At 38.9% G+C, this 144,179-nt stretch overlaps 1 protein-coding gene across 1 annotated transcript; it reads left to right on the top strand.

Annotated features, from left to right (window-relative positions):
• The first annotated feature begins 72,116 nt into the window (after positions 1 to 72,116).
• CAND1 (cullin associated and neddylation dissociated 1) lies at positions 72,117 to 123,913 on the top strand. The gene is made up of 15 exons (XM_055394197.2): positions 72,117 to 72,512; positions 83,611 to 83,754; positions 91,304 to 91,458; positions 93,762 to 93,885; positions 94,868 to 95,124; positions 95,204 to 95,309; positions 96,474 to 96,619; positions 99,046 to 99,338; positions 100,880 to 101,021; positions 101,358 to 102,851; positions 103,740 to 103,835; positions 106,258 to 106,427; positions 106,504 to 106,668; positions 107,737 to 107,844; positions 108,579 to 123,913. The coding sequence occupies exons 1-15, from the start codon at positions 72,445 to 72,447 to the stop codon at positions 108,801 to 108,803; spliced, it is 3,693 nt and encodes a 1,230-aa protein (XP_055250172.1). The 5' UTR covers positions 72,117 to 72,444; the 3' UTR covers positions 108,804 to 123,913.
• Positions 123,914 to 144,179: the final 20,266 nt, after the last annotated feature.

Raw genomic sequence — 144,179 nt, 5'->3', positions numbered from 1 at the left:
CCCCCAATCCCTCCCAGCATCAGAGTCTTTTCCAATGAGTCAACTCTTTGCATGAGGTGGCCAAAGTATTGGAGTTTCAACTTGAGCATCAGTCCTTCCAATGAACACCCAGGACTAATCTCCTTTAGAGTATACTGGTTGGATCTCCTTGCAGTCCAAGGGACTCTCAAGAGTCTTCTCTAACACCACAGTTCAAAAGCATCAATTCTTCGGTGCTCAACTTTCTTCACACTCCAATTCTCACATCCATACATGACCACTGGAAAAACCACAGCCTTGACTAGACAGACCTTTGTTGGCAAAGTAATGTCTCTGCTTTTTAATATGCTATCTAGGTTGGTGATAACTTTCCTTCCAAGGAGTAAGCTTAAGAGCTACTAATTCTCAGTAGATGGGTTCAGAACACAGGCACACATTATGAAAATTAAATGTCACATGGAAGCGTCCAAAAACACCAGCCAGAAACATTCCTTGAAAATCTGGCTACCAGAACTCTGGATGATGATCCAAGCAGCGTAGAACTACTGCAAGGTGAAATTAAATCTTTCCCAGGCTAGTCTCAGATACCATGCTTCTCAGAAGGCAACAAACGTTTGCCACACCACTTCTCTGGCTCCTACTAAACTTTCAGTCAATAAAATCTCACAGCTTTTCTTCCATGGATGGTTGTTAAATCAGTTCCACATCCTGCACTTTTACCATTGATTTTTTTTAAACTTACAGTTTATAGTTTTTCCCAAATATATTCGCTCTTACTAGTTTTAAGCACTTGCTCTGGCCCACTTGTCTCTGATGGCTTCACTAAGAAGAATCACCAGTCATCGATTCAGCCTTCCTCCTGAATATTTTACCTCAGGATGTTTACATCGAGCTAAATCAGGACATTCTGAACTGATGTTATACTAAATGCCTTTAACTGCTCTGCAATCAATTCCCAGGAATGGAGTGGGCACGGGGGAAAGGGAAGGGATGGAGGGTGTGAGATAAGAATAAAACTTTGGAAGATGAGTGGATTTTTTTAACGTTGGAATCAAGAAATTCATTATAAATATGAAAAACACAGCTGTAACTGGCATAGGGAGTGATTCAGTCTTCAATCCTGGCAGTCTTTTAACTTTGGCAGCATGAATTGGACCTGAAAGCCTTCTACTGCTCTGGGTTCTGATTTTCATTTAGTCTTACCAGCAAGAAAAATCACCCTGGAGCCATGTGCATGCTGATTTTGTTAATTTCCTCAAATATGTCCCTTGTTTAAATCACTGCTGATTAAACATTCTTGACATCTTTCCTTTCTCAACGTGCCATGACTCATCAGGTGATCCCAGTGGAAGGTAAAAGTTAAGTCTGTTTCTTTAAAAGGTTTATTGAAAATGAGCAATGGGAAAAACAATTGTGGCTGAGACGGTAATTCCTCTGATGGGCTATGTGTCTTTTAACCATTGATAGTCTTCAAAAGATAGAATATTTGCTATCAGGAAACATCACTAGGAACTGAACCAGACCAAAGGCTTGGACTATGGCAAGACTGAGTTGCTGCAGCCAAACAAGCACTTTCCAAGTGGGGCTGATTGCTCTGCTACTGTGAAAGGTCACATAGAGGTGGTAATTTTAGCAATGATCATGAATTTTCTCTTTGTACTATCAGAAACAGTGTTCAAATTCACTGTAATATCTGATTCTCTATTTCCCTAACAGTCTGAATTTTAAGATATACGATTACTTGCCACAGAGAAATTAGGCTTGTGTAGAATGTTAATTGAAAGTTCATTTATAGGGCATGGCAACCCACTCCAATATTCTTGCCTGGAGAACCCCATGGACATAGGAGTCTGGCAGGCTACAGTCCATAGGATAGCCAAGAGTTGGACACGACTGAAGTGACTTAGCATGCACACACACATGCTACTTGTAGCACAACAAAAGTTAGATTTTCTGTCCCACCTATGAAAATAAAAGGAAAAGGATGACTACCACAGCAAATTACTGACTCCCACCTGCCTAGTAATGTGTCAGACTCTGTCAGTTGTGTTAAGGGAGGAAATAATCATATTCAGTGTGATACAATAGAAAAAGCCCTGCTCTTGAAGTTAAGAAAACAAGTTTTCTCTTCTTCTCTCTTCCCACAAATTGTGTGACCTTAAATAAGTTGTTTAAACTCTCTGATCTTTAATGTCTCATCTGTGTAGACATTAGACTAAAATAGCTTCTTGTATTTTATATTTCATTCCATGGCTTCCCCAAACCTAACAAGAATTATCTTTCTGAAATTTTCCTAGAATTGTATATGTGTACCTCATTCAGTACAATCTGGGACATTAATTTAATTATCACATGGAAGATAATCTGAAGAAAAAATCAGATAACAAATGATGCATTTTCTTCTGCCAAGAAAGATGGTATTTAGAGATTTGGTTTTACTTGCTTCAGGAATCATGTGTGTGTGTGTGTGTGTGTGTGTGTGTGTATCAGAACTGCTATCTTGGGGTCTGGAGATGGGGAGGTTTAAGTGCTATGAGTCATACAGTCAATACATTCATACATATGAGGTCTATCACTCACCCTTCTCTGGAATTCAGGCTGGTCATCTCTGATCTTTGTATCTGAACATCTTTGTTTCTATGGGGGAGTTATTCATTTATTTAAGCTTACTTTAGAAAACTGTGGAGCACAGTCATTTGGGAGCATGTGCTCATGGCACAATGTCAGAATAATGCTAAATATTTAAAAGTAAGCAAAAAACTGAAAGCTGATTCCTTTAGGCTTTGTTATTGACAATATAAGTGCCTCATGATTTGGAGAATTTTAACATCATCTGTAGGTTGTCATGGGAACAGCTACAGCTATTACCAGCCTACCTGGAAGGATCCAAATGTAATAATTCAAAAGTCTTTCTCCTGACTATGACTTATAAAATGGCAAATATTTTCTTCCTCTGTTCTACATACTTCTCCCATTTCTCACTTTCTGCTGCATCAGAGGCCATTTCTTGCTCTGCGTTTGTTTTCTACAGAACTGCATGGCTTCATTGGCCAATTACCTGGGAGAATGGTCTTCCTCTTTCTTGAAGAGCTAGAAGGAATATGAACTGCAGAGGAAATAGGGTTTGAGTCATGGCAACTATTTGCTTAGAGAATTAGAAGGAAGAAGTTGTCTTTTTCGTCAGTTAAGAGTAGATAATGGAGGCTATGAAATTATGCTCTTATAACTCAATCATAACTGCTAGAGTGACTCAGCTAAAATTTAGTCTTCTTATTTTATGGTAGAGAAAGCAATATTGATTAGGGTTAAGTAAGTGGATGCATAAGTTTAGCATACTGTATTTTCCTGTACCCATGGTATGTTATTTATTTTGTCTCTTTTTAATAAGTTCTGGTTACTTCCAGGTCAGGATGGTGAATGAAACCAATGTTAAAACTCCCATCTTCAGATAAAAATAGGACACGTTGGTAAACTAGATTTTACAAAGTGAAAAGCACATGGACACACCTAAAAACAAGGAGGGGAAATATGTGGTCCAGAAACCAAGATATTACCATAAAAATGGCAAAACAAAATCAAACAGAAACATGCTTGGTTCAGGCAACTGAAGCTGAGGGACTGGCATAATCTAACAGGAGCTACAAAAGGAGGGAGAGAGAAAATGGGCCCAAAGCAACATGATAAGAGAGAATGCCGAGAATTTCTCAGAATGAAGGACAAGGGGTTATATCTATATGAGATGATTGATGTTTATTAAATCATTTCATGATGTATGTTTATCAAGTTATTATAAAGTACACCTTAAACTTACACAGTACTGTATGTAAATTATATCTCAATAAAAATATAAGAAGAAAGCAAAGATTAGGGCCCTTGGACTGATGGATTCCACCATGTGTCAAACTGGTAAATATACTTTAAAAATAAACTTCTAGACATATGATAGCAAGATTGCAGAATATTAAGATAAAGAGAAAGTCCTGCAAAAGAAAAATAAAAATCAGATTAATCTATAGCTCTTTGTTAGTAAAAATAGATGCCTAAAAAGACTGCCCTGGTGATCCAGAGGTTAAGGCTGTGCTTCCACTGAAAAGGGCATGAGTTCCATCCCTGGTCAGGGAACTAAGATCCTGCATGCCTTGAGGCGTGGCCAAAATTAAAAAAAAAAAAAAGATGCCTAAGAAAATAGATTATCTGCAAGCTTTCTGAAAAAAAAAAAACTAAAGTAACCATACCATAGTTCTACAACCAACCTATAATATATGAATATATTTTAAATCAAACTTATACCTCTCAGACAATGACCATCATTAGGAAAACTCTGAAGGTCTATTTTTCAATTAACTAAATATATAGGGTTGTACAAGAATTAAAAATGGGCAAAGAACCAGAAAACCATAATGAAAAATTAAAATGAATGCTGTTTATAAATAAAAAAAATCATATTTTTATTTTTAGTAAAAATTTTAAGTAAAAAGTAGATAGCAGTTGGAGAAAAGCTTGAATAAAAGTGAAATATGCTAAGATTATTGTCTTCTTCAGAAGGGGAGAGAGATGCCAATTAACTTTGAACTTTAAGAAACTATAAATATATGTATGAATGTTAAAAATTTTAATGGTCAACAGTAAAAGAAAAAGAAAGGAATAAAAATTGAAGGGAGGGAAGGAATACATAAGATGCAAATATGTAAAAGGGAAAGGGAGAACTAATCAGTTGAAGAGACAGGAAAAAGAAATAAGAAAAAACAAGCAAAGGAAAGGGATGATAGATTAAAAACACAAAATAGTATGGCAGACACAAGAACAAACATATTAACAATCATACAATGAGCATCAAACTTATCTTCTAAAAGACAGAGACTCACAGAATTAGTAAATCCATCAGTGTGCCGTCCCCAGAATTACTCAGAAATAGATAAATCGGATAAGAAAAAAAAATATTTTGACAAATATCAACATCAAGAAACTGACATTGCAATGTCCAAATCATAAAAATAGAATAGCTTAGTGAACAACATTGAAAGGGTTAAAGAAAAGATACTACTACTAGTAAAAAGAATAATTCCCCCCAAACAACAACAAAAATATGATCCAGATGTATTCTCCAAACTATCCACCCTAAAATCCCAAACTTAATTGTGTGATTTAATTTGTTAGATCTTTGGTATTCAGTTGTTGCTGCTGCTAAGTCACTTCAGTCGTGTCCGACTCTGTGCGACCCCATAGACGGCAGCCCACCAGGCTCCACCGTCCCTGGGATTCTCCAGGCTAGAACACTGGAGTGGGTTGCCATTTCCTTTTCCAAAGCATGAAAGTGAAAAGTGAAAGTGAAGTCGCTCAGTCGTGTCCGACTCTTAGCCACCCCATGGACTGCAGCCTACCAGGCTCCACCGTCCATGGGATTTTCCAGGCAAGAGTACTGGAGTGGGGTGCCATTGCTTTCTCCGATTCAGTTGTTAAAAGCATTTTAAAAATAATAACTGGTGAAGGAAATGACAACCACTCCAGTATTCTTGCCTAACAAAAATCCCATGAATAGAGCAGCCTGTGGACTGCAGTCTACAGGCTTGCAAAAGAGTTGGACATGACTGAGTGACTAAACAACAAAAACAGGCATAATAACACAATTTTTAATGATGATAGTGAAAATATATAACACAATGCCTATATTTTTCAATTAAATCAAATAAAAAAGATATTACCTGAGAAATCCTTCACACTTTGATCATGTTCTCTTCAGAATTTGGATTCCTGGTTCTCTACTATTTCATTGAATTATACGTTATAAATTTTAGGAATATTTGTCTCTGCATAATTCTGAAATACAAGTATCTAGATAGTATTTCAGTGCATCTATTCAAAAGTAGCTCTATTTTTATATGAAGTATCTCTTGCCCTTTAGTCTGTTTTTGTTTCCTCCCCTCAGTAGGAGGACATTCAGTTCAGTTCAGTCGCTCAGTCATGTCCGACTCTTTGTGATCCCATGATTCACAGCACGCCAGGCCTCCCTGTCCATCACCAACTCCCGGAGTTCACTCAAACTCATGTCCACAGAGTCAGTGATGCCATCCAGCCATCTCATTCTCTGTCGTCCCCTTCTCCTCCCGCCCCCAATCCTTCCCAGCATCAGAGTCTTTTCCAGTGAGTCAACTCGTCGCATGAGGTGGCCAAAGTATTGCAGTTTCAGCTTTAGCATCAGTCTTTCCAATGAACACCCAGGATTGATTTCCTTTAGAATGGACTGGTTGGATCTCCTTGCAGTCCAAGGGACTCTCAAGAGTCTTCTCCAACACCACAGTTCAAAAGCATCAATCCTTCGGCGATCAGCATTCTTCACAGTCCAACTCTCACATCCATACATGACCACTGGAAAAACCATAGCCTTGACTAGACGGACCTTGGTTGGCAAAGTAATGTCTCTGCTTTTTAATATACTATCAAGGTTGGTCATAACTTTCCTTCCAAGGAGCAAGCGTCTTTTAATTTCATGGCTGCAATCAGCATCCACAGTGATTTTAGAGCCCCAAAAAATAAAGTCTGACACTGTTTCCACTATTTTTTAGAGTTACCTTTAATCATGATTTTGCTGAAATGTTAAAATTTGTTTATTTATATACTCGATTGCTCAGTTGTATCCAACTCTTTGTGACCCCATGAACTGTAGCCCACCAAGCTCCTCTGTCCATGGAATTTTCCAGGCAAGAATACTGGAGTGAGTTGCCATTTCCTTCTCCAGGGATCTACCCAACCCAGGGATAGAACTCGTGTCTCTTGCATCTCCTGCATTGGCAGGCAGATTCTTTACCACTAGCACCACTGTAATGCTTATATGTAATTTACAAATTATATCTCAATTCTTATGCTTGAAAACTAAATAAAATATTCAAGATAGTTCTCCTACTATTTATCTTTCCCCCTGTAGTTAAAATGAAGAAAAAAATCAAGGTGACATATAATTACAAATAGAAGGAAACCCAAAGTCAAGATAAATCAAACTGTTTATATCATTTGAATAATTTAAAAACCATACCTGATGTACAAAAAATTATTGATTGAAATGCTAATTTTTGTGTTTTTTGTCTTTTTTGATTTAGATGACATAGGAATTCTAGCTGGGATTGGAAAGAAAGAGAAAAATATATATATATATTCCTTGAGGAATGTATCTATAATAAGAGGTCTATAATTGTTTGCAGTCAGTATATGATTTTGGATTAAATATTGTTTTATGACTATTATAGTTCTAGGTAGGTCACTGGACTTTCTCTTGATCTTATGCCCTCTGATATTTTTTTAAAAATTATTTTATTGAAGTGTAGTTGATTTACAAAGTGTTGATTTTTACTTACAACAAAGTGATCCAGTTATACATACATATTTTTCATATTCTTTTCCATTATAGTTTCTCAGATGATATTGACTATAGTTTCCTGTATATATAGTAGGACCGTGTGGCTTATCCATTCTATATATAATAGTATCTGCTAATTCCAAACTTCCAAACCATCCTTCCCCCACCCTCCCTTCCTTTTGGCAACCACAAGTCTGTTCTCTATGTCCGTGAGTCTGTTTCTGTTTTGTAGATAGGTTCATTTGTGGCATATTTTAGATTCCATGTACAAGTGATATCATAAGGCATTTGTCTTTCTCTGTCTGAATTCCTTCACGTAACATGATAATCTCTAGGTCCATTCATGTTGCTGTCAATGGTTATGCCCTCCTGTATTAATCAAGACACCCTATCTCCTGAGATTAATGCTGTACAGCAAAAAATCTACTCTAAAGCTTAATACAAAGCAGGAGAATGCTAATTTATTGTCATTCCCTTAACATTTCGTGTAAAGAAAACATGCCTTTTTAACAACAAATATGTTTCCCCAATGCCTATTTCTTGTCAACAGCCATGGCTTAATCTTTGAGAGGCAGATGGACACATCTTTTGGCTGAAAATACAGAGATCAATGTTATACCAAACACATCAAGAGAGAAATTGGGAATGGTTGCAAAGACTCTTAGCGTTGTTTCAGAAAGGCTTTTTATAGTCCTGGACAAAAACTGACTTCATGCCGGCTCCCAAAAAGCCTCCTTTGGAGTGTAATCTCTTGAGAGATTTTTCATTATTGTCTTTACTGCTTAGATCAACACCAGGCAGATTGAGTGAAAACAGCCCTTCAAATCCATTTTTAATCTTTCAAACAAGCAAATTAGCTGTGAATTATTTATCAAGAACATCCAGGTGGGCACTGATACAGTGAAAACAGCTTTCTGCATTCCTCTAATCTAGAGTTTTTTGAGTCTTGGAAATACTGCTGTCACCCCTCTTTCTTTTACAGATTTTTTAATTGTTTCCTAAAACTAGTTTGATATGCCATTGCAGTACTGAAAGGTATTTGCTTCTTTGTCCCAAATTAATAGATTAAATCAAATTGCTAAGAAACAGTACTTGGACCAATAAACGTTTAGGATTTACAGAGACATGCATAGAAGGAATTAGGGAAGGAAAAATTGAAGGAAGAAATAATTTTTTTCAAGGATAGTAACACTTTTGGGGCTTAGAAAGAGGAATGTAGAATGTTTACTCTGCTACTTCTATCATACCAGTCAGTGAACTTGTTTTAATGGAAGAATAAGTCAACAAAAATTCCTTGATTTGTAACTTTATGAAGTCAACATGAATTCTCTCTTTCCATTGCTGACCTAAATCTTTAGTAACCCAAATACTGTCATCTTTTTTCTTTTTTTTTTTTTACAGTGTGTAGACTTATAGACAAGATCAGCTTTGTATTAGCCTTGTATTACTCTTACTTCTAAACTACAGGCAAATTTACAGCTGCTTCATAACCTGAAGGTTAAAAAGTCCTGGACAAAATTACAGAATTAATTCAAGCAAAACTAAAAAATACTTGGGGAAAAAAAAACAAGCAGAGAACTCTCTATTAGCATTGGGAGTAATATTACTGTGTTAAGTAGAAATATTGTGATGCTTCCCTGGTGGTTCAGTGGCAAAGAATCCACCTGCCAATGCTGGGTTCAATCCCTAGGTCAGAAAGATCCCCTGGAGAAGAAAATGGTAACCTACTCCAGTATTCTTGCCTGGGAAATCCCATGGACAGAGAGGAACCTGGTGGTCTATAGTCCATTGGGTTGCAGAGAGACGTGATTTAGTGGCTAAACAACAACATTAAATAACAAGACAACCTTTAAAATATCAACATACATTTCAAATTTTCAAAATGAGTTCTATGAGTTTTAAAAAGTGGCAAATGTTAACTTTTATCTTTTTAAAAAAATTATTTTATTGAAGTATTATTGATTTATTAATAAAATGTATTAGTTTTTGGTACGACAGCATGACTTGATTATAATATACATACTCTTTTTCATATTTTTTCCATTATGGTTTATCACAGGATACTGAATATAGAGCTCTGTGCTATACAATAGGACCATGTTTATCCAACCTATATATACTAGTTTGCATCTGCTAATCCACAACTCCCGATCCTTCCCTCCCGCTATCCACTGGCATATACAAATTTGTTCTTTATGTCTGTGAGTCTGATTCTGTTTCATAGATATGTTCATTTGTATTATATTTTAGATCCCACATATAAGTAATATCATATGGTATTTGTCTTTCTCTAACTTCCTTCACTTAATATTATAATCTCTAGGTCCATCTGTGTTGCTGCAAATGGCAGTATTTCATTCTTTTTAAGGCTGAGTAATATTCCATTGTATACGTGTACCACACCCTCTTTTTCTATTTATTGGTCAGTGGATGTTTAGGTAATTGGTACATATGGGCAATTGTGAACAGTGCTGCTAGGAACACAGGAGTGCACATATCTTTTTGAAATATAGTTTTGTCTGGTAATGCAGCAGTGGGATTGCTAGATTATATGACAACTCTATTTTTAGTTTTTTGAGGGATCCCCGCTTTGTTTTCCACACTGGCTGTACCAACTTAACATTCCCATCAACAGTGTATGAGGGTTCCCTTTTCTCCATGCCTTTTCCAGCATTTGTTCTTTGTAGACTTTTTAATGATGGCCAATCTGACTGGTGTGAGGTGATACCTCATTGTAGTTTTGATTTACATTTCTCTAATAATTAGCAATGCTGAGCATCTTTTCATGTGCCTATTGGCCATCTCTACATCTTCTTTAGAGAAATGTCTATTTAGGTCTCAAAATCAACTCTTAATGAGCACTTATTATATACTACAATTAATTCTCATAAAAATCCAAAGGGTTAAGAGCTACTAACATCCCCACTAGTTGAGGAGGAAACAAACCATAGACAGATTGAGTAGCTTGTTCAAAGTTCCAGAGCTAACAAACGAGGCCAGGGAAGGGCTTGAACACAGACCTGCTTTCAGAGCCCACCCTTTTTACTTTTGGATATTTGGCCTCTCTTCCCTCCACTATACCTAACATTCCTAAAACTATTATTATAAAGTACTGGGAAGACCCTTTATCAAGATAACTAAAATGTACTTATAAGTGTCTTGTGCAGAATCACCACAAAACACCTGAACTATTAGCAGCTCTGATGGACATAGCAAAACTGATGACTGTGTTCTTCTCATAGTAGTCCTTTCTGTCATGTGTACTGCCTACTCAAGTTTGTATGAAGTAATATTATTTTGGGATGGAGAAGATGCCAAAAGATAGAAGAGAGTAAGTCAAGGATACACATCAAAAATATTGTGCATTTTTTACTGTACCAGAGAAAAATACCACTAAACCTAAAATAGATTAAAAAAAGTTTAAAAAAACAAAGAAATTTAGCACCAATGATGTGTTACATACTTTCTTATGTAAAACTCAATTCTAAAAACTCTGTGTGATGTAAGTATTATTGCCCTTTTTAAATGTGAGGGACCTGAAGTAAACCAATACCGAGACAGAATTCAAACCCAAGTTTTCTCTTGAGAAGGTCTTTGCACTATGCTCTGCTGTTCAGCTACTCTATGGCTATGAAATGCAGAGGTAAAAACCAGTTCTGGAGTCAACCCAAATCCTTGGTATCCAAATTATAACACACACCCCACCCCAACTTATTCACTGTGTAATCTTGAGCAAATGAGTGCATCTCTCTGCAGCCTGATTTCTTTATTTGTAAGATGGAAATGATCATGACACATAAGGAGTTATTGTGGGGACTGATTACAAAAGTACACAGAAGAATGCCTGCTGGGCACATTGTAAAAAGGCTCAATAAAATGTTGAAATAAAATCATTGTTCATGTTTTTATTATTATGAACTATTGTGACAGTAGTTGAAACAAGGTAAATATGTTCATTTCCACATTTGTAATCAACATTGCACTGGAGTTCTTATCCAGAGCCAGAAAGCAAGAGGAAGAAAAAATCAAGTTGTGCAGTTTGGAAAGGAAGAAGTGTAAAGAGGTTTACTCACAGATGATGTGGTAGCAAACTTATAAGTAGGTTTGGGTACATGCAGGATGTTTTGAGAATGTATACATCTATTATTATATGGCTGATATTTACTATTTACAAGTCCTTCTTTACTTGTAAGACTTTGAGTATATCAAGGGCACTTGGCTCCATAAAGCCTGGCACAGAGTAGGAGCTAACTCTATGTTTCACTTCTACAACTTATCCAACTGTATGTATTTAACAGACCATTCCAGGTACTTGACTCTATGCTAGACTGTAAATTAAGAGAGGAACAAGATTAAAAACATTCTCTATCTTCACAAAACTCAATTTTTCTCAGGAAGACAGGTGTTAAATAAGTAAAAATGTAAATAAGTAAGACCATTATAGACTGTGATACATTTTATGATGGAAATAAAACAAATGAGATAAAGAGTAATCAGGGGAGACAACTTAGACAGGGTGGTCAGGGAAAGCCTTTCTAAGTAGGTGGACTTTAAGCCAACAACTGAAGGAGGAGAATGAAATAGCCGTACAGAAGCTTGGAGAGGAGTATTCTGAGCAGAGACAAGAGCAAATGTCCTTGACAAATGCATGTGTTACAGATGAATTAATAGTATCCATTGGTTAATAGTGTTTCAATGATAATTTACTTTGCAATGTACATTACTATTTTTTGGATATTTCCCTTTCAGATGCTTCCCCCCACTTGCCAGCATGTGAAAATATAAAATCAAAGTGCATTTTCCTTCTTTAAAAAAACATGTTATGCACCTGTCATTTGTATATATAAATTCATAACCAGGCAAGCAGTCCTTGGCAGTCCTATTAAATTGTATACATATGAGTTATGAATGAGTTTGTTTACTAGGTCCAAGAATTAAATATATCCCAAGGGCTAAGAAATTCTCAGCGAGTCCCTGCCAACTCCACAAAGTTATAGTCTTGTATAAATCCCACAAGGAGTGGAAAGGGATTATCTTATCATCCCTCTACATAGAGCAGATGTAGAGTAAGCAAATGCTGCTAGAGCAGAGAAGAAAATTGATCAAAATAACATTCACACTTCCCTGGCAACTCAGTGGTAAAGAATCTACCTGTCAGTGCAGGAGACATGGGTTCAATCCCTGATCCGGGAAGATCCCACATGCCACAAAGCAGCTAAACCTCTGTGCCACAACTATTGAGCCTGTGCTCTAGAGCCCGGGAGCCACAACTCCTGAACCTACGTGCTGCAGCCACAGAAGTCCCTGAGCCTACAGCCTGTGCCCTGCAACAAGAAAAGCCTGTGCAAGGAGAAGCCCAGACACTGCAACTAGAGAGCAGCCTCAACTTGCTGCAACTACAGAAAAACCTGAGCAGCAAGAAAGACCCAGCAGAGCAAAAAAATTAAAAAAAAAAAAAATCCAAATAAAAAAATAACATTTGTGTCTTACAGATCTTTTTTTTCTCCATCAAAAGCTATTGAATATAGAGAATATATTCAAAATGAAAATATATAGGTCACCATGAGAATTTGAATAAATTTAAAAACTGAGTTTGTAAAGGTGAGACGTACTGGATAACACCTGTCTGTCTATCTCTACCTGTTGTGATTGGTCACATGTCAGTGTTTCAACTGGACATGGATGTCAACTGAGCCTCGAGTCTATTCTGTATAAAACATCAGTTTTCCAGAGTAAACTAGACAGAAAGAAACTCTATGATCATGAGATATGCCAAAATTATACAATATAGTTTCAGAGAAAAGCTTGGAGGAAAATTGGAGCAATAGGATCTCCCCTAGATATTACCCTCTGGTTTTGAATTCAGGCTGCAGGCCCATTTATGAGTTGTGTATTTGCATATTGACTATCTAAAGCATATCATTAAAAATCCACTTGTTAGGTGAAGCCATCTTTCCCATTTGGGTCAGTTCAGTTCAGTTCAGTCGCTCAGTCATGTCCGACTCTCCGCGACCCCATGAATCACAGCACGCCAGGCCTCCCTGTCCATCACCAACTCCCGGAGTACACTCAAACCCATGTCCACAGAGTCGGTGATGCCATCCAGCCATCTCATTCTCGGTCGTCCCCTTCTCCTCCCGCCCCCAACCTTTCCCAGCATCAGAGTCTTTTCCAGTGAGTCAACCCGTCGCATGAGGTGGCCAAAGTACTGCAGTTTCAGCTTTAGCATCATTCCCTCCAATGAACATCCAGGACTGATCTCCTTTAGAATGGACTGGTTGGATCTCCTTGCAGTATAAGGGACTCTCAAGAGTCTTCTCCAACACCACAGTTCAAAAGCATCGATTCTTCGGCGATCATCCTTCTTCACAGTCCAACTCTCACATCCATACATGACCACGGGAAAAACCATTGCCTTGACTAGACGGACCTTGGTTGGCAAAGTAACGTCTCTGCTTTTTAATATACTATCTAGGTTGGTCATAACTTTCCTTCCAAGGAGCAAGCGTCTTTTAATTTCATGGCTGCAATCAGCATCTGCAGTGATTTTGGAGCCCCCCAAAATAAAGTCTGACACTGTTTCCACTGTTTTTCCATCTATTTCCCATGAAGTGATGGGACCAGATGCCATGATCTTTGTTTTCTGAATGTTGAGCTTCAAGCCAACCTTTTCACTCTCCTCTTTCACTTTCATCAAGAGGCTTTTGAGTTCTTCTTCACTTTCTGCCATAAGGGTAGTGTCATCTGCATATCTGAGGTTATTGATATTTCTCCCAGCAATCTTGATTCCAGCCTTTGCTTATTCCAGCCCAGCGTTCCTCATGATGTACTCTGCATATAAGTTAAATAAGCAAGGTGACAATATACAACCTTGACGTACACCTTTTCCTATTTGGAACCAGTCTGTTGTTCCATGTCCAGTTCTAACTGTTGCTTCCTGACCTGCATACAGGTTTCTCAAGAGCCAGGTCAGGTGGTCTGGGATTCCCATCTCTTTCAGAATGTTCCACAGTTTATTGTGGTCCACACAGTCAAAGGCTTTGGCATATCAATGAAGCAGAAATAGATGTTTTTCTGAAACTCTCTTGCTTTCTCCATGATCCAGCGGATGTTGGCAATTTGATCTCTGGTGCCTCTGCCTTTTCTAAAACCTGCTTGAACATCTGGGAGTTCACGGTTTACATACTGCTGAAGCCTGGCTTGGAGAATTTTGAGCATGACTTTACTAGCGTATGAGATGAGTGCAATTGTGCGGTAGTTTGAGCATTCTTTGGCATTGCCTTTCTTTGGGATTGGAATGAAGACTGACCTCTTCTAGTCCTGTGGCCACTGCTGAGTTTTCCAAATCTGCTGGCATATTGAGTGCAGCACTTTCACAGCATCATCTTTCAAGACTTGAAATAGCTCAACTGGAATTCCATCACCTCCACTAGCTTTGTTAGTAGTGATGCTTTCTAAGGCCCTCTTGACTTCACATTCCAAGATGTCTGGCTCTAGGTCAGTGATCATGTTATCGTGACTATCTTGGTCGTGAAGATCTTTTTTGTACAGTTCTTCTGTGTATTCCTGCCACCTCTTCTTAATATCTTCTGCTTCTGTTAGGTCCATACCATTTCTGTCCTTTATCGAGCCCATCTTTGCATGAAATGTTCCCTTGGAATCTCTAATTTTCTTGAAGAGGTCTCTTGTTTTACCTATTCTGTTGTTTTCCTCTATTTCTTTGCATTGATCACTGAGGAAGGCTTTCTTATCTCTCCTTGCTATTCTTTGGAACTCTGCATTCAGATGCTTATATCTTTTCTTTTCTCCTTTGCTTTTTGCCTCTCTTCTTTTCACAGCTATTTGTAAGCCCTCCTCAGATAGCCATTTCGCTCTTTTGCATTTCTTTTCCATGGGGATGGTCTTGGTCCCTGTCTCCTGTACAATGTCATGAACCTCCGTCCAGAGTTCATCAGGCACTCTATCAATCAGATCTAGTCCCTTAAATCTATTTCTCACTTCCACTGTATAATCATAAGGGATTTGATTGAGGTCATATCTGAATGGTCTAGTGGTTTTCCCTACTTTCTTCAATTTAAGCCTGAATTTCGCAATAAGGAGTTCATGATCTGAGCCACAGTCAGCTCCTGGTCTTGTTTTCGCTAACTGTATACAGCTTCTCCATCTTTAGTTGCAAAGAATATAATCAATCTGATTTCGGTGTTGACCATCTGGTGATGTCCATGTGTAGAGTCTTCTCTTGTGTTGTTGGAAGAGGGTGTTTGCTATGACCAGTGCATTCTCTTGACAAAACTCTATTAGCCTTTGCCCTGCTTCATTCCGTGCTCCAAGGCCAAATTTGCCAGTTACTCCAGGTGTTTCTTGACTTCCTACTTTCGCATTCCAGTCCCCTATAATGAAAAGGATATCTTTTTTGGGTGTTAGTTCTAAAAGGTCTTGTAGGTCTTCATAGAACCGTTCAACTTCGACTTCTTCAGCATTACTGGTTGGGGCATAGGCCTGGATTACTGTAATATTGAATGGTTTGCCTTGGAAACGAACAGAAATCATTCTGTCATTTTTAAGATTGCATCCAAGTACAGCATTTCGGACTCTTTTGTTGACCATGATGGCTACTCCATTTCTTCTAAGGGATTCCTGCCCACAGTAGTAGATATAATGGTTATCCGAGTTAAATTCACCCATTCCAGTCCATTTTAATTCACTGATTCCTAGAATGTCGATGTTCACTCTTGCCATCTCCTGTTTGACCACTTCCAATTTGCCTTGATTCATGGACCTAACATTCCAGGTTCCTATGCAATATTGCTCTTTATAGCACCGGACCTTGCTTCTATCACTGGTCACATCCACAACTGGGTATTGGTTTTGCTTTTTCCATCCCTTTATTCCTTCTATAGTTATTTCTCCACTAAGCTCCAGTAGCATACTGGGCACCTACGGACCTGGGGAATTCCTCATGCAGTATCCTATCATTTTGCCCTTTGTTACTGTTCATGGGGTTCTCAAGGCAAGTATACTGAAGTGGTTTGCCATTCCCTTCTCCAGTGGACCACATTTGGCTGTGGTCCATGTGATCAGATTGGCTAGGTTCCTGTGATTATGATTTCAGTTTGTCTGCCCTCTGATGCCCCCTCGCAATACCTACCGTCTTATTTTGGTTTCTCTTACCTTGGTCGTGGAAAATCTCTTCACAGCCGCTCGAGCAAAGTGCAGCTGCTGTACCTTACCTTGGAGGAGGGGTATCTCCTCAAGGCCGCCCCTCCTGACCTTGAACGCGGAGTAGCTCCTCTCGGCCCTCCTGTGCCCCCGCAGCCACCGCCTGTTGGATGTGGGGTAGCTCCTCTCGGCCGCCGGCCCTGGCTTCAGGCGTGGGGTAGCTCCTCACGGCCGCGCCTCTTTGCGTGGTTTGTTGCGCGGGGGGCCGGCGTCTCTCGCGTCGTGTTGGGTATGGGCTCCTATATAGATAGAATTTTTTTTTCTTTTTCTAAAAAATTTATTTATTTTAATTGGAGGCTAATTACTTTACATTATTGTATTGGTTTTGCCATACATTGACATGAATCTGCCCTGGGTGTACATATGTTCCCCATCTTGAACCCCCCTCCCACCTCCCTCCCCATCCCATCCCTCTGGTTCATCCCAGTACACCAGCCCGGAGCATCTTGTATCATGCATCAAACTTGGACTGGCGATTCATTTCACATATGATAAGATACATGTTTCAATGCCATTCTCCCAAATCATCCCACCCTCGCCCTCTCCCACAGAGTCCAAAAGACTGTTCTATACATCTGTGTCTCTTTTGCTGTCTCGTATACAGGGTTATCATTATCATCTTTCTAAATTCCATATATATGCTTTAGTATACTGTATTGGTGTTTTTCTTTCTGGCTTACTTCACTCGGTATAATAGGCTCCAGTTTCATCCACCCCATTAGAACTGATTCAAATGTATTCTTTTTAATTGTGGAGTAATACTCCATTGTGTATATGTACCACAGCTTTCTTATCCATTCTCTGCAGATGGATATCTAGGTTGCTGCCATGTCCTGGCTATTATAAACAGTGCTGCGATGAATATTGGAGTACATGTGACTCTTTCAATTCTGGTTTCCTCGGTGTGTATACCCAGGAGTGTGATTGCTGGATGATATGGCAGTTCTATTTCCAGTTTTTAAAGGAATCTCCACACTGTTCTCCATAGTGGTTATATTAGTTTGCATTCCCACCAAGAGTGTAAGAGGGTTCCCTTCTATTCACACCCTCTCCAGCATTTACTGCATGTAGATGTTTGCATAGCAGCCATTCTGACTGGTGTGCAATGGTATCTCATTGTGGTTTTGATTTGCATTTCTCTGATTATGAGTGATGTGGCGCATCTTTTCATGTGTTTGTTAGACATCTGTATGTCTTCTTTGGAGAAATGTCTGTTTAGTTCTTTGGCCCATTTTTTGTTTGGGTCATTTATTTTTCTGGAATTGAGCTGCAGGAGTTGCTTGTATATTTTTGAGATTAATCCTTTGTCAGTTGCTTCATTTGCTATTATTTTCTCCCATTCTGAAGGCTGTCTTTTCACCTTGCTTATAGTTTCCTTTGCTGTGCAGAAGATTTAATTTTAATTAGGTCCCATTTGTTTATTTTTGCTTTTATTTCCAACATTCTGGGAGGTGGGTCATGAAGGATCCTGCTGTGATTTATGTCGGAGAGTGTTTTGCCTATGCTCTCCTCTAGGAGTTTTATAGTTTCTGGTCTTACATTTAGATCTTTAATCCATTTTGAGTTTGTTTTTGTGTATGGTGTTAGGGAGTGTTCTAGTTTCCTTCTTTTACAAGTGGCTGACCAGTTTTCCCAGCACCACTTGTTAAAGAGATTGTCTTTTCTCCATTGAATATTTTTGCCTTCCTTGTCAAAGATAAGTTGTCCATAGGTGCATGGATTTATCTCTGGGCTTTCTATTTTGTTCCATTGATCTATATTTCTGTCTTTATGCCAGTACCATACAGTCTTGATGACTGTGGCTTTGTAATAGAGCCTGAAGCCCGGCAGGTTGATTTCCCCAGTTCCATTCTTCTTTCTCAAGATTGCTTTGGCTATTCGAGGTTTTTTGTATTTCCATACAAATTGTGAAATTATTTGTTCTAGCTCTGTGAAAAACACCGTTGGTAGCTTGATAGGGATTGCATTGAACTTATAAATTACTTTGGGTAATATATTTATTTTCACAATATTTATTCTTCCAATCCATGAACACAGTATATTTCTCCATCTATTAGTGTCCTCTCTAATTTCTTTCACCAGTGTTTTATAGTTTTCTATATACAGGTCTTTTGTTTCTTTAGGTAGACATATTCCTAAGTATTTTATTATTTTTGTTGCAATGGTGATTGGAATTGTTTCCTTAATTTCTCTATTTTCTCATTATTAGTGTATAGGAATGCAAGGGATTTGTGTGTGTTGATTTTATATCCTGCAACTTTACTATATTCATTGATTACCTCTAGCAATTTTCTGGTAGAGTCTTTAGGATTTGCTGTGTAGAGGATCATGTCATCTGCAAACAGTGAGAGTTTTACTTCTTCTTTTCCGATTTGGATTCCTTTTATGTCTTTTTCTGCTCTGACTGCTGTGGCCAAAACTTCCAAAACTATGTTGAATAGTAGTGGTGAGAGAGGGCACCCTTGCCTTTTCCTGACTTTAGGGAAAACGCTTTCAATTTTTCACCATTGAGGATAATGTTTGCTGTGGGTTTGTCATATATAGCTTTTATTATGTTGAGGAATGTTCCTTCTATTACTGCCTTCTGGAGGGTTTTGATCATAAATGGATGTTGAATTTTGTCAAAGGCTTTCTCTGCATCTATTGAGATAATCATATGGTTTTTATTTTTCAATTGGTTAATGTGGTGTATTACACTGATTGATTTGCGGATACTGAAGAATACTTGCATCCCTGGGATAAAGCCCACTTGGTCATGATGTATGATCTTTTTAAGGTGTTGTTGGATTCTGATTGCTAGAGTTTTGTTAAGGATTTTTACATCTATGTTCATCAGTGATATTGGCCTATAGTTCTCTTTTTTTGTGGCATCTTTGTCAGGTTTTGGTATTAGGGTGATGGTGGCCTCATCAGATAGAATTTTAATAGTGTTCCCCACCCACACAACACAAAAAATCTGGTAATTTTTTTCAGTTACCCTGCTTGTTGCAAAATCCACTATTAGAATGTAATTTCTTTAGATGAATGTACTGATCCTTATTAATATGAAAATAACCCTAGTAAATAAGTTTTGGATCTTTTCTTTGAAAGCAATTTTGATGACAAAGAAATAGTATGAAAGCATTCAGTATATATGATGATGGAAAAGTGGCAAAAAGACATCAAATGATGAGCTTTAATCACCACAAATAAATTTCTCCAACCTCAAAATATTTTGTGGCAAGTTTGGTCTCTAGGTGTGTGTTTAGGTTTGGGCAATTTGGCAAACTTAATGTACAGGATAGAATGATTTAAAGCAAATACAGAAAACTTCCAAGTGACAATGGCTTAAAAAAGAAAGAAGTTTGTCTTTTATACAAAAAGAGTTTTATACTCATGTTATTGTGGTAGCTGCTCAGAATCATCAAGAACCTATCCTTGTATCTAAGTTCACTGGATCCCAAAACAACTCTCAGAAATATTTACAGGAATAAAAAACATGTTCTTAATGACGTAAAGTTTCAAAATCTGGCTTTCAATCAACTAATGCATGAGTTTAGCAAGATTGTAGAGCATAATATATGAAAATAAACTGTATTTTTATATACATTACTTTACAACCAGAAATTGAGAAAAAAACATTTCAAATAGCATCAGAAATATGAAATACTTAGGGATAAATCTGTAAAAAGATGTGAAAGACACATACTGTAAATGACTGGATCACATGGCCTGAGTAGCAGAGAAACTTCTGGCATCTTATCACAGACCTATTGCCAAACCCTCTCTTGCTCTGGATGTCTTGGAAAATGGAAGCTTCCGAAGTGATCCAATAAATGGATCAAAGCCATATTCTGTACTACAGTACATACTTCCTCCAAACTGCAGAGGCTGACAAAACACAGTGCTTATTTTCCTGTGGCACGAGGTGTGAGGTGCAATAGTATATTCATCTTGGAAGGAGATATCCCAGTACTTCCCAGTCCAGTGACTCCAGAGAATTCTACCAATATAGCAAGCTTTTGACTCTGCATGGGGCTTTTCTTCCACTTTCCAGTGCTATGCCATCATTCAGGATTCTTGCCACTTGTTGCTCACCAGATTCAATTGGCATAATGTCATCAAAATAGTGGACCTATGATGTTCTATGAAATATCAAGATGACTTGATACAGCATGCAGACACATGACAGAGAACAAGAAACAACATAGATCTGGGTCAAGGCAATAAGTTTACTATGTAAAAGCAAACTGCTTTTGATCCTTTCTACTGATGGAAATTAAGCAAATCAATAGTTGGATACTGAATACCATTGGCTACATTGATATGCTCCTATAAACCTACCATATTTGGCTTGGAATTTGCAACTGGGGCTACCACGTGTTTATATTTATAATATTCCAATAACATCCCCCATTAGCCATATGTTTTTTAACAGGAGAAAGAATTAAACCTTGAGATGGTAGGGAGCACCATTCCTACATCCTTTCAGTCTTAGAGTGCTACTCATCTCTTCAGTGTCTCTTGGATGGTAATGCTTCTGACTTACTATCTTTGCCAAATGGGGGAGTGACAGTTTCAGGGACTTTCACTTGGCTTTTACTAGTATCATCGTCCTTACTTTGCAAATCCTATGGTCAAATGTAAAATTTCTGTTTGTGCCAAGAATATTTATTCCAATTTTACATTCAGGACAGAGAAAATTACCACAAGATAGATCTGCGGATTCACGAGATAAACTGTGAGATGGACATGGGCCAGGACTCCATTTACCAACTAACCTGCATAAATTTTACTTTATTCTTGGCCCTTGAAAAGTCTGAACATTCTACATGCTCTAGTGGGGAGTTATCCTGGAAAAAAATATCACATATCTTTTTTGGATAATGGCTAGAAAAAGACATGCTTGTGTTAACATTACAGGGTACTTCCTCAAGGGCATACACCCTCTGCTTCAATCTGTTGGCTCTGGGTCTGTGAATTGTCTTAGCTCTAGAAAATGAATGAAAAATTGCAATTTTCTGTTATAATGGCTGACATCAGCTCACTACTCACCAACTCTCACTTTTAAAAATTGTTTTGTTGTTGTTGTACAAATCAACTAGATTTTCATTCCATGATCCTTGTATTTTGACCCTAGAAACGTCACCTAGCTGTCACCTTAGATTCCTATGGATGAAGGCATCCTGATGGCCATTCCACTCTTTCCGTCCATTACTATGATGACCAAAGACTTATTGTCTAAACCAGGATGTTGAGAGTGAAAGTTGGCACTATCATTAATAATAATACTGGGTCAAAAGCGAAAATTATCCTGACCAAACTATGATGTATGTTGCTTTACTCATTTTGGTCATTGGTTCCATCTTGCCTGCAAAGATTCAGGGCTGCCACCTGGCTTCTACCATTTTTTAATCCTTTCATTCTCCTGAATTCCAAAGATTACAGTTGCCATGCAGCATCTCATACTGTCAACCCCAGCCCATGTGAGACAGAAATCATCATACTTCTCAAAGATACTAATGACTCCTTTAAGTATATCTTGTTGTTTTACAAAAGAAGCATCCTTTAGGACCTCTCATGAGGTCCTCAGGTGGTGGGTACTTCAAAACTTCTCATATCCTTGAGCCCTCTGAATGCTTTCCCAGTCTCATGCCAAGGAAATTCTGGCAACACCTCTTCATTTACTATAAGCTATTGCTCTAGCCAAACTTCAAAGAGCCATCTCAGCAAGCAGACTAGGAGGACAAGGTCCTGTTGTCTTTGCCAAAGCACTGAATCCCAAGTCATACATGAGTGTCCTTATGTCAGTAAATTACCCCATCCAGCCTTGTATTTCAAACTCCTCCCGAATGCTCTAAAAACCTAGTCCCTCACATGTTCCCCTAGTTAAAGCCTGTATATGTGATCCACATTATTCAATTCCCTTGACACATAAACTATTTCTTCCTGGAGCAGAGTGCTTCTTCATTCAACTTGTGCTGAAATATGACCTTAGTTTTCTGCCTGGGTCATGGGGTGTGTGTGTTAATAATCAGCAAGATTTTAAGACACTTGCTATAGCTGAGATCATTGCTTGGTCTCCAGGTACAAGAAGGCCTTTCTCCTAACAAGTGATGCGTGTGTGCATGCTAAGTCGCTTCAGTCGTGTCCGACTCTTTGCGACCCCAGAGACTGTAGCCCACCAGGCTCCTCTGTACATGGGATTCTCCAGGCAACAACACTGGAGAGGGTTGCCATGTCCCCCTCCAGGGGATCTTCCCTGATCCAGGGATTCAACTCTCATCTCTTATGTCTCCTGCTTTGGCAGGGAGGTTCTTTACCACTAGTGTCACCTGGGAAGCCCTAGCAAGTGTCTGATTTTGCCAGCTTAGAGAGTTTAGAGGAATTTAGGCATCACAGATTCTCAAGCTCACCTATCTAAATTCCAGATCTCAGGACCTTATCCTTTTTGTATCAAAGCTCTTTCATTTACAGAGGAAATCTGTCAAGTGTGCATAACATCCTTTGCATCATCTCCACTGTTAAAATCAGATCCAGAACCTGATTTTCAGCACAGTCTACCTTGTGGCTGCAGGAGCTGAGCATTTTCTTCCAATCTATTCTAGAAGCTGATTAAGCCACATTCTGAGTATTTTCTCTTCCTCAACACACAGTCCTGATAGTAATTGACTGCTCTATCTCTGAGAAAAGCTTGAAGGAAGATTTACAGTATGTACTTGTGGACAGTATATACTTGCAGGGACAGTATATACTTGCAGGGTATTTCTCAAGGGACTCATCCTCCTTTTCAATCAAAGGTCTTTGAGTGTTTGAACTGGTTTAGGTTTGCAAGTTAGATGGAAGGTCTTGACTCTCCACTGTGGCGACTCACGTCAACACTCTGACCACAAGACCTGGATTACTTTTTTCTGTTATGATGATCAAGTAACACTTCAGTAGAATTTCTACCAATTTCATTTCTGTGGCTGGTGGCCAAACATTTTGGTTAGCCCTTGACGCATCCCCTTAGATATCTAAGGTGACATAATGAGGATGGGTCCAGGGAGTTAGTGTACAAGTCACTGATGATAAATCCACTGCACCCTCACCCTCTGAAACCTTTAAATTCCATCCTCTGCATTACTGGGGAAAGTTCTACATCCTCATCTCAATGATTGCAGGCTTCCATTGAAGTCAAGTTCTGTCAACCAAGCAAGTAAACTGTTGGAACCATTTCTGTATATACAAAGTAATGCATTTTACTTCCACAATCTCTGGAAAGGGTACCTCATTCAATTTATTTGACTTAATTCAGTTATATAAGAAACAATGTATCATAAGGAATTGGATAAACAGATACTTAAGAGACTGAAAAGGCAAAAGGAAAACAATAACACAGAAATAATGACAAGGAAAGAAGCCAGCATTCCAGGGACAGGGTGAGACAAAGGAAAGAGATTTGATTTATTAAAATTTAGAGGCTTGGGCAGCCCCCATAGAGCAAGAACTCAGGCCTTTGAGGAGGGGTGCTAGAAGCCAGTATGTTTGAGAGGGTGATGCTGACAGGCACAAACACAAACCGAGGCGTTGACGATTTCTCCTCTAGGCTCTCAGTCTCCCTCTAGTGTTCCCTTTTCGAAAACTTAACAGGGAGCCAGCTGCTAAAACAGAAATATGGCTCACAGAGCATCACAAAGCATTATATAGAAAAGTGGATTGGAGCTGGGGAACAACAACTAAATAATCAGCATGGTACCTCTCAGACTATCATCCTGGCAATTGGCTCAACGTGGTCGTATACGAGTTGCCCAGTGCTGTGAACAGGACCCCGTCTCCTCCATAAGACTCACGCTTATGACCGTTCCTGTACCAATGAGAGATGCAATGTGCCACAAACTCAGCACATGCCAGAGTCTCAGCTGGCACCATACCTCATCCTAACCTGACCCGAGATGAAAGTCTCAGTGATTCTGATGCTACTGCAAGCAGCAGTTAATGCCACCCCCACTTAATATCAGCAATACAGTCCCTCTTGGGATCAAATTGCTGTTGTTTAGTCGCTAAACAACCGTCTGACTCTTTTGCGACCCCATGGACTATAGCCCACCAGGCTCCTCTGTCCACGGGATTTCCAGGCGGGTTGTCATTTCCTCCTTCAGGGGATCTTCTTGACTCAGCAATTGAACCCGTGTCTCCAGCTTGGCAGGTGGATTCTTTACCACTGAGCCACCTGGGAAACCCATTGGCATAAGGCTGGAGAGAAAACTCCAAAATCATGTTCCAAAGGGTCTGCTTTCAAGGATTGTCCCTGGATCCAGCAGTCTTAGCCAAGTTCTATAGGGCAAACAGCTATATGTTTCTACCTTTACTCAAAAATACAAGATCAAGAGCAAAGGAAAGGGAGAAAGAGGTAGGGGGAGGCAGCACAAGGTATATTACTGAGCAGCCTTCCATTTGGTTTCAAACAAACTCATTGCTTGATCTTGTGGGATCCTGAGTCTATGAACTACTGCATTTTAGGGTAGTCTGTGAGATGGAAGGAGTGAGGATTGATTATTTTTCTGCTGGTTTCCACGTCTCTTTGTTCTAAGATTTGCTCTCTGTGATTCTCTTTAAGATTCCCTTTCTTGCAATTCTGATTTGAATGCATGTGTGCTGAGCCTGTCCTGAGACATCTCATGCCTCAGGAGCAGCAGGGGGACCCTATGTCAGGAGGGAAATTCACATGTCTTGGACGAGTGACAAGGCACTGTCTAGTTGAAGTAAACCATAGCTCATTCTGGATAGGTCATCATAGGAGCGCAAGGGGGAAAAATAGTGAAAAAGGACCCTGATGAGGCTGAAAAGATCCTAGTGATGCCTGTTACAAACATCATTTATAACAGCAAAAAAATGAGGAGCAACCCAAAGGCTATCAATAGGAGAATGACTGCACAAAATTCATATAATATTATGAAGCTATAAAAAATTAGCAAGTATTGTATGCAGCGTTATGGAAAATCTATAACACATATGATTCAGTAAACCAGAAGGGTCAGGGTGAGTATTTATAATATGCAACCTTTTGTTAAAAAATAGGAAAATGAAACCATATCTATTAGTACACATAAAGACAATCCATAATGACACATGGGAAACTAAGAACATAATTCACCTGCAGATACCATGGTAAGAGCTGAGCATATGGGTACAAGTATGGGAGGTTGCAGTCACAAAATGAAAAGATGCTTGCTCCTTGGAAGAAAAGTTATGACAAGCCTAGGCAACATATTAAGAAATAGAGACATCGCTTTGCTGACAAAAGTTCATATAGTCAAAGCTATGGTTTTTCCAGTAATAGATGAGAAAGTTAGACCATAAAGAAGGCTGAGTGCCAAAGAATTGATACTTTTGAATTGTGGTGCTGGAGAAGACTCTTGAGAGTCCCTTGGACAGCAAGGAGATCAAACCAGTCAATCCTAAAAGGAAATCAACCCTGAATATTCATTGGAAGGACTGGTGCAGAAGCTCCAATACTTTGGCAACCTGATACGAAGAGCTGACTCATTGGAAAAGACTCTTATGCAAGGAAAGATTGAGGGCAAAAGGAGAAGGGGGTGACAGAGGATGAGATGGCTGGATGGCATCACTGACTCAATGGACATGAGTTTGAGAAAACTGTAGGAGATAGTGAAGGACAGGAAAGCCTGCAGTGCTGCAGTTCACAGGGTCCCAAAGTGTTGGCCATGACTTAGCAACTGAACAACAACAATAGGAGATTGGGTTTCCACTATAAAATGTTTTGTACTTTGGGGCTTTTGAATCATGAGAATAAGCTAAGCATTCAGTGAAGAAGCTGGGGTAGAGAGAATCATAAAGCAACATCTAGAAAAACAAAATGTTAGGGAATATGACTTATCTTCTCACTTTGAAATAGACAAAAAATGACAATGGTAAAAATTGTGAAGCTTTAAAAAACTGCAGACCTTGTTCTTCAAAAAGTGTAATTAGATAGTCATGCAAGACTAAGACATGAAAAGACAGAATATGAAAATAAAATACAGAATGAAAAAAGAGGTAAAAATGCAAACACAATAATACAAACAAGTGTACACTAGCCAATTTGTTAGGGTGGGAAGGATGTGGGAGGGGGTTTCAGGATCGGGGGGACACATGTATACTTATGGCTGATTCATGTTGGTATATGGCAAAAACCATCACCATATTGTAAAGTAATTATCTTCCAATTAAAGTAATTTAAAAAGAAAAGTTTAATGAAATGGAAAAATTCAAAGAAAAGTAAGATGTTGACATTAAAAAGTGAGAATCAGAAGAAAGCAGTAAGAATATTAAAAATCAAAATGGTAGTCAAGACATCCACTCCACCCCATCCCATCTTATAAATGCTACTTTCCAAACACAAGCAAAATCTGACTACTAGACAATCCAAGCCACCATTATTTCTCAACTGGACTTTTTGAAACTGGTCTCCCTGTTTCCACTCCTGGCCCACTGCCATCTATTCTCCATACTGGCAAGAGTGTTTTTTTGTTTTGTTTTATAATGCGAGACATCACTTGCTCATTTCTTTCAGATATCTGCTCAAATATCCCTTGATAAAAGAGGACTTCATCTTTTTCTTCAGCCCTATCTCTCTTTATCCCTTATTATGTATTACTTTGTTTTACTTGCTACCACCAGACACAGTGTGTATTGCTTTTTTTATGCTTTATTGTCTGTCTTCCCAGTCCAGAATTAAATTTCACGAGAGCAGGGATTTTGTTCTGTCACTACTGTTTTCTCAGTACTTAGCAGTGGCTGGCACAGAATACATCTTCAAATATTTACTGAGGAATGTCATTTATATAACTACATGAAAATAATACTATATACTGCACAGTATATATATATATATATATAAACCTAAAGACATGCATATGAATGATACCCACCAAATTCTAGAGAATGTAATCAATACATGGGGTAATGTTTTATTTCTCATGTTGAATGATAGGTCCATAGGTATTTATTATATTATTTTCCTTACCTTTTTGGTACCTGGTCAGTCAGTATATTAATAGTCACGTTAATAGTTCAAGAACCTGACCAACTGAATTTGAATTCTGTCTTTGCCATTTAGAATTTGAATTCTGTCTTTGCCATTTAGAAGCTGCGTGGTTTGACAAGTTCTGCTTAACTTCTCTGGATTTCAGCGTCTTTCTCTGTATCATGATAATAATACCCATCTTATCAGTGCATATATGAAAAGTGGTTGCATATAATCAAAGTGACATAAGACACTTCCCTATTCCTTACTACTGAGTTCAAATTCAACAGAGGATTCCACTCTAAAGCAACAAATAAAAGCAGTCCCTCTTGGCATTATCATTCTTGTATCTTAACGAGCACAGAAGAGAGGAAAGATATCTGTTTAAATTTTGACCATGCCATTGCCTAGTTATGAGACCTTCAGCAAGTTATTTTCCCTTTATGATCCTTACTTACTTCTCCTAGAAAAATGGAAATAAGTTACACTTTTATCAACAAACATTGCACAAATGTCCACTGTATTCAAACATATGAGACAATGGCTAACATAGACATTAGGTTACAGTCTAGGTTAACATAAACAATAGGTTAGCTATTATTGCTGTTGCCTAAAACAGTGACGAGTGCTGTAGAACAGAGGTAGCAAACACATAGATCCTATTCTTAAAGAGCTTATATCCTAGTCATGGACAGTCTGACACCTAGACAAATTATAATGCAATGTGAAAAGTTCAACACTAGAAATAGGATAGAGAAGGGACTGGTTAAAGTATGACAGAGCCCAGTGAGGTTCCCCAATGACAAAACTCACTGGAAGCCTCCCTCTAAGTGCCAGAGGAAGCTGTCCATGGGGGATACTACATACTTTTGACGTCTGCACTCTTCTTTGTGTCTCCAGTGGCCTCCACTGATGAAGCTAAGCACTGTGCCAGCTGGCAAGGGAGAAATGTCTCAGTATCATAAGCTTGGCAGTGAAAAGTGAATGTGGAACAGAGAGGCAATAGATTGATAATAGTATAAACCAATGAATCCATAATTGTGTTAAGTGTAAATAAATCACATGATTTAATTAAAAAACTTCGAGATAATTAAAACTAGGTGCTATATAAGTAACAGATTTAGAAAACAAAAACATGGATGGTATGAAAAAAGTTTCTATTTCAATTACTAGAAATAAAGAAGAATGATAAGTTCAATTTTTAAGAAATTTATAGCAAATAAAAAATTGTATGCATCTAATAACTTAGACTTAAAATGCTCGAAGTAGAAATTGATAGTTACAAAGTGAAATATACAAATCCACAATCATATTGAGAAATCATACCATATAGTTTTCAGTAGCTGACTAAATAAGTAGATAAAAATCACTGAGGATATAGAAGATTTGTGGGATTATTACAATGATAGACACATAGATCAATGGAAACAAAAAGAAACTGCAAACAGAACTACACATATATGGGTGATTAATTTATAGCAGAAGTAGCACTGGAGTATAATAAGGGTAAAGATCTTTTCAAAACGCATAATTAGGAAAAAGAAAAACTCTTAAAGGAAAAATTTGATACAGTGGGCTAATATTAAAATTATGAACTTCTGTTCACCAAAAGACTCTAGGAAGATATTGAAAGACAAGGTACAGGGTGGGAGAAGTCATTTACATAACATTTATATTATAGATACTAACAAAATGATTATATACAAAGCATGATGAAAGAGAAACAACTCAAAAAAAGTAGGGGCAAAATCTTAACCAGGCATTTCGCATAAGAGGAAATGCCCAAATGGCTGATAGGTGTTCAATCTCACTAGTGATCAGGGATGCAAGATTTAAACTAAAATGAGATCTACACCCACTGGAATACTGGTCTGATAATAACCAAGAGCTGGTGAGAAAGTGCTACAAAAGCAACTCTTATCCACCGTTGGTTAGAGTGTGCTGTGTGCTGTACTTAGTCACTCAGTCGTGTCCAGCACTTTGGACCCTATGAACTGTAGTCCACCAGACTCCTCTGTCCATGGGGATTCTCCAGGCAAGAATACTGCAGTGGGTTGCCATGACCTCCTCCAGGGGATCTTCCCAACCCAGGGATCGAACCCAGGCCTCCCGCATTCCAGGTGGATTCTTCACCATCTGAGCCATCAGGGAAGTCCAAGAGTGTAAACTGATGTAAATACTTTGGAAAACAGACATTATGTAGCAGGAACAAAGATATATATGTTGTATGACCCAGCAATTCTTCTAAGTATGTACTGTACAGAAATGCAGGCTTAGACTTGGACAAGAATTTTAATCACTGCACTTCATGTTACATCCAAAGAGTGAAAACAAACCAAATGTTCAGATGATAAAGTAGGTAAAATAGAAGATGTGGTATGTTTATTCAAATAAATATTATACAGCAACAGAAACGAACTAACTACAACTCACATTTACAATGAGATAATCTTTAAAATAATTTTTAAAATGTGATAAATATGAGGAATTTCCTTATGGTCCCAATGGTTAGGACTCAGTGCTTTTACTGCTGAGGCTTAGCTTCAATACCTGGTCAGGGAATGAAATTCCCGCAACCCACATGACGTGGCCAAATCAGTTCTAATGAGGTGGGTGAAACTAGAGCCTATTACACACAATGAAGTAAGTCAGAAAAGACTGAGGCAGGAGGAGAAGGGGCTGACAGAGGACGAGATGGCTGGATGGCATCACCAACTCAATGGACATGAATTTGAGCAAGCTCCGGGAGATGGGGAAGGACAGGGAAGCCTGGTGTGCTGAAGTCCATGGGGTTGCAAAGAGTTGGATGCGACTGAGAGACTGAACAGCAATAACAATGTATACACACACACACACACACACACATGAAGTAAACAAGACAGTGACAACTATAAAAGTCAAGCAAATGGCTACCTTCTGGGAGAAAGGGGTTGTGATTTGATAAAGCAAAGAGGGATTTCTGGGGTAAACAGCAATATTCTACTTCTATATCTTGGTTTCAGTTAAATGAGTATTTGCTTTTTTAATAATTCATTTAGTGGATCAGACACGTTTTTGAATTTTTCAAAGTTTCTGTGCTATTTCATAAACAAATGGATTCAAATGCAAAAAGAGAGAAACAAAAATAATCCTAACATGTGTGCTAGATATTCCCTGTTTGCTCCCTTTTAATTCTCATGATAATACTATGAGAACATTATTCTAGTTTTATCATTTTTATGTTAGGGGTATGCACTATTATTCAGTCATCTTTGTCTTTTAAAATCTAGTACAATATCTGGCACATGACAATACCCTATGCATTTGTTATTAGTCTGAAGCTCAGAGAAGTGAAATGTTTTATTTTCAAAGCAGTGTAATACACAGGAGTAGAAGGTACAAAGCCAGTTTTCTGAGTCCAAGCTCTGTCACATCCACCTCTCCACATTTCTGCTATGACAGACAGAAGTGCTCCCTGATTATGATCACCTTACTGCCCACACAGCTATAGAAAAACCTGTTTCTAACCATGGACTGCAAATAGATTGCAAGATTAGAGGAATCCAGAAAGTTGGGGAAAATAAACCTTAACCACAAAGACTCTACCCCTGGTAGGACAAAATGGGAATTGTGAAACTTTTCAGTTCAGTTAAGTCACTCAGTCGTGTCTGACTCTGCAACTCCACAGACTGCAGCATGCCAGGTCTCCCTGTCCATCACCAACTCCCAGAGTTTGCTCAAACTCATGTCCATTGAGTCAGGGATGCCATCCAACAATCTCATCCTCTGTTGTCCCCTTCTCCTCCCGCATTCAATTTTTCCCAGCATCAGGGTCTTCTCAAATGAGTCAGTTTTTTGCATCAGCTGGCCAAAGTATTGGAGTTTCAGCTTCAGCATCAGTCCTTCCAATGAATATTCAGGACTGACTTCATTTAGGATGGACTGGTTGGATCCTTTTGCAGTCCAAGGGACTCTCAAGAGTCTTCACTAACACCACAGTTGAAAAGTATCAATTCTTCGGTGCTCAGCTTTCTTTATAGTCCAACTCTCACATCCATACGTGACTACTGGAAAACCATAGCTTTGACTAGATGGACCTTTGTTGGCAAAGTAACGTCTCTGCTTTTTAATATGCTGTCTAGATTGGTCATAACTTTTCTTCCAAGGAGTAAATGTCTTTTAATTTCATAGCTGCAGTACCATCTGCAGTGATTTAGGAGCCCAAAAATTAAAGTCTGCCACTGTTTCCATTGCTTCCCCGTCTATTTGCCATGAAGTGATGGGACCAGATGCCATGATCTTAGTTTTCTGAATGTTGAGTTTTAAGCCAACTTTTTCACTCTCCTCTTTCACTTTCATCAATAAAGTGAAACCTTCACTTTCTGCCGTAAGGGTAGTGTCATCTGCATATCTGAGGTTAGTGAGGTTATTGATATTTTTCCCAGCAATCTTGATTCCAGCTTGTGCTCCATCCAGCCCAGCATTTCTCATCATGTACTCTGCATATAAGTTAAATAAACAGGGTGACAATATATAGCCTTGACATACTCCTTTCCCGATTTGGAACCAGTCTGTTCCATGTCCAGTTCTAACTGTTGCTTCTTGATCTGCATACAGATTTCTCAGGAGGCAGGTCAGGTGGTCTGGTATTCCCATCTCTTTAAGAATTTTTCACAGTTTGTTGTGATCTACACAGTCAAAGGCTTTACTGACTAGATAACCAGATTTTTATAAAAGTAGATGTCTCAGAGACGGACAGGTGGAAGAGATGGAAAGGGCAAGATGTGGGGAAAGGGTGTAGTGTTCCATGCCCTCCCCAAATAGGCCACCCTCCCCAAATCTCCATATATTCACCAGCTCAGAAGCTCTCCAAACTGCATTCTTCTGGGTTTTTATGGAAGCTTTATTACCTCGGGATGAATGATTAATTAATTCACTGGCATGAGTAACTGATGCAACCTCTAGCCCCTCTTCTTTCCTGGAGGTTAAGGAGGGGTGGGATTGAAAGTTCCAATCCTCTAATCACACAATATCAATAACCTCAGATATGCAGATGACACCACCCTTATGGCAGAAAGTGAAGAGGAACTAAAAAGCCTCTTGATGAAAGTGAAAGAGGAGGGTGAAACGGTTGGCTTGAAGCTCAACATTCAGAAAACAAAGATCATGGCATCTGGTCCCATCACTTCATGGGAAATAGATGGGGAAACAGTGGAAACAGTGTCAGACTTTAATTTTTTGGGCTCCAAAATCACTGCAGATGCTGATTGCAGCCAGGAAATTAAAAGACGCTTACTCCTTGGAAGGAAAGTTATGACCAACCTAGATAGCATATTAAAAAGCAGAGACATTACTTTGCCAACCAAGGTCCATCTAGTCAAGGCTATGGTTTTTCCCGTGGTCATGTATGGATGTGAGAGTTGGACTGTGAAGAAAGCTGATCGCCGAAGAATTGATGCTTTTGAACTGTGGTGCTGGAGAAGACTTTTGAGAGTCCCTTGGACTGCAAGGAGATCTAACCAGTCCATTCTAGAGGAGATCAATCCTGGGTGTTCATTGGAAGGACTGATGCTAAAACTGAAACTCCAATACTTTGGCCACCTCATGCGATGAGTTGACTGCTGGAAAAGACTCTGATGCTGGGAGGGATTGGGGGCGGGAGGAGAAGGGGACGACAGAGAATGAGATGGCTGGATGGCTTCACCGACTCGATGGACATGAGTTTGAGTGAACTCCGGGAGTTGGTGATGCACAGGGAGGCATGCTGTGATTCACGGGGATGCAAAGAGTTGGACATGACTGAGTGACTGAACTGAACTGAACTGAATCACACAATAGACTGTGCAGGCAACCAATGCCCATTCTTAGGTGCTTTCCAGGAGTCAGCTCATTAACATGACAAGAGACACCTTGATTGCACTCAGCACTTAGGAAATTCCAACAGTTTTAGGAGTTCTCTGCCAGAAAGGGAAGACCACATATATATTTCTTACTTACAAATCATAGCATCACACATATGAGAAATGGAATTGGCGTTGTTCAGTCACTAAGTTGTATCTGACTCTTTGTGACACCATGAACTGTGGCACATAGGCTTCCCTGCCCTTCACTATCTCCCACAGTGTGCTCAAACTCATGTCCATTGAGTCAGTGATGCCATCCAACCATCTAATCCTCTGTTGTCCCCTTCTTCTCCTGCCTTCAATCTTCCCTAGCATCAATCTTTTCTAATGAGTCGGCTCTTCGCATCAGGTAGCCAAAGTATTGGAGATTCAGCATCAGTCCTTCCAATGAATATTCAGGACTGATTTCCTTAGGATTGACTGGTTGGATCGCCTTGCAGTCCAAGGGACTCTCAAGAGTCTTCTCCAGCACCACAATCCAAAAGCATCAATTCTCTGGGGTTCAGTCTTCTTTATGGTCCAACTTTCACATCTGTACATGACTACTGGGAAAACCATAGCTTTGACTATAGGGATCTTTGTCAGCAAAGTGATGTCTTTGCTTTTTATTACAATGTCTAGGTTTGTTAAGGCTTTCCTTCCAAGGAGCAAGCATCTTTTAATTTCATGGCTATGGTCACTGTCCGCAGTGATTTATTTCTTGCCTTTTTAGTAAACAAGGAAATTACAGTCAACAGCAATTGCAGCCTTCGTGGATGCTGAGCTGAGAAGCCCCGAGGGAATTCAGAAAGGAAAGAATACCTGCCATCTAGTAGCCATCATGCTGCAGTCACTCCCTGCAGCCACTCCATATGATGAGCCCCGAGGAAGGTGTTAGCTGCTCAGTCATGTCAGATTCTTTGTGACCTCATGGATTGTAGCCCACCAGCCTCCTCTGTCTATGTGTTCTCCAGGCAAGAATATTGGAGTGAGTAGCCATTCCGTTCTCCAGGGGATCTTCCTGACTCAAGGGTCAAGAGCAGGTCTCCTGCATTGCAGGTGAGGCGAATTCTTTACTGACTGAGCCACCAGGGAAGTCCCCAGATAGCTGCGGTGCAAATCAAAGTAAACATTTCAGTGAGCCCAGACTCCTACATTTTTCATACACAGAAAAGCACTACATTTCTTAACTTGAGATATCTGGTTTCTTTAACACTAATCTTTTGTTGTTCCTTACTACCTGTCCTTTGTTGCGGAACTCCTATATATTCTAGCTCCTCAGAGCAATTTCTCTCAGCTATCTGAAATGCTGTCTCCCAGGCTGCAGCCCTCATTTTGGCCCAAATAAAACTTAACTGGTAACTTTCATGTTGTGTAAAATTTTTTTAACACATGTCTAGTCAAGGCTGTGGTTTTTCCCATGGTCATGTATGGATGTGAGAGTTGGACTGTGAAGAAAGCTGATTGCCGAAGAATTGATGCTTTTGAACTGTGGTGTTGGAGAAGACTCTTGAGAGTCCCTTGTACTGCAAGGAGATCCAACCAGTCCATTCTGAAGGAGATCAATCCTGGGTGTTCATAGGAAGGACTGATGCTAAAGTTGAAACTGCAATACTTTGGCCACCTCATGTGACGAGTTGACTCACTGGAAAAGACTCTGATGCTAGGAAAGGTTGGGGGTGGGAGGAGAAGGGGACGACCGAGAATGAGATGGCTGGATGGCATCACTGACTCTGTGGACATGAGTTTGAGTAAACTCTGGGAGTTGGTGATGGACAGGGAGGCCTGGCGTGCTATGATTCATGGGGTCGCGGAGAGTTGGACACGACTGAGCGACTGAACTGAACTGAACTGATGTGTGTATATATACAGTCACATTTATAATATCAAACTTTTGATCCATAATTGATTGGTCTGAGGATGCAAATTCGTGGATATGGGCCAACTGTATCTACAAGTTGGCTTGCACTGAGTTGTGATATACAGTATTTTTTTTAACATGTGACATGGTAAAAACATATGTTTGAAAATCCCTGCTTTGGGTGATATTTTTCTTCTGTACTCCATAAGATTCATGTCAAAAGCCCATAGTTCTAAGTGTTCACTTTTGTGGAGTTCAGTTTGTAAAGAAGAAATATTGGGGTTGCTTGGTCTGTCACAGCACATGTCCTAATTCATTTGAATCAGTAAGTTGATAGTGGCCCAGAAGCAAAACTAGAAAATTCTGTGATGTCATTAAGCTCAAGCAAAGAACAACCATTCTTAACTGTTATTTTAACGCGGTCCAAAAGCAACAAAGTGACGCGCAGCTGCGAGCAAGATCTGTGCCAAGGCACACTGAAGCCCAATCCTCTAACTGACTCTGACACCACCAGGCTCCAGAACCACTCTGGTCATTGACTTTCAGTTAGATGCTGATCGAGAAGACTGATGAGGAAGCAAAAACTTCTTTGCCATGTCTTCTAAATATTTCTCCTTATTTATAAGAACCCCTTTTAGTGTTTTTGGTTCACCCTTGGCCCTGTGAATGAAAAATGTTGCCAGCCATATAAGCAAACTAAGGAAGCTGTGGCCATCAAGCCATCAGCCACTACAGCCTGAGGGGCCAAAGAGAGCTAAGGCGCATATCAAAGGAATGATTTCAGTGAGCCCTGACTCTTGCATCTTCACAGAAAAAATGCTAAATTCATCAACGTGAGATGTCTGGTTTTCTTTAACAGTAATCTTTTGAAGTTCCAGACTACCTGGCCTTTGATGCAAAATTTCTATATATCCTGACTCCTCCCTTACCTCTTGGGAGCAGTGCCTCTGAGCAGAGATTTTCTCTTGGGCTTGAAGTCCTCAGAAAGTTTGCTGAATAAGACATAATTCTCAATTTTTAGGTGCATTTTTAAAGTGGACATCCCCCAGGGGTTGGTTTCATTTCATATATGAAAGAGATTTTAAAGTTAACTTGAGTCTGAATATTTATCTTTTTAGCAGAATCATTTATATACTAAGTTACTGAGTCTATAAAAATCTCTTTAATATTATTAAAGCACATTGAAAGAGATTCAGGAGTATACAGAGGTAAATTTGCCCTGACAAACTCTCTGTAAATAAAAGTTTTGTAAATTGATTATTTTTCCATTGTTTCATTGCTTACGAGCCCCTGACATTTTAACTTCGTGCTTCTCAACCAGCCCTTTGTTTTCTTCAAGAAGCTAATGATAAAGGAATTCTGATGTGACTAACCCCTCTCTAAGCTATTTGACACAATTGAATTTTCTTTTATCGTGACTGCTAAAAATGAAGACAAAACTATATTCAGTTACTGCACTGTAGTTAGAACTGCTTGTCTCTTGGCCCAAAGCTTTACACAAGTGAAGAAGTATAGGAGTATGTTATGAAGATTTGTGAAGTGATTTGGTAGAGATAAACAGTAATAAAGACTAAGTTCTCCTTGTGAACATAATAAACTAAGTATCTTTTAAATTTCTTATAAGCACAAGCAAAGGCTGGACTGAATCCTTGATGGATGTAAAAGAAGCAGACATTGAAAAGCAGGGAGAGCTGAATTTTGTATCTGATTCTATACATCATCAATTACCCTTGATCAGCATGACTTCCTCAGAAGTTTCCATGGGAATGACATTCATTAAGCATTTTAACTTCTGAGAATAGTTTGCTCTGTTTCTGAACTGTGGAGCTGAATACTGCAGATGAAAAGAGGAAACATTTAGAGGGTGAGAGCAACATTTCTTTCCCCGCAAATACAAACACTACTGCTTATTTCTCACAATCTTTCTTTCAGTCTCCAGAAAAGGGTATGGTCCTTTGACAATTTTAATACCTTCAACAGGTTAGCACAACATCACTGTCAGATGTCTCCTCCAGCAGAACACTTACCCACCTGCCAGGTGGTGAGTGGTTTTGTATCTGCATGTTTCCATTTTGTTTTCACAATAAACCTACGAACTAGAAGTTGTTATTCTTATATTAAATAGGCTAATTAAGCTAGATCGTCTTCTCTAACTCACACATTTCTGTCCAACTCCTAAGTCTTATTACTGCCTTACGCTGCCACTTGAGAGCATTTTACTTCTATCCGTCATGATGCTCTGGGCTACCAAATAACAATTCAGAAATTTCAAAGAGCAAATGCAAAATGATATTTATATCTTAAAGTCATAAACTGTCCCTATATAATTATGTATTTGTGGAAGGCCATTTTTTCCACATAGCTATTATTTATAAGCTGTACAAACAGATGCAACATTTTATATTATTACTCAAAAATTTTATTAAGCACCTCATATTCTAACAATTTATCATACTGGTGCCCACTCTTGAAAAAAATTATTAGATGATATTTTTTAAGGCTGAATTTTGCTTATTCTTCAGGAAATAATTTTAGGAGAGACTGTTGTTCAAAAACACTCAAACAATGTCATAACTAGTAAAGAAATTATATCCTCTGGTTTCGCCTCTTAAGGTGAAATATTTCTTTCTGAAAAAACTGGAAGCAAGTGTAGGCTCACCACTACTGAGTACCCAAGATAAATAAGTACTGTATGTCTTATTTCTTGTACCGTAGATGATAAACTCTTTCATCTCTGAGATTATGTGTACTCAGCAGTGGGCTCAATATATAAAACAGACTTGATAGCATGTGTAGGCAGAAATTGGAAACTAAGAAGAAAATTAAGTTACCTGTATGCCAAAAAATTCCAAATGCTTGTAGCTATAAAATCTTTCTCTATGTTTTGTATTAGAGAATTTCTGCCCTTCCTGGTGAAAAAAAATTATGAAAAATACTCTCAAAGTCCTTAGTGCTAAATTTTCACACGAAAAGTCAGAAAATGGAATCAGAAAGAGGTTAAATGTTTCATAATATTAAATGATTACTCTCCTTAGACTTGCTTTTTAAGATACTGGTCACTAAAAAGAACGGTTAAAGTAAAACTTGACATAATGGACCCCCACCCCAATGTAACCATGACAGTCTGACAGTGACATATTTTCAGAGAATGGGGTAGATGATGAGAACAAGATGTCAATTTAAGTATCTTGTGAAAGTAATTCCTAATTGTCAAATGTTTCCTTGAGGTCAATACATGCTTCTTCTCCTACCGCTATACTTCTAGAGATTGAAACTTGGTATAAAGAATGGCAATCCTGAATCCCTATAGAATACTTCATCAGGAAAAAAAAAAGAGAGAGAGAGAGACTTGGTCATCTTTACTGTAATGAAATATGCTATAACATCTTGAAGTCATTTTTTAAATTGGGTATAGCTGATACCCAATACTTAAAGTATATATACTTATATACATACTTAAATTGAAGTATAGTTGATTTACAATGTTAATTCTGGTATACAGCAAAGTAATTCAGTTATATATATATTCTTTTACATTATGGTTTATCACAGGATATTGAATATAGTTTCCTGTGCTATACACTAGGACCTTGTTGTTTATCTATTCTATGTATAACAGTTTGTGCCTGCTAACCCCAAACTCCCATTCCATCCCTCCTCCACCCCCACCCCACCCCCTGCTGTTGGCAACCACAAGCCTGTTCTCTATGTCTCTGTGTGTGTTTCATACATAGGTTCATTTGTGTCATGTTTTAGATTCCACATATAAGGGATATCATATAGTATTAAAAAGCAGAGACATTACTTTGCCAACAAAGGTCCGTCTAGTCAAGGCTATGGTTTTTACAGTGGTCATGTATGGATGTGAGAGTTGGACTGTGAAGAAGGCTGAGCGCTGAAGAATTGATGCTTTTGAACTGTGGTGTTGGAGAAGACTGTTGAGAGTCCCTTGGACTGCAAGGAGATCCAACCAGTCCATTCTAGAGGAGGTCAATCCTGGGTGTTCATTGGAAGCACTGATGCTAAAGCTGAAACTGCAATACTTTGGCCACCTCATGCGACGAGTTGACTCACTAGAAAAGACTCTGATGCTGGGAGGGATTGGGGGCAGGAGGAGAAGGGGACGACAGAGAATGAGATGGTTGGATGGCATCACCAACTCGATGGACATGAGTTTGAGTGAATTCTGGGAGTTGGTGATGGACAGGGAGGATTGGCATGCTGTTATTCATGGGGTCGCAAAGAGTCGGACATGACTGAGTGATATAGTATTTTTCTTTTTCTGACCTACTTGGCTTAGTATGATACTCTCTAGGTCCATCCATGTTGCTGCAAATGTCACTGTTTAATTTTTTTTGGGGGGGTGCTGAGTAGCATTCCATTGTATGTATGTATCACGTCTTCTTTATCCATTCATCTATCAATGGACATTTATGTTGTTGCCATGTCTTGGCTATTCTGAATAGTGATGCTATGAACATAGGGGTGCATGTATCTTTTTGAATTGTAGTTTTGTCCAGATACATACCCAGAGCTGGGATTGCTGGTTCATATGGCGACTCTCTAAGTTTTTTGAGGAACCTTGATGCTGTTTTCCATAGTGGCTTCACCAACTTCAATTCCCACTGTGTAGGAGGGCTCCCTTTTCTCCACACCCTCTCTAGAATTTGTTATTTGTAGACTTCAAAATGATGGCCATTCTGACCACTGTGAGGTGGTACCTCATTGTAGTTCTGATTTGCCTTCCTCTAAGACTCTTGAGAGTCCTTTGTACTGCAAGGAGATCCAACCAGTCCATTCTAAAGGAGATCAATCCTGGGTGTTCATTGGAAGGACTGATGCTGAAGCTGAAACTGCAATACTTTGGCCACCTCATGCGACGAGTTGACTCACTGGAAAAGACTCTGATGCTGGGAAAGGTTGGGGGCGGGAGGAGAAGGGGACGACAGAGAATGAGATGGCTGGATGGCATCACCGACTCTGTGGACATGAGTTTGAGTGAACTCTGGGAGTTGGTGATGGACAGGGAGGCCTGGCGTGCTGTGATTCATGGGGTTGTGGAGAGTCGGACATGACTGAGCGACTGAACTGAACTGAACTGAATGATTAGTGATGTTGAGCATCCTTTCACGTGCCTTGTGGTATGTTGTCTTTAGGGAAATGTCTATTTGGGTCTTCTATCTATTGATTGGGTTATTTTTGAATGTTATTGAGTTAAATGAGCTGTATATTTTGGAGATTAAGGCCTTGTTGGTAGCATCATTTCTAAGTATTTTCTCCCAAGCTATAGGTTATCTTTTCATTTTGTTTGTGGTTTCCTTTGATGCACAAAAGCTGGTAAGTTTGATTAGGTCCCATCTGTTTATTTTTGCTTTTATTTCTATTGCTTTGGGAGTCTGACCTAATAAAACATTGGTATGATTTATGTCAGAGTGTGTTTTGCATATGTTCTATTCTAGGAGTTTTATGGTCTCAAGTCTTATATTTAAGTCATTAAGGCATTTTGAGTTTATTTTTATATAGTTGTGAGAGTGTGTTCCAACCTTATGATTTACATGTGGCTGTCCAACTTTTACAAAACCACTTGCTGAAGAGACTGTCTTTTCCCCATTGTATATTCTTACCTTATTTATTAAAGATTAATTGACTATAAGTGTGTGGGTTTACTTTTGGTCTCTCTACTCTGTTTCATTGATCCATACATCTGTTTTTATGCCAATACCACACTGTTTTGATTACTGTAGCTTTGTAGTATTGTCTGAAGTCTGGGAGGGCTATGCCTCCTGCTTTGTTCTTTTTCCTCAGGATTGCTTTTGCAATTCTGGGTCTTTTATGATTCCATATAAATTGAAATATTTGCTCTAGTTCTCTGAAAAAGGTAATGGGTAATTTGATAGGGATTGCATTAAATCTGTAGGTTGCCTTGTATAGGTATGGTCATTTTGACATTTTAATTCCTCTAATTAAACAGCATGAGATATTTTCCCATTTTTAAAATCATCTTCAGTATCCTTTATTAATGTTTTATAGTTCTCAGCATATAAATCTTTTACCTCCTTGGTCAGGTTTATTGAAGTCATTTTTATTTTTTTTTAATTTTTGTTTTTATTGGAGGCTAATTATTTTACAATATTATATTGGTTGGTTTTGCCATACATTGACATGAATCCGCCCCGGGTGTACATGAGTTCCCCCTCCCGAACCCCCCTCCCATCTCCCTCCTCCCCTTATCCTCCCTCTGGGTCATCCCCGCATACCAGCCCTGAGCATCCTATAACATGCATCGACCCTGAACTGGCGATTCGTTTCACATATGATAATATACATGTTTCAATGCCATTCTCCCAAACCATCCCACCCTCACTCTCTCCCACAGAGTCCCAAAGACTGTTCTATACATCTGTGTCTCTTTTGCTGTCTTGTATACAGGGTTATCATTTGCATCTTTCTAAATTCCATATATATGCGTTAGTATACTGTATTGGTGTTTTTCTTTCTGGCTTACTTCACTCTGTATAATAGGCTCTAGTTTCATCCACCTCATTAGAACTGGTTCAAATGCATTCTTTTTAATGGCTGAGTAATACTCCATTGTGTATATGTACCAAAGCTTCCTTATCCATTCGTCTGCAGATGGACATCTAGGTTGCTTCCATGTCCTGGCTATTGTAAACAGTGCTGCAATGAACATTGGAGTACATGTGTCTCTTTCAATTCTGGTTTCCTCGGTGTTTATGCCCAGGAGTGCGATTGCTGGATCATATGACAGTTCTATTTCCAGTTTTTTGAGGAATTTCCACACTGTTCTCCATAGTGGCTGTACTAGTTTGCATTCCCACCAACAGTGTAAGAGGGTTCCCTTCTCTCCACATCCTCTCCAGCATTTTTTGTATGTAGACTTCTGGATAGCAGCCATTCTGACTGGTGTGAAATGGTACCTCATTGTGGTTTTGATTTGCATTTCTCTGATTATGAGGGATGTTGAGCATCTTTTCATGTGTTTGGTAGCCATCTGTATGTCTTCTTTGGAGAAATATCTGTTTAGTTCTTTGGCCCATTTTTTTGATTGGGTCATTTATTTTTCTGGAATTGAGCTGCAGGAGCTGCTTGTATATTTTGGAGATTAATCCTTTATCAGTTGCTTCATTTGCTATTATTTTCTCCCATTCTGAAGGCTGTCTTTTCACCTTGCTTAGAGTTTCCTTTGCTGTGCAGAAGCTGTTGATTTTAATTAGGTCCCCTTTGTTTATTTTTGCTTTTATTTCCAATATTCTGGGAGGTGGGCCTTGGAGGATCCTGCTGTGATTTATGTCAGAGAGTGTTTTGCCTACATTCTCCTGTAGGAGTTTTATAGTTTCTGGTCATACATTTAGCTCTCTAATCCATTTTGAGTTTATTTTGGTGTATGGTGTTAGGAAGTGTTCTAGTTTTATTCTTTTACAAGTGGTTGACCAGTTTTCCCAGCACCACTTGTTAAAGAGACTGTCTTTTCTCCATTTTATATTCTTGCCTCCTTTGTCAAAGATGAGGTGTCCATAGGTGCATGGATTTATCTCTGGGCATTCTATTTTGTTCCATTGATCTATATTTCTTTTTTTTTTTTTTAGGTAATTAATTTATTTTTTATTGGAGGCAAATTATTTTACATTATATTGGTTGGTTTTGCCATACATTGATATGAATTTGCCCCGGATTTACATAAGTTCCCCCTCCTGAACCCCCCTCCCACCTCCCTCCTCCCTTTATCCTCCCTCTGGGTCATCCCCGCATGCCAGCCCCGAGCATCCTATAACATGCATTGACCCTGAACTAGTGATTCATTTCACATATGACAACATACGTGTTTCAATGACATTCTCCCAAATCATCCCACCCTCACCCTCTCCCATAGAGTCCCAAAGACTGTTCTATACATCTGTGTCTCTTTTGCTGTCTCGTATACAGGGTTATCATTTGCATCTTTCTAAATTCCATATATATGTGTTAGTATACTGTATTGGTGTTTTTCTTTCTGGCTTACTTCACTCTGTATAATAGGCTCCAGTTTCATCCACCTCATTAGAACTGATTCAAATGTATTCTTTTTAATGGCTGAATAATACTCCATTGTGTATCTGTACCAAAGCTTTCTTATCCATTCGTCTGCAGATGGACATCTAGGTTGCTTCCATGTCCTGGCTATTATAAACAGTGCTGCAATGAACATTGGAGTACACGTGATTCTTTCAATTCTGGTTTCCTCGGTGTGTATGCCCAGGAGTGCGATTGCTGGATCATATAGCAGTTCTATTTCCAATTTTTTGAGGAATCTCCATACTGTTCTCCATAGTGGCTGTACTAGTTTGCATTCCCACCAACAGTGTAAGAGGGTTCCTTTCTCTCCACATCCTCTCCAGCATTTATTGCATGTAGACTTTTGGATAGCAGCCATTCTGACTGGTGTGAAATGGTATCTCATTGTGGTTTTGATTTGCATTTCTCTGATTATGAGGGATGTTGAGCATTTTTTCATGTGTTTGTTAGCCATCTTTATGTCTTCTTTGGAGAAATGTCTGTTTAGTTCTTTGGCCCATTTTTTGATTGGGTCATTTATTTTTCTGGAATTGAGCTGCAGGAGCTGCTTGTATAATTTGGAGATTAATCCTTTATCAGTTGCTTCATTTGCTATTATTTTCTCCCATTCTGAAGGCTGTCTTTTCACCTTACTTATAGTTTCCTTTGCTGTGCAGAAGCTTTTGATTTTAATTAGGTCCCATTTGTTTATTTTTGCTTTTATTTCCAATATTCTGGGAGGTGGGTCATGGAGGATCCTGCTGTGATTTATGTCGGAGAGTGTTTTGCCTACGTTCTCCTCTAGGAGTTTTATAGTTTCTGGTCTTACATTTAGCTCTCTAATCCATTTTGAGTTTATTTTGGTGTATGGTGTTAGGAGGTGTTCTAGTTTCATTCTTTTACAAGTGGCTGACCAGTTTTCCCAGCACCACTTGTTAAAGAGACTGTCTTTTCTCCATTTTATATTCTTGCCTCCTTTGTCAAAGATGAGGTGTCCATAGATGCGTGGATTTATCTCTGGGCTTTCTATTTTGTTCCATTGATCTATATTTCTGTCTTTATGCCAGTACCATACTGTCTTGATGACTGTGGCTTTGTAGTAGAGCCTGAAGTCCGGCAGGTTAATTCCCCCAGTTCCATTCTTCTTCCTCAAGATTGCTTTGGCTATTCGAGGTTTTTTGTATTTCCATACAAATTGTGAGATTATTTGTTCTAGTTCTGTGAAAAATATCTTTGGTAGCTTGATAGGGATTGCATTGAATGTATAAATTACTTTGGGTAGTATACTCATTTTTACAATATTTATTCTTCCAATCCATGAACATGGTATATTTCTCCATTTATTAGTGTCCTCTTTGATTGCTTTCAGTAGTGTTTTATAGTTTTCTATGTACAAGTCTTTTGTTTCTTTAGGTAGATATATTCCTAAGTATTTAATTCTTTTCGTTGCAACAGTGAATGGAATAGTTTCCTTAATTTCTCTTTCTATTTTCTCATTATTAGTGTATAGGAATGCAAGGGATTTCTGTGTGTTGATTTTATATCCTGCAACGTTACTGTAATCATTGATTAGCTCTAGTAGTTTTCTGGTAGAGTTTCTAGGGTTTTCTGTGTAGAGGATCATGTCATCAGCGAACAGTGAAAATTTTACTTCTTCTTTTCCAATTTGTATTCCTTTTATGTCTTTTTCTGCTCTGATTGGCTGTAGCCAAAACTTCCAGAACTATGTTGAATAGTAGTGGTGAGAGTCGGCACCCTTGTCTTGTTCCTGACTTTAGGAGAAATGCTTTCTGTTTTTCACCATTGAGGATAATGTTTGCTGTGGGTTTGTCATATATAGCTTTTATTATGTTGAGGTATGTCCCTTCTATTCCCACTTTCTGGAGGGTTTTTATCAAAAATGGATGTTGAATTTTGTCGAAGGCTTTCTCTGCATCTATTGAGATAATCATATGATTTTTATTTTTCAGTTTGTTAATGTGGTGTATTACGTTGACTGATTTGCGGATATTGAAGAATCCTTGCATTCCTGGGATAAAGCCCACTTGGTCATGATGTATGATCTTCTTAATATGCTGTTGGATTCTGATTGCTAGAATTTTGTTAAGGATTTTTGCATCTATGTTCATCAGTGATATTGGCCTGTAGTTTTCTTTTTTTGTGGGGTCTTTACCAGGTTTTGGGATTAGGGTGATGGTGGCCTCATAGAATGAGTTTGGAAGTTTCCCTTCCTCAGCAATTTTCTGGAAGAGTTTGAGTAGAATAGGTGTTAGCTCTTCTCTAAATTGTTGGTAGAATTCAGCTGTGAAGCCGTCTGGACCTGGGCTTTTGTTTGCTGGGAGATTTTTGATTACAGTTTCAATTTCCGTGCTTGTGATGGGTCTGTTCAGATTTTCTATTTCTTCCTGGTTCAGTTTTGGAAAGTTGTATTTTTCTAGGAATTTGTCCATTTCTTCCAGGTTATTCATTTTATTGCCATATAATTCCTGATCAGTTCAGTTCAGTTCAGTTCAGTCGCTCAGTCGTGTCCGACTCTCCGCGACCCCATGAATCACAGCACGCCAGGCCTCCCTGTCCATCACCAACTCCCGGAGTACATTCAAACTCATGTCCACAGAGTTGGTGATGCCATCCAGCCATCTCATTCTCCGTCGTCCCCTTCTCCTCCCGCCCCCAACCTTTCCCAGCATCAGAGTCTTTTCCAGTGAGTCAACTCGTCTCATGAGGTGGCCAAAGTATTGGAGTTTCAGCTTTAGCATCAGTCCCTCCAATGAACATCCAGGATTGATCTCCCTTAGAATGGACTGGTTGGATCTCCTTGCAGTATAAGGGACTCTCAAGAGTCTTCTCCAACACCACAGTTCAAAAGCATCGATTCTTCGGCGATCAGCTTTCTTCACAGTCCAACTCTCACATCCATACATGACCACGGGAAAAACCATTGCCTTGACTAGACGGACCTTGGTCGGCAAAGTAATGTCTCTGCTTTTTAATATACTATCAAGGTTGGTCATAACTTTCCTTCCAAGGAGCAAGCGTCTTTTAATTTCCTGGCTGCAATCAGCATCTGCAGTGATTTTGGAGCCCAAAAAAACAAAGTCTGACACTGTTTCCACTGTTTTTCCATCTATTTCCCATGAAGTGATGGGACCAGATGCCATGATCTTTGTTTTCTGAATGTTGAGCTTCAAGCCAACCTTTTCACTCTCCTCTTTCACTTTCATCAAGAGGCTTTTGAGTTCCTCTTCACTTTCTGCCATAAGGGTAGTGTCATCTGCATATCTGAGGTTATTGATATTTCTCCCAGCAATCTTGATTCCAGCTTGTGCTTCTTCCAGCCCAGTGTTCCTCATGATGTACTCTGCATATAAGTTAAATAAGCAAGGTGACAATATACAACCTTGACACGATAATGTGATCACTGACCTAGAGCCAGACATCTTGGAATGTGAAGTCAAGTGGGCCTTAGAAAGCATCACTATGAACAAAGCTAGTGGAGGTGATGGAATTCCAGTTGAGCTATTTCAAGTCTTGAAAGATGATGCTGTGAAAGTGCTGCACTCAATATGCCAGCAGATTTGGAAAACTCAGCAGTGGCCACAGGACTGGAAGAGGTCAGTCTTCATTCCATTCCCAAAGAAAGGCAATGCCAAAGAATGCTCAAACTACCGCACAATTGCACTCATCTCACACGCTAGTAAAGTCATGCTCAAAATTCTCCAAGCCAGGCTTCAGCAGTATGTAAACCGTGAACTTCCAGATGTTCAAGCAGGTTTTAGAAAAGGCAGAGGCACCAGAGATCAAATTGCCAACATCCGCTGGATCATGGAGAAAGCAAGAGAGTTTCAGAAAAACATCTATTTCTGCTTCATTGACTATGCCAAAGCCTTTGACTGTGTGGATCACAATAAACTGTGGAACATTCTGAAAGAGATGGGAATCCCAGGCCACCTGACCTGCCTCTTGAGAAACCTGTATGCAGGTCAGGAAGCAACAGTTAGAACTGGACATGGAACAACAGACTGGTTCCAAATAGGAAAAGGTGTATAATTCCTGATAGTATTCTCTAATAATCCTTTGTATTTCTGTGTTGTTGGTTGTGATCTCTCCATTTTCATTTCTAATTTTATTGATTTGGTTCTTCTCCCTTTGTTTCTTGATAAGTCTGGCTAGTGGTTTGTCAATTTTATTTACCTTCTCAAAGAACCAGCTTTTGGCTTTGTTGATTTTTGCTACAGTCTCTTTTGTTTCTTTTCTTCCTTTTCTAGTTGCTTTAGATGTAGAGTTAGGTTATTTAGTTGACTTTTTTCTTGTTTCTTGAGGTGTGCCTGTATTGCTATGAACTTCCCCCTCAGCACTGCTTTTACAGTGTCCCAGAGGTTTTGGGTTGTTGTGTTTTCATTTTCATTCATTTCCATGCATATTTTGATTTCTCTTTTGATTTCTTCTATGATTTGTTCGTTGTTCAGCAGCGTGTTGTTCAGCCTCCATATGTTGGCATGTTTAATAGTTTTTCTCCCATAATTGAGATCTAATTTTACTGCATTGTGGTCAGAAAAGATGCATGGAATGATTTCAACTTTTTTGAATTTACCAAGGCTAGATTTATGGCCCAGGATGTGATTTATCCTGGAAAAGGTTCCATGTGCACTTGAGAAAAAGGTGAAATTCATTGTTTTGGGGTGAAATGTCCTATAGATATCAATTAGGTCTAACTGGTCTATTGTATCATTTAAAGATTGTGTTTCCTTGTTAATTTTCTGTTTAGTTGATCTATCCATAGATGTAAGTGGGTATTAAAATCTCCCACTATTATTGCATTATTGTTAATTTCCCCTTTCATACTTGTTAGTAATTGTCTTACATATTGCGGTGCTCCTATGTTGGGTGCATAAATATTTATAATTGTTATATCTTCATCTTGGATTGATCCTTTGGTCATTATGTAGTTTCCTTCTTTGTCTCTTTTCACAGCCTTTGTTTTAAAGTCTATTTTATCTGATATGAGTATTGTTACTCCTGCTTTCTTTTGGTCTCTATTTGCATGGAATATCTTTTTCCAGCCCTTCACTTTCAGTCTGTATGTGTCCCTCGTTTTGAGGTGGGTCTCTTGCAGACAACATATATGGGGGTCTTGTTTTTGTATCCATTCAGCCAGCCTTTGTCTTTTGGTTGGGGCATTCAACACATTTACGTTTAAGGTAATTATTGATAAGTACGATCCCGTAGCCATTTTCTTTATTGCTTTGGGTTCGAGTTTATACACCCTTTCTGTGTTTCCTGTCTAGAAAAGATCCTTTAGCATTTGTTGGAGAGCTGGTTTGGTAATGCTGAATTCTCTCAGCTTTTGCTTGTCTGTAAAGCTTTTGATTTCTCCTTCATATTTGAATGAGATCCTTGCTGGGTACAGTAGTCTGGGCTGTAGGTTATTTTCTTTCATCACTTTAAGTATGTCTTGCCATTCCCTCCTGGCCTGAAGAGTTTCTGTTGAAAGATCAGCTGTTATCCTTATGGGAATCCCCTTGTGTGTTATTTGCTGTTTTTCCCTTGCTGCTTTTATATTTGTTCTTTGTGTTTGATCTTTGTTAATTTGATTAATATGTGTCTAGGAGTATTTCGCCTTGGGTTTATCCTGTTGGGGACTCTCTGGGTTTCTTGGACTTGGGTGATTATTTCTTTCCCTATTTTAGGGAAGTTTTCAACTATTATCTCCTCAAGTATTCTCTCATGGTCTTTCTTTTTGTCTTCTTCTTCTGGGACTCCTATGATTCGAATGTTGGAGCGTTTAACATTGTCCCATAGGTCTCTAATATTGTTCTCATTTCTTTTGTTTTTCTTTATTCCTCTCTGTTTCATTTATTTCTACAATTCTATCTTCTAGCTCGCTTATCCTGTCTTCTGCCTCTGTTATTCTACTGTTTGTTCCCTCCAGAGTGTTTCTGATCTCATCTATTGTATTATTCATTGTATACTGACTCTTTTTTATTTCCTCTAAGTCCTTATTAAACCTTTCTTCCATCTTCTCAATCCTTTTCTCCAGGTTATTTATCTGTAACTCCATTTTGCTTTCAAGATTTTGAATCATTTTCACCACCAAAATTCGAAATTCTTTATCAGGTAGATTCCCTATATCTTCCTCTTTTGCTTGTGTTGGTGGGCATTTATCTTGTTCCTTTACTTGCTGGGTATTTTTCTGCTTCTTCATCTTGCTTATAATGCTTTGCTTGGGGTGGCCTTTCCCTCTTCTGGCTGTTTGTAGAGTTCTCTTTATTATGTAGTTTCCTTGCTGTGTGTGGGGTTGGACAGGTGACTTGTCAAGGTTCCCTGGTTATGGAAGCCTGTGTCGGTGTTCTGGTGGGTGGAGCTGGATTTCTTCTCTCTGGAGTGCAATGAAGTGTCCAGTAATGAGTTATGAGATGTCAGTGGGTTTGGAGTGACTTTGGGCAGCCTGTATATTGAAGCTCAGGGCTAGTTTCCTGTGTTACTGGAGAATTTGCGTGGTATGTCTTGCTCTGGAACTTGTTGACCCTTGGGTTTAGCATAGGTATGGAGACGTTTGATGAGCTCCTATCGATTAATGTTCCCTGGAGTCAGGAGTTCTCTGGTGTTCTCAGGATTCGGGCTTAAGCCTCTTGCCTCTGGTTTTTGGTCTTATTCTTGGAGTAGTCTCTAGACATCTCTATCTGTCATTTTCAAGGTGGTTCCCTCTGTTTTAGCTTCTGTCTGCTGGTCTCTTCAGTGTCTAATTTCCGCCCTGGTACTAGGGGGTGGGTGGACACTTTTTAAGGCTCAGTTGTTCAGTCCTGTTCTGGGAAGGGAGGAACGCTGCAGTCGATTATCTCTGGCATCTGTGGGGAGTGCTCGCAGCGTCTCGGCCACACTGGGTTTGCCCCCGCTCACAGCACGTATGCTGTCCCAGTCTATACTGCACAGGCTCTAGGTTGCTCTGCCGGGAATGGTCTGAGGCCAGCGCCGGGTTGTATGCACTTCCCAGGTCTGAGCGGCTCAAGTTCAGGTTCTCAGGTACTCCACAAAGGCGCAGACTTGGTTGGGCCTGCGTTTTGTGCCTTCTCCGGTCCGAGCAGCTCGGGGGACCAGGTGTTTGGCGAGCGCAGTCTCTGCGACTTATCGCCTCCCCAGTCCCCGCCACTCAGTTTTCTGGGTGTACAACCGGCGCACCTTCTCAGGGGGATATCGACCGGCCCGAGCCCAAGAAGTCCTGATTAGCAACAAGCCTGTGTGCAGTTTGTATCGGATGCCTTTCTGGGGCCGCGGTTGCCTGCTCTGGCTCTGGCTGCGCTCCCTGCCTGTCTCGGCGGGGGATGGGGGATGGGCCAGCCGCAGCCGGCTCGCTCTGCTCAGTCCTTTATTCTGTGAGCCGGGCTGGCCGAGTCATAGGTTAGAGCTTTCCGCCTTTTCGTGGGGAAGCTATCCCACAGTCTGCTTTGCTCTCCCCAGTTCTCTCAAATTGTTTCGCGGCATTCAAGCCCAGTCCTCTCTCTAAGCAGTTCAGCCGGCTCCTCCCTGCCCAGCCCCCGCTGCTAATGGCGTATGCAGGCGTCTGCGCTGCTTCTCCGCTGGGAGTTACCATTTGGAGGGTAATCTGTGGGTTTTAAAAAAATCTTAAAAAAAAAAGAGGGTTATGTGGCCCTCTGAGCTTCCAAGGCTCGCCACAGATTCGCCAGTGAGAATGTTTCCTGGTGTTTGGAAACTTCTCTCTTTTTAAAGCCTCCCTTCCCGGGACGGAGCTCCGTCCTTACTTCTTTTATCTCGCTTTTTATCTTTTATGTTTTTTCCTACCTCCTTTCGAAGACAATGGGCTGCTTTTCTGGGTGCCTGACGTCCTCTGCCAGCATTCAGAAGTTGTTTTGTGGACTTTACTCGCGTTCAAATGTTCTTTTGATGAATTTGTGGAGGAGAGAGTGGTCTCGCCGTCCTATTCCTCCGCCATCTTGTTTCTCCCCCCTGATCTATATTTCTGTCTTTATGCCAGTACCATACTGTCTTGATGACTGTGGCTTTGTAGTAGAGCCTGAAGTCTGGCAGGTTGATTCCCCCAGTTCCATTTTTCTTCCTCAAGATTGCTTTGGCTATTCGAGGTTTTTTGTATTTCCATACAAATTGTGAGATTATTTGTTCTAGTTCTGTGAAAAATATCGTTGGTAGCTTGATAGGGATTGCATTGAATGTATAAATTACTTTGGGTAGTGTACTCATTTTTACAATATTTATTCTTCCAATCCACGAACACGGTATATTTCTCCATCTATGAGTGTCCTCTTTGATTGCTTTCAGTAGTGTTTTATAGTTTTCTATGTACAAGTCTTTTGTTTCCTTAGGTAGATATATTCCTAAGTATTTAATTCTTTTCATTGCAACAGTGAATGGAATAGTTTCCTTAATTTCTCTATTTTCTCATTATTAGTTTATAGTAATGGAAGTGATTTCTGTGTGTTGATTTTATATCCTGTAACTTTACTGTAATCATTGATTAGCTCTAGTAGTTTTCCGGTAGAGTCTTTAGGGTTTTCTGTGTAGAGGATCATGTCATCAGCGAACAGTGAAAGTTTTACTTCTTCTTTTCCAGTTTGTATTCCTTTTATGCCTTTTTCTGCTCTGATTGCTGTAGCCAAAACTTCCAGAACTATGTAGAATAGTAGTGGTGAGAGTGGGCACCCTTTTCTTGTTCCTGACTTTAGGGGAAATGCTTTCAGTTTTTCACCGTTGAGGATAAAGTTTGCTGTGGGTTTGTCATATATAGCTTTTATTATGTTGAGATATGTCCCTTCTATTTCCACTTTCTGGAGGGTTTTTTATCATAAATGGATGTTGAATTTTGTTGCAGGCTTTCTCTGAATCTATTGAGATAATCATATGATTTTTATTTTTCAGTTTGTTAATGTGGTGTATTACATTGATTGATTTGTGGATATTGAAGAATCCTTGCATTCCTGGGATAAAGCCCACTTGGTCATGATGTATGATCTTCTTAATGTGTTGTTGGATTCTGATTGCTAGAATTTGAAGTCATTTTTAATATAAATGGTTAAAAAGCATTTTTCTTAGATTAACTAAAAATTATTCCAGAAAAAAAATCTACTAGAGCATCCTTCATTCCCCTAATTGAGAGGCTCTCTCATTAACAGCCTATTTTGGGGGGCTAAAGGGAGGGTGTGGAGGGTGGGGGAGGAGTGGCAGTGATGGTGGTGGTCTGGAGCTTCCCACAGGAAGAGTTAACAAACAGTTTCTACAGTTGAGATTAAAGTCCTCCTCTTCTGGAGCTATGGCAGGTAAAAGAAGCCTGTCACTATCATCTATTACATTTTCTGTGAGATGCAAAATGATTCAACAAACAACAACGATGCACTTTGTTTCATTATGAAGTTACTATTGTTTGTTATTGACAACCTCAAGCTGACTAATCAGAACAGTACAAGGATACTTACTAAAACCAGGGCCGTGGGATATGGGATAATTTGAGGTTTGAAACAAAACAAAGCAAAACAGAATACCTACGCCCATGAAGCAAGTACAAAAGTCCAAATCTAGCTCACAAGTGTATCTAGTCTCTGGGAGAAGATATGTTGAATGACACCGTGGGTCGGGCTTTTTTCTGCTGTATAACCAATCCTGGCATAACCCCCAGAACCCAAGATTTAAAAGGCACAAATTCTCCTTGTGCAGTGTTTCAGGACCACAGCAGCTTCTGACAAGAGCACAGGCATGGTGCCCACAGCCCACGGAATGATGTAATCCAGGCTCTCTTGGACTGATGTTGCATCTGGAAAATGGGAAGAAGCAGGTGTAAGGATTAACCTCCATCCAGTCCATGGGGTCGCTAAGAGTCAGACACGACTGAGCAACTTCACTTTCACTTTTCACTTTCATGCACTGAAGAAGGAAATGGCAACCCACTCCAGTGTTCTTGCCTGGAGAATCCCAGTGACAGAGGAGCCTGGTGGCCTGCCGTCTGTGGGGTTGCTCAGAGTTGGAAACGACTGATGCGACTTAGCAGCAGCAGCAGCAGTGTTTTTAATGGCATAACCCTAACATTTAAAAATAAGTGAACACATCTCTCCAACATAGGTGATATATTCATTTACAAACTGTATACATGCTATTATACAAATAAAGGATGCACATAATAAACTTTTACAAGTAAAAATTTTAAATACAAATATATAAAGCAAATTTCTCCTACTTTCTGGCTGTATCTCCATGGGTTGTTTTGAATAATCTCCAGAGGGCACACACCCACCCTGTTTCTATTGAATGGACCGCTGGCCTGGACAGAACAAGTACAGGCTAGCCTGTACTTTCTTTCAAATCTACAAGTCCCCTGATTAGCAACTATCCTGATATCTTTAATTGTTAGGAATAGGATGAGGTAACACTTGAAAAAGATATCACATTTTCTCAACAATATTTCTAGAGGATGTGTGCAATGGTGAAAAGAATTTTCCTGGAATTTAAGCTGTTTGTCATATTGTGGAAAACTTTCTGCTCAAAACAAACTTAAACCCAGTTTGAGAGCAGCCAGTAAAATAGATTTAGGGTTATACAAGATTTTAATACAAATTAAAAAAAGAATCTACTGGATAGGCATGGGACTAATGTGTGGAATTCCTCAACTTTTACTTTAAAAGTAATTTTTGGTTAATTATATATGACAGTTTAAAATGTATATATTTTGGGTAATATCAGATCAAAGCACTTTCCACAGCATATTCATTTGGATTATTTCATAAAATATAAACAACAAAATAGCAGATTGATATATACATATAGTCATGAAAGAACATTTATATTATTTAAACATTTAAGTCAAATAATAAGATAAATATTTAAAACAATGGGTGTTTATTTATAAACTAAAGAATATTTTGTTTTCTCCTGGGCCCATTCCAGTTCAACCTTCTGTAGTCTTAGCCGTGTTTCAAAGTCTCCCTCTAATTTTATTTCCTTCTCTAGTACTTTGAAATCCGTCCTCACTATAGTCAGAACTAGTCACTTCCCTCTAGTCCACATGTTGTATATTGTGGCATTTTGAATCATCAGCCTGAAAAACAGTACCAGCTGTTTTGCCCCGGATCACAGGTTACAGATGACAGATCAAAGAAGAGCTCAAGTCTGACTGACTGAAGAGTCCAGACTCCTCTGCAGACAGCATTTTATGAAGTATTGTCACTACACTGGGATCCCCAAAGGCCTGGCGTGGTAGCATTGTAGCATCAAATCATCTGACCACTAATGTATCATTAACTATCTATTGTGTATTGGGAAGAGTCAAGGAAGAACAAAAATTTTAGACATAGAATATAAAATAAGACCATTCTCTCAATTAATGAATTTCTTTTATTTTCAGTATCTCTCCACCTAAATTGTATTCTCTTGTTTCCTAATATTTTCCTCTAGAATAGTACACTATTGTAATCCCTGACTTTTTCTCCAAATTCCTTTCCATATTTTTTTCCTTAAAAAACTGACAAAAATATATTTTAAAAAACAATATAATTTTCAAGTTCCAATGCAATGACTTTTTAAACTATCAGTTCAGTTCAGTCCTTCAGTTGTGTCCGACTCTTTGCAATTCCATGAATCACAGCACGCCAGGCCTCCCTGTCCATCACCAACTCTTGGAGTTTACCCAAACTCATGTCCATTGAGTTGGTGATGCCATCCAGCCATCTCATCCTTTGTCATCCCCTTTTCCTCCTGCCCCCAATCCCTCCCAGCATTAGGGTCTTTTCCAATGAGTCAACTCTTCACATGAGGTGGCCAAAGTATTGGAGTTTCAGCTTCAGCATCAGTCCTTCCAATGAACACCCAGGATTGATCTCCTCTAGAATGGATTGGTTGAATCTCCTTGCAGTCCAAGGGACTCTCAAGAGTCTTCTCCAACACCACAGTTCAAAAGCATCAATTCTCCACAGTCCAACACTCACATCCATACATGACCACTGGAAAAATCATAGCCTTGACTAGACAGACCTTTGTTGGCAAAGTAATGTCCCTGCTTTTTAATATGCTATCTAGGTTGGTCATAACTTTCCTTCCAAGGAGTAAGCATCTTTTAATTTCATGGCTGCAATTAGCATCTGCAGTGATTTTGGAGCCCCAAAAAATAAAGTCTGACACTGTTTCCACTGTTTCCCCATCTATTTCCCATGAAGTGATGGGACCGGATGCCATGATCTTAGTTTTCTGAATGCTGAGCCAATTTTTTCTCTTTCCTCTTTCACTTTTATCAAGAAGCTTTTGAGTTCCTCTTCACTTCTGCCATAAGGGTGGTGTCATATGCATATCTGAGGTTATTGATATTTCTCCTGGCAATCTTGATTCCAGCTTGAGCTTCTTCCAGCCCAGCATTTCTCATGATGTACTCTGCATATAAGTTAAATAAGTAGGGTGACAGTATACAACCTTGATGTACTCCTTTTCCTATTTGGAACCAGTCTGTTGTTCCATGTCCAGTTCTAACTGTTGCTTCCTGACCTGCATACAGGTTTCTCAAGAGGCAGGTCAGGTGGTCTGGTATTCCTATATCTTTCAGAATTTTCCACAGTTTATAGTGATCCACACAGTCAAAGGCTTTGGCATAGTCAATAAAGCAGAAATAGATGTTTTTCTGGAACTCTCTTGCTTTTTCCATGATCCAGCGGATGTTGGCACTTTGATCTCTGGTTCCTCTGCCTTTTCTAAAACGAGCTTGAACATCTAAGTTCACGGTTCACGTATTGCTGAAACTATACATTAATATATATATAATGTGAATACATATACTCAAAGTAGCTTTTTTTGCATTTATCATTTCAAATTACCAAACATTTGTGATTCCTCATTTTGTACATGGTAGAAGCTGCAAGACCATGCCAGGCCTTTGGGGACCCAAATCTTGTCATTATATTTCACAAATACTAGAGGTTATTACTTAAAAAAGAACATCTCTTTTAGGTAGATATAATTTAACCCACAAGTTTCCAACAGAAATGTGTTTAAGAGAGAGGGCTTCCGTCTATGGGGTCACACAGAGTCAGACACGACTAAAGTGATTTAGCAGCAGCAGCAGCAGAGTTTATTTACATGATTATTTTTATTATTATCACTTTCCCCTACTGACTGTAGTGTGTATTAAACACTTTGACTCCTCTCTAGCAGGAGCTGACAAACTACAGCCTACATGTGAATTATACCCAACTATCTGTTTTGATAAGACTCATAAGCTGAAAATAGATTTTTAAATGATATTGAATCAAAGGAAAAATATTTTATAATATATGAAATGTATATAGAAGCCCAAAATAGGTGCCCATAAACATTGTTCTATCGGATTATAATCACTCATTTATTTATGTACCTTCCATGGCTACTTTTGTGCGGCAATGACAGAGTTGAGTAAATACAACAGAGACTGCAGGCCCAGAAAACCTAAAATATCTACTGTCTATCTCTTTACAGAAAAAGTTTGCCAACCTCTGATGGACAGTGATGAAAGGGAAAAGGTGAGGAATGTAAAATTATAGATATGAATGCACAGAGAATTCTCCAGTGAGTACATGAATTTAAAAGACTTTTGAAAAAAATGTGAAAAGAAATATGAGGGAAAGATTCAGAAGAAGGAGAAGAAAAGGAAGGAATAATTTTGAGAAGCAGCAAGAAATATATGGAAATGTCAGTGAGGCTAAAAGCCCAGAAGATTCTGAAGCTTGTGAAAACTATTAACCGCAAGAAAAATGACTCTTATAAGTTAAGGAAACGAGAATGGTGTGTAAGAATGCCACTGGGGTGAATGGTACAATGCTACTGAATAGAGAAAGTTAAGTCAATTACTTAACTCCCTGTTGACTCCTTAAGTATGTTTCTGTCTTTTCTATGAAGATTTATCATCACTTGTAAAGAATAAAATTAGTGGTAATAAGAAAAAATGGAGATTAACACAGTAAAATAGTGGAAAATACTCATCTGCTCTTGTTTATTTCTAGGCTTGGGTGAACAATATCTCAAGACACCAAACTATATAATCTCAGTCCACCAGGAAGTTACTGGTAATCTTTAGGAGTTTGGAGAGAACTGAAAAGGTGCTTAAAATATAGGGTTAGATTAAAAATCTTAAAAAAAAAAAAAAAAGAGAGAGTGACTGAAAACTATGGGATCAAGAGCTTACTATGACTCCCAGTAAAACTCTAGAATAAACTGTTGTCTCTAGGAACTGAGGAAGGAAAACTTGGATTAGGACGAGAATAGATTTATTAAGAAAATCATACCAGATAAACCTCATATCAGTTTTAGATAGGATTATAATATATAGAGTCCTTTGACAGGTTCTTTCAAAATATCATTTGTAGAAGATTTAGAAGGGATGGTGCTTGCAGTTATTAAGAGGTATCATCAGTGCACTTATGCAGACTTATAATTAAAGTACTTGATTAATGATATTCTCTGATGTGCTGATTAATGAATTAAGGAAATTAATGAATTTCTCAGAGGTCGGCTCCGGCAGCAGAGATACCAAGGGAACATTTCATGCAAAGATGGGCTCAATAAAGGACAGGAATGGTATGGACATAACAGAAGCAGAAGATATTAAGAAGAGGTGGCAAGAATACACAGAAGAACTGTGCAAAAAAGATCTTCATGACCAAGATAATCACGATGGCGTGATCACTGACCTAGACCCAGACATCTTGGAATGTGAAGTCAAGTAGGCCTTAGAAAGCATCACTACGAACAAAGCTAGCAGAGGTGATGGAATTCCAGTTGAGGTATTTCAAATCCTGAAAGATGATGCTGTGAAAGTGCTGCACTCAATATGCCAGCAAATTTGGAAAACTCAGCAGTGGCCACAGGACTGGAAAAGGTCAGTCTTCATTCCAATGCCAAAGAAAGGCAATGCCAAAGAATGCTCAAACTACCGCACAACTGCACTCATCTCACACGCTAGTAAAATCATGCTCAAAATTCTCCAAGCCAGGCTTCAGCAATATGTGAACCATGAACTTCCAGATGTTCAAGCAGGTTTTAGAAAAGGCAGAGACACCAGAGATGAAATTGCCAACATCCGCTGGATCATGGAAAAAGCAAGAGAGTTCCAGAAAAACATCTCTTTCTGCTTCATTGACTATGCCAAAGTCTTTGACTGTGTGGATTACAATAAACTGTGGAAAATTCTCAAAGAGATGGGAATACCAGACCCCCTGACCTGCCTCTTGAGAAACCTGTATGCAGGTCAGGAAGCAACAGTTAGAACTGGACATGCAACAACAGACTGGTTCCAAATAGGAAAAGGAGTACATCAAGGTTGTATATTGTCACCCTGCTTATTTAAGTTATATGCAGAGTTCATCATGAGGAACGCTGGGCTGGAAGAAGCACAAGCTGGAATCAAGATGGCTGGGAGAAATATCAATAACCTCAGATATGCAGATGACACCACCCTTATGGCAGAAAGTGAAGAGGAACTTAAAAGCCTCTTGATGAAAGTGAAAGAGGAGAGTGAAAAGGTTGGCCTAAAGCTCAGCATTCAGAAAACAAAGATCATGGCATCTGGTCCCATCACTTCATGGGAAATAGATGGGGAAACAGTGTCAGACTTTATTTTTTTTGGGCTCCAAAATCACTGAGGATGCTGATTGCAGACATGAAATTAAACAATGCTTACTCCTTGGAAGGAAAGTTATGACCAACCTAGATAGCATGTTAAAAAGCAGAGACATTACTTTGCCAACCAAGGACCATCTAGTCAAGGCTATGGTTTTTCCCGTGGTCATGTATGGATGTGAGAGTTGGACTGTGAAGAAAGCTGATCGCCGAAGAATTGATGCTTTTGAACTGTGGTGCTGGAGAAGACTCTTGAGAGTCCCTTGGACTCCAGGAGATCCAACCAGTCCATTCTAAAGGAGATCAATCCTGGGTGTTCATTGGAAGGACTGATGCTAAAGCTGAAACTCCAATACTTTGGCCACCTCATGCGACGAGTTGACTCACTGGAAAAGACTCTGATGCTGGGAGGGATTGGGGGCGGGAGGAGACGGGGACGACAGAGAATGAGATGGCTGGATGGCATCACCGACTCGATGGACATGAGTTTGAGTGAACTCCAGGAGTTGGTGATGGACAGGGAGGTGTGCTGTGATTCATGGGGTCGCAAAGAGTCGGACACGACTGAGTGACTGAACTGAACTGATAAATTTCTCATTAATTCAGCATTAATTAATTCTCCAGGATTTATATTATCTTATTTCTCTTTTTTACCAATGATTTGGTCAAGGGTATTGCTGCATGATGCCTAAATTAGCAGAAACTTAGTAACTGCAAAGAACAGCTAGCATGTCTCATAGTAAAGACAAGATCCAAATAATATCTTCAGTGCGTGTGTGCTAAGTCGCTTCAGTCGTGTCTGACTCTTTGCGACCCCACGGACTGTAGCCCACCAAGGTCCTCTGTCCATGAAATTCTCCAGGCAAGAATACTAGAGTGGGTTGCCATGCCCTTCTCCAAGATCTTCAGAACCTAAACCAAATCCTATAATTAAATGCCAAACAAAAGAAAGCAAAACAAGAACAACAAAACCAAAAACAAACAAGCAAAACAAAATTGTGGTTCTCAAAACCAATCGCACATTAGAGATTTTTATTTAATTGGTTTTGGCTGAGTATTTTTAAGAGGCATTTCAGTTGATTCTAAGTTCAGTCAGAGCTGAGAATGGTTTGGAATACCCTAACTGTGAAAGATGAGGAGTGAGTGACAAGGGAAATAACCACAGTGCAGTGCAAGTATGGAAATGTTTACAGGATTCTGTGAACTGTAAAATCAATGAAGCAATGGTGAGATGTGACAACCGAAAAAGCTAAAATGACCATTAATTATAAATATTGAATAGAAGTAGGACATAGTAAAAGTAACTCCCATTTTTCAGGCAATTACTCTTGTATCAGGCACAGTAAAAAGGACGTTAAGTGCATTATACAGTCATCCTCAATTTGCAGTGGAGAAAACTGAAGTTTAGTGAGGATAAGTAACTTATCTAAATCACCCAGCAGCATCTAGTGTGGCAAGGGCTTAATGAATGCTATATGGTGGTAAACTGAGCAGAGCCTAGAGAGACAAATTGTATTGGGAATTTATTAGAAATGGAAAATCTAAGTGATACTTTAATGAACAACTGGTGTTGAAGTGAATATAGAAAAATACAAAATTCAAATATTTTCCCAAGATTTTCCATCTAACAGCTGGGAATATTTGTAGGACCTGTGAGAAGAAATGCAGTGGTAGGTAAGAGGGCTCATTTTTTGGAGAAAAATCATTTTGGTTTTTAATAATAGGTATTATTTATAAAGTAGCTGTGCCAAGTATTTTACATTCATCTCATACAACCCTAGATACTGTTAGCATTATGCTATTTTAGAGTAGTTGTCCAGATGATGGATTAAGTGGTATATCCAAGATTTGAACCTAGGTCTTTGTGAGTTAGAGCCTACACTCTGAATCAATTGGCTATGTGTATAACATATTGAATGTAATGTAACTGTGCAATATCTAAGCAGAAATGTGCCAGAACCATTGGAAATATGGGAGTAGAACACAGGCAAAATAATTGATTATATGTTCAGAAAACTAATATCTTATAAATAGATCTATTTATTTTTAACCATTTAATTGAAATATAGTTGATTTAGAATGTAATTTCTTCTGTACAGCAAAGTAATTCAATTATACACATATGTATATACATTCTTTTAATATTCTTTTCCATTATGATTTGTCACAGGATATTGAATATAGTTGGGTTTCCAGGTGGCACTAGTGGTAAAGGATTTGCCTGCCAATGTAGGAGATGTGGATTTGATCCCTGGGTCAGGAAGATCCCCTAGAGTAGGAAATGGCAACCCGCACCAATATTCTTGCCTGAAAAATTCCATGGACAGAGGAGACTGGTAGGCTACAGTCCATGGGGTTGCAAAGAGTCATACACAACTGAGCGACTAAGCACACACACTGAATATAGTTCACTGTGCTGTACAGTAGGATGCTGTTTATTCCCTCTATATATAATAGCTTACATCTGCTAGCCTCGGAGAAGGCAATGGCAGCCCACTCCAGTACTCTTGCCTGGAAAATCCCACGGATGGTGGAGCCTGGTCGGCTGCAATCCATGGGGTCGCACAGAGTCGGACACGACTGAGCGACGCAGCAGCAGAAGCAGCAGCAGCCTCACTCTCCCAATCCATCCCTCCCCCACTTTTCTCCCCCTTTACCTCTCCCCCTTGACAATCACGAGTTTGTTCTCTAGGTCTGCGAGTCTGTTTCTGTTTTGCAGATGTTTTTCACTTGTGTCATAGTTTAGATTCCACATTAAATGATATCACGTGGTATTTGCCTTTCCTTTACTTCACTTAGTATGTCTTTCCTGTACTTCACTAGGTCCATCCATGTTGCTGCAAATGGCATTATTTCATTCTTTTTATGGCTGAGTAATATTCCACTGTATATACATCTTCTTTATCCATTCATCTGTCAATGGATGTTTAGGTTACTGCTTATGTCTTGGCTATTGTTAACAGTGCTGCTATGAACACAGGAGTGCCTGCATCTTTTTGAGTTATAGTTTTTTCTATGTATATGCCCAGCAGTGGGATTGCTGTATGATATGGCAACTCTTGTGGCTTCCCTTGTGGCTCAGCTGGTAAAGAATCCTCCTACAATGTGGGAGACCTGGGTTCGATCCCTAGGTTGGGAAGATCCCCTGGAGAAGGGAAAGGCTACCCACTCCAGTATTCTGGCCTGGAGAATTCTGTGGACTGTATAGTCCATGGGGCTGCAAAGAGTCGGGACACAACTGAGCAACTTTCACACATACGCCACTCTTTAGTTCTTTTATTTTTTAAAATTTTAATTGGAGGCTAACTACTTTAAAATATTGTGGTAGGAACTTTGATGTTTCCATAGTGGCTTCACCAATTTACATTCCTACTAACAGTGTAGGAGGGTTCCCTTTTTTCCACACCCTCTGGAGCATTTGTTATCTGTAGACATTTTAATGATGCCTGTTCTGACCGTTGTGAGGTGATACCTCATTGTAGTTTTGATTTGCATTTCTCTAATAATTAGCAGTGTTGAGCATCTTTTCTTCTGCCTGTTGGCAACCTACAGGTCTTCTCTGGAAAAGTATCTATGTAGATCTCCTATCCATTTTTCAATTGGGTAGTTGTTGAACTGTATGACCTGTTTGTGTATTTTGGAAATTAAGCCCTTATCAGCTGCACCATTTGCAAACATTTTCTCCCAATCTATAGGGTGCCTTTTCATTCTGTTTATGGTTTCCTTTGTTGTACAAAAGTTTTTAAGTTTGATTAGGCTTCATTTGTTTATTTTTGCTTCTACATCTGTTGCCTTGGGAGACTATACTAAGTAATTTTAAGTGAAGCATTAGCACATAAACATCTTTGTCATAAATATAGTATATAAAATTTATAAAAGTATGCTGCTAAGTCACTTCAGTCGTGTCCGACTCTGTGTGACCCATAGACGGAAGCCCACCAGGCTCCGCCATCCCTGGGATTCTCCAGGCAAGAACACTGGAGTGGGTTGCCATTTCCTTCTCCAATGTGTGAAAGTGAAAAGTGAAAGTGAAGTCGCTCAGTCGTGTCCGACCCTTAGCGACCCCATGGACTGCAGCCCACCAGGCTCCTCCATCCATGGGATTTTCCAGGCAAGAGTACTGGAGTGGCTTGCCATTGCCTTCTCCGTTATAAAACTATAGGTAGTGTCTATCTATAGTTTATAAAATTTCTTATAACGATTATAGATATATATGAAAATATATACTCTTTTTAAACAATTCCTTGCTGCTCCTCTGGAGCAAAAGTCTCTTGCTCGTCGTCATGATAATACTGTTATTTTTCTTATGCCTCAAGTCAAACATTGTCTTCTGAGGAACATTCATTAAAGAAGACTAAACTTACTTTGACTCTTGTATTCTAAATATGTTTGTTTTAAAATAATTTGGCTTCTGTTTTTATCATTATTTTTGCATCTTTCAGTTCAGTTCAGTCGCTCAGTCGTGTCCGACTCTCCGCGACCCCATGAATCACAGCACGCCAGGCCTCCCTGTCCATCACCAACTCCCGAAGTTCACTCAAACTCATGTCCACAGAGTCGGTGATGCCATCCAGCCATCTCATTCTCCGTCGTCCCCTTCTCCTCCCGCCCCCAACCTTTCCCAGCATCAGAGTCTTTTCCAGTGAGTCAACTCGTCGCATGAGGTGGCCAAAGTATTGCAGTTTCAGCTTTAGCATCAGTCCCTCCAATGAACATCCAGGATTGATCTCCTTTAGAATGGACTGGTTGGATCTCCTTGCAGTATAAGGGACTCTCAAGAGTCTTCTCCAACACCACAGTTCAAAAGCATCGATTCTTCGGCGGTCAGCCTTCTTCACAGTCCAACTCTCACATCCATACATGACCACGGGAAAAACCATTGCCTTGACTAGATGGACCTTGGTTGGCAAAGTAATGTCTCTGCTTTTTAATATACTATCAAGGTTGGTCATAACTTTCCTTCCAAGGAGCAAGCGTCTTTTAATTTCATGGCTGCAATCAGCATCTGCAGTGATTTTGGAGCCCAAAAAAACAAAGTCTGACACTGTTTCCACTGTTTTTCCATCTATTTCCCATGAAGTGATGGGACCAGATGCCATGATCTTTGTTTTCTGAATGTTGAGCTTCAAGCCAACCTTTTCACTCTCCTCTTTCACTTTCATCAAGAGGCTTTTGAGTTCCTCTTCACTTTCTGCCATAAGGGTAGTGTCATCTGCATATCTGAGGTTATTGATATTTCTCCCAGCAATCTTGATTCCAGCTTGTGCTTCTTCCAGCCCAGCGTTCCTCATGATGTACTCTGCATAGAAGTTAAATAAGCAAGGTGACAATATACAACCTTGACGTACACCTTTTCCTATTTGGAACCAGTCTGTTGTTCCATGTCCAGTTCTAACAGTTGCTTCCTGACCTGCATACAGGTTTCTCAAGAGGCAGGTCAGGTGGTCTGGGATTCCCATCTCTTTCAGAATGTTCCACAGTTTATTGTGATCGACACAGTCAAAGGCTTTGGCATAGTCAATAAAGCAGAAATAGATGTTTTTCTGAAACTCTCTTGCTTTCTCCATGATCCAGCGGATGTTGGCAATTTGATCTCTGGTGCCTCTGCCTTTTCTAAAACCTGCTTGAACATCTGGGAGTTCACGGTTTACATACTGCTGAAGCCTGGCTTGGAGAATTTTGAGCATGACTTTACTAGCGTGTGAGATGAGTGCAATTGTGCGGTAGTTTGAGCATTCTTTGGCATTGCCTTTCTTTGGGATTGGAATGAAGACTGACCTCTTCCAGTCCTGTGGCCACTGCTGAGTTTTCCAAATCTGCTGGCATATTGAGTGTAGCACTTTCACAGCATCATCTTTCAAGACTTGAAATAGCTCAACTGGAATTCCATCACCTCCACTAGCTTTGTTCGTAGTGATGCTTTCTAAGGCCCACTTGACTTCACATTCCAAGATGTCTGGCTCTAGGTCAGTGATCACGTTATCGTGACTATCTTGGTCGTGAAGATCTTTTTTGTACAGTTCTTCTGTGTATTCCTGCCACCTCTTCTTAATATCTTCTGCTTCTGTTAGGTCCATACCATTTCTGTCCTTTATCGAGCCCATCTTTGCATGAAATGTTCCTTTGGAATCTCTAATTTTCTTGAAGAGCTCTCTTGTTTTTCCTATTCTGTTGTTTTCCTCTATTTGTTTGCATTGATCACTGAGGAAGGCTTTCTTATCTCTCCTTGCTATTCTTTGGAACTCTGCATTCAGATGCTTATATCTTTCCTTTTCTCCTTTGCTTTTCGTCTCTCTTCTTTTCACAGCTATTTGTAAGGCCTCCTCAGACAGCCATTTCGCTCTTTTGCATTTCTTTTCCATGGGGATGGTCTTGGTCCCTGTCTCCTTTACAATGTCACGAACCTCCGTCCAGAGTTCATCAGGCACTCTATCAATCAGATCTAGACTGAGATGTAATTGACATTTGATAAACATACATTTAAAGTGCATGCATTGATGAGTTCTGACATATGTACACACATGTGAAATCATTACTGCAATTAAAAAACATTTTCATCAACTCCAAGACTGTCCTGGAGCCCTTAATAATCTGTCCCTGTCTCCACACTCATTCCTAGGCAACCACTGATCTGCTCTGTGTCCCTACAGATTGACTTTTTCAATTTCTAAAATCATATAAAAATAGATTCATAGATTATGTATGTTTTTTCCTCTGATTTATTTCACTCAGAACGATGATTCAGAGACTCATCCATGGGTGTGTATTAATGTTTTGCTCCTCTTTATCTCTAGGACGTATTCCACTGTATGGATACATCACAATGTGCTTATCTGTTCTCTTGTTAACAAATATTTGGGTTGTTTCCAGTCTGGCATGACAAATAAATCTGGTAAGAAAAAATCATGTTCTTGTCTTTGTGTAAACATATGCTTTCAGTTCTTTTGGGTAGACACCCAGGAATGGAATACCTGAGTTACATGTAGATTATTTTAGCTTTTAAGAAACTGCCAACTGTTCCATACCAGCAGTGCATGAATTCCTGTTCTGCTATATCCTCACCAACACTTGGTAAGATCACTCTTTTTCATTTTAACTATTCTGATAAATATGTAGTGATGTCTCATGTAGCTTTACCTTTCCCTGATACTAATGATATTGAGCACCTTTTCATTTATTTGTCATCCTGTAGCTTCTTCAGTGAAGTGTCTTTCAAATCTTTCACTTATTTTTAAGCATAGATTTCTGTCTTCTTATTATGGAGTTATATGAGTTCTAAATACAAGTCCTTTGTCAAATAAATGTTCTGCAAATATTTTTTCCTGTGTTAAGCTTTGGTTATACTGTTAAAAGTAATAGTTTACCTCAATCAATAAACATTTTCTTCCCAACCAATTCTAGTTGCACCATATCTTAAATATTAATAACTATATCCACTGTAACAAAGCTCTCACACTTACAAATTGACGGAAAATTTTACTGTATTCTCCATGAAGTACAAAGACAGTTTACTTGATCACACAGAAAAGTCTGTATTTTCCAAAACGATAAGAGCAAAAAATATATTTTAGGATTGGCATTTTTTTCTAGAAGGTGATATTTTTACCATTTTATCTGATAGTATAAGTAATAATAATGGACTAATTTCATTGTATAAATATTCATTGCTGAGAGAATCTCAGTACCACTTCATTAAATTCATTTTCACTAAAATTAGTAATTTTCCCCTGCCTCAATTTTATTTTTTCTGATTTTTTTTCCAATCCCAGATTCTGTGGGCTCATGATTTCTCTTTAGTCTTTCACACCTTCCCCCCCCCGCCACCCTGCAAATTAAAACTTTCACTTGGTAGTAAGCAGATTATCTTTTAAAGTAACCGGACAAGTCATCTTCAGAAAACATCTGTATTTATAGCAAAATGCAGCATTTGTTGAATTCTAGCCCTTTCTTCTGCATCCTTCTGCCAAAACTGATAACCACCTTTACATTTATAAAGTTCTATTTTTAGTTGTCTGAAAATCCTGGACAGTGCCTTTATAAGTTCATATCAGAAAATGTTACAATTTTAAAATGCCAGATGATGGTCAATATTACTATAAAAGTCAAAAGTGAGAAAGAAATGAAAGATATTCCAAGTAAAGAAACTTTGTGACTTAATCTTTGTGATTTTATCTAATACGATGCAAATGTATTTCTATCTCTAAAAGAGTAATTCCTTCACAGAATGACAATTAAATTTGATTTAGAGTGCCACTAAAAATTAAAAAATTCTATCAGTTATATAGAAGACAGCAGATTATAGGAAAAACTCTAGTTGTTTGGGTGCTTTCAATCAAATGGAAATAAATCTTAAGGTAAGTGTTGTATAGCATTTACTTTCTTTTGCATCTAAGCTGAATTCAGTATTGATAAATGATCTGTAATAGGAAGCATTTTGTATCTGTTCATTTGTGTGCAAAGCTCTCTATACTGAAACACAAATCAGAACTGCCCTTTACCTACGTTATTACCATATCAGCTTTGACACTCAACAATTATATTTCAAAAATTAATAACTAGTTGAAAAAACAGCTCTATTTTCCTTAGTTCCTTTAACTCAATTTACAGCAAATGTAAGAAGTACAGAACTCAATTTTCAGCAAATGTATGACATGAGTACAGTTCACATTTACTTGGCATAAGGCTGTACTAAGATAAATGACAACTAAACTTATTTTCTATCAAGACTCTCTTCTTCCACATCACCAGTTCAGCATTCAGTTCAGAAAAAAAATTAGCAATGGAACAATGATTACAAAAATATGTTTTATGGTACTCTTTCCCTTGAGATGGTAACAGGCAGGACCTTAAGAAATTCTATGCTTGAATGTATCAGGTGGCTGCAGACTTTTATTTGTCAGCTTGGGCTACCATAACAAAATACCCATAGAACTCTCTTGCTAGCTTGCAGGTGACTACCGTCTTTCTGTGTCTTCATATGGCAGAGAGAGAGGGCACTCAAGCCAACTTATCAGTACTTTGGAGGGAGCTGTTTAGTTTGCCCACTGGAGACACATTCATCCTTGACACACTAAATGGAGGGCACTGGAAGGATAATGGTAACAAAATCACTTCTATAAGGGGTGACTGCCACCCACCCTTGGTGGGTATTTTTAAAAATAAGAGGGAATGTAGCTGCTATAATGCAATATCCCTCTCTAGCCTCCATTTCTCTTCTGCCCTCCTCAAATAGGTATAGATCAATAGGTGACCAACCAAAGGATAAGTAATCTGAAGCTTTGGGGTACATATATGAACTGTTTCTCTCTTGTTTTGTTTTCCGATTACTGCTTTCTGATGCACTCTGTCAAATATTTTCCTTCACCTGGAAAACACCTTGGGCAAACCTCAAAGCTTTCCAAGTCCTTCTCTCCACACAGAGAGACTCATTTTTTCTGAGTGGGTTTCTTTTGTTTTCCTGTTTGGGTTTTTCTTTTTTTATTTTTGAGTGGGAAGAGGAGGAAAGACCCATCACTCTGCAAACTAATAACCATATTTTTCCTTGAGTCCTCTCTTCCCAAGGTGGTCCTGATATAGACAGGAGGGTGTGTCTGGCACAGTGTAGACACTCAATTAAATGAGAAACAAGCTAAACTGCTGGTTTATATTTGAAGGACCTCCCAACAGCTAGAAAGACCCCATTTTTTAAAATATCAAATTTCTTGCCTCAGTTTTGCATTATGACCACTGACCAAGAAGAAAATTCTAAGAAGATAGCTTTATCTAGACTATTTTCTTTTGCACTTATCATTAATTTAGCATTTACAGATTTTTAAAGGAAAACGTTTTCCCACTGTTGAGTGACAAGCTATACTCGGTGATATGCAAATCAAACCTCTAAGTGGTCAAGAACACAAAATAAAATTAAGTACTATTGAGTGCCTACTATGAATTTGGTACAGGGTAAGAACTTGAACGGAGCAGAAGTGATTTAAAGTTGGTATAAACTCTAAGGAACTTATACTGTAGTTGGAGGCTAGCATATAAACATGATGATTGGTTCAAGATCTTAGAAAGGGAGACAGGGGAGGTGCGGGGAGGTGAGAGGCATTCCAGTATAGACGTTTGGAGGCATAGGTTCTGAAGCAGCACTGCCTGAGTTTTAATCCCGATTGCTTTTCACTGCTATCTCTGGCAAGTTTCTTAACCTCTCTGCGTCTCTCATACTTAAAAAGCAGATTCCTATAAGCAAAATGCCTAAGCAATTCCTATAATAGTAGGAGAAAGATCAGAAACGATTAGGGACAGATGAAGGAAGTCACTGATTGCAAACATCTGAACCTTATTCAGTAGTAGAGACCCAGGGAACTAATAAAATTGGTGAGCAGCACCACAAAAACAAAGTTTTGGCAAACTCTAAACTGGTTATGTAGGATGGTTTGGGATAGGGACAAGACAGAGAATATAGTAATAATAATAATAGTCAACTTTTATAAGATGCTTTGCATGACCTTTGCAAGTGCAAAAAAATTAGTTATTATTATGTTCAGACAATGTGCTGAGCACTTCATATGGGATATTTGCTATGGACGGAATTCTCCCCTCCTCTTCAAATTCATAAGTTGAAGCCCTAACCTCCATTATGACAGTATTTGGAGACAGTATTTGGAGACAGTATTTGGAGACAGTATTTGGAGCATTTAAGGAGATAATTAAGGTTAAATGAGGATACTGCTGCTAAGTGGCTTCAGTCGTGTCCGACTCTGTATGACCCCATAGACGGCAGCCCACCAGGCTCTGCCGTTCCTTGGATTCTCCAGGCAAGAGTACTGGAGTAGGTTGCCATTTCCTTCTCCAATGCATGAAAGTGAAGAGTGAAAGTGAAGTTGCTCAGTCGTGTCCAACTCTTAGCGACCCCGTGGACTGCAGCCTACCAGGCTCCTCCACCCATGGGATTTTCCAGGCAAGAGTACTGGAGTGGGTTGCCATTGCCTTCTCCAAAGTGAGGATACAATTAAGGTTAAATGAGGCTAAAAAGTGGCGCCCTATGATTGGTGTCCTTATGACAAAGAGACAGGAGGATGTGGGTGGATAGAAAGTCTATGTGAGGACACAATGAGAAGGTGGCTGTCTACAAGCCAAGGCCTCAGCCTCTACAACTGTTGAGAAAATAAATTTCTCTGGTTTAAGTCACCCAATTTTCTTATGGCAATCCTGGCAGACTAAGACAATGGCTCATTTGACTCTTAAACCAGCCCTATGGAGAAACAGTCTGTCCATCATTGTGTCATCCTCGAAGAAACAGAGGCTCAGAGAGCTTAAAATGAATTGCCTAAGACAGTTAATAAGTAGCAGTAAACAGGATTTAAATTTAAGCTGTCTTACTACAAATATTATCGTTCAGTTGTAAATTGATAAATGAAAGGATTTATACACACAAAGGCAGATACATGACTTATTAGATTTACTAGATTTAATAGATTCGGGCTAAAAAAAGGGGGGGTTTCACTAAATTATTGAGATTTTAGGCCTTGAGGTTCACACAAGTTAAATGAGTAGCTTGTGTGTGATGTGTGGTGTGTGTATGCTGCTGCTGCTAAGTCACTTCAGTCGTGTCCGACTCTCCGTGACCCCATAGACGGAAGCCCACCAGGCTCCACCGTCCCTGGGATTCTCCAGGTAAGAACACTGGAGTGGGTTGCCATTTCCTTCTCCAATGTGGTGTGTGTATAATTTATATTAAATACTCTGAAAAAGTTGTTTAGAGCAGAAAGGAATTATGGCTGAAGTACTCATGGACCTACTAATAGCAGACTTGGGTAAAATGAGGGAAGAGAGATGGTACTACTGCGGAGGAAAACAGTATTAAACAAGTAATGAGGTGACATTTAAATGTGAATGATGAGAACAGATCATGTTTCATCTATTTTGTTATTGCCTGTAACTATGTCTGTCTTTTCTAAGACACTAAATTAACATTTGGTGTTATAGGAAAGAACGGTAGAGAAATGTTGAGATTTAACACTTGGAAGAAGCCATTAAATTTTTTTTATCCCAACAGGAGCAACAACAGATTGAGACTGAATTTTCCTGGTCTCTTAACTAGGTTTTCTCTCTTTTTTTAAAGGAAGGCCTTGTTAGCTAGCTTCAATTAGAATAAAGGCGATAAAAACTTGGCCACCTTCACATGTGATTTGGTATCTGATACCCGATTGCTGTCTGTGTATGATTTAAGGAACAATGAAATAGCTGCAGGATTGTCAATTCCACAAACGCTGCACACAGAGGATAATCGTTTAGTAATTCTAAACAAAAGGAGTAAGCCCCGAATACAATAATCGGTCATGGCCTTTGGTTTTATTACGTTCTTCTTGCTCTAGTGGTCTGGCTCTTCAATGTACGTTGAGAGCCCCAGCAGAAGCACTGGTTGCCCTCTGAGAATGAGGCAACTACCCCATTCCTGGATTAGTGCTATAAGTCGCTACTAGGCCTCTGCCAAGAACATCAACTCAGCCGCAATGCGCCTGCCCAGATCGCAGCAGCCTAGCTCAGCATAGACCCCATAACACCAAAAACAGCTGTACGAGAAAATTCGAATCTGCTGCAGAAACCTCGCCCGCCGCGCTCCAAAGATTTCAGCCAGCACGGCTGCATTGCCAGACTACAAATCCCAGCATTCACTCCTCACACGGGAGCCAATAAGGAAGCTACAAATTTCTTCAGCCAATCATACCCTAACCCAGTATAACATGCCGACTGAATTCTGGGGTTTGTGGTTTTCACGTGGCAACATTACACCATCGTGTTTAAGGCGATGTAGGCCCCACGTCCGATTCCAAACGAAAGCTCCTTATAATAATTATTCTGCTGGTGCCCCAGGCTAACCTGTTAATTAGTTTTATTCCCAGGCCTTGTGCGCCTTAAAAATCGTAAACTTTTTTTCTTACTGTCGTACGGGAAACAAGTTTTTTTCGGATGAAGGTATCCTCATCCCCCTGGCCACCCGGTCCTTTAACCGTCGCTTTCAAGTCTCGCGAGATCAGCTCCTTTGGGTGTAGGCAGGCCTCTGAAGGGGGGGAAATCACGTGTAGATTGACATGGGCCTCAGCCAACAGGATTGCCCTTTATCTGGCGTCTCCACAGCGTGCGTGGGGAGACCTCCGTGAACTCTGACCTTAGCTTTCCGTAGCGTCTCGCGTCTACAGTGCCCGCCCCCGGAGGGAAGGAGGCGGGTTTTGGCCTCTTGCCCTAGGGAACGAGTGCGGAGGGAGTGGAAGTGTCCGACTCTTCGGAGAGGCCCTGCTGTACTCCACGCCGCTCATGAGCCCGTTCTCCGGCGAGCAGCGCCGTCGTTAGGCCGGCCCCTTAGCCTCTGCTTCCCCCGGGACAGGCCCACGCCTTGCCGGGGAGGGGGCAGCCTGTCGAGGCGCCTCCCTAGTTAGCGTCTGCGTCGCGCTGCGACCCTGGAAGCGGGAGCTGCCGCGAGCGAGAGGAGGAGCCCCAGCGGCGGCGGGCAGCAGCACCAGCAACGCCGGCGGGCGGGATTGAGGCCGTCAACATGGCGAGCGCCTCGTACCACATTTCCAATTTGCTGGAAAAAATGACATCCAGCGACAAGGACTTCAGGTGAGGCCGAAATCCGACCCTCAGTCCGCCTCGGCGGGCGTCCCCCATCCGCGGCCCTGGCCCTCATACAGGCCTTGCCCCACCCCTTTGGCCTTAACTGGTTCCTCGGCTTTCCCGATGCCTCCAGGCCACCCTCCGCTCCCCGATCCCAGCAGGCCCCTTTCCTCGCCCACCTTCTAACCCCCTTCCCCCGTTATTTCCTCTAGGCCGTTGCCCATCTCCGGTCTTAGGCCCCTTCTGCGTCCCCCACCGCCCCCTCCGCATGCTCTGCCCTCCCAGGACGTGACTTCGCGTCCCAGGTAGCGGGAAGGGGCGAGACCACGCACCACTGTGGGCAAGGGAGTCACTCTAGGCTTGGAGACGTGGAGGCCAGGCCTACCCGCCGGCCTGCCCGAGGCGCTAGGCCGCCCTGCTCGTGGGGCCCGAGCTGCTGCAGCTGCTGCCCACGCGGGGTCCCAGCTGCGTCTCCTTTCCCGCAGATGTGAGCGGGCCTAGGTGCATTCTGCTTGAACGATTTGCTTTTCCTCCCAAGTCTTCGGGGTTGGGTTATAAACTTTTTCTTTGGATTATCCCTTTAGTGAAGGTGGTAAGAAGGTGGAGGGGGAGCCGGGATGGTGGAAACTTGACTCCTAGAGTTTTCCCGCCAGCATCTCTTGTCATTTTTCTTAGCAGGTAAAAACCCAAGCAGGAACTCAGGGTTTCAGTCTTATTTCCTTATATTCAAAATTACTGCTAGAAAGGTGAATTGCTGAACCGTAAACAAAAAAGTACAGGGAACAAATGGATCTTATTGAAAGGAGTTTTCTAATATAGGGGCGGTGAATATGAAGGTTTGTTATAAAGTTCTGTTCCTGGAGACTTGTGCTGTTGGTTCCAGACCTTGGTCACATGCATATTGAAGAATTGTTATATTTTCACCGATTATCTTGGTTTTTCTTTTTTCTTTTTTGCACAGTAGTAATTGCTACGTTCCTTGCTTCCCGCCTTCTATTCCATCACGAATTGAATTTAAGTAAGCTTCCGATCTGAAGCGGGTTTTTATATTTTTTGATACTTGTTTTGTTCTCTAGTGGTTGTATTTTTTGTGCATTTTAAAGGGAAGAACAAATAGTCTTCGATTTGAATTTTGGCCGAAGGGTTTTTTGTTTTTTGTTTTTTTTGTATGAACATTACGTTTTAAAACCTGAAAACACACCCAAACCTTAGGTCCTGGGGAAAATTTTTTATGTTTGTGAAAGAATCATGAAAAATGTGATAATCGTGTTGCTAGTCAAATTGTTACGCCGGTATATTAAGATTGCCAGTGAAATACGTTTTGGTTCTGTGGCTTCAAAGCCAAGAATGATTTTCAAAAAGTTTTGCTACCTAGGGAGTTTTTAAGTATTGCATTCAAAACTTTTAAAATTAGTTTGCTCATAATAAATATTTTAGTGTTTTGGGAAGAGACGATTATTTGGGGTATTTTTAGGTTTGTGAGTTCTAGGGTGAAAATAAAAATTATTGGGGGAAATAAAAGTTGTTCCTTAAAGGATTAGAATGTTGTTTCCCTTTGGAGCTTTGCTTGCTTTCAGTGCAAGCCATTAAAAATACAGAAATCAAGTCATGTGATGATACTGCATTGTGATTACTTACTGAACCCTCCTTACATTTTTTGTAAAAGAAAGTAATATATATAAGCTTGAGGGTTTTTTACAAGTTATATGGAAGAGTAATACTCAGTGTTGAACTTGATAAGGGTTATCTACCAGTTTGGGCTTGAATAAATCAAAACATTGCTTGGAGGATTACTTAATCTCCTAAAAATGATATATTTCTAATAGTTGGTGAATATTATAGAAAATATGCCTAGGAACAGTAAGTGACTTTCAGTAATTTGTCATAAAGATATTTTTAATAATTATGTTTTTAAAACTTGTAATACGCTCACATCATTTAGTAATAGACAAGACTTTGAAGCCAAAGCACTATGTATGTTAAATAACTGACATGTAAGAGATTAATTAAAACAGCATTTGCAGTCAAGTACAAGATTTTTCTGTATTTGAATACATGTGTTCTATTTTAAAATGATGCTAATTTTTTTTTAGAAATTTATATGCTTGTTTATTTTGCTGGAAATATCGTCGTTGTAGTCACATGTTTTTAAATACCTAATGCTAGAAGGATCTTGAGGACAAGATTAATTAACATTATAGAAAATCTTTCCGTATGAAGACTGCTTTACCTTGTGCTAAGGGGAAAAAGAAAACAGTACATCCAAAAGGAAGAAAAAATCATTTTCCTCATGGTGGAATCCAAAGAGAATATGACTGCTAGTCACAAATACAGGTTCTAGTCCTGTAGAATTCTTCGTTGTAAACTATCTGATATCTTGGGCAGGCTACTTTGAGATTAAATTTTTACTTTTGAGAAACTTGGCCATGGATGATTACAAAAGTTCCCTTACAGGCCCAGATTTTCAGGTCTTTGAATAACTACATAGTTTTTTAATGTAAAGGGGGTAAAGAAATGGATGCAGGCTTCTAAATTTTAGGATCTTTGTTGTTGTTGTTGCTGGAGGACTTAAATTATAGGCTCAAATTTATTGGGAGAGAAAACCAAAACCTAGTGTCCTTTTTCTTTCATGTTTTAGTATTCTGTATTCTTTGAAGATGGGATAGTAAGGCTTAGTGCTTGGTGATTCTGTAGATAACAATGAAAACTTTAATGTGCACAAATAAAGCAAGTGCTTCGTTTATAAATATTAATCCTGAATATTCAGTGGGTTGAGGTATCTACTGATATTCTGCTTTTATTTTCATGTCACCACCAACTGAATTAAAGTATTCCAGAGAATCAAAAACTAAAAAAATTTTTTACCATTGTTTTCTCTCTGTGTACATAATAGTTAATTCTTACTGTGGACTTTATACATTTGATCCTTACAACTTTAATAAAGTGGATACAAACAGTCTCTGTTACAGTTGAGGAAACTTGGATCTGGCAATAAGTGCTTGCCCAAGGTCAGTTTGACAATAGTAGATCTAGGGTTTCCAGATACCCTCAGGGCATAAACTGTCAGCTACCGTGTTCTACTTCACCAAGGTTTTTACCGGGGGACATTAAGAATAAGACCTTAAATTTCAGTTCTAAGTTAGGCTTGTGGAATATTTTGTGCTAGAAGACACTTTAAATTCCCTAAGAGGGACTCGAAAAAGTTGAAGATTAGTGCTTGTCTTTAGTATTATCTGCATGCTTGTTGAATGGTTAAGACATTTGTAAAAAGTAACCCAGGGCTGTATGTAGCTTTCAGGCCTAAGTGGCACAGACCATGAAAGCAAGGAGATTCACTTGCAAGGTGTGATCTGAGCTAGGTCTTGAAGTTCTAGTTAGAGAAAATGAGTACAGGTGTGAGAGCACTCTATACAAAACACTACTCAGGGAGAGGGTATAGATAATCTTGTTAGACACCGGCAGGGACCTTGTCTTATTGAACTGAATCCTCCACTTTATTTAGGGCCTTGGTCCTGGGAGTTCTCAATAGATAAACTTGTTTTAGTTGAATTGAATTTTAATTCAAGAGTTAAGGAAAAAAGCATAAGGATTGGGAAAGTTTCTTTAAGAAATCATTGTAAAATCTACCGAAATTATTTGATGCAATCTTAAAATAATTCACTGCATTGTAGACTTGCCCAGCTTGATGATGGTTTGTCACCAGATTTATTTATTTTTGTGTTTTAACTATTGGAAAACATTTGCCCTTGAAAACTGTTTAAAATGCTCATAAAACTCTCAGGCCTGTTATGGAACTCTCATCACTTTCAGAGTTGGAAGGGACCTTACAGATCCTGTAATAGCTGAAAGTACTGTGTGGGCATTTACAATAATGTGTTATGGGAAGATTGAGGGCAGGAGGAGAAGGGGGCAACAAAGGGTGAGATGGTTGGATAGCATCACTGACTCAGTGGACATGAGTTTGAGCGAACTCCAGGAGATAGTAAAGGACAGGGAAGCCTGGTGTGCTGCAGTCCATGGCGTCACAAAAATCAAACATAACTGAGCAACCGAATGACAACAGTTATAACAGGAGAGACTAAATTATCTGTTCTGCTTGAGCTTGAAGAAAAGTAGGTTTAATCAGAAGAAATAGATTTGCAGAGATTTAAGAAGGTGACTTCTGAGCATTTTCTAAGTACTTTGCCTGTTGATGGCAGTAATTTACGTGATTTCACTTAATGTGATTTGGAGGGAGGTGTGGATATAGGTACTGCTAACACTCATTATCGGCAATGGTTAGGTCTCACCACTGAAAAATAGGAGAAAGGGACCTCATTGAGGAAACTGGGAAAGAAGAAAGATGACTAAAAATTATTTTTATTTACATGAACAATATTAAGACTGTCCCAGGTTGATTCATGACTAAGAGAAGTAATGAGAAAAAGTGAGACAGCAGTGGGGTGTGTATGAAATCTTTGAAAGGTAGTTTGTTCACTGGGAGATGCAGTTTGCCAGTAGCCTTTAAATCTCTGTTGCAAGCAAGCAAAATTGTTTGTGTATTAGAAGTGTTGTGAAAACCACTCACTGTACAGTACAGAGTATCTCTTTCTACCATTATTTCTGCCTCTCTGCATTGGATTTATTAAAGATAAATAAGTTTCCTCCTCAGGGAACTTTCAGTTCAGTAGAAATAAGCCAAGTGTGTTAAGTTGCAGTCTCTGACTGTCTAGCTTGTAACTTTTTTGCAGCGCCTTGGCACAGTTTCTAATGATGGAAGCCCCAAAATATTTGACTAAATGAGATGACACTGCCTGTAGGTTAATCCACCTGGGACTCCCATAGAAGTCTGCTCGTTGACAACTTTCTCCTCTCCCACCTTAAAACTTCTTTTTTCTTATTTTGTCTTGTTAATGTTCAGTTCAGTCGCTCAGTCGTGTCCGACTCTTTGCAACCCCATGAATCACAGCACGCCAGGCCTCCCTGTCCATCACCAACTCCCGGAGTTCACTCAAACTCATGTCCATCGAGTCGGTGATGCCATCCAGCCATCTCATTCTCTGTCGTCCGCGTCTCCTCCTGCCCCCAATCCTTCCTAGAATCAGACTTTTCCAGTAAGTCAATTCGACGCATGAGGTGGCCAGTGTATTACAGTTTCAGCTTTAGCATCAGTCCTTACAATGAACACCCAGGATTGATCTCCTTTAGAATGGACTGGTTGGATCTCCTTGCAGTCCAAGGGACTCTCCACAGTCTTCTCCAGCACCACAGTTCAAAAGCATCAATTCTTCGGCGATCAGCTTTCTTCACAGTCCAACTCTCACATCCATACATGACCATGGGAAAAACCATAGCCTTGACTAGACAGACCTTGGTTGGCAAAGTAATGTCTCTGCTTTTTAATGTGCTATGTAGGTTGGTCATAACTTTCCTTCCAAGGAGTAAGCGTCTTTGAATTTCATGGCTGCAATCAGCATCTGCAGTGATTTTGGAGCCCAAAAAAATAAAGTCTGACACTGTTTCCACTGTTTCCCCATCTATTTCCCATGAAGTGATGGGACCAGATGCCATGATCTTTGTTTTCTGAATGTTGAGGTTCAAGCCAACCTTTTCACTCTCCTCTTTCACTTTCATCAAGAGGCCTTTGAGTTCCTCCTCACTTTCTGCCATAAGGGTGGTGTCATCTGCATGTCTGAGGTTATTGATATTTCTCCCGGCAATCTTGATTCCAGCTTGTGCTTCTTCCAGCCCAGCGTTCCTCATGATGTACTCTGCTATAAGTTAAATAAGCAGGGTGACAATATACAACCTTGACGTACTCCTTTTCAAACTATTTGGAACCAGTCTGTTGTTGCATGTCCAGTTCTGACTGTTGCTTCCTGACCTGCATACAGGTTACTCAAGAGGCAGGTCAGGTGGTCTGGTATTCCCATCTCTTTCAGAATATTGTTAATGTTACCATCTACCAAGTGTCCCGGTTGGAACCCTTGATATCACCCTTTCATCTTTAGTTTAGTTCCCTGATGAGTATTTCTCAAATTAGTCTCCTCATCTCAGGCCTCTTTTTAATCCAGTACGTTGGTAGTTCTTCCATTAGAATTTTCTTCCTAAATATCACAGCTGATCATTGCCTTCTGCACTAATTCCCATAGATGAGATAAACTCTTAAGAGGTTGCCCACCTAAGCTGACTGAAATTACTCTCCCTCAAACGCTGGTGGTTTCTTTGCTCTTTAATTTCGTTTGTAAACACTGTTTACCATTTTTTCCTTCTTGAAATTTTCATATGTACAGGTGTCCCTCCCACAGGTTGGGTTTGTTACCTTTTGTCTCAGTAAGAGGTTGTTAGTACCTATTTGGATAATTTTGGGAAGGTCTAAGGAGGCTTTGGAAAATTCTGAAAGAGATGGGGATACCAGACCACCTGACCTGCCTTTTGAGAAACCTGTATGCAGGTCAGGAAGCAATAGTCAGAACTGGACATGGAACAACAGACTGGTTCCAAATAGGAAAAGGAGTACGTCAAGGTTGTATATTGTCACCTTGCTTATTTAACTTATATGCAGAGTACATCATGAAGAACGCTGGGCTGGAAGAAGCACAAGCTGGAATCAAGATTGCTGGGAGAAATATCAATAACCTCAGATATGCAGATGACACTACCTTTATGGCAGAAAGTGAAGAGAAACTCAAAAGACTCTTGAGGAAAGTGAAAGAGGAGAGTGAAAAGGTTGGCTTGAACCTCAACATTCAGAAAACAAAAGATCATGGCATCTGGTCCCATCACTTCATGGAAAATAGATGGGGAAACAGTGTCAGACTTTATTTTTTTGGGCTCCAAAATCACTGCAGATGCTGATTGCAGCCATGAAATTAAGACGCTTACTCCTTGGAAGGAAAGTTATGACCAACCTTGATAATATGTTGGAAAGCAGAGACATTACTTTGCCAACAAAGGTCCGTCTAGTCAAGGCTATGGTTTTTCCCGTGGTCATGTATGGATGTGAGAGTTGGACTGTGAAGAAAGCTGATCGCCGAAGAATTGATGCATTTGAACTGTGGTGTTGGAGAAGACTCTTGAGAGTCCCTTGTACTGCAGGTAGATCCAACCAGTCCATTCTAAGGGAGATCGATCCTGGGTGTTGATTGGAAGGACTGATGCTAAAGCTGAAACTCCAATACTTGGGCCACCTCATGCGACGAGTTGACTCACTGGAAAAGACTCTGATGCTGGGAAAGGTTGGGGGCGGGAGCAGAAGGGGACGACCGAGAATGAGATGGTTGGATGGCATCACCGACTCTGTGGACATGAGTTTGAGTGAACTCCGGTAGTTGGTGATGGACAGGGAGGCCTGGCGTGCTGTGATTCATGGGGTCGCGGAGAGTCGGACACGACTGAGCGACTGACTGAACTGAAGGAGGCAGGGGTTTGTTTACTTTAGAGTGGATGTTGTCAGAAAGGGGCAATTCGATCACTTGACATCTTAATAAATGTTATAAGGAGGCATGGTAAAGCAGGGGAACAGCTATTGTAAAGCAGAAGTTGCAGTCACTCTTAGTTAGGAGGATGTTTGGTATTTTGTGTTGCTAAGTGAACTTACCTGAAATGGATGTTCTGTGTGATTATATATAGGAAAACATTATCCTTTCACTGTAAGATAAGATCTGTTTGGATTATTCATTTGGATATTATAATTGAAGTTTAGGTATGAAGCTCAGAACAGTTCCTGGACTGTAGAGGCTACTGGGCCCCTTTCTCAGCATGTCTCCCCTCTCCGCAAATCTTCATTTTTTTGGCCAAGAGCACTTGAAGTTGGTCTTCAGGGCAGTAATTTATGATGTTGATGGCTTCACTTTTGCTGGGATTTTGTTGATTTGGATCAGAGGAGTGGCCATTCAGTATAGTCTGCAGTGGACCTAGGCTTGTTAATTTTCTCTCCCTCTGATGTAAGGTGAGTGAATCATCTAATGTGTGACAGTGGTTATTCAATAACATTAAGACTGGACAGGATACATACCCAATGTAACGCCCAAATCCTGTGTTTTCCTTTTTGTTTCTTTATATTTAACTCATGCATTACTACCCCCATATCTAATCCATTTCAAAAGTCTATTAATTTTTAATCTTGTAAATCACAAATAGGGTTGTTTCTTTTTTTACAGTAGTTACTTGTCTAATATGTATTTCTTCTGGAAGACACATCATGACCTTCTTGTGTACTATCAGGGACAGAAGATAGCACTTCAGCACCCGGAGGGGTCATTCTAAACAGCAAAGTTGCCAACAAAAAGCACAGACATGCAGAAAAAAAAGTGGTGCCAGATAGACTGAGAAGAGGCTGCTTGTTCACAGTGTGAGCGGTGAAATAAGGCAGACCGTCCCCTTGTGTGGTGTCAGCTGGGAGTGTGTGCAGATGTGTGCTTTGGGTCATTCAAATGTTTCGTGGTTCTTCACATGTCTGCAAATGCCGTGAAAGCATTGGAGAATTGATTTGGGGGTTACAACACATTTTACTTTTCTAATAAGAAAATTGGCTGTATGTCCATTTTTCCATCTCCACTGACTGTCATAACTCTAATTCTAGCCACCATCATTTGTTACTTAGACCGCTGCAGTAGCTCTCCTTACTCTTCTCCATTCAGTCTGCTGAATGAAGTTTGATTCTCTTCAAACTATTTTCCACAGTGTAACTAGAGTAATACTAGTTACACTAGTAAAATAAAATAAATAAAAATGTTAATCTGATCATTCCACTTACTCTTCATCTCTTCCTCACATGCTTTTCAGTAGCTTCTCATCACTTTATAATAAGACTAGACTCTTAGTAAGGTCTTCAAATCTCTTTAATCTTTTGGCCCTTGTTTACTTGGTTATAACCTCCCCACTCCCCACACACAGTCCCTGTTCAGTTTAGGATCTCAGTCTTTTCTGATACACAGCTTTCTTTCAGTCTAGGTCATGTTATTTTGTTATCCCATTGTCTTTGTATCGTGTTTCTTCCCTTCATAGCATTTGTCTCAGGTCGTAACTACATATGATGTAAGTACTCATATATGTAGTTTAAAAAAAATCATTATGCCTCAATTCGATTGTTACATACACTTCAAGGTAGCAGGAAGCACCCGTGTTTGCTTTTGCTAGCCCTTGTATCCATGGCACCTAGCACAGTACCTGACAGATAAAAGGTTCTCAGGACATAGTGAATGAGTGTATACAACCTTTCCCATCTTAACCTCAGCCTGTATTTCCATCTTCCCCTTTAGGTTTCCCTGTGTCTCAGACACACTGAATTGCTCCTCACTCTGGGGTGCTATGCTCCTCCCCAGCACCACCACCATGCACACAGATTTAAAATCCCAAGCCAGCTTTCTCCATGGAAACCCCTCATAAACCTTTGAAATCCAAACTGTCAATTCTTTGGTGTGGTCGTTGCCACACACCCTTGAGTATTTTTAAAAGTTTGTGTGAGACTTGTCCAGTTTACCTATTTGTCTGCCATGTGAGATGAAAAGTTCAAAGGAAGGGACTGGGTCGAAGTTTATAATTTCAGTCCTTAGTGCCATACCTAAAGCAATAAATGTGTAAGAGACATTTTACAAATTGGCTTTTCAGTCTGCCATGAACAACTTCCAAACTGGTCAGACAACTTCTTTTTAAGATTTATAGTGCCAACTTTTTAACACATTAACAGAGGGAACTTTCTGGTTTCAGGGTCACAATTAAAAAGTAATTCTTACTATCTCAGTCTAGTTTTCTAAAAATATTATCTATTGCTAATTTTGCTGATGCTTATTTCAGCTTTTAAAAATGTTTAACTGTTAATTATAGATTTTTGAAATCAATAAACTTCTTTATTAGAGTATAAATTCTCTGAGGGTCCTTTGCTCATAATCCAGCCTTTGTAGCAAACAGGCAGTGAATAAATAAATGGTAAATAAAGGAAGGAATCTCTGTACCAGTAGTTTCTTCAGAATTATAAAATAACTTTTTATTGGGATGATATGCTTTTTTAAATTTAAATTGGTGATCACTGTGTTTTCTTTTCAACCATATGATTAACATTTCAGAGATTCTTAGAGGTTCCTAACTGATATGCCTGTCTAATGGATTTTATCTAAGTAAAATAATTGGTGAAGATGCTTTTCATGCTTTGTGTGTAGAAGTGCGTGCATGGTTCTGTTCAGTTTTTTTTCTTCTTTCTGGACTGTTGCGTGATTTTAAATTCATTTTTTTCATCATGTAAAGTGGGAAGGGGCTTCCAGTTAGAACTGTGTTAATTTTTTAAAGGCACGGGCTTAATTTACCTGTCTTATCCCAAGTTGACCATATGCTTTTCTTTTAAGCAGTTTAACAAGACTTGATAAGAATTATGCTTGTGTGTAGTTTATAACTTTGTCCTTTGGCCGTGGTTCTTAAGGAAAGGAGGCTGGATGTCTGGTGGAACAGCTTTCTGCTTCAAAACATCCTTTTGAAAATACACTTGATTCTGGTGGTAGGAGTTGGGATGGAGGTGAGAGTTTGCATTTTGGAATTTTCCCAGTGGTTTGTAATGAGCCGCCCAATCTGACACAACAGTATTACACAGGAGGGTATTCTTAATGTTAAAGACTTCCTAGATAAAATTCAAATCACACACAAAGGAAAAGTAAAGAAGTGCTTTTCTTCCCCTAAAAGCCTTGATGCAATTATAGTTGACCCCAGAGCTATGGGTTTGAACTGCACGGATCCACTTACCGTGGGACAATTTTTCATTCAGTGCATACCACATATACTGCATGATCTGCCATTGGTTGAATCTGCAGATGGAGAATTGTGCGGATGTGGATGTTGACTGTAAAGTTCTACATGGATTTTTGATGAGATGTGGAGGGCAAGGGCGGGGGGTTGGCACCTTTAATGCTCACATTGCTCAAGCGTCAGCTTTATTAGACTGAAGGAGCGTTCACTGAAGGTCCTGTCAGTAAATTTGAAATAAAGACTAACCTGAGCAAAATAAAGCCAGTGATACCTTATTTAAAAGAGTACATCAGGACTTACATACAAGTGATAGCATTGGATTTGAAAACAGTGATTTTTATTAATGCTTAAAAGTTTTAATTTCTGACAAATTTTAATCTTTTATTAGGTTTATGGCTACAAATGATTTGATGACAGAACTGCAGAAAGATTCCATCAAGTTGGATGATGATAGTGAAAGAAAGGTAGTGAAAATGATTTTGAAGTTACTGGAAGATAAAAATGGAGAGGTACAGAATTTAGCTGTCAAGTGGTAAGTTGTTTTTTACTTGCTTCCTACCACCTCAACTTTTAAAAAGCTCAGTATGGTAACTGGTAAATTTTCTTAGTTTTGGTCTATGTCTTTGTGGAGTGTTTTAGAGTTTGTAGGTGACTTGACTTAGTGTTTGTACTTGGTACGTAGACACATATCCTTATATGTAGTTTATATATTGGCTAGGACAATGGTATTTATAGCTTATGAAACTTTAGAAAGAGTAGTTCTCTTGTTCGGTCAGATTTTTTAGCTAGGGTAAAAGGCCTACTTACTGTATATTCTGAAGTGGGGTGGAGTTTAAGAACCAGTGATAAGGTAAGTAAAAAATAATAAGACTTAGTAAACGATAGCAGGAGTTAAAACCATAGTTCACTTAACACTGATGATACAATAGTTACAAAGAATTCCTGTTACCTTGGAGAGTGGTGCATTGAGAGCATCTTTTAGGTGTGATATTGACAGATGGGTAGAGAATTTGAGTTCTTGGTAAATTGTATTAATGCACCTTTTTAATTTATGCATATCAAATATTAGAAATCCTTAAAATTTACATAGCAAGTTATTGGTAAGTGCAACCTTTGGCTTCCTATAAAGTTAAATTATAGATTTAATCTCATTTTGTATGGCATTTAATATTTGGTATTAATTTAAATAGAGCATTCTCATTATTACTTTTGAATTTTCTTATAAAGGCTTTAAATTTATTTTAGGCTAAGGATTTACACATCTGTAAAAACAGGCAAAGTGTGAGAAATCATTGGTCAGCATAGATTTTTCTAGACATACAACTTTCTTTAACTTGGGACATTTGCAAGTTTAAAATAAAATGGGTCTTCAAAAAAAATAAGTTGCAGAATAGAGCAAATGAGTCTAGTTTTACTTCAGTAGTTATTTCATCTCTTATTTTGGTATGTGCTTATTAACAAACAAAATTTTGTCTAACATATGTGCTAAACAATTACTGTCCTTTAAAAATGATAATAAAAAGTAGGCTTTGTCTCAGATTGAGAGGTACACAGATCTTTATTCACTTGAGTATGACTCTTGTTAGAAACCTGAGCTTTTGATGATCTCTTATACTTAAAATTTAACAGGTTGGGGGGGAAATGACATATATTTAGTAATATAAGAAAGAAATTAAGATAAAAACAAAAGTAATATATTAGGAGATAAAACTTGAGAACTGATTCTAGGAGGAGGGAAAGTCCTAATAGATAAATTACTAAGTAGCTTTATCAAGAAATTGACAAATTTATCAAAGAACTCATCACCCAAAAGAAACTCATGCCCAAAAATCTTTTTGCACACTCTTTGAAACTTCAAGCAACAGATAATTCCAGTACAGATTGTTCTAGAACTATTTCAGAACATAAAGTATTAAAACCTTTTAAGCAAAGTACTGATTACAAATTCTGACTGTAACACTGAAAGAGAAGATTACACATCGGTTTCATTTAAATGTTCAAAATAAAATCAGTAGTATATTAAGTGTAATTTACCATGACTGAGTGAATTTTATTCTGAGTATAAGGACAATTTAATATTATGTGCTTTATTAATATTTTTATTTCATCATGTTAATAGATCAGGGGAAAAAACTATCTGGTTAGTTGTCAAGGTACTGATGAGATTCAACTTTGGTTCTTCATTTAAAAGAAAAAAATAAAATCCAACGCCTAGACTACTTAATATAATTGGAGGAATGAAATACTTTCCAAAAACTGGTGTCATATTTAATGTCATAGTGAAGAACAGGTCTGGAGAAGGAAATGGCAGCCCACTCCAGTGTTCTTGCCAGGGGAATCCCAGGGACGGGGGAGCCTGGTAGGCTGCCGTCTATGGGGTCGCACAGAGTCGTACACGATTGAAGTGACTTAGAAGCAGCAGCAGTGAAGAACAGGTCAGAGATGCTTTATATCATTAAACTGAATTCATCATTTGTTTCAAGTAAAGCATTTAATACCAAGAAGTCCATAGGTCCTTTTTTAAAAAGTACACAGACACATTTATACCTCAGTGTCTCTCTGTCTCCATTAGATTTCTTTTGATGGCATTAGCTACTGTAAGACAACGGGCAGGAAATTAAGACATAAAAGAATTTTAAAAGGTCATAGGTAAAAACAAGTCAATCAAGAAAAGAGAATAAAAAATTCAGTGAAGGAATGTGCTGTAAAATTAATGAACAAAAATCAGCCTTCATATAAGCAAATAAAACAGAAGATATGGAAGCAAATGTCGATTTAGTACAGCAACAGAAAGACAAAATACCTAGCAGTAAATGTAACAGATGTTAAAATGGTGATTTTGGGTGAGGATATTGTGTGGTTTAAAGTAAGTGTATAATTTTATCTTTTAAAAAATTTTTATAGGAGAAAAACTTTAAAATACTCTTGACCAGTAGCAAAAATGTACTTGTGAACAAGTGGAAAGACATCGCAGGTCCCTTGATAGAATAACTCAACAGAGTTGTTAGTTCTGGGTTATTTTAATGCTAACTTAACTCGAAAAATCAGTAAGTTTTTCCCAAAAGCTAGACGAGTTGATTCTAAAGAGCATTTTGGTATGAAGAGCAAAGAGGGGCAGGATATTTGCTTGATAGACCACAAAAGCCCTGAAAAATCACTGGACTTGGAGATGTGTTGGTTAACCCTGCTTGATATGAAAACATGTTGTTATGTTTATCTAATGAAAGCAGTGACGTAGTGACACATTAATAGACCAGTAGTGGAAAATAGAATGGAAACTACATGATGCAGTTGGTGGCATCATGAGAAAAGTTGAACCTTTTTTAAAAAAAGCTGGATTACCATTTGAAAAACAAAATTGTATCCTTACCTCACAACTTCTTACTAGAGGTCAACATTGTTCACCTTAAGTTGGTTTTATTTTGGATATATTAGTGTTTTGTGACTTTTTGCTGCTGATTAGGAGTTCATTGATACCTTTTTAGGATTTGGCTAATTGTGCATAAAGGTAGAGATTCTTGTATGAATCTCAGGACATGTGTCTTTATTTCTTAGGAAGAATGAAATTGCTGTTGTCTATTTGGTGGCACTAGTAGTAAAGACCCTGCCTGCCAATGCAGGAGACGTAAGAGACTCGGTTTCAATCCCTGGGTGGGGGAGAATCCCGTGGAAGAGAAAATGGCAGCCCACTCCAGTGTTCTTGCCTGGAGAATCCCATGGATAGAGGTGCCTGACGGGCTATAGTCTGTTGGGTTGCAAAGAGTCGAACATGACTGAAGCGACTTAGCACGCATTTAGATTTTTAAGAAACTGATAATTGTTTTCCAAAGTATTTGTACCATTTTACATGCAAGTACCAGTTCCACACTTTCATCAACGGTTGGTTGTGTTACTTTTTTTTTTGGCTCCGACTCTCAATATTCCAGATGGTTTCTCTACCATGGATCAAACCTGTGCCCCCTGCAGTGGAAGCATGGAGTCCTAACTGCTGGATTGCAAGGAAGTCCTGGTTATGTCACTCTTTATCTATTCCAGTTGGTGTATAGGTGTAGTTTTAATTTCCATTTCTCTGAATGACTACTGATGTTCAGTGCTGTTTTGTTTGTTTATTGCCTTTTTTTTTTTGTGGACTTTTCCCAGTTATTAAAATTGAGGTTGTCTTTTTATTACTGAATTGTAGTTCATATATTCTGGGTATATGTCCTTTTGCACATATATGTTTTATAAGTATTTTCTCCCAAGTTGATCTTAAATTTTTAATTTACTTTAAAATTTAGTTTGACTTAATTTATAAATTCGTTTCAGCTTTTATGGTTATTGCTTTCTGTGTTCTTAGAAATCTGTTTATATTATGTTGCAAAGATTGTCCCTTGTTTTCTAAAAGCTTTCTAGTTTCAGCTTTTATTTTTAGTCCTGTGATCTATCTTGAATTAATTTTTATAAAGTGGAAGTTGAGGTTATTTTTTTTTCCATATGGATATCCAGTTGTTGAAGCACCATTTATTGAAAGCATCTTCCTTTCTGTATTGTCAGTTTTGGCATCTTCGTCAAAAGTCAATTGACTATAAAAGTGTTAAGTCTATTTCCAGACTCTGTTATGTTCCACTGATCTATTTGTCTATTCTAATGCCAGTGCCATACTGTTTTTTTTTATTAGCGTAGCTCAGGCTTTTTCGGGCTTGGTGCTCTTGAGTTTTCAGTTCAGTTCAGTCGCTCAGTCATGTCCGACTCTTTGCAACCCCATGAATCACAGCACGCCAGGCCTCCCTGTCCATCACTAACTCCCGGAGTTCACTCAAACTCATGTCCATCGAGTCGGTGATGCCATCCAGCCATCTCATTCTCTGTCATCCCCTTCTCCTCCCACCCCCAATCCTTCCCAGCATCAGAGTCTTTTCCAGTGAGTCAGCTCGTCGCATGAGGTGGACAAAGTATTGGAGTTTCGGGGCCAGATATTTCTTTGTTATGGGGAACTATCTTGTACGTTCCATGTATTGTTGGATATTTAGCAGTCTCTCACTATTTTTGCTAGTAGCATTCCTTCATCCCTCAGTAAGAGCAATCAAAAATGTCTCCAGACATTGCCAAATTTTTGTTGAAGGGCAAAAATCTCCCTTGGTTGAGAAACACTGGTACAGATCTGTAGAAGTCTGAAGCAAGGTCATGTAAGTTTTCTAGCCTCATTTTTCTTGAGTATTTTGAGTTTTTTAAGTTCTTTGTATTTCATGTAAGTTTTAGAATCAGTTTCTCAGGTTCTGTTTTAAAAATAAGCTTGCTCAAATTTTGATTGAAATTGTGTTGAAGCTATAGAAATATTTGAAAACGATCAGCAATTATGATAATACTAGATCTTTTAACCGTTAACTGCAGTATCTCATAATTATTACAGTACTTTCTGTTCAGTCCTCGGGATATTCTACCTTAACAATTGTTGTCAGTGAATATCCCCTTCTTTTAATCCTGGTTTTGGTAATTTTTTTTCTCTTTTCCCCTTAATTCATTTAATCAAGGATTTACCATATTTACTAATCTTATCAAAGAACTGACTTTAAGGTTTGTTCATTTTCCCTATTGTGTGTTGCCTTATTTTACTGATTGCGTCTTCTTTTTTTTTTAACTATTTTTCTTTCTGCTCATTTTTTCCTTTACTAATTCTTAAACATTTAAAGGTATATTTTCTCCAAGTAGTTTGTGATTTATTTTATCATTCAGTTTGAAACATTTTTAATCTCCATTGTGATTTTTCTTTGATTTACCAGTTATTTAGAAGCAATTTTCAAATATTTAGAGGTTATCTGGATGTTTATTTTTAATGGATTCTGACTTAATTGCATATGATCAGAGAATCATACTCTTTAAGATTTTAGAGAGGTTTGTTTTGGTTTGTATTGTTCTGTCTACTCATTGAGATTGGTTTTATGACTCAGCATATGATAGCTCATTTGGTAAAGAATCTGTCTGCAGAGCAGGAGACCCTGGTTTGATTCCTGGGTCGGAAGATCCCCTGAAGAAGGGATAGGCTACGCACTCCAGTATTCTGGCGTGGAGAATTCCATGAACTGTATAGTCCATCGGGTTGCAAAGAGTTGGACATGACTGAGTGACTTGCACTGTGGTGGATGCTCCCTGTGTATATTTGAAAGTGTTTTCTACAGAAGTTGGGTATGGTATATTATAAATGTCAGGTCAAGGTAGCTGATAATGTTGTTCAGATTTATATATCCTTTGTGATTTTTTTTATCTTGATATTAAATACTGAGAGAAGGAGTGTTAAATTTTTCAACTATCATTGTCTGTTTATCTGTTTTTCTCTTTAATAATGTCAATTTTTGCTTCATGTATTTTAAAGCTGTATGAATAGAGGCATACATATTTATAATTATGTCTTCTTGATGTTTGATGTTTTTATGAGTAAAAATGTTTCTTTTTAAATACACTGTATCTTGGAATATATTTTTTCTTATGTTAATATAGCTGCCCCAGTTTTTTTTTTTAGATTAGTATTTGCATAGTGTATCTTTTTTCTATTACTTTCAGCTTTTAATCTGTTTTTATTTTTAAATTATGTGTCTTGTAGACAGCAGATGGTTAGGTCTTGCTTTCTTTCTGTTCAGTTTCATAATTTCTTCCCTTTGATGGCATTGTTTTTTTAGTTCATTGTTTATTGTAAATATTGATGTAGGAAGCTTTCAGCATGCCATTTTGCCTTTTTTCTATTTGTTGGTTTTTATTTATTTTTGCAGATTCATTTTTATTTTTTTTGGCTGCTCTGGGCCTTCATTGCTGTGAGAGGGCTTTCTCTAGTTGTGGTGAGTAGGGGCTACTCTAGTTATGGTACACAGGTTTCTCATTGAGGGTGGGTTCTCTTGTTGCAGAGCTCAGGCTCTAGAGTGCAGGCTCAGTAGTTGTGGCACACGGGCTTAGTTGCCTCGTGGCATGTGGAGTCTTCCTGGAGCAGGGATTGAACCCATGTCCCCTGCTTTGGCAGGCAGAGTCTTAACCACTGGACCAACAGAGAAGTCCCTGTTGGTTTGTTTTTGTTTTTTTATACCTTTTTTGGGGCAATATTTTATAGCAACAGTTCTCGAAGTTTGATTTGGGGTCCCTGAAAAGTGACCCTGAAAGTTTAAAACTAATATGAGTAATGACTAAGTCAGGCAATTCTTTTGACTTCTCATCTCTTGAGTGTTTATTGTATTCATTCTAGCATCTGGTCCTTCCATTGATATACTCTTTTTTCTAACTATATCCCCTAATTGCAAGTACCTAAAATTTGTCTCTGAGGTGCGGTCTCCTGTTTGTAAATAAATACTAACATTGCCTTTAAAAGTTTTTTTTTCAGTTGTGCAGAGTAGTGAATGCCTTAAGTTAATTTCTAAAATAGTTATGTGAATTCCTTACCTCACCAACCAGATGGTAAATTTTTGAAGATCAGGGCCATACTTTTGTTATTCAGTACAGTCTTGAGTACAGTGGTTCTTCAATGGATAGTCATGCCCCAGGTATTATCTGTGTGCTAAATTCTGTGGGAAGGACACAGAAGGAGAGCTTGCCTTTATCCTCAACCAGTGGGCTTACATGCAGTGCTAAAATAATAGCAGTATGAGATACTGAAAGGCATATACAAGATGCTTTGGAAGCATGGAGAGGTTCTGACTTGTTTGCTTTCTGCAACTGATTACTTGATGCTTAAGAAAATAAAAGAAATATAAATTCTTGGGCTTATGAATGGAATGAAGTTGGTGCTAGATGGTAGGAAGAAAGGATCACAGTTGGCAAAATGTGATACGCTGGATGGAATTACTATTGCAGGTAAATCATGGGATTCTTGTTAGGAACAGACTCCTAATTAGCTTTTTTATTATTACAAGATGTGTATTTGAAGGGTTTGCCAAGGGTCAGGGTTGGGTGAAAGCATCTTGAGTTTCATGATACTATGAAGAAAATAAATGGGAAGAAATTGGAAACTGCAAGAAGCTTATTAATCAAGAATTTTTTATACTCTTATTTGTATACTACTTGTCTCTTTTTCTGTTTTTTTTTGTTTATTTAGGTTAAATTTTATTCTTTTTGTGTTACAGTCTTGGCCCTTTAGTGAGTAAAGTGAAAGAATACCAAGTAGAGACAATTGTAGATACCCTCTGCACTAACATGCTTTCTGATAAAGAACAACTTCGAGATATTTCGAGTATTGGCCTCAAAACAGTAATTGGAGAACTTCCTCCAGCTTCCAGTGGTAAGCAAGAGTGTTTTTTCCTTCTATTTCCCTTTTATAATTTTTTTTCCTCCTGGTCACAGAGAGAGAGATGTATTTACCCCAGAAAGATCTTTGTAAATATCCCTTTAAACAGTGAAGGGAAAAATGTCTAGAGTCTTACTTTTGCTTAAAAATAAATTCAGTTATTTTGATTGAATTTAAGTATTTCTTTGGAGTGCCAGTTCTGAAAATTTGTAATGTTGAAACTTGATTTTATATAATTGCGTGTACAGTGACTTGCAGAAAAGAGTTAAACCAGTGTATGCAATGAGAGAAAAGATAACCAAAATCATGAGTTACTTTGATTAGCTTTCTATTTTCAGTATTCATTTTGCTTTGCATTAGAATTTATGGTGTAAAACTTAACACTATTAAGATAGTTATGAAAGATTTCAGTTTACTAGTGTCTTTAATTCAGGCTGAGCCTTTTATAACTACTTACAATTTTAAAAAGTTTGAAACAGTTACAGTTAATGAATTTGTCAAGTAATTAGCTTTTGATCTCCAACAGAAATTTTTATGTAAGTTTTAGAATTGGTCTTGACTACTAAGCTGTTGGCTTAAATTAGCAGTCTAAAGTTACTGTCTCATCTGCAAATGGAGTGAAATTACTCTTTCATGGAAAGATGTGTATTGGTAAAAATGTAGTCTTAGTATATAGTTTTGGAGAAGGAAATGGCAACCCACTCCACCGTTCTTGCCTGGAGAATCCCAGGGACGGGGGAGCCTGGTGGGCTTCCGTCTGTGGGGTCGCACAGAGTCGGACACGACTGAAGCGACTTAGCAGCAGCAGCAGCAGTATATAGTTTTCATTCATTTACTTAATATTTATTAATCACTGTGCTAACTGTCATGCTAGATGATGCACTATTTCACTTTGTCTAAATGTCAATCACGTGGGAGGTCTTAATAATGTAGATTGTTGATAAGAGAATTGAAATTCAGAGAGATTAGGTCACTTCATCCAAAGTTTTGATTACCTTGTTGGGTGAAGAAGATTCATACCCATTTTTTTAACCCAGGAGTGATGGGCTTTTTTTCCCTCACTGTATCATGTCATTGTTACTTTTCCCTTATGAATTAGTTACTTCAAAAATATTTCACCAGCTCTGAAGTATGTTATTTATAGTTGTATTCAGTTCAGTTGCTCAGTCACCTCCGACTCTTTGTGACCTCATGGACTGCAACATGCCAGGCTTCCTGTCTGTCACCAACTCCTGAAGCTTGTTGAAACTCATGTCCATCGATTTGATGATGCCATCCAACCATCTCATCCTCTGTTGTCCCCTTCTCTTCCTGCCTTCAGTCTTTCCCTGCATCAGGGTCTTTCCAGTGAGTCAGTTCCTTGCATCAGGTGGCCAAAGTACTGGAGTTTCAGCTTCAGCATCAGTCCTTCTAGTGAATATTCAGGACTGATTTCCTTTAAGATTGACTGGTTGAATCTCCTTGCTGTCCAAGGGACTCTTGAGTCTTCTCCAGCCCCACAGTTTAAAAGCATCAATTCTTCGTCAGTCAGCTTTCTTCACAGTCCAACTCTCACATCCATTCATGACTGCTAGAAAAACCAAAGATTTGACTAGACGGACCTTTGTTGGCAAAGTAATGTCTCTTGCTTTTTAATATGCTGTCTAGGTTGGTCATAACTTTTCTTCCAAGTAGAAAGCTTCCTTTTATTAGTTACATTGATAATTTTCCTCATTTTTTCCCTCTCATTGAAACATGTTTGTTTTTAGCTGATTTCTGGCTCTAAGAGGAATTCTGTTAACCATGCAGATTTTTACTTTCACAGTTTCTTTTTCCTTTTTTTCCTCTCTCTGGTCAGTAACAATGCAGATCCACTTTAAAATATTAATAACCTTTATTGATGAGTCTCTTGGAACAACGTTTCTACTTAGATTGGAAAGCATCTCATTAGGTTACTACTAAAGATGACTCAAGTAGAGAAAAATGTTATGTGCTTTCCAGTTTAGAGGTGTAAACATTACAGCTAATAGCTCCATAGCCAGCATTCCCACTGGTGCACAGAAATAGTTGTGCAGTATGAGTTTACTGAATTGATATTGTTTTCCCTGTTTCATGTACTCTTCTGCAGTTATCTCTAATTCTTGTTTATGTCTAATAACTTGAAAAACAGCCTATTTTGAAATATTTTTCTGACATGGATCTCTTGAGTCAGTTTTTAAGTCAAGTTTAGAGTTTCTGAATATTTAGTAACTAGAATGAATTTAAGGTGGAATTCAATATACTTGCCTTGAAATTATTTTGGTTCCTTTTTCATGCAGGCTCTGCATTAGCTGCTAATGTATGTAAAAAGATTACTGGGCGTCTTACCAGTGCAATAGCAAAGCAGGAAGATGTCTCTGTTCAGCTAGAAGCCTTGGATATTATGGCTGATATGTTAAGCAGGTAAACATGACTATGATTTCTGTTACTTATATACAGATATTTGCATTTATTAAGAATGCTTTCTGATAAATATAATAAAACTTGGTCAAATTATTCATATTTAAATTGTTTTATAAATGTGTCATTAGGGGTGAGGGAAGAAAAAAGCCGATTATACTTATGTAATATTACATAGCAAGCATATTTTTTGTAGCTTGAAAATAAAATTTGTAATTTAGATATTTCAGCACAGTTTTTATATTTTGTTTTACCCTTTATTTTCTTGAATACAGTCATCATTATTTGTGGCTATTTCACTTGAACTTGAAAATAATCGAGTGCCTTCATGTGGTACAAATAACACAGTAAAAGCGAACAGCTATCCTAGCACACAAAAAGCTTATACTTCACTATAGGAGATAAGACAAATGGCTATAATGTAAGGCAGAGTCGGACTAAATATTAACGTAGAGTATAGTGTATTTTGACATTTAAAATGGAAGAAGCCACGAAAGTTTGTTATGGAAACCACATCTGGATTTAGTTTTGCAAAGTGGTTAGAGCACAGGTGTATGTGCTTAAGGATAGAATATATCAGAATATATGAGTAGTCTTGAGTTGGAAAACATTATATTCTAGTGTTCCAGAATATAGAATGAATAGAAGGTAGTCAGAGATCATTCTGATTGATTGGAGTCTTGTTAATTTGATAAGTAGTGAAAATTCAGTTAGACCTTTTGTCCTATGTGTGACTTTTATCACTAGCACTGTACCAGCACAGGACACAGATATTTGACTGCTGTTGAACCATTGAACTGCACATGTGAAATGATTTGAGAGAGAGAGAGGAGTTGAACCGACAAAGTGGTTGAAACCGAGTGTATAGATTTGTAGCAAAAAGACAATAGGTAGAAGAAGTAATTGAGAGATGGTCAGAGGGCAGAAGTTGTAGAAGTTCTTGGACATCTTGAATTTATTTGTTTTCTTCTTATTTTATTTTAAGGCAAGGAGGACTTCTAGTTAATTTCCATCCTTCAATTCTGACCTGTCTGCTCCCCCAGTTGACCAGCCCTAGACTTGCAGTGAGGAAAAGAACCATTATTGCTCTTGGCCATCTGGTTATGAGCTGTGGAAATATAGTTTTTGTTGATCTTATTGAACATCTGTTGTCAGAGTTGTCCAAAAATGATTCCATGTCAACAACAAGAACCTACATACAATGTATTGCTGCTATTAGTAGGCAAGCTGGTCATAGAATAGGTAAGAAATATTTATAAAATTAAAAATTTTCTTTAAAACATATTAATGAAATTTATAAGAACCAATATGCTTTTCTTAGGTGAATACCTTGAGAAGATAATTCCTTTGGTGGTAAAATTTTGTAATGTAGATGACGATGAATTAAGAGAGTACTGCATTCAAGCCTTTGAATCATTTGTGCGAAGGCAAGTTTTTAAGATCTCTATTTTTCAAATAAAATTTTTTCTTTAGAATAATCATGAAGATCTAGATTTGGTGGGTGAGGAAAAATGGGTTATTTTACTCACAGCTGGATTGAATTTTGGATTTCAGATGTTTTAATTAAGTTTTAAATAATAAGTGGTAACAATACAGTATTTGAAGTGAATATCATCTTTATTTTAAAATACAGTCATCACATTTATTTTGAAATGTTTCCTCCTTATTGTTAGAACTTAAAGAACTTGGGAAAGGTATATATAATTGTCTCTCAGTTGTCTTAATGTGGTTTACCAGAACAAATTAATTATCTGTTCAGAAATATATTCTAGTGAATTTTGTATCTCTTCAACAATTTTTGAGATCTGTCACACCCATTTTCCTAGGGCAGTGATTCTCAGTTTGAAAACCTTGGTTCTAGTGATAACTGCATTTATGTGTGAGATCATACTGGCTAAGTAGCGAGATTTTTTTTTTTCCCCCAGTCCTGGCTAGAATTGACAGCATTGTAGCACAGTGTTTTTGACTTGACTGTTGCTGTTTGTAGTAATAGTAAGCACTTTTCACTCATGGTTTTCGATAGGTAGCTTTATAGTCATATAAAATTGCTAAAAATTGTGGGGTTCATTTCTTCCTTTTAATTGAGAAATACAAATTACTTATTCTTGGGCATTTATTATACGTTCTGTCTTCTCAACATTAAAGTTATAAGACCAAGCCTAAATTAATGTTCCCTACCATTTTCACCATTAATGCTAGTTACTGAAGAATGCATTTATTTGGTCTTTGTGTTATAGTTGTATATTGAAAAGATAAAGTGTATACAGATCTCTCTTTGTATGACCCCACACTAACCATGTCATAACCATTTATTGTAAGAATCATCCTGACTTCAGAGGTGTTAAAATGGTGGTGATAGAAGGGAAGCGTTCATCTTAAAATTGATTAAAAAAGAGTAATTTGAAAAGTAAATCTCTTTTAAAACATGAAGTCAGTGAGAGGGAAAGATGAAGGATCTTTGGTGTTGAAAGGCTGGAGACCACTTTTCCAATGTTACGTTAAAGGGAAGACAAAATCTGGTAATAAAGTTGACAGATACTGAGTCAAGAGGTAAGTACAGTTATTCAAGGTAGCTTTTGTTTTTTCTACAGATGTCCTAAGGAAGTGTATCCCCATGTTTCTACCATTATAAATATATGTCTTAAGTATCTTACTTATGATCCTAATTATAATTATGATGATGAAGATGAAGATGAAAATGCCATGGATGCAGACGGTGGTGATGACGACGACCAAGGTATTTCAGATTAAGTAGTAGGATTTGTTATATTTTCATGAAAGAACTAATTATAGATGGAGATCATTCTTACCCCAGAATGTCCTCTTTGCTTGCTTGCTTATAATAGTGAAAGTAGAAATAACAACAATATTCAACAATAGCAGGTTGATTTAATTATTGGGCATCCAGGTATTGAACTGTATGCAGCATTTTAAAAATCATGTTCTAGGTAAACATTTGTTAAAGCAGTTAATAAGTTGAATGAAAAGTAGATAATAGAATTACTCTGTCCCAATTTAATTTTTTTAAATAAGCTGAAAAAAATGTTAGTGTTTTTCTCTTGGCAAGCACTTGTCAGTGATTACACAGTGTTTTTGTAAGGAGGGAAATGAATCTTATTTTTAAAATTGTACCTATAGATAACATACTCCTAGCAGTTTGGTTTGTTTTATGCATAGTTACTTTTAATGAGAAATTTTAAGTATTATTTGAGGCTCCACTTAACTTTCATGAATAATCCAAGTATTTCTGAGGTTCCTGAGATTGATGGCGTTGTGCTGAGATTTGTGGTATTTACTGTGGAAAGCAGTAACACTTCAAGGGCACAGGGTTGCTCATGTGTAGTTGTCTCTGTTCTATTAAAAAAATCGTAATAGCAATGTTTGAATAAGTTATTGGGTGTGTGTGTTGGTGGATTCCCTGTTAATTATACTTTTAAGTTTGAATCTTTGAATGAATTTAGGTAATGCCTTTGCTCTAAAGTCTGTACTTTCATCCATCTTAAAAAAGATGCAAAAACGCTCTCTTAATCTCACCTTAGACTTTTAACAGATACCGCTCAGTTTCTCTGCACTATAACAGAACTCCTCAAAAGAATAAATGCTGTACAACTCCTTTTTCCCCCTTTTCTTTTGAATCCAGTCTTGCAGTGATTGCTGGTGACCTCAGATGTTTGACTCTGCCGGTTCCTCAGTTTCCAGTAGCACTTCTTTATTTAACTGCCGCGATATCACTCTCTCCTGGTTTTAGTCCTGTCTTCGTGATTCCTCCTGTTCTGTCCCTGTGCTGATTCTTCTTCATCACCCTGATCACTGAACTGTGGAGTATTTCTGGGCTCAGTTCTTGACTTCTCTGTTACATTCTTGTAATCTTGTTGATCTCATCTAGTCTTTTGGCTTTAATATCAATATGCTGAAAACCCAAACTTTATCCCAGATCTTTCCTGTTAATTCCAGGTTCATATATGCAAAACTGCTTAATTGATACACTGCCTAGATGTCCAAAATATCTTCTTTCCACCCTTCCTCCACTGCTTGCTTATTAACCTATTTCTTCTTTAGACTTCTCCATCTCAGAATAGCACCTCTATTCTCCTTAGTTTCTCAGGCCAAAAACTTTGGGGTTATACCTTATCACTTCTTTTACATACCTCCCTCATCCAGTCTCCCATCTCAAGACTTTCCCATACTGCATACTCCTATTCCCTTTCTAGCATTCTTACTTTCTTCATTACACCTGATCATTTTCTGATACTTAATATTTTTTTTATCATAGTGTTATTGTAATTTATATAACCATAATTTTAGTTTTTAGGCTATTTAATTTTTATAACTTTTTCAATGAAGTGTATTTCTGTAAAGTTATTCCCATAGTTGGGTTGCCATTGGAAATTTTTCTTTTACTTATTTGCTTTAAATAGTCTACTTGATAGTGCCCTGTAATTTTTCTTCAAATCAAATGCCTTGATTTAGCAGTATTTGGTATAAGTGAGACGGAATTAGAATATTGTTTTAATGTTTAGCAGGAGTTTGGAGAAGCTAGTGCTCTATTCTGTGGACAGAATTTTATTGTTGTAACTGAGAAAGTATAGCTTCTTTAAGCTATATTAAGATAATACACATATTTTTTCCTAATTGCCCATCAACAAATTTAGTGGAAAGCCATGTAGCCACAAAGAAAGCTAATGTCAGGATTCTTTTTTCTCCCCTGAAAAATTAGTTTCACAGTGTGATATGCCACTAGTACTGATCATTATTTTTATGGTTTATTTTACAAACTCCCCAGTTGTTTGATTTTCACGTAGTGTCAAGTGAATCTTTTGAATTGAACTTCTATTCCTATTATTTAAAAGGCTGGGACAGTTACACGTATTTGTAATCTGAAGATGTTTAATGTGTTAATAAATGATAGTTAATAAGCAGCTCATTATCCATCACCAAGAAAATGTTTAACAAAAACACAATCAGATCATTTTTCTTTAGAGGTTTTTGTGTAGATTTTTAAGTAAACTCTGCTTCTGGTTTATGAACTAGTTCTTCTTAAACCTATCTCTGTCTGTACATCTTAAAAGTTAGAAAACTATCTTAGTTATGAGTATCAATTTATTTTCTGTATTAAACTTTTCTTATGATTAATAGTCTGTTAACATTAAAACTTCTCTTTAGGGAGTGATGATGAATACAGTGACGATGATGACATGAGTTGGAAAGTGAGACGTGCAGCTGCTAAGTGCTTGGATGCTGTAGTTAGCACAAGGCATGAAATGCTTCCAGAATTCTACAAGACCGTCTCTCCTGCACTGATATCCAGATTTAAAGAGCGTGAAGAGAATGTAAAGGCAGATGTATTTCATGCGTACCTTTCTCTTTTGAAGCAAACTCGTCCTGTGCAAAGTTGGCTGTGTGACCCTGATGCAATGGAACAGGGAGAAACACCTTTAACAATGCTTCAGAGTCAGGTCAGTTTAAATTGTGGTTTTGAAAGTCCTGCTAGTAAATGTGATCTTTTAAAATGGTGTTTTTGTATGGAAATAGGAGTTCCAGAATAGCTTTAGAGAAACATTTGTGGGATATGTTTGTATAATAGTTTATGGATCCTCATATAATGTTACTTATAATTTATTCTGATTGAAGTTTTCTTGATTTTTCTTGGCTGAACAATGTTAGCTTTAAGATTCAATAAAATATCTTTGATGTATTAATGGAGAAATCTTAAGGCAGTAGAATTGGACTACTTGTGTTCATAGCTTCTTTCTCTTCTAATTTAGAGAAATTAGGACTCTGTGTGTGTATGTGTGGTCTTGGACAAGTTATTTAGACATTATATTAAGCCTCAGTTTTCGCATTTGTAGTAATGGTTTACTTAAAACTGTCTACCCAAGGTGGAAATGATATGCTCTGTTTAAACATACAGTGAAGCCTGCCACACAGGCTTTATATGCCACAAATTATTATTGATTTTATACGCCACCTATTATTGATAAAATACATATTTTTTTCACTTTAGGACATGTTTTTTAGGATCTAATTACTAGGTCTGTATCGTCCCCATTTACTGAATATTTAGTACTTTTCCTATCTTATATGTAATCTCTAAAGCAGCCCCATGGGGTACACATATGTCCATTTTTATGGATTACAGAAGAGATCTTGAGAGAGACTAAACAACTAAACCAGGAGAAGGGATGTACAAGTCATATCTATCTTGTTTTAAGTAGTAAAAATTTTAAAAGATTGTGGTGAACTTAAAGGTGAACACTAAAGATTAATTGTAGAAGAAAAAAAGTGTATCCAAGACGTAAGTAATTGACTAAGTATATGGAAAGCAGATAAAAATCACAAAAAATTTTGATGGTGCTATGATGAATTAATTAGATAGGTGTTTTCTTTCGCCTCTAGTTCTCACATAATTGTTCAATATGGTATGTGTCTGTATCCTGCTACCCTTAAGACTTATTAGCAAATACCTATTTAGGTTTCACTAACATTAGAAAGTGTAGAAACGATGTCTTTGACTCATATTCCTGCTCTTGTAACTACATTTGAAGTGAGGTTGATTTCATTGTAAGAGCCAACGAAAAGCAAAAACGAGGACCCATTTAATGGTTTCTTTTCCGTAATTTGTCTTTTTTCCTTTAATTGCTTATATGTGCTATTTATAAATTATGTTCCTAAAGATTTGGTTGAAAATTATTAGTTAGATTTCTATTTAGTCTTGTGCATTTCATAAGTAAAATTAATCAAGGAAGACTATTCTTTTGCTCTGTAGAAAGCTAATGATAGCTTTTCTCTATTTATCAGTATCAAGCAAATATAGTTACAAGAGAACATGCATAATAGATGCAACAAAGTTTGTATCGAACAAATTGTTAGCGGTTAGCAGAGTTAGGAATTTGACCAGAAAAATTCTTCCATTCGTCCCCATCCCTTGTAATTTGTTTTAAGTGAACTGAGGAAGTACTAATAACTGAACCAGCTAATGAGCACTTGATAATTACAGGTTCCAAACATTGTTAAAGCTCTGCACAAACAGATGAAAGAGAAAAGTGTGAAGACCCGACAGTGTTGTTTTAACATGTTAACTGAACTGGTAAATGTATTACCTGGGGCCCTAACACAACACATTCCTGTACTTGTACCAGGTATGCAAGAAATAGTAAATCACTTTTGGGATTTATTAAGACTTAGATAAGCTTAAATAATTGTTTCCTTGAAAAGGATGATTTGTGACAACTTAATTTGCACGTGGAACTAACTTTTTTATAGGAACGTTGAATATCTAAAGTTAAAAGTTTAAAACCATACCCTAAAATATTTTACTTTAATATTTATCACAGCTTTTGGAATTTCTATTACTTTAGAGATAATGATAAAGTGGAAGCTTTAGCAGTCTTTTAGGGATTAGTTTTATATTTTTACTTTCATGACATTGTCATGCATAAAAATATTGGATTTTTCTTTTTTGGTTGGGTTTTTAGGAATCATTTTCTCACTGAATGATAAATCAAGCTCATCAAATTTGAAGATCGATGCTTTGTCCTGTCTATATGTAATCCTCTGTAACCACTCTCCTCAAGTCTTCCACCCTCACGTTCAAGCTTTGGTCCCCCCAGTGGTGGCTTGTGTTGGAGACCCATTTTACAAGATTACATCTGAAGCGCTTCTTGTTACTCAACAACTTGTCAAAGTAATTCGTCCTTTAGATCAGCCTTCCTCGTTTGATGCGACTTCTTACATCAAAGATCTATTTACCTGTACCATTAAGAGGTTAAAAGCAGCTGACATTGATCAGGAAGTCAAGGAAAGGGCTATTTCCTGTATGGGACAAATTATTTGCAACCTTGGAGACAATTTGGGCTCTGACTTGCCAAATACACTTCAGATTTTCTTGGAGAGACTGAAGAATGAGATTACACGGTTAACTACAGTGAAGGCGTTGACACTGATTGCTGGGTCCCCTTTGAAGATAGATTTGAGGCCTGTCCTGGGAGAAGGGGTTCCTATCCTTGCCTCATTTCTCAGGAAAAACCAGAGAGCTTTGAAACTCGGTACCCTTTCTGCTCTAGATATTCTAATTAAAAACTATAGTGACAGCTTGACTGCTGCCATGATTGATGCAGTTCTAGATGAGCTCCCACCTCTTATCAGCGAAAGTGATATGCATGTTTCACAGATGGCTATCAGTTTTCTAACCACACTAGCAAAAGTGTATCCCTCCTCCCTTTCGAAGATAAGTGGATCCATTCTCAATGAACTTATTGGACTTGTTAGATCACCTTTATTACAAGGGGGAGCTCTTAGCGCCATGCTGGACTTTTTCCAAGCTTTGGTTGTTACTGGAACAAATAATCTAGGATATATGGATTTGTTGCGCATGCTTACTGGCCCAGTTTATTCTCAGAGCACAGCTCTTACTCATAAGCAGTCTTATTATTCCATTGCCAAGTGCGTAGCTGCTCTTACTCGAGCATGCCCTAAAGAAGGACCAGCTGTAGTAGGTCAGTTTATTCAAGATGTGAAGAACTCAAGGTCTACAGATTCAATTCGCCTCTTAGCTCTACTGTCTCTTGGAGAAGTTGGGCATCATATTGACTTAAGTGGGCAGCTGGAACTAAAGTCTGTCATATTAGAAGCCTTCTCATCTCCTAGTGAAGAAGTCAAATCAGCTGCATCCTATGCATTAGGCAGCATTAGTGTGGGCAACCTTCCTGAATACCTACCGTTTGTCTTACAAGAAATAACCAGTCAACCCAAAAGGCAGTATCTACTGCTTCATTCCTTGAAGGAAATTATTAGCTCTGCATCAGTGGTGGGCCTTAAACCATATGTTGAAAACATCTGGGCCTTATTGCTAAAGCACTGTGAGTGTGCAGAAGAAGGAACCAGAAATGTTGTTGCTGAATGTCTAGGCAAACTCACTCTAATTGATCCAGAAACTCTCCTTCCACGGCTTAAGGGGTATTTAATATCAGGTGGGTACCTAGATTTTCTTATTTAAGAAAATTTTTATTTTTAAAAATTTTTGACTGGAGGAAAATGGCTTTACAGTGTTGATTTCTGCTGTACAACAACATGAATCAGTCATAATTATATGTATACATATATATATTTCCCCCCTCCCTGTTGAGCCTCCCCCCCCCTCCAAAATTCTTGTTAGTATTTGGTTGCCTGGAAAGATGGCTCATGCTGTATCTTGTTACATGTAGAACTTATGATATGGAGCCATGTTCAAATGACGTTTTGTTGTTTAAAAAAATTAGAGTGTAGTTAGATAATGATTAAATAAATCTGGTGTCATTTCTAGTGTTTAATATATTTTAAGGTTACTCTTTTGTCTTAATGTTGAAAAGATAGATGCCTCTTGAATTAATAAAGCCAGAGTACCATGCTTATATTAATTACAGTACTAAAATTGGTGAACTAAGTTCAAATGAAAAATTCTGGGAACAGTTTTCAGATTTACCAGTGCCAACCCTTATTATCCAAGGAGAACGTAATAATGGCCATTCATTCTTGGAAATTGCTTCCATTTTTAATAAAAAATTTGATAATCTTATCTGCTGTTGTGGTTAAATCAGCTCCCTTTTAGGAGGGGTAGATCCTTCACTGCTGGTTTCTCAGGCTACATCCTTCTTGGAAGAAATTGTTCCTTTTGAGATCTAGCAAGATTATATTTCACAAAATGAATAAACTTTGCTCCATTAGTATCTTGAGGGAAGGAAGAAATACCCTTCTTGATCAAAGAGAATTTTAAGGAATTACAGACACTGATGTTACTTGGAAGTGGTTTGAAAATGGTAAAGGACCATGGATTTTAGCGGACTTAAATACCAGTAGACTTAGAATTTATTTTTAATTAGGTTCATCATATGCCCGAAGCTCAGTGGTTACAGCTGTGAAGTTTACTATTTCTGATCATCCACAACCTATTGATCCACTATTAAAGAACTGCATAGGTAAGTGGAAATGAAGATGAAAATACTGCCTAATAGTAGTTAATTGTCAAAACCTGAATCATTTCAATAGCTAAATATATCTCCAAGGAACTAAAATACTTTTAAGGGTCTGGTAATTGTTTCCTTAAAAACACAATTTTGCAAATAATTGAAATTAGGTAAATATGCTAGGATGTCTTGAAAGTCAACTACACATTTGATAATAATGTTTTGGGAATGACCTAAAGTAAACTAATGGGTAAAGGGAAATGTTATATGATCTGACCAGTCTGAAGTTCTTCCCAGTTGTAACTGAATCTCATTTGAGTTGTGATGGCTGAATTTTCTGTTATTACTTACATCCCTCTAGCTCCCAAGGAGCTCTGTGGAGGCTTCTAAATTTAAGGTGGAAATTTAAGACTAAAAAAGATAATTCTTGAGGTGTTTAGCCCTGTCAGCCTAAGAGGAGATACCCAAGAAAGAAAAAGGTCATATCTTTATTATTTTTCATGATTTTATAACTTCTTATGTTGTTTTCATCATCAGTTTCCCTAGACTCTTTAGTAACTAAACTCTTGGTGTTTTCTTGACAAAAGAATGGGGATATCAGCAGAGAGGAGAGAGGGGTATGCACAGAAACTTAGCAGCTTCATGCCTTTCTGCAGTGGGCCAGAAAGGGCAAAAACATAGTCTAAAAGAACTACACAAAGGGATTGCTAGTTCAGAGTAAGAGGGACATAGAGGATAAATGGATGCCAGTGCTGAGATGTAGAGATAATTCATAGGAAGTCTCTGTCAGAAGATTCTTGCCTTTGTTCTCCGCCCCTCTTTTTTCTTTGTTGATTCTCATTTTTGGCATTGTACCAGATACAGCAGAGGAAGAGACCTGTGGCAGATCTCTGCTGCTGCTGCTGCTAAGTCAATTCAGTCGTGTCCGACTCTGTGACTCCATAGACGGAAGCCCACCAGAGACATCTTTTGTAGGTTGACAGCAGTCAGCGTGTGCATCACTGGGATAGTTACTCAGTTAGATGATGATCATTCTGGTTGTTTAAAATGGAAATGGAAATTCCTAGACCAAGTTGTTGGGGACCACTGATCGTAGATTGTGTCACCATTTGTCCGTAATGATAGCAGTACTTTAGGAGCTTCACTTAAAAGCAGTTTACCATCATAGTAATTGTAAACAGACTGAGGTGAGGAGGTTTAAATTCTTCTTGAACACAAGCTATCTCTTAACCTTTTTTATAGTCAGAACTTTCCTGGGTGATCAGTCTTGAGGTTACCAATCTATGATGTTTGAAGCATTTTTTTCATCTCCCGTTTTATCAGATTGCTGTTGTGATACATTTAAGTCTTCTGGCACCTTTCCCCACCATGTATTCTAAAATTTACTTATCATAGGGTTGAGATTACATATTGATGAATAGCTATGAATGAATACATGTACCAGACACTGTGTTCAGTAATGTACATGCTATTTATTCTGTTCCATGTCCCTAGAAGTTTATAATTCTCATTTTATAAACTGAGAAACTGAGGCTCTTGCCTATGATAAATTGCTAGAAGTCAGTCTTAAGTTGACACTTGCAGCAGTTTGGATCACCGTCTGTGTGAGTGACTCCAAAGATTTTCACACTGTATTCTTTTCCCCCATGTGCAAGAACAGTCAGACTTATATCTGTGTTTAGAATGGCTGGGCACTTTCTCTAACATTTTGTCTTATGTTAGGCTTCAATTTCCTTCTTTTCTACTCTCTTATACCTCTTGTCAATTTATACATTTCTTGTTAAAGATAAAAATAAGCTTTTGGAGGCACATTTCTCTGTCAACTGATAAACTGTATACTTGTTAACAGTATTCCAGCAGTGGATCTGTCCCCCCCTTGTTTATCTTTTGAACTCAGGTTTTAAGATTTCACCTTTGGGATGTAAACTATAGCATACATATAATGTAAACTTCATATGAACATAAATTTGACTTGCCCACAGCTGTATCCCCAATGCCTCATGCCATAAATGCTCAATAAGTACTTTTTGAATGAAAAAAAATTCCACTTCTGTTGGTTGTTTTTTTAGTGTGAGTACTATTTTGAACTTTAAGGAGAGTCATTCACGTTACAAGTTCTTGTGGTTGCTGACTCCATCATTTCTCTTTGCCACCCACCTTTTTAGCAACTATCTATAAAAGTAGGGAGCTTTGGGGGTCCTCACTCCTGTGTTTAAAGGTGCTGAGAATAGGTTTATCAATTAAATGCACTCATATTCAGACATGATGATTTAACTGTTGTCAAAAGAAATTATATAGTTCACTTAGTATTTCATCATATTTCATGATCCACGTTGAAGAAATAGCAATACCAACACTAGTAAAATACCAGTGTAATGCATATTTAATTTTAAGCTTGCCATATAACTATGTTGCTTCTCTTTGACTTCTTCAGGTGATTTCCTAAAAACATTAGAAGACCCAGATTTAAATGTAAGAAGAGTAGCTTTGGTCACATTCAACTCAGCAGCACATAATAAGCCATCATTAATAAGGGATCTTCTGGATACTGTTCTTCCACATCTTTATAATGAAACAAAAGTTAGAAAGGAGCTTATAAGAGAGGTATGTTAGATTACACTGTTTACCTAAGCTTGTCTTTTACTTTCTAGAATATTTACATATCTTTGTATTTCAACAGGTAGAAATGGGTCCGTTTAAGCATACAGTTGATGATGGCCTGGATATTAGAAAGGCAGCTTTTGAGTGTATGTACACGCTTCTAGATAGTTGTCTGGATAGACTTGATATCTTTGAATTTCTTAATCACGTTGAAGATGGTTTGAAGGACCATTATGACATTAAGGTGAGATGTCTGTGCCTGTTGATAAAATGTTTTAGAAGAATACTTCTTGCTAGTGACTTTCACCTTTGTAATTTACTCCTGTTATTCAGTGAGAACGATTGATTTACTTGTCATGATTTTAGTCTGTTAGAAACTCTAATATGCAAACAAAGTAGTAGTGCAGTGTAATAATATCGGTTGATATATAGGAAAATCCAGAAACCTTTTCATTGGCAGAGGAAGTCAGAATAAGAGTATTGTTAAAGGATGTTATACACAAAGCTATCTGTAGATGCAACCACAGAGAAATTATACCGCCTCTTAGACTTAGAGCATGAACTTTGCTCATAGCTGCTTATCTTCCTGTTTAAAATGTGAACTATAAAAAGGTGATTTGAAAAATCTTCTACTCAGGACCTTTGGTCAAGCAGGGCAAAAGTGGTAGTTGAGCAGTAATTCAGCCATACTATCAGAACTCTTACTTTGATGTTTCCATAATGTGATATGAAATAACCTGATTCTCCCCAAATTCAATGAAAAGAGCCCTGAAAGAATAGGATCTTTCTACAATTTATAGTCTTAAGATAAAAGACTATGGGTTATTGGACTTTCATGGATTAATCTGAATAAGCAGGCTTTTTGGTTTAGTTTTTTTGTTTGTTTTTTAGAAAAATCTAAGACAGTAGAAACTTGTTATAAAGCTTTTCTTTAGTTATTTTCTTACTGATTTTTTCCCATTTGGTGCACATGAACTTTTTGAAAAACAGTTAACTGTTTATGACCCTATCCCAATGAGTGAAGTAAAAAAAAAAAGTAAATTGGAAAGCCCCCAGCTCTAACTCATGTGCAGTCAAAATGGAGAATCACTTTTCTGTTCTTTACTCTCAGACCATGTGATAGATAACTTCAGTACTTGTAGCTAAAATTTCTTAGATTTGAATTCTGTGTGATTCCAAATGGTAGACTATATAAAAATGAAACTTTGTGGCACAGGCTAGTCATTTTCTATTAAAAACTTCGTCAGAATTTGGGATTTGTCTTTAGAAAATAAATTCAGAATCTAAATTTTGTCTTTTTTATTCATAATAGATGCTAACATTTTTAATGTTGGTGAGACTCTCTACCCTTTGTCCAAGTGCAGTACTGCAGAGGTTAGACCGACTTGTTGAGCCGTTACGTGCCACGTGTACAACTAAGGTAATACTGATGTTGTTATTTAGGCCAGACTTGGTATGTTCAGGATTCTCAGTTGATTCTGTATTGTGGTTTTCCAGATTTACCTGTGCTGGCACCCTATATAGCAGTTGGCTTCAAAAATTAATTTATTAAATGTGGATGTTTTAGAAAGCTTACCACTGTTAAATGCTATTTTTAAAAATTTGTTGTAACAGTGTAACACATTTTTAAAGTACTGATATGGTTAAAGTGATAGGTCCACAAAAGAGGAGGAAATGTTTAATTCTGTTTGAGGAGGCGAATGCGGGTGAGAGTCATAGAAGGCTTCATATATGCACATGACAGTATTTAAAATGGACCTTGAAAAAGTCAGGATTAATTTTAGGTTCAGAAAGTGAAGCAAGACTTTTCATACAAAAATGATTATATGAATTAAGGTACAGAGATTTCAGTACATGACATGTTTGAAGAATAATGAACAAATACGGTAACATCAAACAGTAGTTTGATGGAGGACAAAGGTAGGACTTGCTAAGCAGATCCCACTCTGGTTTTTATAATGGGCCTTGTATAAAATATTCCCTTAAAAGGAGACAGCGATTGCTAAAAGTTTCAAAACACCTCTGCTTGAAGAATAATGTGCCTTTTGGATCTATGCAAGAGTAGCTTTGCTTTATTTTTATGTGCTTATTAGATTTTGTTGGTATAAGAGCTGCCTTTTATAGCATGTAATATAAATTTACTCAATGTTCCAGGTAAAAGCAAACTCAGTAAAGCAGGAGTTTGAAAAGCAAGATGAACTAAAGCGATCTGCCATGAGAGCAGTGGCAGCACTGCTAACCATTCCAGAAGCAGAGAAGAGTCCACTGATGAGTGAATTCCAGTCACAGATCAGTTCTAACCCTGAGCTGGCAGCCATCTTTGAAAGTATCCAAAAAGATTCATCATCCAGTAACTTGGAATCAATGGACACTAGTTAGATATTTGTTCAACCTGGGGACCATTACATTGACCATATGATGCACTGATTTGACAGGTTAATCATAAGACATGAAAAGAGAAGTATCTAAAAGCTTCAAAATGTTCCACTTTTTTTCCCTTCATGGAGACAGTTTGACTTTCTTCCATTGTTTTTGTAGCATTTATTTCAGAAATATGTATTTCCATAATCCAGAGGTTGTAAAACCACTAATGTTTTAGTGGTTAGGGCAACATTTAAAAGGACAACTAAACATTAGGATTGATGGAGATAGGGTCCAGTATATTTACCCTGTAATGTTTAGGATTAAAATGTTAAAACTTTGTGACCATGAATTTCTTTCTTTTATAAATTTTCTCTTATTTAAAAATCAAAAATTCTGCAAGACAAAAACCATGTTTCTTTTTCTTGTGTAACTTTGTTTCAGCAACATAAATTGATTCTTAGCTGGCAGACAAGAATTATATGTTAAGACCTGTTACATTTCAGAGGGGTTGGCAGTTTAAGAGAGACAATAGGGTATCATTTTTTAAGTATGGGGATTAACAATATCCCTGTTGCGCACACTAATTTTGCATGAGCAAGTTTGAAAATATGTATTGTCTGTAAAGCAGCATGTGCAGATTATTCATAATACAAAAGTTAAAATAAGTATTATTGTATTAGTGCAATTTTCAGATATTTATTTTTGCACAGAAAACACATATCTGGAGAGAGAGGGGAGTAAATTTTTGAAACTTTGGTTTTCTTAATGCCAGTGTGAATTTGCAGGTGTTTTCAGTGAATCAAGTCAAAATAACAATTTGCCACTTTTTCTATTATAAATTTTCTTAAGACATTTAAAATTTGAATATTTAAGTACTCAATTTTTCTCGGTTACCCATTTGTGTGCGTGCATTTCCCCTTAGAAATTCTTAGTCAGATTTTTCTTTGATTTCCTTTGGACCTCTACATTCCATATCAAACGATTCTAATAACTGTATGCTTGTTAATTTTAGTTTTTGGAAAATTCTGAAGCTGGCTATCACAGGTTTGTTAGCTAATAATAGTATTTTCTTTTAGTTGAGTTAGATTTTTTTCCCCCTTTCTTCTAGAGCTAATTTACGTATTGTATTTGCTAAGTGTTGACTACTCCTGATGAAAGGGTCTGTGCTTGGGGGGAAGCAAAGCTTTGCAGTACCTTATATTGTAGTTAAAATTTTATTTAACGTATCCATCAGTGAGCTCCTTTCACACTGTAGCCTATTCCTTCAAATTTGTGGTGCTCCTGTAACAGTAAGAACTAACTTCTGAAATAAAAGACATCTCCTAATGCTGTGCAAACAGAGTTTACATGTATTGAAGGAGGCAGTTGTTAAATTGAGTGACGAGTTTTAAGCATTCAGATATTTGAAAACTGCACCCTTTATTTTTGAAACTGTGAATTAGAAATATTTTTCCTGCTGTTTGACTTACCTGCTTTAACATGCAAATATGAGGTGATGTTAATTGATAACATACTGTGGTTATTAGACGAACAGCTTAACTTCAAGTATTCAGATGATCATGCATAAGACTTCATTACCAGTAAGGATTTTGATTAGTATGTGGATATGAAACGTTACATGAAGTTGGCGCTATTTCAGAGTGTGTGGCAGGTGATAATCATTCTATAATTTGCAAAAAAATGTAATAGAAATTTATTTCAAGCTGTTAGTGTATTATGTACTATGCATTACCGTGGTACAGATGTTGTGGATATATTTTAAGTATTTGGTTTCACGGTTTCACAATAAATTACAATACTGTAGGCTCTAGGACCAAATAGGAGACTGACATGCATATGTTGTGTGAATGTCTTAGTTAATTGAAGTTAAATCCAAACTCTTTTCACATACTGGATTTCACCTTCAGTTTTTTTAACTTCTAAAATGCTTGTAGTTTTTTGTTTTTTGAGTCTCGCAAAATGGCTAATTTTTCTAATATAGCTGAAATTCTATCTTTTAACAAAAGAGGTTCTGCTCTTTTCTAGTAGTCGATATGATTTGTGTTTATATATATGATATATATATAATGTATATATTCACATATATAACAAAATTAGTAAAAGAAGAATACTCAGATTTTAAATGCTGAGTCGTACTGCTCAAATTCATACTTCTAGTAGAGGTACTGGAATGGAAGGTGTGGGGTTGTCACAGTCTGTCACTCATACTGCTTACTGGTCTTTTAATAATTATTAGGAAGTTCTGCTTAGCAGTTCTGCACATGATGGTTCCTCAGGAGAGTAAAACAGCTGTTCACTGATGAGGACATTTAAATTGTTGAGATTTAACCAAGTTCTTTTTAAAGACAGCTCAATAGGGGTTGTTTTTAAGTTGTTAGTTACGAAACTAAGGAAGAAAAGAAATTTGGTATGGACAGGGAGGCCTGCTGTGCTGTGATTCATGGGGTTGCAAAGAGTCGGACACGACTGAGCGACTGAACTGAACCTAAAAATTTAAAGTCAGTAGCACTGCATGATAATTTTTAAAATGTGGTCATATATTAAAGATATCTAAAGCTGCTTAACCATTGGGAATTCTTCACAAACTGGAGTATGTTGACTTTAACAAATGTTTGATATTTACATAATTTTTATATAACCATAAATAACCAGGCCATTTTTTTGTTTTTGTGCTTTTGTTGGATAAATGATAAAGAAACAACATGGGCATATCTAACTGGTTTTAAAGGCATATTCTGATACCTTTTGTATCTAACTCAGTTTCAGATATATGAATATGATTATATAGATAGGCATGATTGAAGTTTAATGAAATACACAAGATCCTCAGTCAGAAAATTCAGTTAACTAGTAAATAATCCTTTTAAGGTGTATTTAACCAAATGACAAAGTAATATAGTAATGCGTGACAGTTTTTTAAAAGTTGAAGTAACATTTTCTGCTGAGGTAAAAAATTCTACCAAAAACTTAAGTTGTAAAAATTAACTGCCAGTCTCTAGATATATTATACTTAGTAAATATTTTTATATTAAAGAGCTTTAAAATTTCAGCAGATGTTGATTCTAGCTCTTAAATCCTAATTTTAAAATTACTGCCACTCCAGAGTCACACATGTTTTTGAAATTTTAATTTATCCTTTGTGAAATGGAAAATGGACAGTAGTAACAACAGTTCCATTTTACTGTTTGCGAAAAGGATATTCTGTTTTTAACAGATTTTTTTTTTTTCTGGTTAAAACTCCTGATACCTTTGGCTACAAAATGGAACACATTGGAAATAATCATGTGGCAAGCTACCAAAAGTTCACCATATGTGGTCATTTTCTTAAGAAATATGCACACTGAAATTACTTATTTTCCCTTTATAGTACAGTAAGTTGCTGATTTTCCTATTAATACTAGAAAAATAAGATTTTGTGAACACCTGTAATTTAGGCAAGAGTTATCAGCAATATGTTTTTGCTGTTTGTAACTTTCAAAGTTAGCTCTTAATTGAAAGTGGAATTTGTTTTTCACAAAAATCAACTTCAATTAAAACTAAGGGGAGTACTGCAGATAATTTTGTTAGACTTTGTAATGTTAATGTGTCAGAATGCTTTTTAGTGGAGGAAGTGTGGATACCCTGACCTCTTTGTACTTTTTAGTTCTGATCTTGAATGATGATTAGTGATTATTTTGGCAAATTGAATTGTTTCACTTAAGTCTTAGATGAGAAAAGGCTATCTGAAATTTCTTTCTAAATTAGAATGTGTTGGAATTAGTGTCTTTGATCATTATCAGTAACTTAGTGGTTGATGCACATTGGTTTTGTTCTAGAATGCTCTCTCACAGGGAAATTCTGAAGAATTGTATTATGGAACTGGTTAATGTATGATACCATGATGACCTCATGATTTAATAGCCTGTAATAGTCCTGTTACTTTGAAAAGCTGTTTTACTTGTCTCATAGACATTTCACTTTTAATATAAACCCAACTGCTTACTTCGGTCAGGGCAGCTCAAATGTGTGTGATGGTATCTTACTATAACCCTAATGCAGTATTGTTAAGAAACCAAATGTGTACTTTGCTTGGAATCCCCATGAACTAAATTAGGCATTGCTAAAAGGTGTAGAAATAAACTCCTAGTTTCTTATTCTAGATATTAGTTTAGACTTTAGTAGAAAAATGCGTGTTCTTTTAAGATCAGGATTTCTCAGCCTAGCACTGATATTTTGGACTGAATAATTCTGTATCATGGGCTGCCCTGTGCATTGTAAAGTAATAACATCCCTGAGCTCTGCCCACTTGGCTACCTGTAGTACCATCAACAGCTGTCAGTTGTGACAACCAAAATTGTCCCCAGATATTGCCAAATGTCCCCAGGGGAGTAGGGAAAGAGGGGGAGAGTGCAAAATTGTCCCAGTTAGGAACCGCTATTATAGAGAGCTTTTTCTTATTAGCTATAACCAACTAACTGAGATACTGTACACGCAGAAGTTTTCATTCATGGTGTCAGTTCATCTTCCTAACTAAATTTTAAGTACACTGTACTGTTTTCAATCTGTTTTCTTCCACCAAATTAATTAGAGCTATCATGGTCTAGTGAAAATGTTTCTATTCTATATTACTACCTCCTCTGATTTAACTGGATGGTCTTTATTAAACCACTTAATATACTGGCTTTTTTTTTTTTTTCTGGCTGTAAAGTGCTTCCTCATGCTGAAAGAAATAAGAATATAAAAGGGGCTTCTACTGTACCAGGCGATGTGAGGCAGTGAGTTTTTTGCAATTGTACTATATAAAAGGGCAACTAATACACTTTACTTGGGTTGTTAAAAGGTGGAGTTTCAAAATTACTCATTTATATTCTCTTCAAGAGAACAGTTTAGTTCAAGAAAGTAAATAAAATGAACAGATTTGCTTTCCAGTACAGGTTATTTCCTGTTTAGCTGTAATATTTAAAGACATGCCAAATAGTGATTTTGGGGGAGTATAATTGCAAAATTATATATTTCAAAATTATATATAAACCTGACTAGCACATTTTTGCTATTTTTCTAGGATTAGTTGATGTTTGCAGACAATAAAATCCTTGTGAATAAAGACTGGTGGGAGGCAAATGGCAGAAAAACTATCACAAATCAGATTGCTTATTCTTTGAAACAAGATAATTGAGTGAGTCTTTAAAATTCCTGAACCATGTTAGTCCCTCTTAGCAGAATTGGCTTAAACAAAAAGTTAATTTCCTTTTACATGATGTTTTTTGACGTATTCATGAGGCTGATTGGTCAACAGTTTTATAGTAAGTTCAGAGTGCTCATTCTGGAACCTTGAAAATTCAGTCTTTAAAACCTACATTTAAAAGATGTAGAAATTTGTTTCAGCACCAGTTGCATTCGGAGAGGACCATGTGTGTACCCAGATGAGACGCCCCACTGCTGGTCTGTACTGCTATAGCCCCTGCTCACAGTATTCAAGATTGATGCAAAACTTACTATCATGCCTTCATCCTTCTAAGTGGATCAGAGTTAATTACATTTTTCCCTCCTTTGCCTTGGTACTAATACTCTTTAGTACTATGCTTGCCACTGGAGACAGTACAGGGAAAACATATGTATGTGTATGATTTGTGGCACAGGTTCCTGGTCTCAGGGTGAGGACAAACCCAAGCCAAGGAAGTCATGTACTCCATGTAGTGAGAACAGAATTAGGAAAAGCATGGAGACAAGAGATGATGGTGTTTTAGAAGCTGAATATGGCTGTCGTGTGGAATATGAGTTAGAGGCTAGGATGGGCAGATTTTATAGAGGGCTTTGTAAACATTTTGGATTTAATTTCAGGGGTGAGGTGATGGCAAACCTAGAAATACTTAGGTGCACTTTAGAGAATGGATTGGAAAGAATGTAAGACATTTGTTGATGAATTAAGACATTAATAGAATAAACTGTATGAAAGGGAATGTTGTGCTGAACCAGTATAAATTTGGAGGGGCACTCAGGGTGTTTGAAATAAAATTGACAGAACAACAATTGATTGGTTGCTGGGAGTAAGCGCAGTTATATTATGCTGCAATACAAACAGTCCCTGCACTAGGTGGTTTAGAATACATTATTATTCTGCATAATATTGTGGATAGCACAGGGTTAGCACCTCACGGGAACCCTGGATAATCAAGCTGCCACTGGGAATGTGAGTTGCTGTGGCAGAGGCAAAGTGAGAAGTGAGTCATTTCTGTCACCTAGTGCTTTCCCGTGGGCAATAAGTCGTAAGGTCCTACCTGACAGCTGAATACCTTTTCATGAGGCATTGGTGAGAATGGTCAGCTCTGTTGAGCTGTGGAGGGCCCTTTTTTGACAGGCAAAATGTGCGCAGAAAAGTTTGGTCATGGTAAACAACTCACAATTAGACGTTCCTACCTATTCTACAAGTTTTTTCTATCACCCCGCCACTCAGTTGCTTCTGAGCGCTTCCTCCACTCACTGGGTCCTCTCCATCTTTTCCATATCTTCTACAACCATCTCCACACCTTCCAGAGTGACACGTTTTTTTTACCAGCTGTGGCTCCCAGGCCCATAGGAAATGGATCATCTACCTCAAGCATTTTTTTTTAATCTTTACATTTCAAGTTGTATACAGAAACAGCAGTCTCCCTTAAAAGTGCCAGCAATTTTAATGTTTTCTGAAATGTAATTATGTAGGTACCATTCATATTGTTTTTGGTTTTGATCAGCCTTTATCTCTGCTACCACTCTGAAGGCTACAAACTTAGATATTTTCACCCAGAGCTATTTGAACTTAAAGTCTATCTTACTCTAACTGCAATCTCCTGTTCATCAAGGTCTGCCTTCACTTGCTCTAAATTGACTTTGGACCTCAGAGTCCTGTGATCTATATTTGCCACCATTTTGTGTTTCTTTTTTCTGTAGCCTTTCTGTTTACCTAATCTGGATCTCCTGGGTTTTGTAAATGATTTATTCATAAAATACTTGTCCTTCTATTGCATCTAGGGATGCCCCCTCTCCCATTCCTTAAATCTTTAAGTATTACACTTAACCCTTTCTCCATACCCAGTGGATTACCAGTAACATCATTTTGTCAATAAAATTAAGGTCATTTTCTAGTCCTTCCACCTAAGAATCTCATATCCATTCCCATCTTTACATCCTCATCTCAGAGGTTGAGTTGATTGTCCTTTGCTCAAGTCCAGCCTTTCTCCCAGAGCCTACCTTTGGCCTGTCCTAGAAGAAAGAAAGAAAGTGAAAGTCGCTCAGTTGTGTCTGACTGTTTGCGACCCCATGGACTATATGGTCCATGAAATTCTACAGGCTAGAATACTGGAGTGGGTAGCCTCTCTCTTTTCCAGGTGATCTTCCCAACCTAGGGATGAAACCCAGGTCTCCCACGTTGCAGGCAGATTCTTTGCCAGCTAAGCCACAAGGGAAGCCCCCAGCCTGTCTCAGGTTTTGGTTAAATCAGTCCTCTTCCTCTTCCCTTTATCTTCAGTACCACTAACACTAGTTCCATCTGTTGGACCCTCAAAAATACCCTGAAATCTCATCTAAAAAGACTTAAAATGTTTTTTATTGTATCTTCAACAAGATACCATCTCTGTAGAGAACTAGATATGCTTTCCTGATTTTTTGTGTTTTCACTTTAATCTGGCTCTCATCCCTCTATAGGTGATCATTGAAACCAATTACAGTGAAGTCTTAGATGCCAAAATGGCCTTCAGTCTTTTCCTTACCTGAACTCAAATTGATACCAGTATTGTTGATCACTCCCTCCATGAGACTGACTACCTGTTGCCTTGGCTTCTAGGATGTTACTGTCTTCTGGGGGCTTCCTAATACCTATGAGGCCACTGTATCTTAGTTTTGCTAAAATATTATTCACTAGACCCTTCAGTTCACATCTTCTCCTTATATATAATCCTGCCTGGATCATCTCATCCATTTCTCATGGTTTACATGTTAATTTCTAAATCTGTAAACCTTAGTCCTGCATTTCAAACTTATAGCAAATCACTTACTGGACACCCCATAAAGGTGTCTCGAACACAGGATAGCTAAACCTGAACTCAGCATCTTCCCCTGGTTTTTACCTGTCTGTCTTTGCTGTTGGCAACCCATTTATCCAACCACTCAAGCTGGAGATCTTAACACAAGTTTGGAGGCAAAAAGTGGTAAATAACAATATAAAGATGCCTGCTCCCAGATATCTGGCTTTTTATCTTGGCTCAATAATAGTTATTTGACTTTGGTAAATTACTTAGCCTCAATTTCTTCATCTAAAAGTAGCTACCTTATTGGTTTAAATAGGAATACTTGTAAAGCACTTAAAACTGCCTGGTACCTAGTTCAGTTCAGTTCAGTCGCTCAGTTGTGTCCGACTCTCCGCGACCCCATGAATCACAGCACTCCAGGCCTCCCTGTCCATCACTAACTCCCGGAGTACACTCAAACTCATGTCCACAGAGTCGGTGATGCCATCCAGCCATCTCATTCTCTGTCGTCCCCTTCTCCTCCCGCCCCCAACCTTTCCCAGCATCAGAGTCTTTTCCAGTGAGTCAACTCGTCGCAGCTTTAGCATCAGTCCTTCCAATGAACACCCAGGACTGATTAGTGTTATATAATTGTTAACTCTTACTAACTTCTGCTAACTTTATTTGCTAAATATTTCTCAGGTCTATCCCCAGTACTGTGTGTTCAAGACCTCATTTCCTCATCTGTTGATTGGATGACTGCAGATGCTTCTTAATTGGTATTTTGGTTCACTCAGGAAACTAATTTTTTAAATACTAGGTCCTGCCAGGCCTGAAAAGGCAGGTGAGAGAACATATCTGACATAAAGAAGTGCTGGTTACCAGGAGAAAACTGACATAATAAACCCCACAGAATTCTACTGTATAAGAATTATATTCGGGACAGAGTGGGTAACAATGGAGGATGTGGTCCGTTCTACATGGGGCAGAAGAGGTTTTTGGAAGAGGTGAAATGTCATGAGATAAGAGGTGTTTTACCTTGAAAGAGTTGTTTTCCAGCGGGTGTGCGTCAAGTCACCACGAGGGCTTGTTAAAATGGATCGCTGGGCCCTCCAGAGGGTCTGCTTCCATAGGTTGGAGTGGGGCCCAATAATTTGCCTTTTTATTTTTATTTTTGTCCTTTATGTTTGCCGTCCTGATGCCTTCTCAGACCACACTTTGGGACCCACTGCCTTAGGATACCCAGAGAGCATTCATTGCCAAGGCCGCTTAACTGCCAAGACCATGGTCTTGACCATTCATAGTCTTGCGCTGTATCCTTCAATGACTCCTTTTTACCTGTAGGGCAAGTACAAGGTCTAGATCTGGCTACTGTCAGCCCCTGTAGCCTCAGCATCTGTCACACCTAAGATTGACCTTTATTCTCAGGCAAGGTTGAAATATTTCTCTCAGCCACCATGCTGCTCCTAACCTTTATACCTTTGCTCAGGCTATACCTTTTGCCTGGATATCTTGCTTTTTCTTCATTTTATGTGTTGTCAGTCACTAAGTTGTGTCCAGCTCTGCAATCCCATGGACTGTAGCCTGCCAGGCCTCTCTGTCTGTGGGATTTCCCAGGCAAGAATACTGGAGTGGGTTGCCATTTCCTTCTCCAGGGATTCTTCCCAGACCAGGGATTGAACCTGTGTCTCCTGCATTAGCAGGTGAATTCTTTACCACTGAGCCACCAGGGAAGCCCTTCCTTTATGAAGTTGGCTACTATCCTGTAGGCTGAGTCAAGGACTCCAGAAGCCTCCCATGATGGCAGTTGACAAGGACATAATCAAGGGGCCAACTCCCAACTTTAGAGCCTGTTCCCCCTTTTGTGCATGTAATATAGTTCAATTTCTTTAGAAAGCACCTCTCTTTTTAATATTGTGCAAACATTGCTGAGTGGGGGAGGATGGTGGGAAGAGCTGAGTGGGCCAAGTGTTCACAGACAAACAGTACCGCCAACAACCTTCTCCCTCTCTGTACCCAATGTCTCACAGGTTCGAGTCCTTTCTAGAGCTTGACTGGACGGGAAGGATCCCTGCTTTTCTGGTTTGTAACTTCTCTAATGCCTCCTTCTTGTCTCCTAGGAATTTGTCGGAATTTTTGAGCTACGTGGGCCTTCCCTTCTGCTCTATATATTATTTTGGATTTATTTCCATTCACAGATGTTTACTGTCATTTCAGTAGAATTTGGAGACAATAAATAGCACATTAAGTTGGTCTGCCATCTTGGAGCTTCTGTTATTTTTTTATCTTCTTTAATATTTTGATGAGAAACATAAAATAGATGTTAAAGAGTTTAGGCTGTCAACTTGGGTTCACATCTGACCACCCCATCCCTTAGTTGTGGGACTTTGGGCAACTTGTTAATATCTTTGTTCTCCCATCAGTAAAATGGATATGTACCAGCCTCAAAGAATTGTTAAGAAGGTTAACATACATAAAGAAGATGAAACACAGTAAGCACTCAAATGTATATGGAAAAATATGTTAAATCATTACTGACTATAGGAGCTTTATAGTCCACTCTGATTTTTCTTATGCTATTTTTGATGATTGATTGGGCTTTTTCTAAAGAGGGAGAGGGATGTTATAAAACGTTCATTGAGAGAAACTTTTTAGCCACTTTTGAAAATATTAGGATGCCTCAGTATTAGAAACTATCAGCATAAGCCAGTTGTATTTTTTGGCTGTATTGGTGCATGAGCTTCTTGTGGCAGGTTTCTTTAGTTGCAGTGTGCAGAGAGTGAGCTCTAGAGCACCTGGGCTCAGTTGCCCTGTGGCATGTAGAATCTTGGCTTCCCAAGCAGGGATTATACCCACGTCTCCTGCACTTTGGCCACCAGATGTGAAGAAAAGACCCTGATGCTGGGAAAGATTGAAGGAGGAGGAGAAGGGGACGACAGAGGATGGGACAGTTGGATGGCATCACCAACTCAATGGACATGAGTTTGAGTCAACTCTGGGAGTTGGTGATGGACAGGAAGGCCTGGTGTGCTGCAGTCCATGGTGTTGCAAAGATTCTTAACCACCGAACCACCAGGCAAGTCCCTAAACTATGGTTGTATGTGCTCAGTTGTGTCTGATTCTTTGTGACCCCAAGGACTGTGAAGCCCACCAGGCCCTTCTGTCCATGGGAGTTCCCAGGCAAGAATACTGGAGTGGGTTGCCATTTCCTACTCCAGGGTATCTTCCCGACTGAGGGATTGAACCCATATCTCCTGCATTGTCAGCAGATTCTTTACCACTATGCTACCTGGGTTTCCTAAAGTTAAACTGAAGACTGGTTAGCAAAAAACAATAAATAGTATCCTAAATGGTGAAACATTAAGCTAATTTGATTTAAAGTCAGTGGTGGACTGCCAACATTATTGTATATTTGGAGATTAAAAAAAAAAAAGGATATGAATTAGATACAGGAGGACAGTCCAAGATGCCAACACAGGAAGATCCTGGACTCGGCTCTTCCCACTGACCTAGCAAGTCTGCAGCTACATATGGAAACGTTTCCTCTGAAAGAGACCTGAAAACTAGTGGACCAGCTCCTTCACATAGCAAATGAGAAAAGGGCCACACTAAGGTGGGTAGGAGAGGCTGAGACATGGTTTCACCATCAGTCCATCCTTGGAGGAAACTCAAACCTGGAGCCCCTCCGAGGCACCCCACATCAGGCACCCCAACTTTGGAGACCTGCACCTGTTACAAGCCTCCCACATACCTGGTTTTGAAAACCAGTGAGGCTGCCCGAGACACAAGGGGCTGTTGCGCACAGAACCCCAGGGCCCAGCAAGAAAGTGGTTTGAGAGTTCCCAGGTTTTATGTGACAGAGAATTGCCAGCTAATCTTGCAGCAACCACCAGAGAGGCAGGGACCTACAGGGACACTTTATAGGGACAAAGGCCCTGGCAGGTGCCAAATTCTTTTTCCTCAGTGGGTGCCGTCCTCACCTCCTCTGTCTAGCCAACCCCATGACACCAGTATCTCCCAGAAGGGAGCGTTTACACACATCTGATGCCCCAGTTTTCTGTTTCTGGAACTCAAAAGGACACTGATCACCTGACTATAGAGGCCAGGGTGGCGCTTGCATTCCTGATTCCCAGGGGACTGTGACAATCAGACAGTTCTTGGCAGACTGCCATCCCCAGGACACAGACTGAAGAATACCGTCTTTCTGAGAAAGAGGCCAAAGGAGCAGGCTTCTAGGCTAACACTCTTAGAGGCCACGGAGGTGCTCTTGGGACAGAGGCTGGTAGACCCAATCTTTGTGCTCTTGGCCTTGCTTCAGTTCCAAGAGAGCAGCTTAGGCCCTTATCTGGTGCCCTTTGTGCAGCTGCTGCCAGGGGACGTGTCTGTGTGGCCTGGCTCTGCTGGCTAGCAGGGCTTATGCTCATAGGTCTCACAGGAGTATAACCAACAGAGTTCTGTAAAAGCTACCAGGAGGCAAAGAATCCAGGAGCTCAGTCAGTGCAGGAGGCCCATCATCATTGCAGCCTTAGGCTTTTAGTTAGACGCACACACAACAAAGGGCTGAAAGTAATCCTTTGAGGAGACCTGGAAAGGTGAGCACTTTCTTTGTTTTCTCCTTCTGCCCAGCTCCAGAGCAGAAGTACCCCTGGAAGAGAGCTCTTACACATGTCTGATGTCCTGGATTTTATGGCAGCTGTGCCTGGTTTGTATGCCCAGGAGCCAGGCTTTGAACACGTGGATCTGGTGGACAAGGGGGCTTATATTCCTGGGTCTCCTGGGACTGTTCAGAGAGAGAGAGTGCTCAGGAGAGCATTGCACGGATGGTGGACTGAAACAGCCCTAGTGTTTTTGTGAAAGAGGCCTGTTTGCTTGTCCTAGAGTTTTGGCCTAAGAGGCAGGCTTCAGGTTTGACACACATCAAGGAGGTCTACAGAGATGCTCTCAGGGAACTTAGGGTAGGGGATGCCACCTTTGCATTCTCCCTCTTCATTGCTACAGCTGACCAGTATCTCTTAGAAAGAAGCTTATCTACTCACCTGGGGCTCCCAATTATGTGACTGTAGCCCAGGGCACACCTCTGAATCACCTGGCCTTGTGGCCAGGAGGGCTACATTTATGGTTCCACAGGATTGTATTTATTTGCATGCTTTAAAGCTGCAGCCCGAATGTCTGGCCTCCAGTTAGTGTACATCTAGGTGCTCAGCCAGAACTCCAATCTTTTAGCCCATCCACAGTAAGTGGGGGTGATTAAAAATAGTCTGGACACTCACAAGGTTCTAGAGACAACCAAGAGCTAAGGCAAGATTGAATGATAAGTTCATCTAATACACTTGACCACTCCTTCAGGACTGGGAGAGAGAACTGCTTCATCTAATACATGGAAACCAGCACAGACTCAAGAAAAATGAAGACATAAAAGAATATGTTCTAAATAACAAAAACATCGGGAAAAATTTATGAAACAGATAAGTAATTGATGAATAGTTCAAAGAAATGGTCATGAGAATGCTGACTGAACTTGTGAGAAAAATGAATGAACACAGAAATTCAACAAAAGTATAGAAGTCATAGAGCTGAAGAATACAATAACTACTGAAAAATATGTTAGAGGGATTCAATACAGACTAGCTGAAGCAGAAGAAGGGTTTAGTCAACTTGAAAACAGCATGGAGCTCACCTAATCAGAGCAGCAAAAGAAAAAAAGAATAAAGTGAAGATAGCTTAAGGAAGTTACGGGACAACATCAAGTAGACCAATAAGTTATACAGGGACCCAGAAAGAAGAGGGAGAAAAGGACAGATGACTTACTTGATAAAATAATGACTGAAAGCTTCCCTGACTTGGGGAAGGATACAGACATCTAGATCCAAGGAGCCCAGAAAGTTCCAAATAAGAATCCAAAGAAACCCACATCAAGACACATTATAATTAAAATGTCAAAAGTTAAAGACGAGAATATATTAAAAGGAAAAACAATTTGTTACATACAAGGAACCCTTCACAACAGTCAGCATATTTTTCACCAGAAAATTTGCAGGCCAGAAGGGATTGACATGATATATTAAAAATGCTTAAAAACAACCTTATAGGCAACCCCACAAAGCTATAATTCAGAAGTGGAGAGAGTTCTTCAGACCAAGCAAAGGAATTCACCACTAAACCAACCTTATCAAAAATGTTAAAAGGGACTTCATGCTGAAAAGAAGGGCACAACTAATTATTGGAGAAGGAAATGGCAACCCACTCCAGTATTCTTGCCTGGAAAGTTCCGTGGACAGAGGAGCCTGGTAGGCTACAGTCCATGGGGTTACAAAGAGTAGAACATGACAGCACAGACTTTCACTTTAGGCCACAAAAAAAATCTAAATAAATTTAAGAGGATTGAAATTATATCAGACATCTTTTTCAACCACAATAGTATTAAACTAGAAATTATACAAAGAAAACAAGAAAATTAACAAATAGGGATTAAACTGAACACTCCTGAATAACCAATGGGTCAAAGAAATAAATTCTTTAAAAATATCTTTAAGGCAAATGAAAATGGAACTAAAACATACCAAAACTTATGGGATACAGCAAAAGCAATTCTAAGAAGGAAGTTTGTAACAATAAATATCTACCTCAAGAAACAAGTCTCAAACAACCTAGCTTAACACCTCAAAATACTAGAAAAAGAACAAATGAAGCCCAAGGTTAGAAAGAAGGAAATAAAGATTAGAATTAAATAGAGACTAAAAAGACAATAGAAAGGATTGAAGAAACTAAGAATTGTTTCTTTGAAAATAGAAAAATAAATTGACAAACTTTAAACTAGTCAAGAAAAAAGGAACTCAAAATCAGAATGGAAAGAGATTTTATAATGGATAACACAGAAATACAAAGGATCATAGGAGACTAAGCAATTATATGCCGAAAAATTGGACAACCGAGGAGAGAGAGAGAAATTCCTAGAAACATACAGCATCTAATGACTGAATTACAATGAAATAAGAAATGTTAACCAGCTGAGAGTAAGGAGATTGAATCAGTAATCAAAAACCTGCCAACAAACACAAGTCCAGGACCAGATAGCTTCCCTGGTAAATTCTATAAATTCTAGCAAACATTGAAAGAATTAACACAAATTCTTCTCGGACTGTTCCAAAAAAAAAAAAAACAAAACAGAGGGAACTCTTCCAAACTTACGAGACCAGCAATACCCTGAATTTAGAACCAGACAAGGATACCACAAGAAAATTATAGGCCAATATCCCTGATGAACATAGATTTTAAAACTTGCAGCAAAAAATTTAGCAAAGCAAATCAACAGTATATTAAAAGAATCATACACCACGATCACTTGAGATTTTCCCGAGGAATGCAAGAATAGTTCTACATCAGCAAATAAGTAAATGTGATATGCACATTACCAAATTAAAACATAAAAATCACATGATTATCTCAATAGATGCAGAAAAAATAATTAACAAAATTCAACATCCATTTATGACTAAGAAAAAAACAAGTATAGAGGGAATGTACCTCAACATAATAAAGGCCATATATGACAAGCCCATAGCTAACATCATCAGTCAGTTCAGTTCAGTCGCTCAGTCGCTCAGTCGTGTCCGTCTCTCCGCGACCCCATGAATCAGCACGCCAGGCCTCCCTGTCCATCACCAACTCCCGGAGTTCACTCAAACTCATGTCCACAGAGTTGGTGATGCCATCCAGCCATCTCATTCTCCGTTGTCCCCTTCTCCTCCCGCCCCCAACCTTTCCCAGCATCAGAGTCTTTTCCAGTGAATCAACTCATCGCATGAGGTGGCCCAAGTATTGGAGTTTCAGCTTTAGCATCAGTCCTTCCAGTGAACACCCAGGATTGATCTCCTTTAGAATGGACTGGTTGGGTCTCCTTGCAGTCCAAGGGACTCTCAAGAGTCTTCTCCAACACCACAGTTCAAAAGCATCGATTCTTCGGCGATCAGCTTTCTTCACAGTCCAACTCTCACATCCATACATGACCATGGGAAAAACCATAGCCTTGACTAGACGGACATTTGTTGGCTACCCCACGCCTGAGGCCGGGGCCAGCAGCCGAGAGGAGCTACCCCACGTCCAATAGATGGTGGCTGCGCGGGTGCAGGAGGGCCGAGAGGAGCTACTCCATGTTCAAGGTCAGGAGGGGTGGCCTTGAGGAGATACCCCTCATCCAAGGTAAGGTGCAGCGGCTGTGCTTTCTTGGAGCAGCTGTGAAGAGATATCCCACGCCCAAGTTAAGAGAAACCCAAATAGGACGGTAGGTATTGCGAGGGGGCATCAGAGGGCAGACACACTGAAATCATAATCACAGGAAACTAGTCGACCTGATCACATGGACCACAGCCAAATGTGGTCCACTGGAGAAGGGAATGGCAAACCACTTCAGTATACTTGCCTTGAGAACCCCATGAACAGTATCAAAGGGCAAAATGATAGGATACTGAATGAGGAATTCCCCAGGTCAGTAGGTGCCCAGTATGCTACTGGAGTTCAGTGGAGAAATAACTCTAGAAGGAATAAAGGGATGGAGCAAAAGCAAAACCAATGCCCAGTTGTGGATGTGACTGGTGATAGAAGCTAACATCATATTCAACAATAAAAAGCTGAAATCTCCAAGATCAGGACCAAGACAATCACTACTTTTACTCAGCATAGTACTGGAATTCCTAGCCAGAAAAATTAGGCACAAAAAATGAAAGGCATCCAACGTAGAAAGGAAAAAGTAAAACTACCCTATATGTGCTATATATATACCCTATATATAGATAGCATATTAAAAAGCAGAGACATTACTTTGCCAACAAAGGTCCATCTAGTCAAGGCTATGGTTTTTCCAGTGATCATGTATCGATGCTTTTGAACTGTGGTGTTGGAGAAGACTCTTGAGAGTCCCTTGGACTGCAAGGAGATCCAACCAGTCCATCCTAAAGGAGATCAATCCTGGGTGTTCATTGGAAGGACTGATGCTGAAGCTGAAACTGCAATACTTTGGCCACCTCATACGAAGAGTTGACTCATTGGAAAAGACTGATGCTGGGAGGGATTGGGGACAGGAGGAGAAGGGGACGACAGAGGATGAGATGGCTGGAGTGTATCACCAACTCGGTGGACATGAGTTTGGGTAAACTCCAAGAGTTGGTGATGGATAGGGAGGCCTGGCCTGCTGCTATTCATGGGGTTGCAAAGAGTCAGACACGACTGAGTGACTGAACTGAACTGAACTGAACCCTATATGCAAATGACGGGCTTCCCTGGTAGCTCAGCTGGTAAAGAATCCACCTGCAATGCAGAAGACCCCAGTTTGATTCCTGGGTTGGTAAGATTCCCTGGAGAAGGGACAGGCTACCCACTCCAGTATTCTTGGGCTTTCCTGGTGGCTCAGATGGTAAGTAATCTACCTGCAATGCAGGGGAGACCTGCATTCAATCCCTGGGTTGGGAATATCCCCTGGCGAAAGGAAAGGCTACCCACTTCAGTATTCTGGTCTGGAGAATCCCCATGGACAGAGGAGCCTGGTGGGCTACAGTCCATTAGGTCGCAAAGAGTTGGACATGACTGAATTACTAAGCACAGCTACTAAGCACAGCACAGCAGCATAAGCAGATGACATGATATTGTATGTAGATACCCTAAAAACTCTGCCAAAAAACTGTTAGAATTCAGTAAAGTTGCTGAATATAAAATCCAATATTTGTTATATTTCTATATGCTAATAATAAACTATCAGGAGATGAAATTAAGAAAATATCATTCACAGTTGCATCAGAACAACAAAATACCTAAGAACAAGTGAAACCAAGGAGGTGCAAGACCTGTATATTGAAAAATACAAGGCATTAATGAAAGAAATTGAGGAAGACAAATGCAGAGATATTTTATGCTCATAGATTGGAAGAATATTGTTAAAATGTCCATACTATCCAAACTAGATTTAATTCTAATGGCATTTTTTACAAAAATAGAACAAATAATCCTAAAATTTGTCTGGAATCACAGAAAACTCTGAATAGCCAAAGTAATCTTCAGAAAGAAGAATAAAACTGGAAGCATCGTGCTCCCTGATTTCAAACTGTATCACAAACCTGTGATGTTTAAAGGAGTATGTCAAGGAAAGGAGTACATTAAGGCTGTATATTGTCACCCTGCTTATTTAACTTATATGGAGAGTGAAAGTGAAAGTCGCTCAGTCATGTCTGACTCTTTGCGACCCCATGGACAATACAGTCCATGGAATTCTCTAGGCCAGAATACTGGAGTAAGTAGCCTTTCACTTCTCCAGGGGATCTTCCCAACCCAGGGATTGAACCCAGGTCTCCTGCATTGCAGGTGGATTCTTTACCAGCTGAGCCACAAGGGAAGTCCTATATAGAGAATACATCATGCAAAATGCATGGCTGGATGAAGCACAAGCTGGAATCAAGATTGCTGGGAGAAAAATCAATAACCTCAGATATGCAGATGACACCACCCTTATGGCAGAAAGTGAAGAGGAACTAAAAAGCCTCTTGAAAGTGAAAGAGGAAAGTGAAGAGGTTGGCTTGAAGCTCAACATTCAGAAAACTAAGATCATGGCATCTGGTCCCATCACTTTATGGCAAATAGATGGGAAACTGTGGAAACAGTGGCTGACTTTATTTTTCTAGGCTCCAAAATCACTGCAGATGGTGATTGCAGCCATGAAATTAAAAGACGCTTACTCCTTGGAAGGAAAGTTATGACCAACCTAGACAGCATGTTAAAAAGCAGAGACATTACTTTGTCAGCAAAGGTCCGTCTAGTCAAGGCTATGGTTTTTCCAGTGGTCATGTATGGATGTGAGAGTTGGACTGTAAAGAAAGCTGAGTGCCGAAGAATTGATGCTTTTGAACTGTGGTGTTGGAGAAGACTCTTGAGAGTCCCTTGCTGCAAGGAGATCCAACCAGTCCATCTTAAAGGAGATCATTCCTGGGTGTTCATTGGAAGGACTGATGTTAAAGCTGAAACTCCAACACTTTGTCCACCTGATGCAAAGAACTGACTCATTTGAAAAGACCCTGATGCTGGGAGGGATTGGGGGCAGGAGGAGAAGGGGACGACAGAGGATGAGATGGCTGGATGTCATCACCAACTCAATGGACATGGGTTTGGGTGGACTCTGGGAGTTGGTGATGACAGGGATTCCTGGCGTGCTGCAGTTTATGGGGTCGCAAAGAGTCAGACACGACTGAGCAACTGAACTGAACTGATGCAAAAGAATGAAACTGGACCACTATTTTATACTGTACACAAAATTAACTCAAAATGGATTAAAGTTTTGATTGTAAGACCTGAAATTATAAAACTCCTAAAACAAAACATAGGCAGTAAGTTCTTTGATATAGGTCTTCTTGATGATTTTTTGAGCCTAAAATATGCAAAGGAAAGGCAACAAAAGAAAAAACAAATTTGAACAAGTGGCACCATATCAAATGAAAAACCTTCACAGCCAAGAATCCATCAACAAAATGAGAAGATAACCAATAGAATGGGAGGAAATATTTGTAAATCATATTTCTGACAAGGGGTTAATATCTAAAATGTATAAAAATTCATAAATCAATAGTAAACAAAGAAGCCAAACAGTTAAACAATAGGCAGAAGATGTGAATAGACATTTTCTTCATAGAAGATACACAGATGGACTCTAGGCAAATGAAAAGATGTTCAGCATCACTAATTATCAGGGAAATGCAAATCAAAACTACAATAGGATATCACCGGCTAGAATGGCCATTATCAAAAATTTAAGAAATAGCAAGTATTGACAAGGATATGGAGAAAAGGGAATCCCTGTGCACTGTTGGTAGGAATGTGGATTATTACAGGCACTATGGAAAGCCATATGGAGTTCTCTCACAAAATTAAAAATTGAACTACCGTATGATCCAGCAATACTATTTCTGGGTATTTATCAGAAGAAAATGAAAACACTAAGCAAAATATATTGAATTCCATGTTGAATGCAGCATTACTTACAACAGGCAAGATATGGAAACAATTTAAGTGTCCATTGATGGATGAATGTAAAAGAAATTTTGAAATACACACATAGAAATATTATTCACCCATTAAAAGGATAAAATCTTGCCATTTGCAGCAACATGAACAGATCTCAAGGGCATTATAAGAACTGCAATAGTCAGACTGAGAAAAACAAATTCTGTATACAGTCTCATATGTGAAATCTAAAGTTAGATAAACCAGGCACATAGACACAGAAAACAGATTCATAGTTGCTAGAGGAGAGATGGGTCAACTGTGGTTTGTTTAGTTACTTCTAAAGGAGATGTTCTTTTCTTTCCTTTTTGGTTTGTTTTGACCACTTTAAAATGTCCCCTGGTAAGTATAAGATATTCAGCTTTACTCCTCATCAGTGACCATCTCTAGGATTTGAATCAGGATGAGTATGGGTCAGATGGTCTCTGAAGTTTCCCTGTTATTTTTTGAACTCCTTCCTTCCTATGCCCCATCTGCCTGCCAGTACTTAAACAGTCTGCTCTGCCTCACCAGGGAACCATACTTCAGGCAAGCTATGTAACCAGGTGGTTATTGCACTGTTATCCATCATTCTAAGAAAATTATGTACCCATTCTTTATCCTGAACTTTCTTTTGCAAGTTACCTTAATTATCTTTTAAACTTATTAACGTGCATTTTTACTAATGAGTCACTGCTTAATGACACTCTATTTTTAATCTGAAAATAATGATGATGGGCTCTAGGTTCTAGGAGTCATGATTATACTATTACTGACCCTCCTACACCCTGAGGGTGAGAAGTTGGGAACTGGATCTCTGGAGCATAATATTCTCAAGCACATTAGTCTCAAGTCTGGATGGCACAGGCAATCCTCAGATTTCTAACAGATACCTTGTTTTTTCTCTAAGCTATAAACCTGCTGAATAGTTAAGATTTGAAAATGCCTTTAAAATTGGGTTTTGGGAAAGAATTGTGACATCCTTGGCAGTTAACTCAGTTTTAACAGACTTAAAATATACTTTACAGTGGCAATGACACATGTTGCAAAAAACAATCCAAACAAGAGACTTAAGGAAAATAAAAGTCTCCTGTAGTCAGGATTGGGTAAATGGATGCAGTAAAAAGTCAGCTATGCCTGTGTTGCCTATTATTATTTTTGAAGACTCAAATTTGTTTTTGATGGACTACTTTGATTTAGGTGTGGCAAAACTGCCAGGTGTGTCAGCATTTTATTTTCATGACTGCAATAATAGCTTTAGGTATAGGAATGTGAGAATAATAAACAGTTCTAATTATGAAGGAAATGAAGTAATCAATGGGGGTAGAAAGGAGTTTTCTCTAGAAGTAAACATTGGAAATAGTTTATGTCACTCAATGTGATATTAACTCTTGGAATTAGTATGTTTAACATAGTAATGAAAATGGAGAAAGAACATTATTTACTATGTGATATTTAAAAGTTAAATGAAGTATTTTCTACATAAAGGAATTCTAGAATATGATAATCCTATGATATTGGTATAATGTTTCAAAATCTAAGGAATCTTAAGGCTGTTTCAGAATGCTTGTAGACTTCTTAAAATTCTTTTATAGATCTCAATACAGTTTTTTATTTACTGAGGTTAATTTTTCCTTTAAGGAAATGATACAAAAGTTTGAAAGTGAAGTCGCTCAGTCATGTCCGACTCTTTGCAGCCCCATGGATTGTAGCCCTTAGAATTTTCCAGGCAAGTGATACTAGGCTATAAAGAAATGACTTATAAGAAAAAAAAATGAGTCACAACGTTGCTTATATTTAAAATTCCATGATTCCACAAGATTAGTTCAGTCACTCAGTCATGTCCAACTCTTTGCAACCCCATGGACTGCAGCACCCCAGGCTTCCCTGATCATCACCAACTCCTGGAGCTTGTTCAAACTCATGTCCATCACATCCATGATGCCATCCAACCATCTCATCCTCTGTCTTCCCCTTTTCCTCCTGTTCTCAATCTTTCCCAGCATCAGGGTCTTTTCCAATGAGTCGGTTCTTTGCATCAGGTTGCCAAAGTATAGGGATAAAAAAAATCTAACTGAAATGAAACTATGGAGGAGGACAATATCCTGTTATTTATTTCATTAAAGCGTTTAAATGGCATTTGAAAATGATCAACTTTAATCAAAAGTTGCCATGAACATCTAAATGTAAAAGAATGAGGATAGAACATTTTCCCATCCCATTTACGAATTTAAACTCAAAATGGATTAAAGACCAGTGTAAGACAAAAAGCCGTAACACTCCTAGAAGAAACCAGTGGAACACAGTTTCCATGCTGCAGTGCCATCCTTCAAGTGGGGTTTACTCTGTCTCCTTACTCCTCAATACGGACAAGGTCTGTTTCCCTGGAACCACACTGAGCCATGACCTCCATCCAGGCACCCGAGGAGCCTGTCTGCGCTCCTGTCCAGCTCTGGCTCTCCCAGGGGAGGGGCAGGGAAGGAAGACAAGGCTCGGGCTCTTCTCCACTATGGGCCTGCCGTCAGGGCCAGGCCTCTGGCCTGGAGCACGAGAACACAGGCCACCACCAGTGTCCTCGTTCACAGCAAAACGGCAACCAACTCCGCCACCTCCAGACATTTAACAAAAAATCTACCAGCCTCCGTGCTTGAAAAAATATTCAATATTACTAACCAGAGAAATGTAAATCAAAACCACAATGAGATATTACCTCATTAGTCGGAATACCTATCATTAAAAAGACCAAAAAATGACAAATGTTGGTGAGGATGTAGAAAAAAGGGAACCCTTGTACACTGCTGGTGAGGATGTATGTTGGTGTAGCCATTGTGGAAAGCAATAAAGAGGTTCCTCAAAAAACTAAATGGAACTACCATCTGACCCAGTAATTCCATCTCTGAATGTATATTTGAAGAAAACAAAAACACTAATTAGGAAAGATACATGCACCCCAACATTCTTAGCAGCACTGTTTACAATAGCCAAGATATGGAAGCAACCTAAGTGACCATCAACAGATGAACGGAGAAAGATGTGGTGTATATAACACATACAGATATATACATATACACACATAATGGAATACTGCTGCTGCTGCTGCTAAGTCTTGTCAGTCTGTCCGACTCTGTGCGACCCCATAGATGGCAGCCCACCAGGCTCCCCTGTCCCTGGGATTCTCCAGGCAAGAACACTGGAGTGGGTTGCCATTTCCTTCTCCAAGGCATGAAAGTGAAAAGTGAAAGTGAAATCGCTCAGTCATGTCCGACTCTTTGCAACCCCATGGACTGCAGCGCACCAGGCTTCTCCATCCATGGGATTTTCCAGGCAAGAGTACTGGAGTCGGGGTGCCATCGACTTCTCCATAATGGAATACTACTCAGTCTTTAATAAAAAGAACAAAATCTTGCCATTTGCAACAATGTGGATGAACTGAGAGGGTGTAATGCTTAGTGAAATAAGACCAGAGAAAGACAAGTACTGCATGTTATCACTTACTTGTGGAATCTAAAAGATAAAATGAATGAATAAATATAACAAAGCAGAAACAGATTCAAAATTTAGTGATTGCCAGAGAACAAACTCGTGGTTGCCAGTGGGAAGAGGGAGAGGGAGGATAGGAGCAAGGGATTAAGTACAAACTACTGTGCATAAGGTAAGCTACAAAGATATATTGTACAGGGAATACAGTCAATATTTTATAATAATTTTAAATAGAAAATAATCTAAAAATGTTGACTCACCACATTGTACATCTGGGACAAATAAATTGTAAATCAACTATCCCTCAATAAAAATCAAATCAAGTCCCTCCCATCAATAGAGCACCCAGCTTTCCCTATCAGATGAGAATCCTGCGACAAAACAGTCTAACAAAAGGCAGTTATTATCAGCTAATGCAGGACTAGAACCCATCCAGGATGCCTTCCCTCACCTTCTCCATTGCAGTGACTTGGTCTTATGGTTAGGTTTCTCAAACTTCCTATTTCCAATCATGCTCTCCTGGGGAAAAGCATACCTCTATGCCGGTGAATTTACAACAGAACCCTTTACGGGTTTCTAGAAAATTCATCCCGTATTTATCCTTGCAGCCTTGGAAGGAGAGTCATCAGTTTGGGGGAGATCTTGAAAAGGAGCAGGACCCTGTGGTCCTTGCAGCCCCACTATGTCCTCTGCCTGTATATTGTCTGTCGAAAACTCTAGCCAAAGAATAAATTTAATCATGGAAATGAGAAATACAGCAACAAAGGAACAGTCAAAGGAGATTAAATAATAATAATGTAGTCATTAAGCGTAGTCAAGGACCTTTAGTTCTTTCTCAAGATAGATAATATTCTGAGCTGTATCTTGTGAGTTGTCTTATAGATTCCAAAACAGCAGGTGGAGAAGTTAACTACATGATGACCAGACTGTACCCAGGACATCAGCTGCCACAATTCCGAGAATTGATCACAAAGAAAGGGGGACAAATAACCCTGGAACTGAAGATTAACTGTACCTAAAACAATGAAGATGATGCTGGTCAGACCATTGGTGGCCAATTTGAAGATGACTGTTGGAGATGACTGTGTTGTTTCTGCGTGTAGCGACCCCCGATCCCCACAACTCTGTCTGTAAAATTACTCACCCATTGTTGGTCAGGGTTGGGGAGTTGGCCTTTGGACAGATGTCCGCCACCCTCTCCCTCCCCAGTTGCTGGCATCTGAAATAAAGCAAACTTTCTTTTCCACAAACCTGGTCTGTTTACTGGCTTTTGAGTGGCGAGCAGTGGACCCCACACACTCCCTTCGTCAACAATCTTAAATAACTACGTTGCACTTGTGTGTGTGTGTTAGCTGCTCAGTTGTGTCTGACTCTTTGCAACCCCACGGACTGTAGCCCGCCAGGCTCCTCTGTCCATGGGGTTTTCCAGGCAAGAATACTGGAGTGGATTGCCAGTCCCTTCTCCAGGGGATCTTTCCAACCCAGGGATCGAATCCAGGTCTCCCACATTGCAGGAAGTTTCTTTACCATCTGAACCACCAAGAAGCCCAAACATGTTATACATAGTACAGGTATGGATTGAAAAAGCAAAGCATAGACAGCAAAGCAAGAAGAAGGAAAAAGAGGCATATTTCAGCATGACTTCCTTTTTCTCTGTTCCTTATCCTTTTTGCTGGTATTGCCATCTGCCTTGTCAGACAATCTGAAATCTCCTACATTCTCTTATGTGTCCATCTCTAACCGTATGTGATGACTAACACTTCTGAATTTTACTTCCTAGAAATACTTCTTGATTTCCCTTTTATTCTCTGGACTAATTGGCTGTGTGTGTGCTCAGTCACTCAGTCATGTCCTCCAAGTCTTTGCGACCCCATGGACTGTAGTCCGCCAGGCTCCTTTGTCCGTGGGATTTCCCAGGCAACAATATTGGAGTAGGTTGCTATGCCCTCCCTCTAGGGGTTCTTCCCGACCCAGGGATCGAACACATGTCTCCTGTGTCTCCTGCATTGGCAGGTGAATTCTTTATCACAGAGCCACCTGGGAAACACTGGACTGATTAGGTATCAATCTCCTAATTGGTTTCTTGACTCTCACAGCAGTGGGGAGGACAGACTGGGAGAGGAAAGAAATCAATGTTGTCTTTCTAAAGTAAGAATACTCAATTATATTAATCCCTCTCTCAAAAGCATGCAGTGATTCTCCACTTTTGTTGTTGTTGTTGAGTTGCCAAGTCATGTCTTACTCTTTCTGACCCTCTGGACTGCCGCACACCAGGCCTCTCCGTCCCTCACCATCTCCTGGAGTTTGCCCATGGATTCTCCACCGCCTAGAGATAAATACAAATCTTTAGGTTTTCTTTCTTTCTTTTTGTCTTTAATAAGCTACCTGCATCTCCTTGTCCTGTTCTATCCCCTACTTCTCCGAATCTAGATGATTTAGTCTGGAATGTTCCATGCTGGTCTAGGTGTTTTCATAGACTGTTACTTCTTTTGGATGCCCTTCTTGCTATTTACCCTGCTCCTGGTGGACTCACATTCATCTTCACACCTGTCTGAGGTGCCACGTCCTCTTGGAAATTTTCCTCAACTCCCCTTAGCAGTTAGTTGCTGCCTTTACTGTTTCCGTTCCGTTCCGTCACTCAGTCGTGTCCGACTCTTTGCAACCCCCTGGACTGTAGCCTACCAGGCTTCTCCGTCCATGGGATTTTCCAGGCAAGAATACTGGAGTGGGTTACCATTTCCTTCTCCAGGGGATCTTCCCGACCCAGGGATTGAACCCGGGTCTCCCGCATTGGAGGCAGACACTTTAACCTCTGAGCCACCAGGGAACTATAGGCATATTCTTCATTCAGCACATGCTTTTTGAGTGCTCAATATATTTAAGGCATTAAGGTACAAAAATAAAATAGATATAGTCCCTGACCTCAGAGATCTCAGTCTCATGGGGATGCTTAAACTTAGTCTTAAAAAAAATTATATAGTGGATAAATGTGTTTCAGTCATCCAGTAGCTATTTGTCCTACGTAGGGAAATAGTCCCTGGTATTCATCAGGGGATCTATCTCTGCCATTCTTAGTCCTTGTGTCCTGGGGCAACAGTGGGAAAGGCATATAGGTGACCAATGGTGTGTAACCAAGATCTAAGCCAATAAATGCTTTCTGTTTCTCTGGGCACAGCAATTGGGTCAGGGCTGGCCATGTGACTTAAGTCAATCAGAATTGCTTAGATGTCTAGGAGGAGATATTCTCTCATCCTAGCTGGACTCAAACCTCAAGAATATGAGGTGGGAATTACCACAGTCACTTTGTCAGTGCAATGACACCGAAAATTAGGTCAACACATATTAAAAAGCAGGAGTAAGCAGAGAGATGAAAGAAATCAAAGTCTCAGTGACAAGTTCTGGGCCATGAATCCAGTTGTTCCTGAAGCCAGCTTACCCTGGAAATTCAGCTCCATTCTTTTTATACACTTAAGTCGGCTTTAGTGGTTTTTTCCTCCTGCTTGTGTCCAATAGAATCTGAATTTAAACAACAATATTTTTCATGTGGAAAATGGAAGTAATGTAAAGTGAAAATAACATATGTGGGGATATGGCGGAATAAAAGAGAAAGCTAAATTACAGGATGAGGAACGAAGAGACGGGGAACCAGTCAGGATCAACTTAATGGACTCTGAAAATCGACAAGGCCTGAAGTAAAAACTAAACAGACTGACGAATCAACAGCTTTTCTGGAAGAGAGGCAAGCACACTGGGCAAGCCACTGCCCCGAAGATTGTAGAGACAGGCGGATATGGGGGTCCTGACTTATCGGAGCAGAGAGGAGTGGAAACCACTGCAGGAACCAAGAGTGGGGAAGAAACGACTGAATTGTAATTGACAGAGACTCAGTGTGGACAAGCCTGAGAGTTAAAAACTCCTAAAGGACTTGGGCATAGAGGTGGCTCCCACTTTTGCAGAGCTCCACCAGGTTCTCACAGTAGATACTGGAGAAGAAAGAATCTCTGTAGACCTTCCAGCAAGGCGAGGGGAATGGAGCCATTTTTAATTACACCAGAGCACTCAGTTCTTCAGAAGCCCTGTCTTCAGGGGAAACTAGTTATCCAGAGCCTAACCTGCCAGGGTATTCCTATAAGAGCCTAAATGAGCTGGGGGAAGGGATATACTCAACTCTAGCCTCTAGCATTCCACATGGAAAAAGGGAAATACCTAACATCAGCCCAATCTATCCGTCCTGTCCCACCTGAGAAAAAACTGAGAAACACGTGTGAGGTTCACAATCCAGAGGCAGGTACAGACTCACAAAAAGGCTGAGATCTAATCATATTACTATAGAATGTTCCCCACTCCACCTCACAACCACATTTCTAAAGCCTTTGGAGAGACGGTGAATAATTTTAGTTAAAATGTGGGTGTAAACGGTAAATGTGGTAAGAGCAAAAATGGAATTAGGACGTATAGACCACCCTATAAAAATCAGTCAAAACCAGGCCTAGAAAGAGGGGAAACCAGTATATTGTATACCTAAAACCTATATAATACTGTACATCAACTATATCTCAATTTAAAAAATGTTTTTTAAAGAAAGGACAGAGATTAGGTGTCAGAGGTTTCTGTTTGAGATAGTAAGGAATTAAGCAGCTTTATATGATAAACAGGAAAAAAGTAATTAGGGAGAATATCTTAGGCATCTCGTATTAACACACAGTTGGCCCTCTGTATCTGAAGGTGTGGAAACTCTTGATACAAGGGCTTACTGTAAGGGACTCTTATCCACGGGGCTCCTGGTACCAATCTACCCACAGACCAAGGGACGACTATATACAGTTCTGACTGCTCACCAGCCATGCCGCAGGTTCATGTGATTTTGTTGTAATGCAGTTTCATGTTTCTTAAATGTGGGAGAGTTTTAACTGGTAAGGGTGCCCAGCTGGTGGTGAAGTGGTACCCAACCACGGGTAATGTCTTTTAATGCCCATTAAGGAACCTAAGGGATCTTTGCAGAGTTTATGTTTGCTTTTATACTGCAGGATGAAATTATATGGTTAGTGAAGTCAAAGGCAGAGTTTTAATAGTATTTGGTGGGAGGAACCCAGGAAAGCCTGAGGGAGATATAGGGACCAATAGCAGATGGTAAAACAAAGGATCGCATCATGATTGGGATGCAGGGGGCTAGGGATGAACAGAGGGAACTCTTGGGTTAGTTTTGGCCTAAAAGGAGTCTCCCAGCTGCCCTTAAACATACATCCAAAGTTTGGAATCTTTTATCACTTTTGCTTGGCCCCCAGTGGAGGAAATTTTATTAGTGACCAACAGGTTGGGGCATGTGATGGGAAACAGGGAGGCTGCTGGGCCTCAGGGACAGCCCTGACTCAGACTGTTGCTCCTATAGAGAATGAACAGGGGCTAAGGATTAATGTTCAGTGTAAGTGGATATTTAGAACCTGTTAATAAACTTGTCCCTTTGAGTATTATTGGATTCTGACTCATCAGATTTCACCCCTCCTCCTCTCTTAAGAGTATCTGGGAAGGGCATTTAGGTATTCCCTCTCTTACAAATGGTGGCTTCCCTGGTGGCTGAGTGGTAAAGAATATGCCTGCCAGTGCAGGAGACTTGGGTTCTATCCTTGGATCTGAAAGATCCACTGGAGAAGGGCAATGCAAACCACTCCTGTATTCTTGCCTGAAAAATCCCACTGACAGAGAAGCCTGGCAGGCTACAGTCCATGGGGTCACAAAGAGTCAGACACAGCTGAGTACACACGAACAGCACAATGGCAATCACATTTGTGGGGATCTGAGGAGTCTAGAAGCATCTCCCGAGATGTGAGTTGAATTTATGCTATTTATTCATTAATATATGTCCAGCAGTGATAATTAGCTAAAAATACTTTGTTTAAGCGTGTTTAAGAATGGCCACATTCATTCTTTCCTTTGCTTCTGTTTGGCTTTACAAGTCTTAAACCTATGGGAAGGGTGATGCAAATAAACAAAGGGTGATGACTTGATGGTTAAAACAGAGGTGAAAACAAAGCCCTTAGAGCCTTACCTATAGGCTCTGACTTCTAAGTTGAAGGGAACAGTCATTAGAACAAGAGATTGAGAAGTGCTTTCATTTAAGCTGTACTCTGAGGAAGCTTAAACGTCTACCAATATCATAACTCCTGTTTCAAGGCTGCCTATGTGTCACCCATAGTCACATCCTATTAAAACTGGAAATGGAAGAGCTTTTGAAGACTAGGACTAGTTTTGAATTCCTTATAAACAACAAAAGCCCACTCTACTTTATTACTGCATTAAAAATATTTTAATATCTAATTCCAAACCCAGGCTTAATTGCCCAGCTAGCCTTTTGAGATTAATTATAAGTCCAGAGCTATCATTACATCTTGACTGGTTTCTCTGGTCAGGCATAGTCTGCTTTTGTGCTTTTGATTCTCCGGTTTGAAAGGTTTTGAAGTTCTGCAGGAAATCTGTGCTGCTGCCTTCCCAGTGAGCTTCCATTTTTTGTTTTTTTGATCAGAGTCACTTGAGGCACTGAGTTTATGAACCCAGAGCCTATGGTTTCATTGCTTATATGCTTCAAAACAAAGATATAAAAAAACAGTTTAAGTGGAAATCACTTTAGAGGCAGAATATAGCAGAAATTTTGATTTCAATTTTCATTCAAAATTCATTCAATCAATAAAGATGTCTTGAGTGTTTCCTATGTGCCTGGCACCTATAGGTAGTGGAGACATAGGAGTGAACCAAATGACTCCCTGCTCTCAAGGTGCTTTGGTTTTAATGGAAGCAAGAGGAGTTGATGATCACAAATTAACATGTAGTATATAGCACATGAAGGGTGATAAGTGCTAAGAAAAATAAAGCAGAAAGGAGAGAGTGCTATTCTACATTGGATGTTGAGGGAAGACTTCAAGATCATTCAAGATCAGGGACCTGAAAGAAGTAAGGGAGCATGGGATAGGAAGAGCAATTCAGTCAGAGGAAGCAGCAAATGCAAAGACCCTGGGTGAATGAAAAGGATGTTCCAAGAACAGCAAGGAAACCAGTGGGGCTGGAACAGAAGGAGTGAGGGAAGAATAACGGGGCTCCCAAATTACTGCAGATGGCCACTGCAGCCACAAAATTAAAAGATGCTTGCTTCTTGGAAGGAAAGCTGTGACAAACCTAGATTGCATATTAAAAAGCAGAGACATCCCTTTGACAACAAAGGTCCATATAGTTAAAGCTATGGTTTTTCCAGTAGTCATGTATGGATGTGAGAGTTGGTCCATAAAGTGGGCTGAGTGCTGAAGGAATGATGCTTTCAAATTGTGGTGCTGGAGAAGACTCTTGAGAGTTTCTTGGACAGCAAGGAGAACAAACAAGTCAATCATAAAGGAAATCAACTTTGAATATTCATTGGAAGGACTGATGCTGAAGTTGAAGCTCCAATACTTTGACCACCTGATATGAAGAGCCAACTCATTGAAAAAGACCCTGATGCTGGGAAAGATTGAGGGCAAGAGGAGAAGGGGATGACAGAGCATGAGATGGTTGGATGGCATCACTGACTCAGTGGACATGAGTTTGAGCAAACTCCAGGAGATAGTGAAGATCAGGGAAGCCTAGTGTGCTGCAGTTCATGGGGTTGTAGAGAGTTGGACATGACTTAATGATTGAACAACAAAGTCAGAGAGGAAGTTCAGGTTGGAAGATGTTAAGCTATGGCACAGACTTCAGATTTTAGGACTTTTAATGGGGTGACTTTGGAGAATATATTAGTTTCCTATTGCTGCCATGACGAATTACCACAAACTTAATGGCTTAGAACAATACAAATTAATTATTTTACAGTTCTGGAGGTTCTGAGGTCCAACATCCCAAGTGAGTCTTACGGGGTAAACTAGTTTGCTGGGGCTGCAGAAACAAAGTACCACAATGAGGTGCCTTAGACAATAGAAGTGTATTGTCTTATATATCTAGAGGCTAAAAGTCTGAGATCAAGGTGTCAACAGGTTGTTCTTTCTGAGGACTGTGAGCAACAATCTGTTCTAAGCCTCTCCCCCCGGTTCTGGTGGTTTGCTTGCATTCTTTGGCATCCCTTGGTTTGTAGCAGCATCACTCTGATCTCTGCTTCACCTGACATTCTTCTTCCATGCATGTCTGTGTCTGAATTTTTCCTTTCTATAAATGTACCAGTCATATTGGAATAGGACTTATCCTAATGACCTCATCTGAAGCTGATTAGCTCTTCAAAGACCCTTTCTCTAAATAAAAGAAAGGTACTGGGGGTTAGGACTCCAACATATTTTCAAGGGGAGACCCAATTCAATCTGTAACATGGGGTTAAGATTGAAGTGACAGCAGGACTGCTTTCCTTCTGGGGACATTAGAAGAGAATTTTCTACCTTCTGGAGGCTCCGCACAAGCCTTGGCTTATGGCCCCTTCCAGTAATGGCACCCCTCCATCCTTCTGTTGTCACGTCTCCTCTGACTTCTGCATCCTTCTTATAAAGACCCTTGTGATTACATCTGGAAAATCAAGGATTTTTATTTATTTATTTGACTGTGCTAAGCCTTGCGTGCAGTGGTTGTGGCCTGCGAACTCTTAGTTGGGGCATGTGAGATCTAGGGATTGAACCTGGTTCTTATGCATTGGGAGAGAGGAGTCTTAGCCACTGGACCACCAGGGAAGTTCCTAAGACTCAGATATTTTTGCAAGGTCAGTATTCTGCCTACCTTACGGGGTTGCAGGGAAGTAGTATGAGCTGCACTGTATTTTAAAAGAATCACTCTGCCTGCTGTGTGGAGGAGGAAAAACATGTAAAGCAGGAGACCCATTGGGAAGCTGCGGCAATGGTCCTAATGAGAGATGATAGTGCCCAGGACCAGAAGGGAAGTGCTGAAAAGTGGTCAAATTCTGGACTTTTTGTGGAAAGTGACTTGTCAATGGAATGCATGAGATGTGTAAGATGATAACAAAAATTTTTTCCGTGTCTTTTTGCAGAATAACAATAACATTTGTTTATCACATTAAAGTTTTCAACAAGATTCTACGTGAATTTTTTCATTAGAACTGCCTACAATGGTATTATGTGTCATTATTTTTATACTCATTTTACAGAAGAGGGAGTTGAGGCTCAGAGAGGTGACTTCTAGGGATTTGACTTTTTGTGCATTAGAATGATTTTTTTGAAATTGGCTGTTTTGATGCTTTGATGGGTTTTAAGCACTGAAATTATTAGTAAGCTTATACTGGTGATAAAGGGAAAACAGATGTCCTTTGATGTTACCAATGTTTTATAAATAAGTTCACTAATCCCAAAGCCAGAGAGAGTTCCATATCTAGTTTCAGTGAGGATTAAATGATTTAATATAAAGGGTCTAGAACATGTAAGGGTCAGCACATGTAAGCCCTGTATGATGTTAGCAATCACTCCAATTATTATTCACAATTTAGATCAGTACTTCCAAATGGTATTCAAAATAGCCATTTAGAAAAAACCAAAACAAAATAAGGAAGCAAAGCAGAGGAAAATTTGTATTGCAAGTAGCTGCAATAAACCAGTTGCTGCTGCTGCTGCTGCTGCTAAGTCACGTCAGTCGTGTCCAAACCAGTTGCTGCTGCTGCTGCTGCTGCTAAGTCGCTTCAGATGTGTCTGATTCGGTGCGACCCCATAGACGTTAGCCCAACAGGCTCCCCCGTCCCTGGGATTTTCCAGGCAAGAACACAGGAGTGGGTTGCCATTTCCTTCTCCAATGCATGAAAGGGAAAAGTGAAAGTGAAGTAGCTCAGTTGTGTCCGACTCTTAGCGACCACTTGGACTGCAGCCCACCAGGCTCCTCCGTCCATGGGATTTTCCAGGCAAGAGCACTGGAGTGGGTTGCCATTGCCTTCTCCAAACCAGTTGCTGCTGCTGCTGCTAAGTCACTTCAGTTGTGTCCGACTCTATGTGACCCCATAGACGGCAGCCCACCAGGCTCCCCCGTCCCTGGGATTCTCCAGGCAAAAACACTGGAGTGGGTTGCCATTTCCTTCTCCAATGTGTGAAAGTGAAAAGTGAAAATTCAGTTCTGAGCATCCGGGCAGCTAGATGAAAAAACAAAACCTATTATGTAATGTAGTTCTTGTTGATTTGTAATTTAAATCAAACTAGGTTGTCAAAAGAAAAAGAACTTTTCACCATGTGTTTCTTAGTTTCCCTTTTTGTTTGTTGGATTGTTCCATGGCCCCTCCTCCACACCTTGGATTATAACGTAAAATTCTTTTACCATGTCAAAATATTATTTAAAATATAGGTACCTTGACTTCTTTCTTAAAAGAAAAAGAAAGTAAAAGAAACAGAAGATTTAATGAAATTTTAATCATAATTCAACACGCAGTTCCTCACAGGAGGAGCTTTGGAAATATGATTCTTTTTTTTTCATTTGTAAGAGGGAGAACGGACTTTATGAAAAATACACACTGAGAAATGTGGATTTAGCATAAATCCCAGTGTTGACTTTTCATAAGTGTCTAGTCTCCTTCTTGTTGCCAGAGTGACTCTTAAAAACGTAAACCTGATCGTGTTATTCCACTGCTTAAAATTCGTCCCTGACACTCCATTGCTCATTGCAGTGCTTTCAAGCTTATTTTTAGTTAGTGACCATTCCTTCAAATTAGAGCTTATATAGCAATCTAATGGGTAAAACAGATACAAGCTGAGCTGTTCTGGATGGAGTGGGGGTGGGGGCCTGACACACTGCCCGCCTGCCTCTGTAGGCTGTACCCATCTCTCCCTCTTATGCTGTCCAATGGTCTGAACAGTTAGGAAAGAATCAGCACCCCTCAGAACCTCTAAAACGCCTTCTTTCTCCCCTCATATTTGCCGTGTAATCTGCACTTTGGCTGAGTTTAGATGAGAAACTAGTTAATCAACTGAACAATTTTTGAAGAGTTGTTAAAAACTATTACAATAATTTGAACTTTAAATATATACTTATTAATCAACAAACTGGTTTTATTTTATTGTTGCCCATAAAAAAATTCAATTAAAATTTATTTGTAAAAGTCTCCCTAAAGGATAAACAAGATCCCACTGTAGAGCAGAGGGAACTATATTCAACATCCTGTGATAAACCATAATGAAAAGGAATGTATATGTATAACTGAATCACTTTGCTATAGAGCAGAAGCTAACACAACATTGTAAATCAACTGTACTTTAAAAGTCTCTCTAAAAATATTAAAGCAGATATACTGATGATCTGAATGTTAAATCTTCCTGACCCACTGATTGAATTTTTGTCTCTTACGTCTCCTGCATTAGCAGGTAGGTTCTTTACCACTAGTACCACCTGGGAAGTCCCTTATACCATGTTTCTATATATTGATTACAGTCATCCCTCAGTATCCACGGAAGGATTGGCTCAGGAGATCCCATGTATACCAAAGTCCAGGGATATCCAAGTCTGATAGGTGGTGACAGTACTGTCTGCCCTCTGTATCCATGGGTTTTGCATCCATGGATTCAATGAACGTTTGGCTCAAAATTTCAGTTGGTTGAATCCACAGATGCAGAACTCCTGGATATTAAGAGCCCACTGTCATTTCTTCTGAACTCTATGACATTGTGTGTCTCCTTCTCTCTTGTTCCTGCTTTTTCTTTGAATAAATAATGTGTTTATTCCAATATAGTCCTATTCTATAAAATTGCTTATTATATTCAAAATTAGATTTTATGATGTATAAATTGGGGATTTTTGGCACCTTTAATTGACTTTTCTCTGAAGACTGTGTTTTTAATGAAAATATAGCTATTCTCTCTGCCAGAGTTGAAGTATGTAGTAGTTCAGTTCAGTCACTCAGTCGTGTCCAACTCTTTGAGACCCCATGGACTGCAGCACACCAGGCCTCCCTGTCTATCACCAACTCCCGGAGTTCACTCAAACTCGTGTCCATTATGTCGGT

The sequence above is a fragment of the Moschus berezovskii genome, chromosome 6 (assembly GCF_049115385.1).
Source record: "Moschus berezovskii isolate FMDL1 chromosome 6, NW_MosBer_1.0, whole genome shotgun sequence".
Classification (NCBI taxonomy): domain Eukaryota; kingdom Metazoa; phylum Chordata; class Mammalia; order Artiodactyla; family Moschidae; genus Moschus; species Moschus berezovskii.
Note: the sequence above shows the minus strand (reverse complement) of the source record. Positions and strands in the feature narration are given on the sequence as shown.

Excerpts from the sequence above, each read along its gene's own strand:
- CAND1 (XM_055394197.2), top strand. The coding sequence starts at position 72,445 with ATGGCGAGCGCCTCGTACCACATTTCCAATTTGCTGGAAAAAATGACA. Across the intron at positions 83,755-91,303 it reads CAGAATTTAGCTGTCAAGTG|TCTTGGCCCTTTAGTGAGTA; the intron begins GTAAGTTGTTTT and ends TTTGTGTTACAG. Across the intron at positions 102,852-103,739 it reads TAAGGGGTATTTAATATCAG|GTTCATCATATGCCCGAAGC; the intron begins GTGGGTACCTAG and ends ATTTTTAATTAG.